Source organism: Cyanistes caeruleus, chromosome 1 (genome assembly GCF_971803275.1).
Source record: "Cyanistes caeruleus chromosome 1, bCyaCae1.hap1.1, whole genome shotgun sequence".
In the NCBI taxonomy this organism is placed as follows: Eukaryota; Metazoa; Chordata; class Aves; order Passeriformes; family Paridae; genus Cyanistes; species Cyanistes caeruleus.
This window is the reverse complement of record NC_141701.1, coordinates 117141349-117278607: the sequence shown is the minus strand read 5'-3', so window position 1 is coordinate 117278607 and position 137259 is coordinate 117141349. Positions and strand designations below refer to the sequence as shown.

Sequence of the window (137259 nt, the reverse complement as noted above, 5' to 3'; positions counted from 1 at the left end):
GGATCCATAATAGACCAGGATTCAGTGATTCCACTGCTCGTTCTGAATGACAAAGTACCAAATTTTGCAGAAGCAGTCATAATGGCGAGACCGGTCTGAGGCCAAGCCGCAAATTCAAATCAGAAAGCAATCACAGGATCAGCAAAGAAAATAGCCAGGCAGAGCTGTATCTATAATGCAACACAGGCAAGGACTGATAGCAGCGGCCTGAGCTCAAATGCAGCCCCTGGGCCAAGGGCAGAGGCCCCAGATAACACATCTCACAGCTCTTTCTCTGTAAAGTACAGAAGCAGTACTTTTAGAAGCAGTCTGATTCAAAGTTACACAACTCCACCGTGTCGAAGCTGACATTGAAGAGTGGTAGCCAAACTCCTGGGTGGAAGATGAATGGGAAAGAGATTGAATTGTGGATGTGCTCTTGGGGCCTGACATTACACAGTGGAGTAGCTTTAAAGACACAGAGTTGTTGGTTTGGGATTTTTTTTTTTTTTTTCACATTGGAGTTGCACTCCTAAATCTGATGTTTCTGGAGAAAATATTTACAAAAGACTGAATTCTCTTATTCAAGCAATGAGTGATCCAGCTGTGGTCTCTCACATGCAGAAAAACTGGCTCATATCCTAGTCAAACTTTCAGGATGTTTAGCAATCACCCACCATATCTAGCTTTGTGTCTGCAGCTCCTCAGTCGTTGATCCCTCTGTTTTCAAGACAAAGACCATCTGGTTATCAGACAGTCTAGCTAGAGCCACACCAGAACAAAGAGGTTGGGTTGCCTTATTCACCAAAAGCAAGCTATTGTGGGGCAGCCTGAAGGAGCTTTTTGAAGTAAATGTGGTACTTGGTGCAGATGCTTGGACAGAAGCAGGGGTGTATGAATGCCCTTGAGTTATATATTCATAGAAGTGCTCATTGTTGAACGATCCTGGAGAGAAAGGTCATTATGTAGAAAATTGAGTTTTAACACATGTAGGCTTCAAGCATTTTAATTAGAAAGGGAACTAGTTTACCTATTTTTTTTTTCCCCCTGATCTTTATGCTTTGATCCTGAGTGCTGTAGGGAAGGAAAGTCTTGACAATAGGGGACAGCTTGTTGTATTCCATGTTTGATAAGAGGCTATTATTGCTCAAGTGAGGGCTACAAGATACACAAAGAGGTGTCACAATTTGAATTGTTCTGGAAAAGGATTTCTGATTTGAAAGATATTACAAAAATTTTGTCTTTTCTGACCTCTACTAACCCAACCTAACTGAAAATTTTTTTCAAGGTTGGAAAAAAAACGTTATTTTTACAAAAAAATCCCATTATATGCAACTTTACATCAGCTCAGGAACCATAAACTGTACCACACATTTTTATTTATTACTCTGAATATATTCAAGTTGCTGGAAGAAATTAAGGAAGCCCTGGATAGTTATATTAAAGCCAATAGGAATCTTCAGTTTCATTGTCATTGTGATTTAAACTGTCAGTAAAATGGAGCAGTTATATTGAACTTGAAGTGAGGTTTATGAGGATGCATGTCTGTGCCTTGTGTTATACTCCCTGGTTCGTGTTTCTCTCACTGTATTAGGTTACTCCACCCTCTCACCTCTCGTGTATCAGCAATAATATGATTATCATATCGGCAGAGGGAATTTTCAGAGAAAAACAGCGTGTTCTTGTTTTGAATAGTGATAGAAGTTTTCTCAGACTGTGGAGGCATTCTTAGCTTATTTAGTGTCATAAATAGCTCACAATATTTTATAGAAGACAGATGCAAACCTACATAGTTAGGTAACTGGTTTCCTGGACTGCTTCAGTGCAGGGTGTTTATCTTCATTCTGTCACAAACTGTTATCCTGTGTCCATCACTCAACATTACTCAGGATCACAATAATGTCAAACCACATATAGTTACAATGAATATGTAATTTGGCATGAATAATTAATTCTGCCTTTACTGTATTTATCTTGCTTTTGAATTTTTCCAGCTACATTTTCCATTAGTTTACTGTCTTCTTCTGCTAGATGAAAGATGGGATAGAATGATACCCAGCTTGTCCCTGCACTGTGGATTTGTGGGGGGCTACAGTAGGGTGTATCTGCCATAGTTTTCTGCCTAATTCCTGGGTCTGTGTCAGTTGTGTACACTGCTCACATGTTGCTTCACACCCAGCTTCTCTTTTGGATCTAAGCAGTTGGCTCCCTGTGGGAGAAAACTTGGGTGTGCCTGGAGGCTCCACCTCAGCTACTGTTCCTGATGCTAGTAGAGACTGCACTAAATTTGGCTGCTTGCTCTCTCCTCAGCCCTCCACTGCAGTCCCATCTCAACCCCTACATACCCCTACATGCCCTCAGCATCATGTTACAATAACACTGCCCTCACATTTTTTTTTTTGTCACTTGGAATGGAAAAAGACAGGGGTTAAAAAAATGTTTTAGGATGGCAAGGACAACAGGGGAGGCCTGAAATGTGATCTTGTGTGCATGAGCACAGCCACCTCTGTTTTTTGGAGCCTGTATATGAATTGCAGGAGGCTGCCTGGGCACCACACACTTAGAGGAGTGCATGTTGACTTTGAGACAGATTCACTTCTGGGACAGCCAAACATTTCTACTGATGTGAATGGTCTGCTTTAAATACATTTGGAGATTGATGTGGCCACAAGGTAGTCAGTGGAGGAAAGGGATTTTTGCAGTTATGCTGTCACAGTGAGCTGGGACATGCACAGGGCAGTGAGAGCTGTGCAGGTGAAGATAGATCTTGCCCTGACCTTCTCTCTGGCTGCCTTTTTATAATGCTGTTTGGAACAGCAAAAATGAAGTTTTACACTCTATCTTTCCTTTAACTGTGGTTAGCAGTGAACAAAGAGTTGGAGGTAATTGCATTTTCCTGTCTATCATTCTTTCTCCCTGTTGAGTGAACAGAAGTGTGACAGGGACATGTCTTGAGTGACAAACATTGATCTCTGGAGGCAGGATGGGCAGTTCTCTGTTTCTAATTAATGACATTCTTCTTTCAAGTTTTGAAAAGTAAGTATTTGGCAAACTGATTTTTTACAATTATGTTTAAATTTGTGAATAATGTCTCCGCTATTGAAAAATTATGGCTATGCTCATCATCTGTAAGGCTGTTTAAGCAGAAAAGCATGCTACATCAGGTGGAGATGAATGCCATTATTTCTTTTATAAAATAATAGAGCCCTGAGTTTTTCTAGTTCTGTGCATTAGCCCGAAATGAACTTTCTTGCTCAGTGGTTTCATTTATATCATCATTTTCAGTCACTAAACCATAAAAAATACACACTCCAATTCCCCAATCAGTTTTGAGCACTTCCTGAATTAGAAAAAGGCTTCATCTTTCATTTCTCAACTATTATCTGCCTTAATTTCAAATATTGGCTTATTTTATGTATTAGCTATTAAGACTTTAGTCAGTTTTGATGTTTTTTGATATATTTTCAGTCTTTTCTCCTGTGCCTGCTATACCTTTCTCTGATATCCACAGGGACACCCTCAGCCCTGGCAAATTGCTGCCCCTATTAAGGCTTGGTCAACATGTAGTTATATCAACATGAGAAGAAGATGGAGTGGTTGAGTTGTGACTTCTTTTCCAGTGGAGCTACATTGTGCAGTTCCTCACATGCACCAGACAGACAGACTGCTACAGCTTATCCTGCTGCTCTCTGAGGGAATAAACACTTTGGAGGTGAGCACCAGAGCTGGCTCAAGCTACTCCTACTTTCCTGACTTCTGCAGAGTAAAATTGTGTAGGTTTGGTGTGTAAACACGTTGCCCTAAGCCAAAAGTTTAAAACCTGATCCTGTGTCATTGTGTTTCTCTGCAGCTTTCCTTCACCCCTCTTTCAGGCCACGTGTACAAAGTGCGTAGATCACAGCATGCCGCATATCGGGTGTCTCTGACAGCTGGCGACACGCTTGCAATGCCTGCATAGCTCCGGTATTTTCAAATGCAAGAGGGAGCCCAGAGACTTCAAAGGTTTCATGAGGTTTGCTCGTAAATTCTCTTTTACTCCAGGTGGTGCTTCTATGTGTTTAAAAGTTTGAAAAAAGTAATCCTTGTTTTCAAAGTGAATAGATGATCAACCCTGAAAAGCAGACACTGCCCTGACCACATACCAATGCTTTTTGAAGTCCTGAAGAGCATTCTGGGGGCTACTGCCTTTTTTTTTCCTTTCCCAACATATATAATATAGTTTCTCATTTAATTTTATATACAATTTGTTGTGCTATTTATGAAGACTTTTTTTAATTGGAAAATCTCTGTGAGAAGAGTTAACTGGAACAAAAGCAAGTAAACCTGACATGATTAATTCTGGAAACTATATTCTTCCCATACCTCTTTTTATTGAAAACCATGCCTGTCCTTTCTTGTATTTCACTATTGTAATGTATTTGTATTCTTGTATTTCACTATAGTAATGTATTTCTTGATATTGCAAGTTATTTTTCACTATTTTCAGCTATTGTTTTATATATCTTTTAAAAATGACATAGCATAGCTTCAGCAATTTATACGATGATTTCTCTGATGGAAGTAAATGGAAATCCCAGCTGAGTTTCTGTCTCCGATATGCTAATTACTAGACAAAATAAAATCAGATGGTTTTATCTTTCAGTGTACTGTCTACTTTAACTATTTCATATGCTCCCTCTAAAAGTGTTTACAACTTACTGAACACATTGTACCTTGATTTTGGGGGAGTCGTTGCAACATACAAATAACATATTCTTTTTCCTAAGTATTCACTATTTAGTATTTCCTATAATTTCAGAAGTCTCTTGCTTTAACTGTAGCTATCTGAAGTTCAAACTGTTGAAAAATAAAATTTAAATTAATGAGATATTTTGGATAATAATCAGGTGTTAAGTTTTGCTATTCAATCAGAGCATGACTGGCACATGCATTTATTGATGTAATACTGCTGACTAGAAGAGTCAATGCCTACAGAAACCACTGGAAGCAGCAGTTGTGCTGTCAACAGATTAAAATCAAGGAACAATTTTAAGTATATTTCTATTAATTGACTAAGTAATCATTTGGCTTAGAAGGATTTTAATTACACTTTGTGTCTTTATTATGCACTTACACAGACTAAATATTCATGATCTGGCAGTAAAATATGGTTAGAGACAGAAGAAAATGGGAGAATAGCAGAAAAGACATTCAAAAATAGTGATAGCTAACCTAAAGACACAATGCTTGTGTGATTCCCACAGTAAAATTTTGAATGTGATGTACGACTAACTAGATCTTCACTACAGAATTTCTGGGAGGTTTGTTGAGATTTTTTTATACAAAATTATATCAGCCAATATACACACAGAGGTTTTCTTGAATTTAGTCAAGTATGCTACACCCAAAAGATCAAACTAAGGTTGTGTGTCCAAAATCAGTTCTATTTCTTTATAGAACATCTGCTCTGAGCAAGAAAGTATTTGATTATGCCTGGGTTACACAGTCAATTATCAGGCTGTCAAGCATCCTGGTGCTTGTCTTTTACTGAAAGCTATAGTATTTCTGTAGATCATGGTCCTTGAAAGAGTCGTTTTAATAATTGGTTTCAAAAAGGCAAAAATCAATTTTAAAAAATGCACACTGACTGAAATATATTTCTATTTATTCCATGGTTTTAATTGAACTCCGGGACAGAAGAAAAACACATATTAAGCAATGATACTAGTGAACTAATATAAGTCAGCATGAGAGAGAGCAATTCTTGTGACTGATCTAAGGCAGAAGACACATTTTGCAGCTAGGGATGGGAGACAGAGATCCTATTAAAAAAGCCCAGATTGTGACTGGGACACCACGGGGAGAGGCATTTCCATCAGACAAGAAAATGAATCTTGTAGGCAGTTCCAAACCATGCACAGTCTGGATGATACAGCAGAGAATAACCCTTCCCAGAGCTCTTGGAGAGCAGGGTGGCATAACCCGAGCAGACTGTCATTCTCCAAGCAAATAGAAAGTGCTTTGTTAATTTTAAGTAGGAGTCAAGTGCACCAGTCGCTGCTGCAGCTGCAACAGCTGCCTTATCTTGGAAAGAAAAGTCACAATCGGCAGAGGGTAAATGGGAGAAACTTGAGTCTGATTCTTGAAGGTGAGACTAGGCGAAGGTGAAAAGGGCATGTGTTTGCCTCATCTCAAGGCTGCCGTGGAAGGAGCTGTCTTGCTGCAGAAGTGTGAAGACTTGCGAGTCATAGTCGATACCAAAAAGTGAAAGCCTGTAGGCACAGCAGGGTTGCAGGCTTTGGCAGGCATCTGTAGGCAGAAAAAGCCTTTTGTTTTTCTCTAGGAGGCGTTAGGACCAGGCAGAGCTGGTCATAAGCTACTCCTGTCAAAAAGGTATTGCCAAAAACCTCCCTAAGGATGCAGGGGGTATTTTCATCCATGAGTAAACATTTACAAGCAGACTGTACCTCCAGAATGAACTTCAGTGATGGCAAACATGCTGTCTTCAGCATTGCATAGCAGATCAGTGTAATAATCTGCTTTATACATATATTGACCTACAAGGAAAAACCAACCAAGTAAACCTGGCTGGACACAGATGAAATATTTGAGAAGTCCTAAAGGTATTATCATAGAATGGCCAGAAGACTGTTATCCTGCTCCAACTTAACAATGAAAGAGTCAGGTTGTGATTTTATCTGCATTTTGAAAGTAAAAGGACAGATTCATAAGGTGGTACACTGAAATATGGGAAAGTAAAGACATGAAGCAGAGATAAGCTAATGAGTCCAAGCTGGTAGCAGGGAAATTGCTGGACTCCCAAAGCAAAAGAGGTATGGATTTGTTAAGACAGGCTGCAAAAATAATCCAACTCCATTTGTTGCATATCAGCATCAGACTGCTGCTGTTCAGCAGTCTGTCCAGAAAAAAAAAAAATCAGTTCACTCACCAGCTGGTTTTTAAAAGGAAGATGGCAAGAGAATCTCTTGTGAAGCTTGATATAGCTACTCCTCCATAAAGATGAATGGCAGTTCCACCTTGCTGTACCACTTCAAAGCAAAAACAGGGATGGAGTGACCTACAATGTCACCTGAGTAAGCAAACTGATCATCAGCAGCTCAAGGGTACATCAAATTAACCTCTGCCTACTCCAGAGTAGAAAAACTGTGGGTAAGTGAGATTTGATCAGACCCTATTCTTGTGCATCTTGGTTCTTCTGTTCTTTGCATCCTGCAGCACTGTCTGGATTATATTAGGACCAGGACCTTCTTTTCCATTTTCTCTTCTCCATTTCAAACCTGTCAGTCACTCTTCACACATGTAGGGGAAGGCTGTACCTTGGGAACTGAAGCACCAGGAGTGGGGCCCTGGTCTCCTCGTGGATCCAGCAGTACAGGCAGGGTGGAGTTCCCTGCTACAGTCAGCCTGGAGTTCCCATCACCAGACATATCTTTGCTGGGACACAGGGACAACCTCAATCCACAGGGCCAGGATTGTGGCCAAGATAAATGGTCCATGGCCAGGCACAGATCAAGGTAAAACCCACTTTTTTTGGCTACAGGGTCAGCTTTTCCCTAGTCCTCTGTGTGCCAATTTATGTGGGCAGGTGGTTCTTTGAGTTTCCAGTACTGCATGAATAACAATGCTTTCTGCTGAAATGATAATGTCTATTTACAGCCTAGATTGCAGATAACTTTGAGGAAATTCTGGCTACAAATTAAGCACATTCTGGTTTGCCACAGGCAAATTCATGTCTTTATTGGACATGAATTTAAGAAGTTTGCAGAGGAGAACAGCTGAGCTGTACACATATTGGATACCCTGTCAATCTTACAGATTCCTGGGATTGTCAAAATAAGAAACAAACTATTAATGATTTGTAAACTTAAACTCTGAATCAAATTTAGTGTTGCTAAGTTAAAGAACATGTGAAATTAGCATTTTCTGTACTTACAACTTCATTTAATCTTTGGATTCATAAGCCAAATATGATCATATTGTTTGAAACTGATGTCAGAAATGCAGGTGAATCACAGATGAAGAGACGGGTAGATGGAGCAAACCAGTAGATGGTTTGGCTCTTGGAGCATCCCATTTCCTTGTGAAAATTATACTGTCCATAACTACTGTAAAAATTTATGTTTGAAAAAGCTGTACTACAAGAATTAGTCAATTAGTCATGATTATTTTTTCTTTTTACATCAGAAGGATGCAGATTGTGGAGGAATAGTGCTTAATTTAAATACCAGGAAGGAGGGAGATAAGGGCTTTGATTCAAGTATTTTGTATGAGAAATACAGGCAGCGAGCACAGAATGGAGCAGCCTTAACAGCGAGATAACTACTCTTGAATGCAGCAGCAGTGGAATTATTGCCACCTGACAAAGCTGGTGTTGATGCTTCAAGGCAGCATCTGTAGGCTCAGGCAGCATTTCAAAGCAACTGAAATACCATCAGCTAATATATCCAACAGTATATGAAATTCTGAATTATGTTAATGTTGTCGCCTAGCATGGCTGTGTTGGGAAAGGAAGTTATAAGTAATTGCCTCCCAGAGGGGTTTTCCTATAAACCCCTGGGGTTTGCTATAAACCCCTTCCTGTAAACCCCCTGGGAGCACATTTTATTCTGCATTTCACATGAAGGACTGGAACTTAAACTATGAAAGAACAGATCTCTTTCATTTGCTCTTTCTTTAAAGCATCATAACACATCCTGTACAAAGAAAAGTCTAGGCAAAATGGGATTTAAAGTCTTATACTCCCTATGTAATTTAAATGCTTCTGAAAATCCTGCTTATTTTAAAATTTATTTATTAATGGGTACCAGAAATCTTCATAAAATGAACAGACCTTAAAATAACAGCTTTGGAGAATATCTCAGTACCTTGTATTTTGCACAGTAGGAGGTGCCTGTTGAGTCAGAGAGAACAACATTGCTGAGGCGACAGCCTCCACAGCAGTGGGAGGTCTGGTTCTTGAGTCCACTCCCTTCCACTACAGATATCCATGAATCTTCATAGAAGATTGACATCTGTCTGCAGGCTGGGAATAGGTATCAATTTCCAATCTCAGTAGTTTTTAAGATAGGCTTTCCTCCAGAAAACTAGGCTACTACACTTCCTGTGCCATGAAAAAATGTTACCAGTGCAGTTTATGAATGCAATTGGAAATACTGGATTACTTGGAATTTCAGTGCTATGCATGATGAGAGATTAGAGGTATAGGTGGTAGATAATGCAGTTCTTTATGAGTGTTAAAGATGACTTCCATGTAACATATTTTGCACTATAAAAATACTAATGGACGTAGGTAAAAACATGATTAGCAATTACAAATAACATTTTCAAAATCAAACAAAACCCTCAACTATTAAATCAATAAGCAGTGACTTGAATTATCTGATTCTGAGGATTAATTCTGTAAGCCAGCTTACTGTTCTGATCTGTAGAGAAAAAGGAAACTCAAATGCTGTATTAAGATATGTTCCTCTCGTAGCAATAAACTTGAGTGCGTCAGAAAATCAAGTTTGACCTGAGGTTTTTAAAGCTTCTGATCTGTTAGGTTATACTGATGGTAAAAAAAACTCTACTTAATTTAGGAAGCAAATTCCATGTGTTCCAATAATTCTTTAATTTAAATACAAGGGAGTACAAAATGTCAATTTATTTGGGTAGCAGGAAAATTAACCAAAAGTTTTCTTGGCATATGAATAGGAACAACCTTTTTCAGTAAAGGTATTTCCTTTAAATTATGGGATAACATTTGCAATTATTTTAAGAGTTTGGCCAGATGTTTGTTTTGAAAAGGGCTATTAGTTCTTAAACTGAGACGTGAGACCAGCTCTGTTGTTAGAAAATATCCTCTGAGTGAATGAGGTGAGTTATTTCAGCAGACAGAGAGCAGATGCAGTGCAGATGAAATCATTTCCCTACAGAAACACTGAGGAATGTTATGTGACATGTAACACACTGTCCTGGACTTGTAGTGTTTGAGGGGTCTCTTGCATTACTTGTAGCTTCTCAGGGTTTGTCCACTCTGGATGTAGACACTGATGAATAGTTTCCTGCCAGAAACACTTAGATGCAAAAAAATTGAGGTGACTGAACATCTGACTTTGGACAAGCATATATAGTACTGAAATCAAACATGTAAATGTGTATTTATGTATTTCAAAGTACATTTGCATATTGTTTTGGTTATATTTAAAAGGCAAATATAATGCAAAGTCTGTATTTCTTTTCAAATGCCTAGAGAGTCCTTAGCAGTGAAGTATTGTATTCTAGCAGTGACCTCTGTTCAGTGAAATCTGTTTCCTGTTGTCTTTCTGCCACTGTGATGGCTCTTCTTGCTGCCAAGGCTTTGTGTTCAATCAAGACATCTGAGTCCTGAAAATTGTCAAAATTTATGTCAAAAAATAACTGTATTTAAGTCAATAATAGGTTGATTAGCTTTCTCTGGAGATGTACCTTTTTAGTGTCTATTGATTTCTTCTAGCTACAGCACAATAAAATAAAATGACAGAAAAATATGCCTTATTTGATGATTCTCACTTAAGCAGCATACAAAAATGGGAATTAATTTTTCCTCTGGTCCAAGAAGGATGTTTAAATTTTAGAATTAACCTTTCACTTCCATTTTGCTGTGTATTCATTTTATCTCTGGGCTACATGGGGGGGAAATCTGAATCCACTTAAAAACTCCTTTCATACAGTCCCATTATTTCAGCTTTACCTTGCTGATCAGGTTTGCACTTGGTTGGTTGTTGTGTAGAGACTCTCTATATTTCTCCCATTATATTGTCATTACATTAAAAGTGAAGAAAACCAAATCCCAAAAGGGAAACTCAGACTAAAAGAGGTGCCTTTCATCTCTTCGAGGTCTTTACTTAGTTCACCAAGTAGCTTCTTTTCCTGTAGCAGCTGAAAGTTATTTCTGTGGCTTGTGTGGTTCTGTGTACCACCCCAAGAAATAGCAACCTGGTCCAGAGAAGAGCTTTTCCTGCACTCAGTCACTCACACTGACCAATCCCAGTTCCTGGTTGTAGGGCACACCTATAGGAAATTGTGTTTTTCCTGTCCTCTCCTGGGAAGGTCCTTGTGGACAGGAGCTGCTGACTGAGCACTGGCTGCCAGGGAGGAGGGGATGTGAGGCCCTTGCTTGGCTTACCCTCCTGTGTGTCCTTCCAGCATCTTCCAGTCTCTCCAGCAGCAGTCAGACCTGTGGGAAGGCTTCCTGGGGAGCACCATATGGGAAGTGTGGGGAGGAAAATGGGAAGGCTCTAACCCTGCTGAGCTGTGTCTTTAGCAGCCCACCACCATAATTTATGATGTATGTTGTTGTACTAATATATTTGTTTTCCCCTTTTCTTCCCAGCCTGAAGCACCTGTCAACGTGCTGCTTTTCCACCAAATAAATTGTTTTCCAATGGTTTTGCTTATATGAAATCCATTATGGGCTCATCCAGGTTCACTTCAGAGAAAGAGCATTGGTGTGCTATATCTGCTCTCAAATGCTTCCTGAACAAGTGGCAACATCTTATTTCTCAACCCCATGTTGTTTTTAAACTTCTCTTTTCTCGCTTTATGATGAAAAATACATTTGTGGCCTCTCCCTAGTTCTCAGAAATCCCAGACTTTCCTTTCCTTTTGTCCTCACTGATGCAGCTTTTAAACTTGTTTAGGACTTCTGTCTGAAGTCAACCCTCTCCAGATTCATTCCAGCACAAGCAACAACAAAGTCAGACCTTGCTGCTCACTTGTTGTGTGATTGTTACACTTCTGTTCATGATTTTCTCTTACTCACTTTTCTTTTTAAAATTATTATCTATAACCAACAGTAGATTCAAGTTCTTTGAAGCAAAAAGCATTTCCTTAGATGTATTTGTACAATCTCTAACATAAATTTAGGCTGTCTTACAATCTCTGTTAATGCCTACATAACTATATAATATGATGTAAAACCAATAAAATAAAATAAAAAATAGAATATAACTGGTAGTGAATACAACTGGTTTCCCTAGAGAGGGAAAATTTTCATTTAATTTCTGAACAAATTTTTGGGGAGTTTTGTTTTTATCTCCCTTCTCTGACCTAGGTAAAGATATATATTCATCTTCAATACCAGGTCAGTAGTGCTTGTATATAGGCAGGTAGGGGGGTTCCAGTTTTACCTCTCACACTTACCTCATCTCATCCTTTTTGGCACTGTTTCAGTGTCATCTGCCCTCTATCTCAGCTCAGTATATAGATACATACACACACATATATATATATATATATATATATATATATATGCCCAGAAAACATTCCTCACCTATTGTTTGCTCTCTTCTCTTGGAGCATTAAAGGTAGAAGCTTGCCCAAATTGCCTAATAAAAACCAAACAGTAGGAAGGTGGAGAAATATAAATCTGTTATCTTGCTTATTTATACTGATTAAACTGAATTGAGGGAAATTCTGCAGTAGAACAAGTTTGGATTTGCTAGTAGGGGTTGTAACTTCTCAGAGGTTTACTTGGAGCTGTGGGTTTTGTTTTGTCCCATGAAGAGTTTCAAAACTTTTCAAAAATTGTTATTATTCTCTTCTGCCTTCCTCAGCCTGAGTTTAGCTTAGTTCTTTCACAGAGTTATTCCTTCGTACAGTTTTTTTTGTTGCTGTTTGGGTTATTTTGTTCTTTTTTAAAGCAAACAGAAAGCTGGGTATAGACTTTTTCACAAAGTAGGTGAAACTGATATGGTTTTTTTCCCTCCCAGAAAGTTTCCACCTATGCTAAATCATAGGTTCACCAAAAGCAGAATATTAACCTTCTTATGTTTTTTTCAAAGACTTTTTATTTCTGGGGATATGTCACATGTCACACCTGGCATGTCAAACAGGCCGTGTCCTTCTATTTCAAAAGGATTAAATCTTTTCTTCTTTTGTCTGCCTGTGGCTTATAGTGAGCATGGCAGTCTGTGCATAGATCCACTCTGTAAACAGTGGACCTTCAAGATACATCATCCATAGGCGCTTTCATCATTTACTCTCCTTCCTCTCTTCCAGGGTCTCTTTAATCTCCTGGAGCTGTGTAAGCGAGCAGGCATAATGATGTACACCTGTGCTCAGTGTGGGAGGAGGGAGGATATGTGTACATCCATCCTAAAGCTGCTGCTAACTGAGAAGTGTTTGATCTTGAATATCTATGGCAATGTGCTCAAGGATGCCACGTCTGTCTGGAAGAATTCCAGCTACCTTTTTTCTCTAGAATCACACACCACAAATTTTAATCCTCAAAGTTTGCACCAGCCATGTATTTTGAAATGTCAAATTTCAGCTATATTTTATCTCTTTTAGCAGATGCACAGATGCAACACAATAGAACAAGAAAGATTTCAGAAACGCCAAACAACCACAAAACCATAATCTTCCCACTTATCCAGGCATTTCTCAGGCATTGAGAATAATTATAGATGAAATTAGTTCAAGTATTAACCAAGAGCCATTTAACCCTGGAATGTGCCTCATCTTCAGCTGCTGGAAGAACCAGTGGTATTCCATCCCTTGTAGTTTCAGATTACCATATTCCTAAATTTAGAACTATAAAAACCAAACTGTAACCAGAGAACCATGCAAGCTAGTAAAAACAGTTTTCAATTGAAAGGGCACTTTGAAATCCCTGTACTGAAAAGAACTGAAATCATTTATGGGTGTCTTGGAGGAGAGGGAAGGAGGAAATATTTCCAAGGAGAGTGGACTGTTCTTCTAATAACAAAATATAAGTTAAACTACTGTTGAACATCTAGAATTTTCAAGCTGTCAGCAGCCTGCTATGAGCCATATAGACAGTAATGAAAATAATTGGTCACACTCTTTAATGCTGAACAGCCACTTTGTGCTATAAAATAGCGGCTGTAGCTGCCCCCCTGACCGAGTAAGTGGTGAATAAACAGGGAAGATTGCTTCATTTTGTGTGCTGTAGAGACCATCTAGCAACATTCTTACTTCCCTCTCCTCGTGGTTGGTATATCAAAGCAAAAGAAAAGGTCTGAAGGACAGGAACTCTCTGACAGGGTTTATTTAAAGAGTTTCTCAGTTTTTGTAACCTACAAGAAGTGTGTTCTAAGGCAAAGGGGGCAATTCTGAGCAACCAGCAGCTGTGGCAGACACAAGTGCAGGTGATGGGCAGGTTTTATCTTCAGGGTCTATCCTAACTGTAGAATTAGAAGCACTGAAAAATAGAAAAGGGTTCATCCCTGGTTACTCTTACAGACATATTCCTAAGAAGCTGAGCTTAAAATCTGTCCATAATGAAGGCAGTTTGAATAAGACCTCTTCAGCAATTGTTAGGAAAAAATGCAGGGTTTACCTTCACTGAGAATTAACAACTTAAGATGATATGACTGGACTCTATAATCACTGTTTTTCTTTTTGATTTTTTTTTTTAAATTTGGTTTTAGCCTGCTTACTGATTATGAATCATAACTTTGTTCCAAGAGGAAGGGAAGATCCCACACTTTTTGCTTTTCAGAGACTTTTTCAATGACTTTCAGACTAAGAGCCCTCAGGACTTACTGAATCTCATAAATACAGTCTCACTTTGAAGTCTAGACTAGAGGAGTTAACTGTAAGCCCAAGTGAAATGTTCACTTTTTTTCCCCTTGAATATGAAACTTCATACTATATCTAGGAATACTGCTACTTTATTGAAGAATAGAAGCAGGCACTGCTGTAATTAATTCTTTCAAAGAAGCAACAGAGAGCTAGGCCACATATGAATTCTGTCATCTCAGAAAAATCTAACAGAGAATTAAGCCTCTGGGTGAAAGGTTAAATATGTCAGCTGTAAAGTGGGCATTCTTAGGAGGAAAAAAGAGAAGCTTGACCTTGGGTTTAGAGACCTGGGACATTGAAAATAAATTATGCTCAAAATTATTTATTTCTAAGCAGAACTGACCAAAAGAGAAGTTATCACCTAAAAGATCATTGATATTTACAAGAAGCAAGAATTGACAGATGAATGAGGAAATGGGGGAAAACAAAGATACTCAGAAAAAATAATTACTTGTTCTTTGGGAATTTTAACCTGGCCAACACACTAATTTAAATCTCTATTGTGATTCAAATTCAAAGCACTGCAGAACATGAAACTGTATTGAGTAAGATTTTCAGGTGTACCTTGGAGAGGTAGTGATTTCTATGCGGGGGACAATGTCATTCCTTATTCTCCAATGAAAGTGGACCTGTAAATATTTTGTCTAGAAAGAGCTGTCTCTCAATAATGGTGTACTCCTGGATGAGTTTGGGATGGGTTGGTTATCTATATTTGACATTGGACTAGTTACAAATAAACAGGGCAGAGACACATCGAGGATAAACAGTGCTGTGATACTTGAACTTCTAAATGGCAGAAAGCAAGACAGAAATTTAAGATCGGCGAGGACTGAGGAGAAAGAGGGATTGAATATGAAGGACAGAGGCATTTGATGTTGAAACAGTATCTAGGAAGTGAGATAGGAAATGGAGACTGTTTCCTTGCCCAGAAATATGAGAACTAAACCATTTTCTGGCAGCAAAAAGAGCCAGAGTACAGAGCAGAAACTGGATGGGCTTCAAGAGCTTGGATGAATAGCGGGAGGGATAATAGAAGAAGATTGCAGGGTACGCAGCATGTGCAGAAAGCGTTCCGAGGCACAGGGGACAGGGAGAGGCTCTGGGAAGGGAGCGAGAGATGCAGGCAAACATTTATGGTATTTCAGATACTGTACGGAGGCGGGGAATAATGAACAGTACAGGAGGAATTATTTCATAGATCCTGGATGGGCTGTCCAAAGGAAGAATGAAGAAAACAAGAATACTGCAAAAAGGTGGAAAAGATGGAGGTGGGAGGGAGGGGGAGCATGAGGGCCAGGAAATGTGGGTGGTATTTAAAAATAAGTGAAGGAGTGGGAAAGGCAAATAAGGACAGTAAGAAGAGAGGGAAGGAGAAATTTTATGATCATCTGTAAGTATGAATCTACTGAAAAAAGTGATTTATCTAAAAAAAACCCAAAATGAATACAGTATCAATATACAATACTATATACAGTTCATTACACCTTTTATCGGATAGTCCCTTAGCTCTTTGCAAAGCTAGAATAAATAGGATTTGAATTCTCTGCATAATTTGTCTTAGAAAGGCAGTCAATAAATTCACTATTTAAACAATATTTCCAATCTATTAAGTCAAATCCCAGTTTATAGATTTGTGAGGTACTGTATTTTATTGCAATATCTGTACAGCTGGACTCCACTCTGATAAAATTAACTACATCTCTTTGTGGCCTGTGGTAAATTTCAAAGTTATGCTACAATTTATTACTATATTTTAAAATCATATAATAAAGAAAAAAAATCAAACACTATCTCTCAGCTGATGGACCCCACAGGCGAGGAAATGCGTCACACGGCTCCTATGTCTCCGGTGGTATGAATTATTTCAGCCTGCTGGAGAAGAAGAAAAGACTAGGGAAAGAGCACTAAAACTAAAGGGTGAAAAACAGGCATCTTTGTTGGCCACAACCCAAGCAGATTCTATGGGCTTGGTGCATAGATCGTTGTGTTGTGTTCTCTGGCCTGTCATGCATGTGGTCAGACCAGACAGTCTCTACCAGCTTATTCAGTAGAAGATAACATGGAAGATAAGAAGCTGTCAATGAGAACAAGAAAGAGATTAACAAAGATGAAAACTTATGTTAGTACTTATCCGTTTAAAAAGTGATTTTTAAAGTAACTTTTCCAGCAAACTAGTGAAAACTTTCATTATTCCCTTTACAAATATTAAACTATGTTTAATATTTCAGTATGTTATAAATTACTGACTAATATCAGTAGTATTAGTATTATATTAATATATTATTGATAATAATTATTACTATTATTATCCAGTGACAACAAGGACATTCTCCAGCAAGTTACAGAAGCACAAGGTGTCACTTGATTACCATCAGGGTAGCTTTTGATAGCTTGATTCTTTCCACTCCTTAACAGTGACATCTCCAGCCATACGTTTGTTGTCCTGTTTATGTATGGATACTTCCATGGAGGATTAAAGAATTAGTAACATGTTTTCTTGAACAGATTCTATTTGTTCTTGGCATCTGTTTGAATACTGGCTGGGATGGTTTCCTGGTTGGCTTTGGAGCACAAACTGCTTGGGCAGATAGGGGGTAGATTTCTCATGACTGTTTTGTCCTCAGAATGCCTCACAAAGCAAGAATTTCCAAACCATCAGACATAAATCTCTCTCTTTCCTTTACCAGCAATGTTAATACATTTTGAAATAATAGAGGTTCAAAAGTTCACTAGGAAAATATTGGTTTCATTACTCATTGGAAAAGCTTTTATTCATATGTAGCTGTAATTTAGCATCATCTTAACATCAGCAGAGTACATAACACAGTAAATGTTCACATGTTTTTACTAAAACTAATTCTAATCTAATCTAATTAGTAAAACACGTTGATGATTTCTACAGCCTTCTGCTGTTCTTGCTGGTCTTCTCAAGCTTCTCTAAGCCATTTTTGTTTGAACTGGGATGCTGGCAGTTTTTGTTGAGATACAAATGTCCTGAGTGACTGCACTGGCTGTCTGTGACAGCAAAGATTCTCAGGTTCTCCACAGCATAATTTCAGAAAATGCACCTGGAAATTTTCATGGTCCTATAATCAAATAAAGAAGAGTTTAAATATGTTATTTTTAAAAAGGTTTGGGACTTGCTGCTGGAGTTTAGGCTTCTGGTTGCAGAGCTGAGAGGGAGAATAATAATCTGCTAGAGTAAGAGAAAGATCTGGCATATATGTTTGTAAAAATCATATTAGATTTCCCGACTAAAATGCAAATTCTGAGCAGGCTTCCTTCCCAAAGGGAGACTGTCCCTTGCAAGAGCCTTCTGCTAAGCTGTGATTTTGCTCTCTGGCTGGAAATAATCCTTGCCTTGTTTTTATACCCAAGCCTGGATTCTTTCTCTGTCTGCTGTGCTGTTCTACTCTCTACTTCTTTTCTTGTCACAAGGAGGCCAGCAGTTGTGACATTTAGGGGAAAACAGCTCTTGTACAGTGTATATTGCTCCATTTCTCTACCTCCAGTCCTGCTTCTCACTACAGTGTGGCAGTGGATGGTGCCAGGCTCCCTAAATGATAGAAGACATCCAGTTTAAACCTCTTGCTGCAGCTGCAGGGAATAGAAACCTCTCCTGAGATAGCAGGAGAGCCTTTGCTGTCCTTGGGGTGGTCTGGTTGTGGCTGGGACAGCCTTACCGTGGCCATGTCTGAAATGCACAGCCAGAGCTCCAGGAGTGCTGTGGACTCCTGAGAGTGTGCTCACCATGAAAAGGGAGGTTTAAAGAGGGTGTGCTTCTTCCTAAAAATCCTAAGAAGAGGGTGGGGTGAACAAAGGAAGAACACTGTACTTAGCTAGAAAGAAGCTGGATTTCTCCCTCGCCTTCACCTCATCATTTTCTTTCTCGCAGTGCAGCGCTCCGCAGCCCTCCTGCTGCTGTAGCCTTTCTGAGACCTCTCTCTCTGTCTCCCTGCTGTTTTGCCTCCGGTGCTGTGGCTTCCCTGCTCAGCACCAGCATCCCGTAGAGGGGAAGAAGCCTTTGGGGAAAGCAGTGAGGCCTCCAGGGCGTTTGCTGGCAGAAATCATCCCCACAGGCTGTGCCAGGCTCCAGCTGGCAGCTGTGTGCTCCTGGGAGGGAGCGTTTGGTGAAACTGCCAAAATACAGATGCTGCGGAGCCACTGGGCCAGAAATTTCCCAGAGGAGTTGACCACGTCGTTGCTCTTTTACCCAGCTAGGCAAGCCTGCCCAGGATGTTTAAATTAGTCCCTATTGGAAACTTTGTATATTTCCCAGTGTAGCAGAAATATAGATTATAACCAGCAGCTGAAAAATTACCAATCTTTGTATGAGTACACTGCTCAAACCAACTTCTCTATTAATCCACTAGGAAAAGACATCAATCTATGACAAGAGCTCTCAATGTTTTTAAGCTTTCTCTATGTCCCCATTTCTGCTAAAATACCCTGTTTGTTCTGCCTTGTGTTCAGGGCTGTGGACAGGGGTGAATGATAGTCGAAATCTTCTCACAGAGCCTGAAAAAGCAGTGGAGAACCTAGGTAAGTGCAGCAGGAGCAGTGATGGGCAGTGAGCAAGATAGGATGATATGCTATCCTAGGATGATATAAACTGAGAGATACTTTATAGGCTACAGGTACTGAAGTTGGCAGAGACCTGTAAGATCTGCAGGACTGGCATACATGGTTGGAGCTATCACCGTAAGAGACAGTTTGAATCCAAGATAAAGTGTGTCAGTGTGAATTGTGAGGCACTGTAATTAATGTCAGGCTGAAAGGGCCAGAATAATTTATGAGACTGAGAAGATACAGGGTTGAGAAGCATACTGTTAATTAATGTTGAGATGGTAGGCATGCAGGATTGAGGATAAGGCATCCAGATTTAGCCACTTGGAATTGAGGAAAAAAATGAGTCTTTTGTGTGACCAAACAGGTCTATGCAAGCAAATGTAATTTATGTGAGTTATAGGCTATCTGTCATGTTGCAAAACATTGCCTATTTTGAAATGCTAATGACATCTTGCATCAGTGGGCCAAATTCTGCTTCAGATACACTGGTGTACTGACAAATTCACCAGGACTGCTCAGACGAGACAGTAAAATGTAAGAAATGTACTTTTTAATTTTCAGAGTCTTATTGCATAGCAATAAGCAATTGGCATTTGACATGTTAAAAACAGCTACATTGCAATTATTAAATCGGATTTCTTTTCTAAGGCACAGAAAACTTGTGAAAAATCCTGATGTCTGACTGAAATCACATCCATATCTCTCACTGATGAAGAACTACAGCCCCCCATAAAATTACTGCAGAATTATATTGATAAAGGGGAACTATTTTCTCTAGAACCACATCGTGCAAAATCAAACGCAAAGGAGATTTGGGGTCTATTTAGTAACCACAGGTAAATCTGAAGGATGTTTGAATCCCTTCTACACGAATGTAAATGGAAAGAGGCACTGTACAGAGATGCTTGCATACTTTTCCCAGCAGCGCCTGCTGTCTCTAGGACCCATCTAGCAGAGGCTGCTGCAGAAAGAGGAAACACAGCGGTGCTGCATGGATTGGGCAATGGCAACTGGCTGCTGCTCCCAAAGCGATCAGCAAAGATCTGTCTAGGACACGTCTTCTAGGGCAGCATATGGTTTGCTAAACGCTTTTGCAACTGGGGGATGGCGCACATCCAGGTGGCTTTCATTCCCTGCCAGAATGTTAAAGAGATGTTAACAATGTTTACACTTTGCAGTTTTGACAGTCTTTAAAAATTACCTATTTAAACCTTCTCTCCCTCTCTGACAACACAAAATGCAGCTCTTCTTTCAGATGCAAAGTGCCCCAGTGCTTTCCGAGCTGTCACAGCAGGACTCAGAGGAGAGAAACCCAAATCCGGCTGGCAGTGCCACCGCTGCCCCTCTGCCCCACCGCTGGAGCCTTACTCAGTGCTGCAGCTCTGAGTGCCCTGTGCCCATGCCACCCACAACTGAGAGGTGGGAACGTTTCTGTGCTCAGCAAATTCAGTGCCTCAAAGCTGTTTGGGGGAGTAGCAGTGGGATGGTAACAGCTGGTTTTTTCTATTGTTCAGCCTTTCATTAGGGAAAAAAAAAGAAAAAAGATTGTTTTTAGGAGATCCATTACTAAAACAGGTGCAAATGAGAATCTTGTTTGCTTTGTCCAATGTGTTAGTCTTGATAGTCAGCTGTCTTCAAAGATAAGGAATTCCTCTTCATTACTAGGTCAGGCATTTTCCTTTCAACCCTTTCCAAATATACCTAACTCTACTGTCAAAATGATGAAGACTGATTTGTACAATGTTACCAAAAGAGTAATAAAAGCCATGGAAGGTACCTCTCTCACTAAGTTTAGAAAAGGAACATAATGAGGCTTCTGGGAAATACTGTTAGTGGAATACTGCAGCACACCAGGGGATGTTTAAATTAAATATAAGGACCAGCACTTTTTGCGAGGTTAAGGGTAGACACCATAGCCAGAATGTTTCATTTCCAGATGGACATCTGGCAAATATTGATCTGCAATAGTATTTAGTGTGTAATGGAAAGTACAGGTTGTTACATGAGCAATCAATAGTTTTTTAGATTATTGATCCTTACAGTGGCTATTGATTGGTTTTTAGGAGATAGCACAGTCTAGTTTTTCATTTAGTTTAGCTTAAAATAATTGGATTGCAAGTTGTGAGCCTGTATATGTGGAAAGGAGCTCAATATGCAAATATTGTTTCTCATCATTGACAACATATAAAAAATACTCACTTTTAAGTGTTTTTTCTACCCTGTTATGTAGTAGGACCACTCAAATATAATTTTAACAAGACAAAAAATGAAGTTGGCTTCAGAAGAGTGCAGAGGCCACCATCTCCCCTTTGCTGTGTGACTGGAACAATTTTATCAAAAAAATTCTATGAATAAAATCAACTGTTAGAATGAACACATAAGGGATCAAACTGATTTCTTTAGACATGTCATCACTCACTCTTATCCCAACTGATATTATTGTTTGCTTTCTTCTGCAGAGAAAACATGCTGTTGCCTACTGCTTGGGGACTTTAGAAGTCTCAAGTACTCTTGAGTGTAGTGGATTTTATGAAATGTGAAGTGAAGCTGATAATATTTTTTGTTCAGTTAAAACAAGCTCTGCGTGGGGAAGGACTGGCATACAAGAAATGTCAGAAAATTAGGAGCCAGGTCATGCCTGGAGGTGTTAGTTCTTGTGATTGTTATTTATATTTGCATGAAGACTGGAATCTTTCTTTTGACCAAAGCATAATATTGCCACTACAGGCAATCACCAGCTAACGCTCCAGTCATCCTGTAAATAAATTAATCCTATCTTTGCGTTTGGTTCCTCCTGCAGGAGCTAGAAAGAGAATGGAGGTGTTTATAGTACAGACTCAATACTCATCTCTGCTGACTTTCAGAGTAAATAAAGAGCCAAATGTATGCACAGAGCAATGCTATTTATGTTATCTAGACAAGCTGAGAATGCATCATTTTGCTGTACTGCATTTTCCCAGATCCAAGAAGGCAAACCACAAATCTTTCTGCTGTTATCTAGCAAGTAACTCTATACCACTACTAAATCAACAACAGCAGGGAATGGAACTATTTTTTCAGGTGTCATATATATCCCAGTGCTCTGTCTGTCCTGAAGGTCATGTGTCAAATCATTCTGGGAACAGATTTTTATCTAGTCTGAAAACATTAATCATACATTTTAACATCTAAGCCAAGCAAACAAAACCCAGTCTAACAGAAGTGTAACAAAAATGAAAGTCTTCTGTGCAAATTTAAATAAAAACTTAGAAAATTATGGAATTTGATCACTGCAGAATAAAAAAATTAGGCTGATGAGTATTCTGAGATTTCACCCTTGACATTGTTTTACTATATATTTCTGTAATACACCTGTGGGGGCTATTCCCTGGTACCAGTGCATACCTTTGTATTTAAGAATTAGGGATTAAGAATTCAGTACATTTCATGTTCTGGTAGGATTACATGGGATATTTGTTTATATTTAAAGATTTCCCCCTTGTTTTGAGAGGGAAAAACTGCAAAAGCCTGCAGTTTCTTATCTTAGTGTTACATAAAAGGTGAATTTGACCTACAGTGTGAAATCTGAAACTGAATCAAAACTACATAAAACAACACAGAGTTACTTTGGTCAGAATCTAGAGTGAGACCCTTCTTAAATGTGTTTTGATTGTAGATGAAGGTCTGCAAACCATCCCTCCCTCTCAGTGATTACTTAGGTTAAGAGAAGGTGTGGGGTTTGATTTGGTCTGGGCCCATCCTTAATAACTCCTACGAAAACCGAAGATTTCTTGGTTAATGCATAAGCTTTTTTTGAGTTTTATTGACATCAAACCAGCAAACAAAGCAGGAAAAAAGAGCTTTGTCATACAGGCAGCATTTTAGTCTTCAGGACATTGAAAGTGCTTTAACTTGATGTCTCTTGCTGCTTCATTAGTCTTGCCTTGATTGTAAGATAAAGGCTTATGCAAGTGGCTGTAGAACTAAAAGGCTGTTAATTGTTTGAAATATCAACTGAAGAAGCTTTCTTTTAGAGTGTGGTCTATTTTAGCATTATAAATTCATTTTGGATGGGAGCTCCTCTATTAGAGAAGTGGTTTGGTTTTTTTCAATCTCTGCCTTTCTATGAAGAAAAACGCCGGCATTTTAAGCATTTAAATGATTTCTGGGCAGTAGCTATTTATCTCACAAGACAGTATTTCAGGACATCTTTATTTTCTTTGAGAAACTCTGCAAAAATACTGTATAATGTCATTTATTGCTGGATGTGCATGCAGAGCAATATTGTTCTGTTGCCTGGTAACCAGCAAGAGGGAGGCACTTTGGAAACACTGATTGAAAAAGAGAAAGAGAAAGCTCAACTGCACACACTCGAGTAGAAGACTTATAAAACTGGTATTTGTTCCAGGTAGATTTGAAGAGGAGTTTGGGTCAAGGTTCTCATGGGGTTTTGTAAATTTTTTTCACATCAAAAAGCCCAGAAGGGTATTTTCTTGTTTTGGAATTTAATGACCAGTTTCTTCTTGTTTTGAAAAAACAAGCCATGTTTACAGTTTGCATGTTTACAATATTTCAGAAAGAAAAATGTTCCTTCTTCCTTCACATGCATTCTTGAATACTTTCTGAAGGTGTGTTCTCCTTAGAATAGCTCACCGATAGCGTTGTAACAAAGCAAATATGCAGAAGTGTTTTGAACTGATATTCTTATGAACTGTGAATGATCATGAACATATTTTCAAAACCGAAATGCTCTGACAGTTTCTGAATTAGCAAACTCCTAGGTCACAATACAAACAACTAACAAACAGTAGGTTTGCTGAGTCAAACAAGTAATCACAAAACAAACTCAGAAAATATCTTCGTCTGGCCATTGCTTCCTGTTTTACAAGCAATAGAAAATCAGCATAAAATCAAGGCAGAAGAGATGAGCTTACAGGAGCCAGCTTAACCTTTGGCCAAGCTCAGGCAAAGTGCTGGTGAGGGTTTCAAGAGTCTGGGTTATTGTGTTGTTCTCTGGTGGCTCCCTGGCTTCCTGCTTCTGACCAGTGTCAGGGGCAGATGATCTTTGCGTGGCCTTTCCTCCCCGCAGAGCCAGCAGGAAGCACTGAGCGCCTCCGAGGCCATTCATTGATGCAAGATTTACAACAGAGTTTTGAGAAGTGAAAAGGGTTGTGTAGCCCAAATGCAACGAGATAGTTTTCAAATTTCAAGGTGTTCATTTGAATAGAGCTGAATGTAACTTTTTTTTTCTGGCAGTTAATTAAACTGAGAAACTTTGTAAACCTTGTTGGCTTTACCTGTGGAGTAGTGTTTTACTTCATGTGAACATCAGAATTCTAAGATGTAGGAGCTGCACACATCTGGATGTTGATCACCACACTGATTACTAGCTACTGGGAAAATTAAGGTCCGAGATTAATTTCTCTATTTTAACCTTCTGTGGCATTTAGCTGGTGGCAGAGAGCTCATGGACATTATGAAGAAAGCATGAAGAAGAAGATACCCTTCATATTGGTGTGAATGTTTTTCACGTTTCCTCTTCTAGAACAATTCGAAGATCATAAAAAATACAAGTAGACAATTATTAATTAGGATATTATTAATTAGGATCTAACCAATTAATATTTCCTGTTTACTTTTATAGGTATTGTATACACATAAGCACCAAGAAAAAATTTAGCTCTAACAGAAAGCCTTGGAATTTTTTCTTAAATCATTAATCTGAGTTATTTGACAGAAGTCTGGAGGAAGCTATAAGATAAACCCTGTTGTTCTGACTCTGTGATCATGCCCCTTTAAAAAGAGTATTTCCTCCTAGTAGAGTGGCTCACTGAGATCTCAAAGCCTTGCTTTCAGTATGTCACAGCAGAAACCATTTACAGATTCCTCCCTATTTTGGAGAGGTCTGTAAGTGCCACACAGAGCTGAACTTTCCCGTGAAACATCATAAAAGGTATATTCTCTTTCTTTTCCATGCTTGGTACCTCCAAGAAAGAACCTGTAAGTCATGACAAAATCTCATATTTTGTGAATTTCTGTTAACGATGCTAAATAGGAGATATACATCAGTAATGAGGGCAGACAGCCATTCAGTCTCTACAGAATAAAAACGAAGCCTGAGTTACGTCTCAGGTCATTAAAAAATGGATTTGCTGGATTATAGGGCAAAAAGCAACATTCAGCTTCCATGCTGAAATACTAGTTTATGACTTGAGAGGCAACATAATGCCAAGGTATCTTGATGATATTTTCCCTTCAAAAATACTGGTAACTTTGGGGTCTGGTTATTTGTCCTGTTTTACAAAACCCACTCCTTCACAGAGATGCAGGAACCACCCTTGCTGCAAGTGTTTGTCAGAGAGCAAATGAGGGGTGACAGAGACTTAGCCATGCTCTGTGGGGCAGGTTTGGAGTCACACTCAGATCCTAGTATGACCTACCCTTGCAATCACAACACATGAATACACTGCAGAAAAACACAACATCAATTAGAAACACCTTATATTTATTGGAAATAATTCTGTACCTTTTACATGGGGTTGGATTGAAATTTGATACATTAATTATTCACTGAATATAAACTTGCATATTTCAAATAATCTGGAAGACAATTATTATCACATAAAATACTTTTGTAATAACACTAATTGCGTATGATCTCACAAAGGATTCAATCATTCAAAGTGTTGAATAGTCTGTATCCATTGAACAAAATATTTCAGGACAGGTTTAGCTTTAAACAAGTAAGTAGTCCAATTGACCTCACTAAGGCCACTCATCTACTTAAATGTCAATATGTATCTAAGTGCTTTCCTGGATTAGGGCCAGAACGTTTTGTCTTTTGTAAGACGAAGTCCTGAGAAGACCTGTTGCAAATGGCTGTAATCTACTGAGTCCCAGAAAGGCAAAGCAAAATAAAAAAGGACAGTATCACATTATAACTTAGTTGTTCATTTATTTAAGGAATGTAGTTTATCATTAATGATTCGCTTTATTGCAGGTGGGATTATTGCTGTTTAAAGGCAGTAATAGTAGGAAATGGGATCAGGTATCTGAAACTCAGAATAGGCCTGAAGAGCAAAGGGACTATGACAGAGATAGTGATTATCTTATCAGTGACTCAGAGTTATGACATTCTCTGGAAATCATTTTGCACTAGGGGACTATTTTGTGCGTTACTGATTCTGGAGTCCTGGCAATGGAGCATCAAAACCAGCTTGGATAGAGGATGGAGTACACTCCCTCTGGATCCTTATCTCTGGAGAGTCCAAAATCTGTGAACTGCTGTCCACAAAGATCCATTGCAGAGGATTGCTTTAATCGCATTAAAAAATGAAAAAATTTAAATATCAATGATTGTCCCTTCCTTGATGAAAGTTAATATAAGGTAAGCCCAAGCATGTCACTTTGAATGAAGCAGAATTCCTTTCAGGGTAGCTCATGTAGCTGTGGTTGTGCAGGTCATACTCCCAGTTGGTATGGCCAACCTAACTTCATGCTCACATTAATAACTGAGAGTGTGACAAGTTTTCAAACTGCTGCCTTTATAAATGGGGAAAAAAATAAAGTCCTGTATATAATTCTTCTTTTCAAAGCAAAATACAGATGTTCAGATAGTCTTGGTAGTTTTAATTAAGTCACAGCTCACAAGATACAAAATATGTAATGTCAAGCTGCTGCCCAGCACTTTTTGCTTCTCCTGGAATAACTGTCCTGTTTGCATTATAACAGCTTTTTGATAGTGTGAGAACCCAAAAATGAGTATATTAGCTATACCTAACTATACTCACTTCCACACACAGCTATCACACATATCTTTATGCTCAGGTAGAACAGAGAGGAGGCTTTAGCTAATTATAGTCTACGTTTGTATGCAGCTCTGTATGTAGAATGGTATGTTTTAATACTTGGTGGATTTGTAATGGTCAAACTGTTGTTTTGAAGTGTACAACCAAGATGGAAGCTTTGCTTTCCCTGCCATGTATTTCAAGGAAATTTGTGCTAGTGAACTGAAAGGTCAGTCTTTAGCTACAAGGAAAAGGAAGAATTACTATGGAGTATATCTCTATATCTTACACTAGCCCTATCTAAATTAAAAAATACACCAGACAATTTCAGGAAAACTAGTTCACAAATAATGAAACAATTGTAATGCCTTAGGGCAAAGATTTGTCTTCCACTGAATTAATTTTGGACTCCCACTGGGTTTATCAGTCATTCACATATAAAAATCTTAAGTTGATTTCAAAACCCAGAAATTCAAATAAAGTACCTATTTAAAGTGCTCACTGTTTTTCTGTCCAATTTTTCTCTTTTCCTTGGACAACTCATGTTTACATTTACAGCCAGTATTCATGAGGTGTTTTCCATACTTGGTACTGGGGAACAGTGCAGTACATTGTTCTTTAGCTTCATTTGCTCCCTTCAAATAGTTTGTCTTGCAGGAAACATCTACTTCATCTACTTCATCTGCTTCATGTAACTTCACCTATTTTTTTTTTTTTTTCCCAGAGAACAACTTCATATTTTATTGGCAAAACCAAGGTTACTCAGAATGTGAAAACAAAGAAAATAATTGTGAACATGTGTGTGTTTGTGTGTGTGTGCGCATAGTCATAATCCAGAAATCATGCTGATAAACAATGTGAAACAAAGCATTATTGATAATTTCAGAAGCTAGGCAGCAGGAAAAAAAAAAAAAAGTCAAAGAAACTGTCTTTTTTTTCTCCCAGGTGGACAATATTTAAGGAATTTAAGTGGTACTTCTTCTCAGTCTTCTCAGTCAGAAGACATTACTGAAATCAGCCGAATTGAGAGTTCTGAAATAATTGGTCAGAAAAAGAGCAGAAATTTGTTTTGAGGAGCTGGGTTCAACACACCTGCAGTTCTAAATGCCCAGGGAACCCTTGTGAGGCTTTAAAAGATAGGAAATTAAGTAAATCAGTCTCTGAATTTCATTGCCTATCTTATGTTAAAAGATTAATCAAGATAATTTTCCTTTTGCTGACACTATCACCCTTTGCACCCTTATCATAGTGCCTTTTATTTGAGTATTCAAATAAGATTTAAGTGTATGAGGTATCTTAAAATAATTGAAACAATAAAAAAAAAAAAATGCAGACTGGTAGAAATCAGTGGACCCAGTGGCTATACACTGGCAAACCCTTTTGGCATACACAGTGCCTCAGAACTTCATTGCTCTTTATCCTAAATTCCTTCTAGCTACCCATATATGACCCAGAAAACACTTTTCTAGAAAAAGATGACCAAGTGCTCAGGAAGATGGTCAGAAATTTTAGAGGTCCTAAATTTCTAAAATGACTGCATTTCTGAATTACCCAGAGAATGTCTGTGTGGCCTTTTGGGAGCAGATGCAAGATGACACTGTTTGGGTTCCAAACTGGATGGCTAGGTGCCAATTCTGAACTGGATCCATATGTTTATATGGTGTCAACAGCAGTAAGCAGCAAGCCAGTGTTGACTGGGGCTTTTAAGCTTCTCTGTAACACAGATACAAATAAAATCCATTTAAAAAATATTAAAAACAGTAATTTGATCTTATTCTTTATTGACAGGCAAATTCATTTCTTGATCCTTGCTTAGGAAGAACTTAGGAACTTAAGGGAAAAAAAGGAAGAATTTTAAATAGAGCAAAAACGCAGCATCTCTTTCCACAGGAAATTACTTTATTAAGTACTGAAATGAACAATGTCAAATAGTCAAGCAAATGCATTTAGGCCTCAGCTGCTTCTGCTGGACAAAACACATATGGAACATATCAGTGATGGCAATGTAATCTGCAAGAGAAAAACCCTTATTCCGCTTGTGTCTGTTACTTCCTCATTACATCTGAATGTGAGGAGCCCTTGCATTCATAATCATTCCATGTGATCAGTCTAGTTTCCTTCTTCCCCTGTACAGTCATAACCCTTGGCAGCTAAGTTATTTGAATTTTATTTAAATATTATATTTTAAGACTTTCTTTGCAACAATATATTTTTCTTCCATCTTATCAATCTTATTTAATTTCCTTCTGTCTTCTTCTGTCTTCATATTTGCTTTTTAATTCTAATGAGTAACAGTTCTTATTCTTTTTCTGCTACCATGGTTCCTTGGCTTTATCTCCCACTTTAATTTTGACTTGCTCTTTCACTCAGTGTTCATTCTTTTCTTTTTTCATGTCTCTATGTTAGTGCTATGGAATATGATAACAGTAATCCTGAAACTCGTTATAAGTAAAGGTTAATGTTTTTACCATTACATCCTATTGTCTTTCTCTGTTGTCCCTTTTCATAAATTTTCTTCATTCATGCTCTTCCCCTACTATTTTTCTAACTTTTTTGGAGGTTCTTCTGTCCTTGAGCAGTGACTTAGGAATGCTCAGAGGATCAAACTTCATTGCAGCTTCTTACCTTAGATGGAGGAGGAAAAAGCAATTTATACACTGAATTCAAGAAAAATTTATAGATCCCTAAAGAAAGGGGAAGCCAGATAAGAAAAGGAAGAATGGAAGGGCTTTTTCTCTGCAAAAAAGATTTAGAGGAGTGCCAGCTGCAATAACTTTATTTTCACAGCCTCCCAATACATGAAGTCAAAATGTGAGAGAACTAGAAAATCTTCAAATACTGCTTAGTTTTACTGTTATCCCAATAGAGATTCTCCCTCCTGGTGACTCTTCTTCCAGGACTAGGTTGCCATAGCAAAGAACAGAACAGAAGCTGGGAATTTCCTTCTGGTTTTTGGCAGAAGAAAAGTGGTACTTTCCCTTTACTTCAGCTGCTGTTTACTCAGAAAGTGAGTATAATAACTGTATTTAGGCTGTATATTAACAGAGAGATTTTGTACATAAATATATTTTTCTGAAAATCCAGAGAGCACAGGAAGAGTTATATTAGTGGTCAGGACCCTTTATATCTTGTCTGGTTTATAAAAAATATGAATGTTTCAGAGAAATTAAGAAGACTGTTACCTGTCTACTGACTTCTGTCAGTTTGTGATAGTTGTACAACAGACGTTTTGTTAAGGTCTTCTGACCTGAAATTTCAACCATAAACTTATTTCTAGTAAAGGAGTTTTGAATATGCATATGAAACCATCTATAAATACGGTATTATTTTTTAGAATTTTTAGAACTAAAAATAAAGAAAACAAACATGACTGTTGACTTCTGCTCCAGAAGTTGGAATACTGTGTCACGGTTGCAGCTAGCCTGTAGCCACCAGATAAATTTGGCTACATCAGACCCCCAAACTCAACCAGCCTAGAAGTAAAACAAGTCCCTGGATTGGGCAGGGATGGTTTGGATTCAATCCCAAGCAGGGATCTCAGCCAATCATGCTCAATCCAGTAAGCAGACGTATCACTTGTCAAAGAGCTGGTGGTGCTAAAACCTTAACCAATCAGTTGTCTAGACCTGGGAGTTTTGAACGCGCTGTATAAGAAGGTTCTGAACAACAAAACATGAAGTTTGCTGAGGACCCTCGGTGAGTTTGTGCCATTTCTGTCTCCAGCCAACGACTCATAATGCAATAATACTGGATAAAAAATTAAATGGTGGAATTAATTTCTGTTAAGAACTGTGCTGGTTAGTGCAACATACCCAAATCTACCATCCCTAAGGGACAGGAACTGACGTTAATTGCTAATGTGAGCAATACAAAAATTAACGGGATTAAGGAACTCCATTACAAGCTTTAGGACAGGATGCAATCTCACTCTCTGTTGTCTTGCAGTCTACCAGTATCCATGTCAAGCATCAAGAAAAACTATGCTCCCCATGTGTTACCAAACAATTTTAAACCTGCTTCAAATAATTTGTGCTGTGTAATTTTTTTCTCATGTGACTGAAATGTGTTTATGTCTTGGAGTATTACAAGTTTAATCAACTCCTCTCTCAACCCCTGTTGTGGGCATATACTAAGATGTGATTTCTTGTAATTCAGAAAAGTTGCTAGGCTAAAGTAAATTATGTGGATTTTGACTGCCATTCAATAAAAGAACTTCATTCCTCTTTTATGCATATGTATTCCTCTTTCTGTGGTAATGTGTTGCAAGATTTCTAACAAGACAAGCTGACACCAGCATACAGTTAATTGTTTATCAGCAGAAGTGTGCATGTGTTAACTCTCCCATTAAACCCTCAAAGGCGAAGACATAACACACTGCAACTCCTACTTAGCACATGTAGACCCAGTGTTTACCCTCATGGACATGATAAAATGAAGACAATTATAGAAGGAACTCAGGCTGTCAAAAAAATTCAACTGATTTTATTTATTTACTCACCTATAATAGAAAAGATGCAGTTTTCCTCAAAGGAGTGGAAGTGTTTAATATTCTGCTATGATGAGAATTCATAAAGCATGAAATGCTGAAATGACAAATTAAAAGTTTTATGTCATTTTGTTTGAGCAAATTTAATGAAAGCTTTTGATCATTATTAACATGTTTGTTAGTTTAAAAAAGTTTGGGTTTGAAGAAGTTATAAAAGCTCATTGTGGGCTATTTTATTGACATGCTCCTGTAATAATAGAGTCAGATGCTTCAAATGACAAAAAGAGATGGCTTATGAAATGTCTTATGCCTCACAAGTCAAACGCTTCTGTATATACCCAGTACTTACTAACAAATATAAGGAGGGAAAAATTGAAATCCAATCCTTTGCAAAATCCTGGCTCTGGTCCGGTTTTTGTAACTCTGTAACTTCTCCGTAGAGGGCAGAGTACAGCGACAGAAGATGAGAAACACTGTATGTTCTTTTTAACGATGCTCAGAAACGCTTCAAAAGCAGGTTTGTTGTCCTGGTCTCTCTAATAAAACATATGTGCCTCTGCTGAAATGGGCATGATGCAAGTCTTTTCCAGGGTGCCTGCCCTTCTTAGTAGAAGAAAATGCAAATTTTATTCCACTGAAACTTTATCCAAAAATACTTCAAATAGTATTGCTACAAAATAAGTTTTCCAAATGGTGATATTAAAGACAAACAAAGATTTGATTTTCAGCTTTTTCAAGAATGGCAAACTAACAACATGCTACTGGAATACGATAAACTGTAATTTCCTGTTAAGATAACTCCAGAGTTACTCAGATTTAGTGCCTAGGTCAAGACTTTTTAAAAAGACTTAATTTCTAGTTTGCAAACTAAGGCCTTAAGGGAGGCCTCTGTTATCCAGAAAGTCCTTCCTGTCTGCTCTTTTTCCCTTAAAGTCTTCTCTTTTAATGGGCAGGAAGGGAGTACTCTCAGTTTTTAAAAACCTTGACCTTTTTAAAGACATATATACAAGGAGTCTCATTTTCATATTTGTGTGATTTAAAGCTATGTTGCAACCAACTAACCACCACAGCATGATAGTCTTAAGAACAGACAGTTTAGAGAAGAACTGTTGAATGATGTTGATTTAGAAAAGCACTCCTTCTGGATTCAAGAGTCTGTAGGGGATGAGTAGATTTACTGTTAAGCTCTTGTTAATTCGCAACCATCACATCGAGTAGGCTGGTAGCCAAACTAAAAGGCATTATAGGTAGGATAGAGAGCAAACATTCCTTAAGCTGTATTTAATAGGCTAAAATGGTTGAGCTGCTTGATTAAAAAAAAATCCTCATACTTAGAGTTATAGAATCTATGCTGTAGAATAGCATACCCTAAGTTGGAAAAGGGCAATAACGATCATCAGAGTCCAACTCCTGGTTTACTCCTATAGTCACTGCTAGTATAATCAACTCTCCAAAATTTTTAAAAAATTCATTTTCATGTACACAAGGTTAATAAATGCTCTGCAGTAGACAAATCTGTCAATTTATATTTTTCTACCTCTTTTTGCCATCTATAGAGTACATTGTACCTTCTGCACCTTTTATGTGCATAAACACACCTGCACTTTACAGATGTTGTATACAATAATGCATTATTTATAGATAAACTTTGCTTTGGATTAATTATGAATCAGATTCCAACTGTAATGGGACTGCTCAAACATGTATACTTAATTGTAAACAAGTATAACAAACAAATATGTGCTAGACTGTGACCTGAACAATCAAGTAAAGCAATTTAAATTATCACCAGAACTGTAGAGATACTTACAATAATGAAAAAACATATTTCAAGCAGAGGTGTCAGAAAAGCAACATTTAAACAAGATAATTGCTAACCAAAGTTTTTCATGTTTGGAATAAAAAAGTATTTAGTGTGTTAACAATAATCTGGTATTTGGCTTCTTTAAACACTGGTCATTTAGTCACTGGTTAGGGGTTTTGTTTCTTGGCATGTTTTACTGCCACACTATTTGAGTTAGAAAAGTTCAATGGGTAATGTTAGCTTAGCTGTAGAACTCTTGATATTTAATAGGATTTTATGAAAATAGCTAATATGTGCACATGACAGCAAGTTCTCACAGTTAAATATTGTCATAGAAGGCCCTTTTGATTCCATTATAATCCTTATTTCATTTAACAATTAAACAAATAGAGCCTGCTGAGGCCACTATTGAATAATGATAATGAAAAAAGTTTCTTCACCCCTTGATCTTCAAAAAGTTCTGGCAAAGAAAGTATACAGTTCACATTAGTATCACATGCTACTTTGGAAACCTGAGCTCACAGGGATAAACAAGATCTCCCTGGAGTTGCTCAGTCTTGGTGACCATTTCTGGGATTTGGTTTATCAGAAATGCCTCTTTTCGTATATGGAAATATTTTTCAACTTCAAGCATTCAAAATGCATCTGAATAAACACCGTGCTAATTTAAAGCAGTCCTGTAAAACAGAGTGGGACAAAAAGAAAAAACAGTGATGGTCATCAGAAGAAATGTTAGATTTGGAGAATTAATTATTTGCTACCTCCATCTTGCTAGCACAACCTTTCTACTTTAATGTCTGATACAATTTTTTTATCAGTAATTAAATTTTAATATTAGAATAAGCGTAATACAGATACAATTACATTGATTTGTGTGCATGTATCCTTAAGGCTAGATTCAGAAGTTTTACTATTTCCTTTGTATTGAATCATCACCTTCACAGCCAAAAGTCTGGCAATGTCTGCAGGTCTTGATATCATTCATTACAGAACTGCCAAGGCTAAAGCTAAATGATTTCTTTTTCAGCATTGTTATCTTGTTTCTATACAGGTTGGACAGATAAGCAGAGTTGAAAAGGGTTTTTTTAATCCTTTTTTTCTTGAAGACAGGACTGATCAAATTTTGCTAAAGCCTTAAAACTGGTATTCTACTGTGTGCATCTTAAGCAGCAAGATGACAGAAAGCACACATCTTCCTCACCAGTTTACTGGCAACGCTCTGTGACAAATGATTCTAATAACATTTTGTACCTGTTGCATATAAATTTCATCCTTCAGAAGAAACAGTGATGCTGCTAATGACAAAGAGTCTCCTGCAGGGATAGTTTGTGTTGTCCACATCTGTAGATACAATACTGGATAATATTTAATATTCAAGGCTGACTTTTTCTAGTTAAATGGCAAGGCAAGATGTTCAGGCAAGAGACGTTCACATAAGGGCAAATGGCAAAATCACTGTATTACCAGCTAATGAAAAACACAAACTTTGGCAGTTTCAGATCTTAAGTTTAATATTAGTGTACCTAGAGTTTACAGTCTAAATCCTGCCAATGTGCAGGTTTTCATTTAACCTTAAGCTTTGTTAACAGTTTGATTAAATTGGGACCATATATGAGTCATATAGCAGTGTCAGGATCTGAACTTCCTTGACCCACTAGAAATGATACTGAATAAGTAATATTCTCCAAAGAGCTTCATGCTTTCCTCCAATCTGCATGACACCTTATGGTTCCTTTTCTGTTGCAGTGACAAGCACCATTGTCCAGATTGCAGACAGAATATTGAAGATAACGCTCTCACCAGCACCAGTCTGTAAGTGTTGGTGGCTGTTTAATGACCGTGGGGACACAGATGTGAATCTCTTCAGGAAGAGGAGATTGAAATGAGGGCTTTCATGCTCCAAGTGATCTAAACAGTGGCTCTGTTTTTCAGAGGGATGAGCTGTCCCTTGGTGCTCTGAGGGAGAAAATGGAGGTGCCTTCCTTTTGAAGGCAGCTTAGGACAGTGGGCCACAAGGGTATGGTGGCACTGCTCTGCAGTCCACAGTAAAGCCTTGGAGCTGGGGGACAGGACTGAAAATGTACTCTTCAATCCATGCTGCCTTATTCAGTCTATCTAGGTATCTGATCCCTGTGCCAGAGGTTCCAGGCACAGTCAATGATCCCCTGAGGGCAACTGGGGGAACCTAAATTAAAAGTGTAGTGCTTTCACTTGACTATAATCTGAGTCAAGCTCCTGCATTATGCGCTTCAGCCAAATGCTGAGGGTCAGGTATAGGGCTGTCTTAGGTGTCTCTTTGCTCAGTGTGACTCTTTGCACACTATTTCTGTGATTTCCAATTTTGCTCCTTCTCAATGTATTGTCTCCTCAACTGACTCAATTTCTGAAATTCAAGCAAAGGGCCAAGTGCCTCAACTATGGCATTTCATTTCCCTTTATTCAACTCAGTCGTGAAATATCAAGCTCTTGCAACATGCAGCTGTGTTAAGAAGTAAAAATAAATATGTGGCTCTCTGAGTTACTGCTCTCCCACCAAGTGTCTCCTGTTTGTCTCACAGCAAACCTAAGCGAGTGCGTACGGGGTATGTGAGGGCACTCCGGACGAGCACGCTGTGTTGTGGACACGCTTGAGGGCAACCATCAAGTTGCAGTTTCCGTTAAGCTTTTAATATTCCAGCACTCCATCACATTCGTTCCTTTGTTAATTAAAGGCTCTAATTGGACTAATTGGGCTCTCATTGGGCTGTCAGCGCCCGGTAGGACTCGGGAACAGCCGCTCCACAGGCGCCCCCGACCCTTTCCTGCTCGCCCAGGCGGCCGCAGCCCCTCGGATGGGCAGGGCGGGTGAAGGGCCCGGGGCCCCGACGGGAGGGGCGGAGGGGAGCGGGGAGGGGAGGATGCGGCCGGGCTCGGGGCTGGGGAGCGGGCTCTTTTGTGGCAGCGCGGAGCCCGGCCGAGAGGCGCGGGGCGGGAGCGTGCGGAGGAATCCCCCGGTGAGCGCGGGCCGCGGGAAGGGGCGGGGGCGGGACCTGCCCTCAGGCGGAGCGCCCCCGAGCTGCCGGAGCGGGCTGCCGGCGGCGGGGCCGCCAATCCGCGCGGGGCCGGCCCTGTGACTGGCGGCGGGAGGGGGGGCGAGCCCGGATCGCTCGCTCAGCCTTCCCCGGAGAGTTTCCTCGCGGGGGCGGCCGGGGCTGCCTCTCCCCTCGGCGCTGCCGGCGCTTTCCCCCGCCGGACTGCTGCCGAGCATTGGGCCGGGGAAGGCGGCGGCGACAGCAGCAGCAGCAGAGAGCGAGGGAAGCAGCCACATGAATCAGTTTCTCTCTGTATCCGGCTCCGGGCAGAGGCGGCGACCATAGCGGGGAGGAGAGGAGAGGGGGAAAAGCGGCTCCTGCAGCAGCGGCAGCCGGGGGCTCCCCTCGCCGCCGAGGTGGGTAGCGGGGCCGCAGCGTGCGGGCGGGGGTCGGCTGCGGGCGGGGGGGCCGGGGTGCCGCTGCCCCGGCCGGGCTGTCTCCGCTCTGGGGCGGCTGGATGTCGGCAGGCAGCGGGAAGGGAGAAAAGTTGCCGAGGGCGCCCGGGGGCTGCCCTGCGGGGCGGCGGCGGCGGCGACCCTGCCCGCGTTTCGCCGCTTCTCTCCGCCGCCCGTGGCCGGAGAGGGGCTGCGGCGGATCGTCCCCGCCGTGCGTGGGACGGGCTTTCCCCCGGGCCGGGGCCGGAGGCTTTGGGGCGCGTTGTTCTGCAAGTTCTCTTTTCGCTCCCGCTTCGTTGCTTCAGCGATTGTGGGCGTCGCTGTGTCAGGGTGAGAAAATACCGCCATCAACGCCTCTCGTTTTTCCCGGCTGAGCAGCCCCAAAAGCGCAGTTCCTCCGGTCCCCTCCAGCCTCCCCCGCCCCGCGGCGGCCGGGGCGGGCCGGTCCCCGTCCCCGCGGCGGGGCTGCGCTCTGCCCGCTCGGTGCCCCCGGCGGGTCGCGGGGAGCCCGGGCAGCCCCTCTCCTCCCACGCGTGTCCGATTGTGCGCGCAGGGCAGCGCGCCGCGATGCGACGCTCCCCCGCCTCGTGTGAGGACCGGTTGTCACGTTTCGTCTCCTTTTCCCTCCCCAGGTGCTGCGGGACTGGTGCTCGCCGAGCCGCCACCGGCACGTTTCGTCCGTCCCCCCTCCCCTCTTGGAGCTACGCGGCCTCGGCTGCCAAATGCGCGGAGGGGAGAGACTTTGGCTCAAAATCCCCCGATCGTAAATAGAGAGAAAGCGGAAGGAGAGCCACCGCCGAGCGGCCGCGGGAGGAGGGGAGGGGGGCAGCGGTGCTGCTTCTGCCGTAGCCAGGGAGGCTGATGGCGGAGTTTGGCAGCGGCGGCGGCACCGGCGGCGGGGGGCTGCCCTCCTCCCCGGGGCCCGTCCAAGGGAAGGTGGCGTTCAAGGCAGGAGATGGGGAAGGAGGAGGAGGCGGCGGCGGGAGATCCCGCTTTGACAGTGTGGGCAGCCGGGTTTCCAACGGGGACTGTGCCCAGCCGGGAGCCGGTGAGGAGCCGGGATCAGCTCCTCCTGCAAGCCCGGAGAGCAGCAGCAAAGAAAAAGGATTTTCCACCAGTCAACAACGAGAAGGCAAACCCGGCATCCCCCGGAGGAGCAGCATAATTAAGGTAAGAGCTCTTGCTCCTCCCCATCGGGGTCTTTTTCTCTGTGACAGAGGCAGGGAGATGCGGGCGATACATTGGGTTCACAGAGCCTTGGCTCTAGATGAAAGGACAGGCAGCTTTTTTCTTTCTCTTTTTTTCCTCCCCCCTGTGGTGAGGGGACTTGATTTTTCCTTTGTCAGAAGTGGACAACAGTGAGAGGATGGCTTTGTGTACATCCATGCTTGGGGGTAGCAGGGTGTCACGTTTTGAGGTTTATTAAAGTAGAGGGCTCTAACTCCTGTTAGGGAAGGTGAGAGAAACTAGCTGGCTTGTGACAAGACAATATGGGCACCAGACTGGCAAGGAAAGACATGAATTGCACAGTATGCTTGTTATTTGGGATGCACCTGTGCAGAGCAGTTTTGTGGCTCCATTGGCTTGTGTGTGTGACAGGCACACAGCAGGTGATGAGAGATTCAGGATCTCATTGGGCTGGGGGTGGGAGAAGGTATAATAGGGATCATTCTTCTTGTTAAAAATGACAGCTCGTTTAGCAGTAGGCTGAGTTGTACTTCACCTATAGAAACATCTTTATACTTAGCTCTGCATATTCTGGGCACTTATGTTTTAGTTTGAAAAGTGGGGGGAGCGTCAGTGGTAGAATGTAGCTTGGGCAAAAAGGAATGGGATTTTATGATTTATTTTTTTTTTAATACAATTATTTCCACAAATAAACTTGGTCTGGTTTCTTAAATCCATGGTTGCTTCCCCAACTCCTTAGAAAAGGTTGAGAACATAGAGAAACTGCTCCAATAGTATAAGAGCTGTGAAATTAGGCATAACTTCAAATATTTAAGATCTGAGTTTAATCAAGATCAGCAAAATCTAAATTAAGCTAGATGTGTTGTCTTCTTAGATGTTTATGTGCTTCCAAAATCAACTCTGGTGGGCTGACCTTGGCTGGATTCCAGACACCCGCCAAAGCCACTCTGTCACTCCCTCATCAGCTGGACAGGGAAGAGAAGATAGAATGAAAGGCTGAAAGGCTCATGGGTTGAGATAAGGACAGGGAGATATCTCTTAGAAATTACTGTCATGGACAAAACAGGACAGTAATTTGTTAATTACAGTTAATTTGGGGAAATCAATTTATTACTAATCAAATCAGTATAGGATAATACGAAATAAAACCAAATCTTAAAAACACCTTCCCTCCATTCTACCCCTCTGTTCTGGTGCAGGGTGATGTGGAATGGGGGTTGTGGTCAGTTCACCGTGTGTTTCTGCTGTTCCTTTCTCCTCAGGAGGAGTACTCCTCACACTTTTACCCTGCTCCATCATTGGGTCTCCTCCCGTGGGAGGAACCATGAAATTCCATGAACTTTTCCAGCCTGAGTCTTACCCACAGGGTGCAGTTCTTCATGAACTGCTCCAGTGTGGTTCCCACATGGGGTCCCAAATCCTTCCAGGAGCCTTCTGCGGTGTGGGTTTCCCACAGAGTTGCAGCCTTTTATAGGCATCCACCTCCTCTGCTGTGCTGCTAGGGAACAGCCTGTCTCACCATGGTCGTCTCTGTGGGCTGCAGGGAAATCTCAGCTCTGGCACCTGGAGCACCTCCTCCCACCCCTTCACTGACCTTGGTGTCTGCAGTGTTGTGTCACTTGCCCATTGTCCCCCCCTTTCTTTGGCTGCAATTGCTTCTGATCAGTTTTTTCCCTACCTTGTTAAGCCTGTTATCCCAGGGGCAGTACCGCAGTCACTGGTGGGGATGGCTTGGCCATCTTGAAGCCGGCTGGCATTGGCTATGTTGGTCATAGGTGAAAGTACTGATAGCTTCTCATAGAAGCCATCCTTGTAGCCCCCCGCGGCTACCAAAGTCTTGTTGTGCAAACCCAAGAGGCATTCCACCCCTTATCATTAAAATCCACATCCATCCTACAATCTTCACACATTTTAGTCACTTCAACAAAAGAGACTTCCCCACGCCGAATTAAAAAACAACACCATCACAACACCAAACAAAACACAACACAGTTCACCACAGTTAGAGCATAAATTTCACACAATCAGTCCGTGTTTTGCCCATTACCTTTGTTGTTCTGTTGATTGGATGATAGAAGAACATGTAGAATATCAAGACTAGTAGTGTATTGAAAGTTGTGTTACTGTCTCCCGGGCCTTGCTGTAAAAACCAAGGGGAGAGCAAGGGCAGTGAGCGGTCGAACACATTTGGCAGGCTGTACCCACCCTTCCTGTTTGAGCAGTGATGCTGGGTGTGTACGTGTCTGTGTGTGTGCTAAAGAAATCATAACAATGGACAGGGGGCAGCTGAGCTTGGTAGTGGAATAACTTCATATTTGCTGGATTTGCTAGTGATTTTGTTTTTTTACAGGTCTGATACTTCTTAACAGTTTCTTGTTTCTCCTGTGGTAGCCCAAGAAAGACAGTAGTGTTGTTTGCACTGTATACCATGCTGCTATACTACTTTGTAGTGTGTGATTTAATTATACAGCAACCTTCTGCCTCTCTGGGGACCAAGCAAGGTCGCAGTACCTAGGGATTTGTGATATATTAAGATCGAGAAGCGTGAGATAAGGAAATAGGTTTTGAATTACATTTCATGGATACTCGAGTCAAGGTTCTTAGTTTCTACAGCAATGATAGCACTTTGGAATACAAAATCATTCAACTTTCTGCTATTATTGCTGCTGAATACCGTTTTGCAGATGTGACCAGTAATCTGCAGCAACCAAGAACTGATTACTAAAGCTTTGGTATTATTTGAATAATTATAGCGAGTGGAAAAATGTGACAGCACTGCATTTAAAGTTATGTGGTCCATATTTATTTTAGATATGACTGTTTTCATGCTGCTGGGAAAAATCACTTGTCTAAATATATTCTGAATATGATTCTGCCTGCTTAGTTCAGCAGTTCAGGTGGTTTGAGTCCAGGTGTGTTGATGCCTGGTTTTTCCCTATGAAACCTTCTGGAACATCTGGCATGGGTAGTAAACCTTAAGATGCTTCTTGTTTGCTGTTGCAGAGCAAAAGTCTGTAAAGAGTGGAAAAAAGTAAGATGTAATATGCTTTTGGAAAGTCTTCCTGGAGTTTTAATAACTAATTTCACTAAAACTGCTCTTAAAGAAGATACAAAGTAACCTCAAGGAACAGGTCTGTTCCATGCAGATGTAGACTTCATACATTAATGGAAAACATGACTTTGTAGCTGATCTGTAAAATGCACCTTTAAGGAATAGCTAATACTTAAATGTTGTGTCTGCCAATTACTGCGTAGGTGTTTGGGTCACAAATGGAAAATTGACATTTGAGTAATAGTTCTAGTTCAGATTAAATTCTTTAGAACCACATATTTGTGCATGAAAATCAGGAGCACAGATCCGTGTTTTATTTTGGTTTCAGTCTGTGCTTCCATTGGCTGTCTATTTTCATAACTCTGAGAAGAGCAGTTGCTGCCTTTTTCCCTTTCCTTTCTTGCAGTCTTTATTCCCTTTCCCCAGTAGCTCCATATTTTTTCTGTCTTATTTATTTTGTGCACCTGCTAATTTAGACTTTTTCTTTCTTGTTTGGTGTAAGATGATGTACTCTTCCAGGCTGAGGTGTCACCTAGGATGATGACAGGTGGTACAGCCGCTATTACTGGAAAAAGTAACGCAGTCTTTATACATAGTAGTTTACTTGGCCTTTCAGTCTCGTGTGTCAGCTGTGTTTAGGCTGAAAGGATTAAAGACTGTACTCTTCGTTTGTAGCAATTTCTATGGAATAGCCTATTTTATTGCTTGCTTTTGTTGAACCAAATTTGAGGGCCTGGGAGACTACATACATGTATTTATAGAGACTTTTTCACTTTCTTATTCTCTGTATTTATAAGGTTCTGATTTTTCAAGAGGCAATAGTGATGATATGTTGTGCATCCATGGGATTAAGGTTCTTGGACACCTGATTTGTGAACTAATTTATATGCCACTTGTTTGTATTTAGTGGGTTTTGGGATGACTGTTTTGCTTTTCCATAATATTTTCCTTGGTGCAGCTAGCTGTGGTTTCCTATTATGTAATTTCCTACAACATTTCCTATAATATTCTGTGAAACAAATTTACATCTTGCAGTTCAAAGTGGGTTTAAGCATCCTGTGAACTTTTCTTAGCTGCTCTGACAGTTGGCAGTGAGGTTGCTTTATTTTTGTGTGAGGTTCCTCCACGCCTTTCTTACAGAGACTTTGAGGTGGTAGGCGTTTGAGAATCTTTAAGGCAGCAAGTGACTTGTGGTGTATGGGTACGTTTCCTCAGAGCTGCTTGCTTCCAGGGGCGTCCAAGAAATGCTTACAGAACCTCATGGTTTCCCAAAGCTATAGACCTAGACAGAAAGAGATCCATGGGGATAAATATGTCTTTATTAGGAGACAGGTTGCAGTAATAAAATGAGAAGAGATACACTTAGCAGAGACTGCTGTTATTTAGGGAAGGCAGCAGTGAGAAACACATGGTGGCTTTAGCATTCTGTGAGCAGGAGTGTTTTTATCAACATGTTTGTGGAAGCAAAGTCCAGGGTGTATTTTTTTTGCATGTACCAATACTGATCTCAATGCCAATAAATTTATTGGCTGATAACTTAAACAAATTTGTATCTTTTTTCTTACGGGTCTAAACTTAAGCTTTCATTCTGTAAAATCATGTACTTGCTAAGCATTGTAAACTCCTAACTTTCAAAGGCTGTAAGAAGAGAGGAACCAAATTTAGCAGGTAGATACTCTAGGGTATAATTTTCAGCAGAGATTTGCTTTTGAAACTAAACATATCTGTGTCTTTCTGTGACAGGGGATTTAGACAGCATATACATCAAGATCCTCTTTCTTGTTAGAATGCCAGTATATGTTGCAAACTTGTTCAGTCTTCTGTGATCTCTAGTTCATACTGTAAACCCGTTTGTATCAGGTATGAAAAATATGAAATACGGGAAATGTTGGACAGTGTTTTCTGCAACTATGATTGTTTTAAAGGCTTTACTATAAACCCTTTTGCGTTCATAGTGAGCTCTAATGTAGCATTTTTAGTGGACTTAGCTTCTCTGCAGTCTTAAATTATCTTAGCCACAGTGTTTGCAAGCCTTCATGGAGGCCTAGGAATAGGTCATACATACTTGGCTTCCATCTGAAATAATATCAAGGAATTAGGTTGCTGGACTCAGTTTAAAGTATATGAAATTACTGATTTTCAATCATTTTTCATATTGCAAAGAAACCCGTGTAGCGATGCAAGTAAACTTGATTAAGCAGTCTTTGGCCCAAAGACGCTAAGGTTCCTTAAGATCAAGGGAAACAGCTATGGAGAGGAAAGTAGGAGAAAATTAACATGTTTGGTTTACTCGTGCCCTTCCCCTTGGAAACAAAATGCGACAGTATCAGCTGAATTCCTTCTGGTTACAGAAGATCTTTGGAAGAAGGACGTGCATCTCCCATCAGTAAAAGATATTTTGCCTAGAGCACATGTGCTAATTGACACCAAAACTGACAGCACAAGAAAGGATATATTTAGGAAAGAAGGCTGTGATAGTTGAGCTCCCCCTACATCTTACCCTGGACAGACATTCAACTATGCAGCCAAAGTGTAGGTTTTTCTGAGAGGCTGTTTCTGGGTTTGTGTTTGTTTTTCTTTGTTTCTAAGTTTTTTCTCTTTGTTTTAATGCAGATCTGTCTTATCTCTCTGGTTTGTCAGTATGAGAGACCTGAATAGCTAATTGCAGCTCCATGAATCCTGGAGCTTTCTTTTAGAGGATGCTGTCTCTGTGATGTGTTGGACTCTCAGCTAGATTATAGAAGGTTGCCAGCACCTATCCATATTTGTATTCCTTCTCCGTCCTCAACTACTGACTGTGTACTGGCTTCCTAATTTTTAAAAAACAGAATATTTTTAAAAGAATATTTAAGACCATAAAGATCATATCCTCTGTGATACAAAGGCTGTATACCTTAAGTATTTACATAGAGTATCATATATGTATACATTAGACCTGTGTATCAGGCAGTTTGCTACTTGTTCACTGTGACACTGTATGTCACAGCCCAACAGAGTGGGTATGTTGTGCCTTGCATTTGGTGTGTATTTTATGTGCCTGAGTAATTTCTGTAGACCATAGTAATCAAAATTTTCTTTGAAGGTATGCAACACTCAAAAAAAAGTTGTTTGTAGAAATGTATACATGAGGATACTGCCTTTATGTGATTCATTTAGCTTATGTACTGTAGCCCACAAAGAGATGTACTTCTTCCAAAAGCTAGCTTGGAGCTGGAGCTTAATTTGGAGGAATTTAGCTTCTCTGACTTCTCTTTTGGACGAGCTTGTCTGTTTATTTCTCTTGACTCAGTAAATAGCTTGGCTAGTGTGAATAATAACAACTCCTTCACCCCCTCTGCCCATAAAACTTTAGACTATCTACAAAACATATTCAGTCTGTTCAGTGTTGAAAAATTAATTAATGACATTAAAAATCATTATGAATACCTGATGAGGTTTTTTACTTCTGCCTATTATCAGGCTTGATCAGTGACATGACTAGTTTAGCCTATTTTTAAACTAGGAATTAGAGCAGTGGTGTCCTGCCCATGGCTCACAAATACACTGTGCTCCCACAATTTGATTGCATTTGAGGAAGATTAAAAGAATTTAAACAGAGACTGACAGGACAAGTTAATTGTGTAGTTTCCCAGCCTTTGCTGGTCCATGGGTGATATTACCATCAATCCTTGTATTATTTGTGCTGACTCTATAAGGAAAAACCCTTTTATGAAATTCACCAATTGTCAGTCTCTAAGGGCCAAATTAAGTTGGAACCCATATTATAATATTGGTACATGGATTCTAAATTATTTGTCTTTTCACACAAATGTAGGATTGTCTTCAAAATTTACAAGTCTAAATATAAACAGACTAGCAGGTAGATTTGGGGGGGAAGAAAGGTATATAATAATTTATATGTAATATACATGGAGAAGAGGAAATTATAAAAATGTGATAAAAATCAGCAATGTATATGTATTGAAGAATGTTTAAAAATAGGGCTGGAAAAGACCTCAAGAGGTCAGTCTACTCTGCTCCACTGCTCTGCTACAGGATCAACTGTTAATAAATTTCAGTATGATGCTTTTGTCTTTTAATCACTTTTGTTTGTGATCCTTCTATGCAGGCTGCTGCCCGATTGTTCCTCTTTGTAATGGGCAAAAGCAATCATCTGCAAAAATCTTGTACTTGTCCTAGTAACTGCATTCTAATTATTTCAGATTATACCCTCAATTTGTCAGGTTCTTTCTGATTTTAACTTACCTTCTAACGTACATGCAGTTCTTCCACCTTCAAGTAAGCATCCTGTTTTAACTGTGCTCTCATTTTATCATACGGGGTATGTGACTTGTATTCTTTGCCACCTGTAAATGAGCAATATGGTGTTGCAGAATCTAGTTCAAAAATACAATTCATGAGAAAATATTGTTCCTTCTAAATATATTAAAATAATAGTTGGTAAGTACAAGCTGATATTATTATTATTACTGGATTGCAGCACTGGCACAAAAAGGGCCCTTTGGAAGGGGCTGGTTTGTTTGTCTTTAAGGAGAGTAAGTAGCAAGTGGCCTCTTTCCCTGTTTTGCAGCTGTGTTTAGGAAAACTGTTGTTACTGTTTTACAGTCAATCTTCACATCTGGCGTGCCTTTTAAACATGGGGCAGTGCCATCACTGCACTTACTTTTCCCTGTTGAAGACTCTGCATGAAGCAGTCCTTTGAAAGGATTGTTGCCCATCCTCTCAACTGCAGTACATCTCTTAATATCTGCTTAAATCACTTCTTTTCCAGAGCTGTGCATAGACTCATCTGTCCCTTGTTTCTGAGGAGGAACATCCCTGAGTTCACTCACCTGTTCCCTCCTAGACTGTGACCTCACAAAACATGAATGTTCAAAACAGTGAAGTGTGCACTATAGTGAGTGGCTGGAAATCAGCAGCACTGAGGCTCACAGTGGGAAAGCAATATAGCTGTGATTCATTTCCTGCCTCACTTGGGATTCTTTTTAATGTCATTTGGCCTTTTGGAGTAAGTAATAAAATATCCCTGGGTACTTCAGATTGTATACCGTGTTCAGGGATCTTTTCAGATACCAAATATTCACATTCTGGAAATAAGTGCAGGCAGACAGGAAGTATCCTTGAACAAACAAACCAACTCCTATTCAGAATTGCAACTGACAGTTTTATAAAATGGACAGTAAAAATTAGAAAGATATTAATCTGGATTTCAAAATTACCTGTAGAAATCTTTAACAAAAGAAACTTGCTTAGGTGATTTATTTTGGTATAAGAAATGGGCACCTTATAAGTATATAGCAGATAATTGATATTGTATCTATAAGTGTAATGACTGTTCTAATGCCTTTGCTAGAATTGTTTAAAATGGTTTGATATTTCCTTTAAATTATGAGATGACCAGTACTGCAGAAGAAAAAGAACTGCTGCTTTTTTTTGGTAAAAAAAACATCCACAGAATTTTCAAGATCTTTTTATGGTTCAGTTTCTGTGATTATAACTTTCCCCCCTATTTTCTTATATTTAGTTTTTTATTTTTACAAGCATTATTATTTGGCTTACACTAAAAAAGGCAGAGCATTATACAGTTCTCTATGTGCTTTGATGTTTTAGAATCTGTGAACATATCCCCATCCTTTACTGCACTTTTTAGTGTAGGATAGGAGAGGAAGAATGATTGTGAAATTCTGCAGCAGGATAATGGTATGCATGGGTTTTGTTTAGTGAAGTACCTCTTATGATGGAAAATCCAGGATGCTTTATATATTTCATTACTTAGTTCCATGTGATAAGTGTTTGATAATTATCAAGTGTTTTCTTTAGCTGTTTTCCTTAAAAGAAAATGTAAATGTGTTTAGTTAAAAATGTGCTTATTTAAAAAAATATAATTTCAGTGCTTTGTATTTCTGAAGTGTAATTTGGACTGAAAGGACAGGAATTCAGCTTGTGTTGAATCTTTTGTTAATAATGCTTTCTTTCTTGTTGTTGGGGGTTTTAGGATAGGCAGTTATTTATTAAGTAATTCCTGTGAACAGTACAGGAACACACACACAAAAAAAAGGTAAGACAGTGACTTTGTATACTCTACCATGCTTTTTTGTTTAGTAAATTTAAAGCAGAATGAATCTCTTTCATGAAAATGTATTGTAGCAAATATTAGTTTTTGAGTTGCTGAAATAATACTTACATTGTTACAATATTCACATGTGTATAATGTAAATACATTCATTTTTGCTACATAAGGCAGAAAAAACTCAGTAATAGTTTGAAATAAATCACTGCAGGAAATGGTTTGAATCAACTGAAATGTATTTTGTTGTTTATAGAGAATGGTCCCTAATTTTTTTTTTCTTTTGAGATGTGTTGATGGCAGTTTGTTACAAAAAGCCAGTGTAAATTCTAGAGTTCAAGACTAATATTTATGTGAAATGAGAATGTATTTAGTCATGGCACATTACTACCACATAGTGGAGAAAGCTAGATCAGACATGAGTAGTTTGAGTCCCTGTAGTATTAGGGATTTTGGATTGGGATTTTGGAATTTTTGGGATTTTGGATTAGGGTTTTGAAGAACCCCTTAAGAACTTCACATGGCTTATTGGATGTATTTCATTTGTTAAACCCAAGTGTCCTCTAATTTCTCGTTGTTCTTCCCAGCTGTAGTAGTTGCAGAGTTGTGTTTCACAAGAATTGTTTGAGGTTCACACTTTTTAGCTAAAATAACGTGTTCCATATGCCTCATGGTCGGTCCTTCTTCAGTGGGTGGCCAGCCTGGTCTGGAATCTGCTCTGAGAGTGGTGGTGTAGTGTGAAGGCACCGAATGCTTTCAGTTGTGAGAATTATCTTGTGGTATTTTGTAGATGTAGAAAGATGCTGTGGACTTGCTAGTGTTGGTCTTTCACTAGCCTGCTCGGCCTGGTTGAGGTTTGTGTCTGTCACCTCATCTGTTGTGTCACCCTGCCTGCCTGTCCCTCCCTTTCTTGGGTCTCTGCGTTCCTCATACAGTTTGGCCTTCCTGCTTCAGCTGCAACAGCCTGGCCCCACTCTGCTTTTTGTCTGGAACAGCTGGTGGAGAACCTTTTATTCCCAGCAAAGGGCTGGAGCAGAGCAGAACTCTGTGTGCTCTGTGCAGCACTTTGTGTCTGCTTGTGGATCCCCAGAAAAGGAGTCATGAAAAGCTGGTGCAGATTCCAGTGCAGCCCAACCTTCACAGTGGGTTGAAGTCCTGCAGGCTTTTAGGGCTGTGATGAAGGCTGACTGCACAGCTTGGGGTAGATGCATCTCTTTCCTCCAGTCTTCAAAAGCTCCCAGCTCTTAAGAGTTTGAAGGATGGCTGCAGGGGCCAGGCTGAAAAGTCCATTTGGCTCATGGTGCTGCCTCCAACAGGAAGAATAGAAAAAGCCTCCTTTCCTGACATCTGCTTCCAGCCTTAAGTGATCTGGAGCTAAGATGCATGTAATCCTTATGGGGGGGTGGATTCCCCATAAGGGAATTAATCCATTAATTTCAAAGGCCAGTTTGACTTTTGGAAGCTTTTAACATCCTGTGACAGCTTCTTACCTAAGTGCTGTGTGAAGAAGTCCTTTTTTTAAAATTTCTTTATCTTTCTCTTTTTTTTTTTCTTTGCATGGTTTTACCAGTCAGCTATTTACTTGTTTACTTGGTATCCCCCAGTTCTTATGTTAGAACAGCACTTTCTCTCTTCTACAAATGAGCTGAAAGGTGTTCCTCACCTTTGCTTTATGTAATTTTTTTTTTTCTGGGCTAAAAAATCTTGATGTTTTTAGTTGTTCCACCTATTGAAGCTTTTCTATGCTTTTTTAATTCTGGTGCTTTTTTATATATTTTTTTTCCTTTCCTTTTATTAATTTTTTGCAGTGCAGGACTAAAATGGTACTCCAAATGTGTGCCAGTCAAATTTGTAAATCCACTATAATGTAATGAAGGTTTAGCAATATTCTGATGCTAAATTGGACTGTAATTTATTTATTTTTAGTGTTGTCATGATCAAATATTTAAATGGTATCACTGCTGCTAATTGGCAGTGGGAGAGTGCTGTTAAAACCTTTTGCTAAATATTTAAAACCTTTTTAAAGAACTGTGCAAGGAGGGCAATGCTGATGATACTTGCTGATGCTGGAAGTGGCTGCTATTAACATCTTTGCAGGAGATAGCTGTTCTGTTAGAATACTTCTGTTAGAAGTCCTTTAATGTGTTACAAAGTCTTTTCATGATGCTGATGACACCATTGCTGATTAGCACATTGAGCTTCTAGCTGTGGTTGACTTTTAAGGTTCTTGTCCAGCACTCATGTTAATGGATTATTTTATTCAATCTTTTATTTCTTTTGCTTTATAGTGTCTGAAGCTCTTCAGAATGCCTGTGTCAGAATCCAGAAGAGTCAAGAAGGCATTTTTATTCTTTAGAAAACTCACACAAAGTTTAACAATGGGATCAGATAGCTTCCTGAAAATAGAACATCTAAAGTTTCACTTCAGAGAATTATTCAACCAAGGATTAAAAAGATTATTAAATACAGTAAGCAATGAAGGACAAAGATAACTAGAAGTTTCTGTGTCCTACAGGATCGATACAGCATTATCTTGGAATTAAATCCCAACAGTGTTGCTTGTCTGTCTTTCTCTGTTGAAGAAGAAAACCAGTTTTTCCTTCTTCAGTACTTTCTCATTACTGAGAAAGAAAGTAATCCTTATTAGCCTATTCCTGCTCAGTTGGGCTGCTCTGTTGAGACATACCTTGGTTATTACTGAATTCCTGAGGATTTTTGGATCCTCATGCTTTTGTGTGCCCATTTTGTGATGAGAGGCCAGTGTCTGACTCATAATTTCTGAGCATCACTGTCAGCAACGTTATCTTTATGCAATTAAGTCTCAAAGCTTCAGGTAATTCTCCCGCTTGTTCTAAAATGTCTGATGAGGTTTTATTTTTCTTCTGTGTTTAAGTGATGTACACTCAGTTGGAGTAGCAAGAATAGAACATGACATGGATTTTCATTGTTTTACATGTGGAAATTAATATTTCTGTCTGTAAGTATTGAACTTACCCTCCAAAAATAGTAGTTTAGGAGTTCTTGTCTTGCTGGGAGAAAATTCACCATTGTTTGTCCTGATAATTGCTGAATTTTTATATTAGTTAGAAATCATAGCACAAGTATATGCTTTCTGTGGGTTCAACTGCAGAAAATACTTTTTTTTTTTTCTTCTACATCTAATCCCAAATTCAACTTGGTCCTTAGTGGATAAATAAAATTTACTTTAATCATTTGAGTGCCTTGTGATTAAAGCTTTGGCCACTAATAATGATTTACAAGATTAACCACTTGCCAAATACCTAATAATCATGAATTAATTTTATTTTTAAAGAAAAGAGATTCTAATGTTTAAATTTATAATGCAGTCTGCAAACCATTCCTACATGTATTGGAAGTATTCTGAAGTTATTGTCATAATATAAGTAATTTCAGGTATTTCCCACTTTTTTGGGTGAATTTAATAAAGTTACATGATGGGGTACCATCAACTAAATATATCTTTTGCTGAGAAAAACCGGTCACCTGGTGATTTAACCTAGGGCCTGATTATCCACCATCACCTAGGCTTTATGTAAATCTGCTCAGTGTACTTTATCAAATGGTACTTTTTGCTGAGGTGATGGAGAAATAAGATTTTTCTGATGTGTTTTGTTAAAATACAGCATAGCTGTTAAATATTTAAGAAGTTTTGTGTGAAATAAATCCAAATAAAATCTTTTAGTATAAAAGACAGACGCAGAGCAGTTTTTTTCTGTTTGGTTGAGAACCTTACCCCTAGCTGCCATGTTACTGAATTTTGCAAGAGTCAAAATGAATCATGGTGAAAGCTACTCCCTCCTTTTTTTTCCTTACTATTTAAAATGTTTAGAATACAATTCTGTATTATAGAAATACACACCTTATAACTCTTGCTTGTTTTAAACATCTCATCTGCACTGCTTACAATGGTTGATGGAAATAAGTCATGAGCTTCTGCTGAAAACTTCTGTTGGCTACTTTCCTTGCAGGACAATATAAACTATTTGTCTTTCACTGATCAGGTGATTATGCAGTTAAAGATTCTTAAAATGCTGTTGTTGACAGACAAAGCTTCAGAAGAGCAAGGCCTCAATTCAAAGCTCTCAATTTGTTATACTAGAAAGAATGAAAAAAAGTTCTGTATTATTTCAGGCCAACAACTTGGCAGGAATTTAAATCTGAGTCCAAGGTTCCTGAAACCAGAGGCATGAGAATGCAGGCAGGTTGTAGGGGAAATACAATTTCACAGACAGCTGAGATATAAATCATAGTCACAATGTTTAAAGGAGTTATTTGGAAAATGTAGTATTCCATATGATTACAAACAGAAAAAGGTACGTTAGGTGTGGAATATGTTCCTTGTTGCTAAGTAGTAGGGCAGTTTTTGAAAGCTGGTGAAAAAAAGAATGGATTTTTGGTCATAGGTCAGGATGAGTTTTATGCAAATAATAACATGACTGAAGGAGGCAAAATATTTTTGAGTCCTTTTCCTACAGCTTTGATAGCTCACAGTTTTCACAGGTTTCAGCACAGTACAGCATTGTGGAAAACTTACATTTACTAGTATTTTGCAATTTTTAATTTTTTTTCCCCTGTGTGGAATATCAGTTAATTTCATGCTGGAAAGTGTCTTGGAAGATCTTACTGTGAAAGGTATTGTTGAGCAGGAGCAAAATCCCTCTGTGGCTTGTCAAATCGTCTTGCAACACTACAGTGTATGAAATGGATGTGACATTTCTTAACCCTCTTTCTGGAAATATGGTTCTTTTAATGATGGTTCTTAGTTTATAAGATTTCTTTTTTTAATATAGACAGAATAAAATTTGTGTCTAATATTTTTGTTTTGTGACTACCCTGATTTTAGTAAAAGTCCTGGTCATCTCAGGGAACAAGCTTCTTCCAGTGGGAAAACAAAACAGGAATGCCATTCTTGCACCTGCTGTGTTGAGGAAAGGGAGAGAGGCAACACATTAGAGAAAATAAAAAATGTTTTAACTTGTGTCTTGCATTATACTACTGCTAAGAAATGTTCTCATCCAGCTGTGTTCAGATGATACAGGAGAACTCTCTTCACTATGCCTGTGGTCATTCTGTGCCTTACATTAGCTGCAGTTCTGTGAGGCAGAAATTGTGCTGCTTGAAACTTCATTTCCATCTCTGTTGTCTTTGTAGCTTGCCAAACTCATTACTTGTTTTAAATAAGCAATGAAAACCCATTTCTTCTTGCCTCCAGGAAATCTTTGTTTTAATGTAATTTGTTACTCTAAAACACCGTAAGAAATGTACTAAAACTCTAGCAGATTTTGAACCAAACTGTCACTGAAAAATATACTTATTTCACATTATACTTCTTTCAATATTCACAATAGATGACTGGGAGAAGATGACACCTGCTAGAATTTGATAACACTTTTTTGCTTACATGTAAAAATCTGGAGCCACTCCCTTCCTCCTCCCCACCAAATAAAACCAAGCCCTACGTTTTAAACTGTAATTTGAAAGATTTCAGAGTTTACAGGCACCTTTTCTCCAATTCCTTGCCCAAATTATTTTGGGATTCTTTGCTGAAGATACTTGCTATAGTTAGCTGTCATAACTTGTTTTCTTACAGTTATTGCAAACCAAATACAAGGAACAAAGGTCTGAGACACTTGTTTTTGACTTGTATATGATAGGGAAACAAAATCTCAGAAATCTACATAAGGGGCTGAATTGTCATTAAGAATACCTTTCATAACAAATGCTTTGGAAAGAAATGTGGCAGTTTTCCAAACAGGAAAGAAGCAAATGATGCAGAAAGCTGACTTTTAAATATATACTTGTGTGTGTGACTGGGAGGTCTCTTGTCTGGCCTGAGTGTTATGTGAGTTCTAGTAGTTGAACTGTGTTGGTAGCTAAGAACAACAAAAAGAATAGAGTAATTATATTTTTCTCTACTACAGCATTATTTTATTGTATGTGGTTCTTGAATTGTAGCATATTTATTCACTGTATATCACTCCATGTTTTTGAAACATTTTTTCTTTAAAGGTAGTAGCGTAAGGTGGTGTTATTTTCTTGGGTCAAACTTGTAAACTTATTCTACTTAGTTTGATGTGCAGGATTAATTGAATAGATTAGTTTTAGTTTGGTGCATATATATTTATATATAAAAGGGAAGATTAATTGACCAGGAAGGGAAAACACTCAATTTGAGTGAATCAGAATTATAGTTTTCATTATATTTGTTTTTGATTCATAGGAATGTTCCTGATTCATAGGGTTAATTGGAAGAGCCGGATGTGGGAATAAAAAAGAATTCCATTTGCATTTAAAATTGTCAATTTAAAGTTAAAAGCAGAGATATTTAAACTATTCCTTATTTAATTTGAGACTAATTAAAAATAGTTACTTTTGGGGTTTACTTCATTGCTTGGAGACTATTAAATACATGGAAAGACCATATTTTGTTTCTGTGGTGTTCCTAATGGGCCAAGCAGCATCTGGTCCATTGTGATACCAATTTGCTCTTCCAATAAGTTTGTATTGTTAAAAAAACATGCAACAAAGCAGGTCACTGCCTTAAAGGGAGAGTGCTTATTTAAAGGAAAGAGAGAAACTGAGTACTGGAATTACACATCTTTTGTGCTCAGGTTCTTTAACATTTCATTTTCCTTTACACTTTCAAATGGCCAAGGATAAAGGAAATTGAAAATACCTCATATCTGCCCTTGAGCTACAAGTGGGGGAATTATTTTAAACTAAAAGAGAAGACATATATATGAGATGCTAGGAAGAAATTCTTCATTCTGAGGGTCGTGAGGCACTGGAATGGATTACCCATAGAAGTTGTGGATGCCCCATCCCCAGAAGTGTTCAGGGCCAGTCTGGGTGGGTGTTTGAGCAACCTGGTCTATGGCATCCCTGCCCATAATGGGGGAAGGGAGGTTTGGAACTAGATGATATTTAAAGTCCCTTCCATTGTAAGCTATTCACTGATTATGTATTCCTCTTGGGGCCATCCACAAAGGTAGTAGGATTGTTACCATGACTTGCTGCAAAGGCTTTCTATGCAAGTTTCTCAGTAAAACTCTTCCATCTTGCCCACAAGGCAGGCAGAGCTGAAGGTTGTCTAGGCAAAGGATAAGCAAGAAGACAGAATGAACTGATGTGTGTGTCCTCTGAACAGATACTAGATGGGGAAACTGTTCAGAAGAGTACCGGGAATGCAGTTGCATGGTTTGGTAAAGACTGAAATCCTAATAACTGATGAAGATATTATGTATTGAATGTCCAGGCCTCACTGCCCCCGATCCACAAGCACTGGCTGGATTCTAGCACTGGGAAGGACAAAGTAACAAAGTATCACACTGGAGCCCCTCTGGCAGCCCAGGTGCTTCCCAGTGGGGTCACCTGGAGGATATGGTCACTCTGGGGCCAGTGCAGCCATCACTGCTGCCTTTGCCTCCTGGGCTCTTTGGTCCTGGAGCTGTTGACTGCAGCCAAGCTGCCAGCATAGGGATGCTGGGTGAGAGCGGCACCAGGCAGCCAAGCATCCAGCTGTGCAGCCTCATCACCTGTGCAGAGGATGAGAGGCCTCAGGGAGGTGCCCAGGTGCTGTAACAGCCTCTCAGGCTCAGCCGTGCATGGAAGCAAGGACAGCAGCCCCTGCAGGCTCAGAAGCCTCAGTGTGCACAAAGGAGGAGACAGGCAGCGAAGTGCTTTGAGTTTTCATTGCTAAAGTTCATTGCTTCCCCCTGCCCTGTTCTTTGCAGGGGGAAGGGAAATGATGAACTAACCTGTATCATTATCCCTCAATATTTATCTGGTAGTTTAGAGTAACCTATTGCTCAAGGGTTCTTGGAGTCAGCGGTGACATTCTCATATTTAGTATCTACATTTAATGGATAGGTTTTGCTCCCATTATTTTTTCCCAGTTTCTTTTTGAACCCTGTACAGTTTGACATCTGTAGCACAACTTGTGGTGCAGAGTTTTGTATCTTGGATGTGCTGGTGAGGAAAAGCCATCCATTCTTCTTTATTTTGAATCTGCCACCTGCTAATTTAATTTGATGTGTCTTTATTTTCTTTATAGAGTGAGATGGTGAGAAATCATTCCTTATTGTCCTTCATTTTACTTTGCATTCTGATGTCATGTTTGCTCTCCTATAAAGTAGTCAGGTATGATATATAGATTAAAAGATTTCTTAAGACTTCGGCATCTTATTTCAAACATAACAGCTGTCCCATCTACTTGGAAAGAATTGAAGTATTTTATGAATTATGTGCTGTGTTCCTCAGCCTCTTTTTCCTCAGTGTTTCAAAGTAGACTGGTTACACTTGAAATCTCAATGTGTAGGGATCTTGTGATATGTTTTGACAGAGTTAGTTTATCTGATTTAGCTATAAGTTACCTTTCATGGATAACAGAACCCTCTACACTAACAACTTATTTTGACTTGATGAACTTTTGTGCTGGCAGTAATTTCCTAGTGATAGTCTTCATTACCTGGAGTTTCTGAAACATCTGTCACATCAACACCCTCATTTAAGGTTTGGCATTCCTGTTTCTCCATCTTGTTTGTCTGCATTATTTAAATGCCTCTGTTCTGTTTTATCCTCTGTCTCTATTGTAGTCACCTTCTATCCTCTCTCTTATTCAAGTGTGTAGTGTTAGTGTGGTTATTCCACAAAGGTTCATAAACTGTGAGCTGTTGAATCCTTCACAGCTTTTCTCATGTACTAAAATTCAAAAGGTCACAGGAAAGTATTGAATTAAGTCAAATCACTGACACTTTTTTTTTATGGTTTAGAGAAAGCCTTCTTCTAGAATGTGCTCATTCTGTTTTTTCAAATTTCAGCAAATCTACTTGGAATTTTACTTCCCAGAATTAACCCCTCTCAGGAGATAGTGTATTACTTATTCTCCTCCCCTTCCATTCACCTCTTTCACCCATGTAAGAAAAAAGCCCTTCTTGGCTCTGAAAGTGATTGGAACAGTTTGATGACTTCTGTGTGTGGGAGAAAGGAATGTTATTTTCTTCATTCTTGATGCCTTTTTCTCTTCTTGAGGAGTTCAAGCTGGCCTTTTGTTAACAAAAATTGCTTGCTGCTTGAATCCATTAACAAAACTCTTGCATTGAGCTTAAGATACCTATGGCAATCTCATGGTGGGTACTGAAATTATTCCTTCACATTCAGCAGAATGCAGTATGTACAAGAGAGGAAAATGAGCAGAAAATTCTTTGGTGGCTGTCCATAGTGATTTTTATATATTGATGGGAATTGATAAAGTCCAGTTGATCTGAAGGGTCCTTAGCAGGTCAGTTGGAATTATTTGGAACTGAAGAATATTCTGCAGAAGTGACAGTTCTCAGTGTTCATCCGTAAAAACCAAGGCTGCAAGAGAAGTTTTCTTCCACAGCTCCTGATAAGGATTCAGGCCTTATTGCTGCCATGTATTTATTATTGGTTGAACAATAGAAGAGATAAAAACTATTTGTAGTGTTTCTGTGCTTTCCTAAAACCAGTATTTTTAATTGTAAATCTAAGTTAAAATATAGAATTAAACACAAACCCCAGAATTGTAAGGAAGATGACCTTGTAAATCTGGTTGCTTATAATGACAGTATCTACCTGGAGGATTCTTAAAAGTTATAGTTTCATTTTCAAGTGAATTTTTTTGTTACTTTTGATACTGGTTGGATGCTTTGAACTACAGTCTGTGTCAAGAACCCCTCTTTTCTCCCAAGGGAAATACAGAGAATGGATAGTACCTCAGAAGATTTTTGGACATGTTTTCTGTCTAGAGTACTAGAAACCAGAGATAATTTGGAAGTAGGATCTAGAAAAAGCAATCTGGACTGTGGCTGGTTAGATTAAACAAATGGTAGTTTCTGTGATACTGAGAAAAAAAATGGAAATGCTTTGGCAACACAGCTGTTGAATGATGTGGTAAAATGACTCCTCCTAACTTTAGGATCTAAAATTATTTCCCTGACTTCTAGAAGTGTATAAAGGTTTAGTTTCAAAGTAAGGAGAAGAAATTGAAGAAATTGAATAGATAAATTTTCTTAGATACTGACCCGTTTCGTTATTTCTCTGTAGAATTTTTCTTGGTTTTTTTTTCTCCATGTTTTTTTTTCCTCTATATGTTGGTATTTTAAATACAAGGGGAGAGTGTTAATAATCCCAAGAAGATGTCAGTTATGATCCTTTTAAAAGAAGACAGGGTTGGAAAGGATCTTAAGTAAACACCTGTAGTGGGTTGGATGACCTTGGAGGGCAGCCAAGCACCCACATGGTTACTCACTTTTCTGCCCCTCCCATGGCTACAGGAGTGAGTAAGAGCAACAAAAGCAAAAAAAACCCGTGCTAATTTAAGATAAAGACAATGTAATAAATGAAGAAAAGAGGAAAGAAAAACAAGTGATGTAAAGGAAATTACTTCCTACCTCCCATAGGCATATTGGTGGCTCCCAGCAGTCAGACCCTTCCGTTCTGCTGCCTGAGTTTTGTGGCTGAGCATGAGGTTGTACAATGTGTAATATCCCTTTGACCAGCTCGGGTCGTTTCTTCTGGCTCTTTTCCCTCCCAGCTTCTTGTCTGCCCCTAGCCTATTTGCTGGAATGGGGCCAGAGTGAGGGGGTGAAAAAGGAGCCCTAACACTGTGTGAGCACTATCCAGCAGCAGCCAAAACACTGGTCTTATCCACACCCTTTTAAACACAAGTTCAAAACACAGCTCCATGCAGGCTGCAGAAGAAAATTAACTCTGTCAGCCAGACTGTGGGTTTTTCATGTGCCAGGGAGGAATCATTAGAGTAAAACAAGTCTCTGAAATAAATACATGATTGTATGGTCTGGAGTTTCTCTGCGTATTTCAATTTGGTACGCTGATGTCTTTTAAATAAATCTCTTCTGGTGGTTTGATATTGATGAATGTATGATAGGAGTATGATAGATTTGTGATCAGAAACCTTTGTATGGCTACTGTAGCTTTGAAAAGTGATTGGATTTAAATGTTCAACAGCTCCTCAGGGTGCTTAATTTTTTAAGTATTACGTACATTAAATTAAAAATTTTGACTCAATCTGTCATAGAGATTGAATCATTGCAAAGCTGGCGCCGTCTGCAGGTCATCAAGCCTGGCTTTATAACTGCTCCGTCTTCAAACTTCCCTGGCTGCTGCTAATACCATTTTCTGTCTCTTCTACAATCATAGATGCATCTTCCTGTCGTTTTGCCAGTTGAGGAGAGTGGCATTCATAAAAAAAATCTCGAGTCTGTCATGTCTTTTCAGCCTTAACAAGAAAAAAAAAAAGACAAATGTTGGTCATTTGGAAAGGGGTACAGTTTCACTCCTTTCAGTGCCAGAGAACTAAAATCTTCATAGATTTTCAAAGTCCTAATTTTAATAATAGTAACAAGGGAAGACTTTGATCAATTCTACATTTCATTTCACAGTCTACCCAGTGCATCAAACTTCCTTATAACTTCAGAAATCATATGTCAGTTTTTAGGAATGTAGGTCAAAAAGTCTGTTAAGATAATCTTTTAATAACATTGTAAAACAATTGCTTCTGAACGATAAAAATTTGTCTTGAATTCAAAGAGGAAGTGCTATGGCTTGTAGTCTAAAGTACTTAGATTGGGGAAAAGTAAGCTTATCGTTTGCATAAGAACTGTTACACAGAAGCTGTAGAGAAATGATCATAGTTTTTGTTCCATTGTTCAGGCTGATTTATATCCTCTATTATTATTATGCAGCTTAGAAGGAGTTAGAGAAATAGATCCTGGATTTTGTATCTCCTATTCTTCTTTTTCTGTGTGTAGATATATACAACAGAACCTTAAATTGACTGGTACTGAATGCCCTTGTGAATTTTAGTTTGCATAAAAGTTTGGTTTAGATGGCTGACTTAATATAACCTATAGTTAAAACTGAAACTTACTATCTGTGTAAAAACAACTAATGATTTCTGCTTTTCTTAGTTATTCTTCAGCCTGTATGGATTTTTATATAAGTATTATATGCTTAGAGAAAATGCAGAGCTTGACTTGAAGTCTTTTTCTGTAACTTAACTACACTGGCACAAATAGGTGCAATTTTATACACGAATGGTTTTGAATTAAAGAGAGATACACCAATGCTAAATTAGCATTAATTGAATTGGCATACATCTATTACTACTCTCTGTAGCCATCAGAATATTTCCAGCTAAAGTGCTCTTTGGTTGACATGTGTGAATGCATATTGTACACTCTCTGCTTAATGTTTCTTTGAATATTTTATAAAACAAGACAGTGCTAATTTTGCCTCTATTTTGTTACAGAGCTCAGTATGTGACTGCCCTTAGCATCTCAGGCTCTTCTTGTGGTTTTGTGCAGCACAAATGGAGGAATGGGAAAGCCCTTTTGCCTGAACTTGCACTTTGGTTTGCTGTGCAGTGCTCTGGCTTTGCTGAATGGGTGAGAAAACAGGTCATCAGAAGGCATGAGAAACAGACAGCCGGGAAGGCAGCCACACACCAAGCTGCTACCGATGGAAAAGTACATTCCCGAGCTTGGTGTCTGAGGCTGTCACAGCCCAAAATATCTCTGAATGGTCTGTCTGAAGCTTTAGGGAGGAAAGGTCAAAAACAAGCACAGTAATAGTACTAGAAGCAGGAGAAAGCAGTGCCAAGACAGTGTTGGATTTATCCTCTGGCCAGTTTTCTTTCTTGCTGCAGTAGTAGTAGAAGGACAGAGTGTGAGATGCAGACTGTGCTTCATTCACAGCATACAGAAGCTGCAGAGATAGGAGTGCTGAGCTATCAAACAATATTTGATCAACTGTTAAAATGACAGGTAGTTGGTGTTCTCTTTTGTGCATTGATAGGAAAAGTTCATTAGTCCTACTAAGGCGTGTTGGTTCTATTAAGCTTGGTGTCTTCAAACTGGAGTGAGAAACTGCTCTTGTTTTAAAAGAACAGTATTGTTAATGCTGGAACCAAGGATGTTATACTGTTAAAAACAATAGTTTGAAGTTGGTATTTTTATCGTGTATTTCCTTGGTGTTTTTACAGTCCTTGGTGTTTTACTACACCTTAGTTGATGTAATTTAACATATAAAACTTGCCAAAGTTAAAGAGAATGTGGGAAGAGCATGGTTCTTAATTAGCATCCATTTAGAAGTTAGGGAACAGTGGTGGTGGTGGGGGATCCACTTTGCGGAATCTAATATTTCTTCTGGATTCTAATACTTACATATGTTTCTATGCTCTTAGTTTTTGAAACACAAAATAGTGTTGGGGTTTTTTTAAATGCTTGGAAGCTTAAAGATAGAAAAAGATAACATTTAATAGATGAAGGCAGAAAGGATTTGTGAGATGATGTTGCATGTTACACATCCCAGCTGCATTTTTTTTGGTGGAGCACTGAAATGAAGACAAACCTTACTTATATTGCACTTTGCACTCACTAAAGCAAAAGTAAGCAGCTGTTATATGGCTCAGTGTTAAACACATTAGTGCAAGGGTCATAACAGTAAAAGCAAAAAATTAACTTCTGGTGTTATGTATGAGAATTTTTGCTCCTGCTGTTCTCAAAATAATATCTGACCTGAAAGGTAGTGTTCACTAATTTTAAACGATGAGATAATCATCACACTTTCCTGCATTGCCTCCAAAGGTGTTACTGTGAGTAGCTGGCTCCCCTCCCCACTAAATTAAGCTTGCTTGTGGAAGGAAACTTCTCTGGATTGAGGTCAGCTCAATAGCACTGCTTTTTTGACTTGTAGAAAGAAACAATAAGAAAATCGCAGATAAGCTTTAGTACTTTCGTTTTAAAAAAAATTGCAGGAGCAAAACCATTTCTCTAAATTGCACGAGTATATGGTCTGAAGACACCTGAAATTAAAAATACAACTTTTCCATTTCTTTTCAACTTTTATCAGACTGCTTGTAGTATTTAGACAAAAAGCAGTATGTTGAAACACAGTAAAATAATAGCAAAATCATGCAAGCTTGAAAATAGGTAATTCTTAGGTTGCTTGGATATAATTAATAAAAACAAGACTGCAGAAATACACAAATGGAATGACCACTTTCAGAATCTTTTTGTACAAAGATCTGTACTCCTGCTGAGACAGGAGCAGGCCACAGCAGTCTAATTTGGTCTGCCTATTATTATCTGCTCTTGGTCACAGTATAAATATATCTTTTGAAAGGAGTAAGAAAGGAATCTGTAGTTGGAGACTTACTCAGTTGAGATGCAGATATTTAAAACTACTAATTATTAATGATAATGTTTTCTAATGCTATTAATAATAATTAATACCCTTATTCCAAGGAGTAAGAATGAAGATAGTTCTGTATTGTCATGTGTAAATGTGCCTGCACAGCGCTGTTCTAAGGCTAGTGCCTTTACCTTGCAAGGGACTTGTGTGCTGGTGAAGGAGTGTTATCTCTGTTCTGTGGACATAGTTTCTTGGGACTGAGTTTCATTCCACTGCTGCAATGTTTTTCAGTGAAAAGTGGCCCAAAGGTGATAGGTTACCATGTGGAACGTTGCTCACAAGTTACCACCACTTCCTTTCTTCCTTACTGTCTTTTCCTTGTGAGGCTTCTCCAGGCTGCCTTTGCCTTTTCCTTGAGTTTCCATGATCTTGCAGGTCAAGCAGAACTTTCCAGTCTTCATCAAGTGGTACAAAATCCAGTCTTAATTTCTTAACATCAAACAAACAAAAACCATACAGAGGTATGTATCTTCACCAGTGCTGATTGTTTTCCTCCCGTTGCCCTCATTATGCTACTTTCTATAGTGATACAATACCTTGTTGCTTCCCTCGCTTCTCTATGCATCATTTTCCTTTTATTTGTGCTTTCCTTAGGTTCTACCTGGTTTTATCCTAGTTCCCTAGGTTCTGTCCCAGTGGGATACCCTCAAGGACTCTTACCTTGCTGATTGTAAATGCTGTCTTATTCTCTCTGTCCTGTTCATTCTGCATGCTCTGTCAGCAGTGAAAGGCAATATACCTGTGCATGATTTAATACTGAAGGATCTGGTAGCTGAGTGTATGAAAAAGTTCTTGATCTTTTAATGACACATTCAGTCTTGTTGTTTATCAGTTTATAGATTGTGGAGCAAAACCTATGGCCTCTTGACTTACTTCTGTAAACTCTGAACTGGCAGTGTCTAATAACTATATTCAGGTGCCCCTGTGCCTCTGGGCACTATCTCAGCATACTCTAATAATTGTTTAACTGGCATAGTTTTGCATCCACTTCTGTTCAAACTTTTGAGGTCAGTGTAGAGGTTATGTCTCTTCCTACTGTTGGCCTTCAGGAATTAGCAAAATGTGTGCAAACATTTGTAATCTCTCACCTAAGAGCAGAATAAATTTCCTGGGGTAATTCTGTGGTTAGTATGCTTGCAGTAGCTGTTAGTGTTTGCTTAGAATTTATGGCACAGCAGCTAGAAATGTGGGTATGTAACTAACAGAAATTAGTTAATTACAAAGCAGTAGCTTTTACCAGTTGTAAATAATGATAGGTGTAAAGTGCAACACTGACATTAAAAACAGCCTGTTTTTGTGACATGTACACATAAGTACACTATACAGATTTCATAATTTAGTAAAGCTTAAAAATACTTATGTTGGCCCTACTGACATCACAGTTCATTTCAGTGTATATGTGGTTTAATCAAAAGTTCAAGTCAGATAATGGATAAGGCAGTGTTTTGAAAGCTACTCCTGCTATTCATATAGAATGTCCTCTTTTGCTGAGGACTTTGTGGGTAGAGAATGCTAGTGTTATAGATCACAAAGTAATAGTAATAAGAGCTTGAATTTGGCAAGGTTATATATAGTGTGATGACAGCAAAATAGGTAAGATATTGACTTTCAAGTTTCCAGGTATAATGAATGAATGTAAATCAATGTTGCCCACTGTTATTAAAGCCTGTGATAGTAAAATCAATCAATCAAATCAATACAGGTGTTTAAATAGCTTCATTAGAAATCACAACTTGGAAGTTATTTTGTGACTGTTGTTGATATATTATGGTATACTGGGGTGCATCTAACCATTTATATCATGCTGCGACATATACTTAATAAATGCAGAGTTGACATTCCTCACTGCTTTATTGAGAAGCAGGAGGATTTTTTTTTGGTGTTTGATTGTCAGTGATCACAGGAAGTGATTCCTTCCCCACCCAGCCAAAGCAATTCCATGTTTGGTGTTGAAAGTTGCCTGAATTGCCCCAATATTTGGGGCAAAGACAAGTCAAAAGACTTGTATAACCTTTGATACAGAACAATTTTTTGTTAATCAGATCATTATGATCTATGTCATTAGAAAAACCATGTAGTTGTTTTCATGCATTGCTTGTGTCTGCAACCCTTGTGCCAGAATAAATAGGAGATGTAATACTGAAAGTGAAGTGTGTGAAGTACTGATTGCTTAATAAACATTATTACTTCAATTGCTTATATTTATTTGGGTACTTGGCTGTGCTGCTGATGCAATCAGAACTTTCATAATGGCTAAATCTGTTGACATTCTGCATAGACAAATATGTATTGGGAGAAGAGATCTCTGAGAAACATGATATAAATTAATTGCTAATGCAGATGTTATTAAAATTACTATAAAATGTGTGGAAGTTAAAGGTTTCATATTAGTGTTCTTAAGTCTTTCAGAGATATTCTGAAGTATTTCACATGATGGTCCTGGTAGGGATTACATTCTGCTGCAACATTCAAATATTTTTGGACTGGATTGTCTGAGGAATTTTTTGTTTTGCAAATATAAACATGTACCAAAAGATAAGTCTGCATTTTTTTTTTTTTTACATTTCAAGTAATAAGGTTCCTGGGCAACAAGAAATCTTGATGCTGATGTGGTTCTTAATTGGTAAACTTTTATAACCTCATGTAAGAGTACATAAAGTTTCATTTTGACCATACAGTCAAGGAAAACCCAGAACATGCAACTTGTTGCCGGAAGAGGTAACAACAACTGTTGACTTTGTCACATTCAGGAAGTAATCGAAAATAACTACTTCGCTACATTTTCAGAAATGATGTTCTCATTGGCTAATAATTTTTAAAGGGAAGAAATAAATATTACTTTCTGATTTTTGGAAAGTAAAGTTGAAAGAGCATTTCAAAGTGGTGTGATGAAAGTTTTGGTTCAGGTTCTATTTTTTAGAAGCACTGGATATGTATAACATTTCTTTACATTTATATGTGTGTGGGAGGAGATAGAAATTAATAGAAAACATGTAAAAGCTGTAGTCAGTGTAATGACTGTTGTTAAGTTTGGAGTCAGTTTATACCCACCCTCTACTCCCTATTCCCCTGACTGAGATTAAGGTCTGGATTCTTTAAGGGACTCATGCTGAATTGTTCTTAAAGATGTCTTGTTTTTAATGTATCTCATTACCTATCAACAGTGATCAAACCTCAGATGTACCATTTTCTGCTTTGAATAAGTGGCATTAGCTTTTAAAAGCACAGAGCTAATTTATTCTGAAACCAAATCAGGTCATCAGTTTTCATTACTTTTATTCCTAGCTGACTGCAATTCTGTAAAACTCAAAATATGCCCATAATGGTAGTAGTAAGACAAAAGATGCTTTAAAAACTGCATTTGTAAATGGAGAAATTCTAGTGTAAAATTGCAATGGCATAAGCTGCAAATGAATCAGACATTTTTCTGAACTGCATTAATTTTGTCATAAAAATACTTCACTCCAAAAATATGAGATGTAAGCATTGGCAGCACGGTATCTTTCTGAGCATTCTCTAATCCAGAGAAACTTCCGATGCTCCATAATCAGTTCTACAGCCTGGGGCAAAGGGGTATGCTTTATTTATAGGACGATATACCATGAGGGTATTCTGGGACTGATGAGAGATTTCTGATTACCATCTGCTGCAACTACTCAAGTTTCAGAGTGGATTAACTGTGTGTACCAAGACCTTAAGATCTTAAATCCAGCTGTAGGCTGTTTATCAGTCGTGGTAGACTACGTAAGATCTCCTTGAGTAGAGTGTCTGAGCCTTTTCCTACAGCAAAAGAAGCTTGGCTATTGGAAGTCAGTGTTAATGAAACAGTTTTTCAGTCAAAACAGAGATTTTTATTTCTTGAAGGCCACTTTTCCATTTTGGAGAAGATTAAACTGGAAATGTAATCACTTGGGTCTAAAGGTGAGACACTGGCCAAAATGACATTGGTGGAGTTTGCCAAATCAGCGGCTACAGTTTCGCTGTCTAAAGAAGCTGAAGATGAGTGCAGGATGTGCTTTTGTTTGAAATTCTGAGTCCAAGACATCTGGTTCAGTGCAGATCTTGAGATTCTTGAGCACTTGTGCATCTTTCTGTTTAGGAGCACAAGATGTTTACGGTTAGTTGAAGAAACAAAGCTTTACAAAAATAATTATAATGTTCAATAGATGTCTTCAGGAAACCAAAAACTTTACAAACACAATGTCAAAGTTCTCATGTTAAGCCCTGTTCTTGAAGAGGCAGCTGTACAGGTTAGCCATAGGTTGGCCAGTTGGGTTTTCATGAGCATCTTAAGTTTGCCCACTTTTTTCTCTCTCTTTCCCGCAGCAACTTTTAGGAAAACCACTGCAATAAAATAATGTTAAGATATCAGTTTCCTTTTTCATATTTCTTTAGAAGCTAATACATTTAAAAGCTCTAAGCAGGGGGACTAGAAGAGGAGAAAACTGACAGCTAGGTGAGCATTTAAAGTATTTACTGATGTTCTGTATGTTCTTAGAGAAAGTTAGTTTAAAATATAGACTTACCTGTGAAGGAAGAAACTCAATTGTATCAATAAGGATAAAAACCCCCTTTCTTTGGAAGAATGCCAAGACCTTATGTGACTTCTCTTGTGCTTCAGTTGTCAGTCTGTCATAAATTTCCTGCCTGGCAATCTTCTGTAGGAATTGGCTTTCTTTTTTAGGGAGCTTTTTGCTATTGATATGTGATTGTGATGTAATTCTGGTACTACTCATGCTATATAATTTTTTTCACGTGGGGTAGTTTGTAACTGTAGCCTGACTGAAGAAGCTTCCTAGTTGAATACTTTTTGCATTCCTTCAATCTGCTACATTCCCTCTAACTCCTGATGCCAGCTTACTCTGTCATTTGAATTCCCCATCTTGAGAGGGTGGCAGGGAAGCTATTTAATTATTCTTAAAACAGTTGCAACAGGAAAGAGAATAAACTGTACTTAAACTCTTTTTGGCCTAGTGCTTTACCGAGCTAATTTTAGAAAACATGTTTTGTAAAGCCCATAAAATTAAAACACATGTTCCAAGAGGGATTTTTTTTTTTTTGTTTGTTGGGTTGTTTTCTTTTTCCCCCTCTGTGTGTGTGTTGATTTTTTTTTTTTTTTTTTTTTTATTGCAGTGGTTGATTAATTAATGTTTGTGGTACAGTCAGTGGCCTTATGAGTGGTAGTTAGAGGATCTTGTGGTTGAGGACTTGGCAAATAATTCTAAATGAAAAACACTTGCTAGTTTTTGTAAAATGGGTGTTAAACTTTCTGGCAATCTAAAGTAGCATTATCAGATAAAAAAACCACACTTTTGCTGTTAACTAAAGAATTTGCTTTCTAACTTTGTTATCACTGCATTAAAACAAAATTGGTTTCACTCTTTATTGTCTTTCTAGCTGCCTAGGAGTAATTGATTTACAATACTGAAAAATACAGAATTGTAGAATTTCACAAAACACAGTACCATTTTTAGGAAATGATGAGTAATTTTGACTTTCTCTATTGTGATTATTGTTGTTGGAATACATGCTGTGAACATTTTTGTAGCGTCTGCAAGGGAAAAAAACCCACACATGAACTAAAAGTTGAACATACCAGCACAAATTTCCTACAAAGTTATATAAGGAAGACCATGGAGAGTGTGAACAATAGGATCACCAGTTATGTTCTAAAAATGTTCAGAACAAGCTAGTTCAAGTGCAATTTTGAGGCTGTTCAGTCAAATTCCTAGTGGTTAGCTGCACTGCCCTGCAAAACCAGAATACTTGATTTTAACATTTGGTTTAAAAGCAGGTTAGTAAGGGGAGATCTGGTTGCTATTCTGCAGGGAATAGTTACAGAGTACCTGACCTGAGAAACTTTCTCTTGGGGAAATTAGAGACAGGGTCATCAATTTTGGAACCGAAAATTCTTATTAAAATAGCATTAAATGTTTTTTTCTCTTGTTTTTTAATTTCTATTTAATTTTTTTGTATCTTTGTCTGGAATTTTTTTATAACATTGTTTGCTGTGCTTTTCAGTATCTCCTAGAAGACCTCAGGCACAGTTTCATTTTGCAAATTGCTAGCACTTAAGAAATTCAGTTGAAGTCAAATAATACATGTAGTAAGAAGTGGGGAAGAGACCATTGTATGATTCATATTAAAAATGCGGTAGTATATTTGATTATAAGTGCAAGCATTATTTTTTGCCTTGTAAGAGGTAATTTTTTTCACTTAGTCATTCTTATAAAAGGAGATATTTCTTACTCCACTGTAGTTTCTGCTTATTTGTGGTTGTTGACTTTATGGGTTTAGAATCAGTTGCAAGGATGGGTTGCAGAGAAGATGTGGTCTTTATTCATTGGCACTGTCTGCTTTGTCTGAACCTACTTTTAAACTTATTTTTAGTAATCTCTTAAGTTTTCAGTTTTGCCTGCTTTTACACACAGAGTTCTTTCAGGTTAAACCTATGGAGTCGTGTTACCTGAGCAGACATAAGGCATTCAAAAATTACCTGTATCAGAGAAGTTCCAGGTCAGTCCCTTATGTATGTATTTGTGTATATCCTATGGCTTTCTAAATTCAGATATTTCCAGAGGAGATTAGAAAACAGTAGTGATTCAGAAGTATGTGGATCAAAATGCTCTTCCCTCTTTCCAGTCAGAATATGTAGCTAATACCCTTCAAAATGTTTGCTCTGAAAGTACAGGATATTCCTTTGGGACTAATTTGCTACTCAGTTGATAGTAATTGAATATGTCTTAAAATATTTGCATTGAAATGCAATGGGCTAGCACTCTTGTGGGGGGATTTTCAAGAATGTTGAATTTTAGAATTTAGAAAAACGGGAATTTTAGAGAATGTTGAGACTGTCACTTTATGCAAAAACGAAGGAGCTTCTGCTTCCAATCTATAGGTATGATCACTTGACTGTGTATTTAGGAGTAAGGAAATGCCTGAAAAAGTTTTCTGATTCCTATTCTTGAGAACAATATTACATATTGTTATTGTTATAAAATGTAGAGAATATACTGTACAGATATAAAGACATAGAAAGTATGTTTGGGTAATAGTTTGAGACCAATCTGAATAAACATTTTTAATTCTGTTTTCATTTCCATTCCTTTTTGGTAGATTTCACTGAGCTTTCAGAATGAATACCAGCTATTGTTTTCTCTTTCCCACTCATATAGTGCATGCAATATTTTATGCATCATTTGTGCCTCAGATGTTGTGGGTGAACCTTGTAATTCAAATAACATTTTTCATTGGAAGGAAAACATATTGTTTCTAGAAACTCTTGTAAACAGTTTCTTCCAGTGCTTATTTATATAATTTATTGAATGAACTCCCCCATAATTTATGGATCTGGATAATTCTTGGTAATTGTAAAGCACTGAAAAATCAGGTTGAAATGTGTTATTTGATTAATTTTTGAAGGCCTGCTGCTCTGAAGTTGGGGCACTTGTGCATATGACAAATGGTATAGAAACATTCTGATTCAATTGAAGCACATAAGACAGAAGATCTGTAATGCAGGTAGCAAAATTTTGTGGAATGCAGGGCCTTGTGCTTCATTTCAAAGCAGTAACAGTATGAGATTGAAAGATGGCAATTTCCCCACCCTGTTTGACTTTTTGTGTTTACATGAATTTGTGTACACACCCAGTATCCCCTAAATTTCTCTCTCCTCCCAGACAGAGTCATTGCTGTTTCATTACACTTGTTCATTCATTTATTAGAGCACCTGATGTGCAATGCTTGGGAGTCATGGCTTGGTTCCACCAGAAAAACAGGTTGTTTATCAGAAATTTGAACCTTTACTGTGAAGTGTTTTTAACTCTAGAAAAAAAGATGTATATAAGACATTATTATAATATTGAAAATAATACGTATAAGAAAGCCAAAGTATAAATAAAATAAATAAAAATAAATAAAAATAAAATATATATGTCCTTTTTTTGACTTTTAAAAAGAATATTGCTTTTTTTTTTTGAAATGAATGGAAAAGTTCTGAGAATCTTCAAAATTTTTATATCAGTTTTTAATTATTAGTATATTGTGGAGTTTGTGGTTTATTTTGGGTTTTTTTTCCCTTAATATCAGTTTTGGAGAGTGTGATGATCAGTTTTTCCTCTGTTACCACTGTGCTGAAGAAGAATAGGGTCAGCTATTTTGAAAGTGGTTCAGATCTGTGCTTTATTCTGTCTGGAATCCTGAGCTTGGAGGATGATGCCAAAACTCTTCCTGATCATCTGAATGTGTTTTGTTGAAAGAATCTATAGATAAAAGAAGTCCACTGACTTTTTACTGACTGATGGAATCTTCTACAAATGAGCTTTTTTTTTTTTATAGTAGAAGCTGGTTTGTCTAGTCCTCCAAAACCAGGACATAATAAAGAGCAGATACTCTTCTATGTTGCTGATTTAAAATTGTAGCAAAAGGTTTATAAACTAGACTAAACAGAAAGCTGTGATTCTTTCAGAGAACAGTGCAAATTAGTTTCAAATGTAAGAGTGGCTATAGTAAAATTAGTAAATTAGAAAGTTCTGTGGCAGCATCACTTACTTTATGTGAATGGAAACATTTTTGATAAATGAGAAAACACCCAGGTTTTACTGTGTTTTCTCCAAGTCTGTAGTATTTTCAATAAAAGTTATCTATTTTTTTGTAACACCAGCAGGAGACAGATCTTTTGTATGTGCTTCCTTCTGAAGTGCTCAGACAATATGTTTGCCGTATAATGTGTTTTCCCTTTAATGATCCTGAGATCCAGACAGATTTCCTTACTTAGCTGGGGAAAAAAAAAAAAAGCAAAAAGAGGCAGTGTTCATTTTTCATGGCAATAACTTGGGGGAAGTGCAGTCACTACCTGTTCTTTTAGCACTGACTCAACTGAGCAGGTGCCAGGTCTGCCTTGCCAGGCCTTCCAGCACAGGTGTTGCTCCAAATGAGCTGCAACAGGTGCTGTCTCTTGGCTGTCCTGCAAGCCATGCAAACAAAGGAGAGCATCAGGATTTGCATGAACTAAGTTAGGAGCATTGCTGGAGTTGGGAGGGAACTCAACTCCATGTAAAAGATGGGAAGAGGTTAGTGGAGAGGAGTGAGCATGCTTGGGAGGGTCAGGAATGTGATCAAACATGAGGCTTACTGTGACGTGAGACCACTGCGGAATCTGGTGATGTGAGAAGAAATGGCTTCAGGCAGTGGTCAGGTGTGTTGAGGCTGAGAGTTAACTGTTTTGCTCCTCATGGTTCCCCTCTGTCACTTTTGGTGACAGGAATTCTCCCTGAAGCACCCTTTTGGACTTGGGCTGTCTTGTAGGGCGGCAGGAGCTGCATGGGTTCGATGTGGTGCAGTGGGTTGCAGTCATGCATGGTACATGAAAATTTAACGTAAATTGGAGTCTCTTGAAACTTCTGTAATTTGCAGTAGCTCGTGTGACCTCAGAGGTTGCCCTGGTAACTGGTGTCCCAGGAGCCTCTGGAAATATCCTTGAAAAGTGTCTCAAAGTCTGCATGCCAATGTAATGTCTAAAAATATTGAGTAATTATGTTTATATTTAAAACTGGTTATCGAGGCGCCTTTGGTAGCAGAATTCCCCAAATATAAAGAAAGATTGCATGCACTTTGAGATTATGTGGCTTTAAAATTCCTAAAAAGGCATCATGAGCACTCTGTCAAATTATGAACCATTATTTGATGATACCTTCTACTTTTACTTTATTAATATAACTAAAAAATTGAATTAATGTAGTATTGAAATCATTAGAAGAATGACTTCTGCCTTCATATGACATAAAAGGCAGAGGTGTGAATTAAAATGCTTTAATACTGTTGGTATGTAAAACAAGGAAGCCAAGAGGATACAATATTTTAACTGGGAGACAAAAGTAAGGCTGCCTTAAGCACTTCTTTTATAAAAGTTTCAGTAGAAAACAGGCAATGGTGGAAGGTTCAACCTCTTTTCCATTTTAAGGAAAAATTAAGGAAATTATTAACAAATAGTTCTCATAATTTTAAACATTTGTTCCTTTTCTTTACCTCCCACTCTCTTAGTTGTGGACCTGGAGCACAGACTGACTTAGTGTTGTTGGCACCTTGCACTTGTTTGTGCGGTTCAGAGGAAGCGTGAGATGCGTTAGTACCAGCTTTTAGTTGGAAGGTGCGCAGTATTGCTTAAGTCATAGAATGCCTGCTCTCTCATAGTTACCTTGGCTTCTAAAATGCTTTTTCTTTCTTTTTTTTTCGTGGTTTTTCATGAGCAGCTATAAATAAAAATTGTAGAAAGAAGTCTAGTTTGTTCCATGTAAGAAAAAGTGGGACTTCTGAATCCTTACTTAAATCTTGACATGTGGTGAGGATTTAAATTTAGTCGCTGTACAGCTTGGTTTCAAAATATACCTCAATGGAATTTCCTTAGTAAAACAGGAATTTAGACTAGTTCTACTGTAATCTCAATAAAATAAGAAAACCAGAAAAGTATACACCACTGACCATTATTGGATGGCAAATAAAAGAATTGAACAACAATGTTAAATATCAAAGGGTGTAACAGTGTATGCAACTGATACGCTTTTGCATTTTTAGTGAAGGGAAAGTGGTCCACTCCTGAAGGAATGATTTATTTTTTAAAGGGAATCTAAGTGATATTCTTTAAACCAGTTTGTGGTTACAGAAGTAATTTATCTAAATACTGTCTTTAAATAAATATAAAAGATTACCAGGTGAATGTTATGACTGTATCAAACAAGCTTCAGAAAGTTACTGATTCTATAAATACTGGCCTGCTGGGACAACATGGAAATAAACCAAAGAAAAGCATACACAAAAGAACTATTCATGTCTGTTGCTATATATTAGGGAGATTACTGGGAGGTAAAGAATATATGATCAAACCTCTTGTCTTTCATGTTCCTGAATCTTTGTCTTACCTCTGTATTTTTCATCTTTGTCATTCTTCATCTGATGGCAACAAGCGGGCCTGTCCATTTTCCTCATACTTTGGCTACATTTATAACATTTAAAATTAGTTAAAACAAGTGAATCTTACACAGTGAGGCAGAGTTGCAGTCTGAATTTGGAACATTTTCCTGAGCCTGGTTAAAGTCTTAGGATGAGAAGAATCCAAAAGATTTGCTGTTGTTTAGCCTTCAGGTTCAGCTGTTCCCTTTGTTTCTGGAACCAGCCAACGGATGTGTGTGCAGTCTCACCATCAGCACTTGTTGCCTTCCAGTCACACATTTTTATGAGTTTTCCACACACTGCTGGATCCAGAGCTGTGACAAGTCTGCCAGTTTTTCTTGAGGAGTCTTGCATTGCTAATGTGTATATTGTTCAGTTATGTCCATGACAAAATGATATGTATGAACATGAAGTTATGTTTATACCTGGAGTGTGGTTTTGGATACACTAATTTACTTCTAATCTCAGGCAGAATTGCAGTCCTATTACCATACAACATAGAATTTTAGGAAGGTTGCCTGTGTAAGCATTTCTTGTTAGCCACCAGTGTCTTATAAATCAGTGAATAATATAGTTGCATACATCCATAAAATATATCTATTTTCTCTGCATAACATTTGTTCAATCTGGCATATGGGAACAAACTAGAATTATAATTCTGTAGCTGTGATACATTCACACAAAGTGCAATCAACAGCTAAATGGAGGAGAAAATTTTTGGATATGTTTTCATGCATCTTGAAATATAATAATGTTAGTATGACGTTACTTCACCAACTATTAATTAGGAACTAAAAAAAGGATTACAGTCCTGTAATATTTGCTTGAAGTTGAACATGCATTAACAAGGAACTGATGGTGATGTTGGACTGTTCACTTTGGGGTGCAGCACTTCCTTAAAAAAGTGACTGATTATTGCTAGGGGTCAGGAAAATGTATCACTTAAAAATGTTCTCTGGAAGAGCTGAAAGTTGAACTCCAAAAAAAAAAATAGCTGTTCCAGAAAGTTTGAGTCTATTTTATAACACCTAATAACATTTTGGAAATTGCTCATGGTTTTTTAAGTGCATTTTAGTCTTATCTAGTTTATAGACATCCAGAGTTACCTAGCAGCATATACTAGGGAAAGTTTTTGACATTGTGCTTGCTTTGAATTGTGTTTTCTGTATTGCTTAGAGATTAACCAGGAACTCTGGGAAAAGCATAGACTGTAATTCATAAGTCTTGAGGAGTACAGAAGATACTCTCTTGAGGTTTTCAGAATGTTTATAATCATTACCAAGCTAATCAGTAAACTGTGGTATGTGTAATACAGCTTTTAAGGATTTTTCAGCACTGTGTCTTTTGGTGTTTTTTCATTAATCAGTGGGTAGGCTGTGTGCTCAAATTGTATCCTTTCTCTCTAATATACAGAATGTAGACAAATGTGTGAGTTAACTGAGCACTGGACATCTCTGAAGGGTGGTGATGAATATAATTGTATCTGTCTGGTGGCTGGTCTCAAGTGGCATTGTCCAGGGCTGAGTATTGGGCCAGCCCTGTTGAATATATTTATCTGTGATCTGGATGAGAGGGGATGGAGTGCACCCTCAGAAAGTTTGCAGGTGATACCAAGCTGGGCAGGAGTATTGATCTGCTGGAGGGCAGGAAGGCTCTGCACAGGGATCTGGACAGGCTGGATTGATGGACTGAGGTCCAACAAGGCCAAGTGTTGGCTCCTTGCACTTGGGTCACATCAACCCCAGGCAGTGCTACAGACTGGGGCAGAGTGTCTGGAAAGCTGCCCAGTGTAAAAAGCCCTGGGGGTGCTGGTGAACAGCAGCTGAACATGAACCAGGAGTGAGCCCAGGTGGCCAAAATGAAGGCCAGTGGCAGCCTTGCTTGGATCAGCAGTAGTCATGGCCAGATCATGGCCAGCAGGACCATGGCAGCGATTTTTTCCCCTGCACTCAGCACTGCTGAGGCTGATAATGATTAATGGAACAAGTTATTAAATAATAAGCAAAGGGGTTCCTAACAATGGATAAAGAAACCGTGGCCAGCATTGGTGCTTCATTGAGGACACAAGCAACTGCTAAATTATAGTGAAATTATAATAGGTTGCAACCAATATGAACCCTCTGAACAATGGATTTTTATTCAGTTTATGTTACTGAGCACACTATCTTTAGGACCAGACCTCATAAAATGGGCCATGTTTAAAACAAATTACACAGAAATGGTTCTACATTGTGATAAAAATTACCAATAGTACATGTATCACTAGTGTGTTAACTTTTCTTTTTCCTATTGACAGTCCTTTAGCCATTTTTAAGACCTAACAATGAAAATTGTCTATAATTTGCAGATGAGGACCTTAGGGCCCTGGTGGATGACAATCTGTCACTTGGTCAGCAATTCATCTTTGCAGCAAAGAGAGCCAACAGTATCCTGTATGTGTTGGGTAGAGTGCTGTCAGCAGGTTGAGGGAGATGTCGGCTTAATTTTTCAATTACTAAGTGTTCTTGGTATATTTGAGGCAAAAATTACACAGGATTATCTATGCACAAATTCTCCACTTACTGTTATCCTTTGGACAGATGTGCACTAAATTGTTTTAATGATCAGTTATCAGTAAATGTGATTCTGAGTATCCTGAGGTTACTGAGCTGTGTGTGGGAAGCTCAAAGTCTGCTGTCCCTGAGGAGCAATGTCAGAAGACTGCTCCAGTCACCCCTGTAGAAAGCTCTGACATCCCTGAAGAAAATAAATAATTTGAGATTCGGGTAATCTGAGAAGTAATTTCTGAAACCTTATGGTTTAACTCAGGTGTTCCAACACAGATGAAAGTGTGTTCATGCAAGGAAGTTTCATGACTTTCTTGTCTGTATCTGTCACCTGTCAGTATCTACTAAGGGCACTGGGATGGCTGGTTTTGTTCAGATGTAGTTTGCAGCTGTCTTGGTAGAAAAAGAGGGTGAGTAGTACAGTGCTGGTCTCAAGCACTTCAGACACCTGAATTTCCTGCATTGAAGAAAATGCTCTTTACTACAGTGGGGCTTTTGACACAGGTTAAGATCTCTTCCAAAACCTTTCCTGTTCTTTTCTAAAATTGCTGGGAACTTCTGTGACAAGACAGAAGGTCATGCTCTGATGAGATAAGCCTCTCTGGTGTCTTGCCTAGAAGAGATAAGGAATCTCAGTCTGTCTTTGAAGAGGCAGGTACTCTGCACCTGCCCTTCTTGGAGCAGGGTTTGATTGATAATGTTAAACAGCAAGCTTTTGTTTTTCTTATGGAGCCCCAGGAGTTCTCAGCTGTGCTGTAATGTCTGCTGAGGAAATCTCAGTGAGAGGCAGTAAAGAGTTCAGATGTTTAGATCTCAGCATTGTATATCTGTTCCATTTAAGTGAAGCCAGAATGAAAAAAAATGGAAGGAAAGAAATTGTTCTTCGGGCTAAAATTTTACATTGTGGAAGGTTACATACCAGCTTCAGTGGGGCTCTGTCTTTCTGGTTGACTTGGGGATTGAAGGAGGTGTGAATTCTTGATCTGTGCTTTTTTTATAATCTGAATTTTACTGATTCAATTTTTCTTCCCAACTACTTGGTTTTGGAAAGTCTATGGAACGTGTCATCTTTAGATCTCCTCTTTTATCAGATTTATTTGAAATCAAGAAATAAATTTTAAAGTTAGGAGAATGTGTGCCTCTTATGCATTCTTAGATGATGTGATCCCTAGGATTATTTTCCTAGGAAACCATCTAAAACATAATATATGGTTCATTGGTAGCCCTGGAAACAGCCTGCTTCTGTCTCAATCACTTTTATCATCACAAAGCTTACTCTACCATGATTTCCTTCCTTCTCATAAATCTTTTAAGAAATAGTTTTTATTGTAACTCAATGCCATTGTGAGACGTGTGCAAGTACTCTGGTGGGGAAAAGGTTCTATATAAACTGGGACATTTCTGCTGTATTTGAGAGCAGATCATTTAACAGAGATATCTAAAGGTTCAGTTCCTTAATGTTGTGGGAACAATAATGTGCTGGATGAGACTGGCAGAAGATGATGAGTATTTAAAAGAAGGATATTTATAATAAATTACTCAGACCAAGTTTTATTCTTTATTACATAATGTGTGCAACTAGAACTGTTCTTAAAAAATGTTAAATAATCTAGTGCAACAGACTGGGACCAAATTGTTGTTGATAATCCAACTTTGCAAAATTTGTGTCCTCTTTCTACAAGTCTAAATAGCTAACTTACACTTGGTTGGAGGATTGAGATAGAGTTGCAGTATAAAACAAGTTGCTGAAATAAGCATTCAGCATATATCAAATGAGAAGTTATCAAATGTCAGTGTGAAATAGTTATACCACTTATTGTTTGTTCCTTTTTACTGAGCTATACTGACAGTTAAAATCCAGTGATAAGGAAAAATTGGCCAGCAACAAGTTGCTGAAAATAAGAATAGACAGTACTGTTAATATTGCCAGAATAATTTTGCTGTGTTCAGTTAACTTTGTGTCTCAGAGAATTGGTTGATTAATAGCATTTTTAATTATAATGTGACTGTTTTTAGCTCAGGATTCAAAGAGGGTAATAGATACTGAATTCTATATTCACATTTGTCTATGTGTACAAAAACCAGTATTCAAATAATTTAGTATTTCTGTTAACTTTTCAATTAGCCTTTGCATCAAGTTAGTTCAGCAAATTATTTTCCTTCAATGTATTCTTTGTTCTGGCTTAGTCCAGAAAGCTAAGTCTTCTAAAGCAGCATTCCTTTAATAGCACATCTGTTTCCTCTCAGTTCTTATGCTTCTCTTTAACCCCTCTGTCATTTCAAACTTAAGTTCTGTTGAGTCCAATGGGGCAGGTCATGTTGTAGTATGAATCCACAGAAATGTGTGGAAATCTGGGTAAAGCTGGTTGAAGTTGTGCTTTTAAAATACTTTACATACAATCTATTTCTAAAGAAAAAAGATTTTGAAAAACCCCAAAAGTTTTGAATTTTAATGTCAGTGCTTTTCATTGCTTTTGTTTTTTCTTTTTAATTTAATAATCTCTCTGGTTTTGTAAGAAGTTAAGGATTTACTATTTTAGTCTTTGCATCAGTTAAACTATTCTGAGAGTTCTTAAATATATAAAATGTTGTTCTTTCAGATTTCAGTATGGCATTTGAATACTTGCCTTTATTTTCAGGGTTCAAGTGTAAGTATTAATACCGCAGGCTTGTCTCCTTTTCACTAGGTTTATTGGTGTAGGTGACATGAGGGCCAGCTCCATTTTTAGGGACCACACAAATTCTGACAGCAGGCTCTTTTCCTGGCATAATTCAGCTACTGGGAGGAGTAAGCCGGGTAACCAAAAGACACATTTGCAAATATAACTGTGTCCATTCTAGTACTTTTCCTGGTACACTGGTGTCATTTACAGCTGGGATTTTCTTTACATTACTGTCCACTGTACAGGCAAACTTTCAAGTACAATCTAAATATACTCTAAACCATATCTTGATTAAACTATGTGCATGCTTTAGGTACAAAAGTGGCTCCTGTGACACATTTTCAGTTCTGACTAACAGTTTTATGAAAAGAAAGCATTTTTTTCACAAAGGGTTCCATGTTGAAGATGAATGTTCAAATCATTTTAGAACAAGAAAATATGAACTAATAAAATAATATGTTTGGAAAGTTTTGTTAACCTGTAGTTATAGCAAAAGAGAAAATAAATTTGGAAGTAGGAAGCTGGGAGAGTGAGGGTGTTGGCTGTAAGGGAACAGTTCTACTTTCTGTCTCTGTTGCATGGAACAAGAATAAAACTTCTCCCCATGAAATCATTTAATCACTGTGAGTTTTCATGGTGGGTGGCTATAATGCTGAGATAAGGAAAATTAATATAGTTTCTAAGAATTATCTAAACTTTTCTTCTTCAGCCTTGTCTTGCCCATCCCAGGCATGCACATTTTTTTCCTGTTGGTTTGGCAGGGAGCCCTTCATGTTGGGAGCCTGAGCTGATTTCAAAGGACAGGGACAGCAGAATCAGTGGAGGCCTTTGGTTTCAGAGTGAGCAGAAAGTAATTCAATTTGAAGAAAAAAGATGAGATAATTGTTTTGCTTCTGTGATTTGTTTTAGTTTTGGATATCATGTGAGTTAATTTTTGTGACTTTTTAAGTATTTGTGATGTGTAAGAAATTTAGAAAGCTGCATACAGGGTATTGAGATATGGTACATGAACATAGTAATTAAAGATTAATGATATTTCCCTTGTATGTCTTAGTGGTTTAAAAAAGGAGTCCTGTTTTCCTGGTAATTATTTCTTTCCTCTCTAGAACACAATTATGGTATTAACATATTTTCATTATTGCCTGTACCAAGTATTAAAATACTGTGAGTTGTGAAAATTAAAAATTCGAATTTTTTTACCTGCCCTATTATATTGAAGTTTGTGTGCACTATATCCTTAGCTTTCCTCCACAACTAGAAGGGTTATAAACTGTATTTGATGATATTTTAAAGTTCTTTCATACTTTCTTACCACCCCAAGTGCTATAGTTCTAATTTATATTGAGAATTTCTTACCAGCTGCTTGCTAAGATGCTGCTGTCATAGATGAGAATTTAAAAATTGTATTTGCTCTTGACTCTTGCATCCTTTAATATCTTGAAACTCTGATGTCCTGTAGTGATACTTCTTCAGCATTTCTCACAAGGCAAACTTGTAGCAAGCAATCAAAATAGATCCCTTTAAAATACTAAAAGTCTGAAGAAAACTGGTGTACCTGTCAATTTTTATTTGTTTGGTTGTAATTATTCGGTAAAGCATACTGATGACTTAATAGGTTTGCTTTGTCAAAGCTATGAACACTTATATAAATATAAAGATCACCTGCCTTGCTTTTTATTTTACTTGGGATAAACAAATACTTTATTTGATTTTTGTAGTCTCTCTCATGTCTTTCTGTTACAGGCATCTTTATTAAATATTTATAATTCACTGTTCTTTCCTAAGTGCCTGTAACTGTTATAAATAATTAAAGAACTGAGTTAAGGGGGGGAGAAGGGCATTGATGTAGCATTCAGCATGAGAATTTCCTGTAATTTTATGACAACTCTAAATTACGTACACCTGAAAATCAACAAGAAAAACAAGTCAGAAACAGCCTTGCGTGGTTAGTAAAGGTACTTGGGTACTCATGTCTGGCCGTGTGATAACCTAATATTTTTGATCTGTATCATAAGAATTGTTCTTAAAAATCAACAGCTAGATATCGCTGTTTCTTTGTCATTGCCATCTAAGTAATAAGGCTGAAGTAGCAACTCAAGAATTTGCAAGATAATATTTGTTTAGCAAGCTGTAAATTTCTAGAAGTTCCAACTTTTGTATTTGATTTAAAACTGAATTATTTGAGTGAACTCTGTGGCATTGAAAAGTTAATATTGGTAATAGTCACTCTCCTAATAGACAAAAAGGAACTTATCTGAAACCACACAGGGAGAACAATTCAGTCTGCAAAGTTCCATTTCTTTCTTTAAACTGATGTTGTGAAATTTGCTGGTCCAATTACAATTAGTCCAGAAGCAAATCTGAAGACACTATTCATCAATCACTAGAGGGAAGAAAATCAGTTGATGAATTGAAAGCTGCAGGGCAGTGGTAATGATAGTTTTTAGAATGAAAAAAATTGCACACTTTATTACTCTGTAGCCTGAATGTCTGACTTGGAAAAAATAACCAATGGGTGATAATTTTACTTCTGTAAAACTAAAGACTTCCTTGTTCCCTGGAAAACACTCAGCAACAGGAAAGAACACAAAAACACCAGGAGCTTTCCAAGAGAACAGATGACATTTGGATTGAAATTTGGACAAAATACACAAACTGACAGCACAGGTGGAAGTGAACATTTTGCCATGTCAGGGAAAGTAAAAATGCATAATTTAATCATAACATTGTGCTGATAGGTTGGGTGGGATGACCTGTAAGGATGTGTGAAAAAGCCATTCCTATAAATTAGGTAACACATTTGTAGTCAATCTGCTCTTTAATTTTTGTGAGCAAGAGATGTTAACAGTTAAGGGAATATCATGTAGATTTCCTCTTATAGTAAAGGAGAGAGACAAGGTACTTTATTGCTTTCTGACTAAATTAGTCAATCATAACAAACACAATTATTTTCATTTGTTGGCTGTATATGCAACATTGAAAATAAGAATCTTGTCTGCATGGGGTAAGGTGTCATTTTCCATATTAGTGGTTTTTTTAGTATTTAAATTTATGTAATTTCATGGAGTATGAACCTGTAATGGCACCCTGAGATGCACACTCTACAAGTGTGTTTTTGTTCGTTGGTTTGTCCTGTTTTGTTTTGAATCAGATAGGGTAATGTCTGGGCCTGCTATGCAGGAAAGTTGGTAATAAACCAAACCCAACACTATGTCTGTGGGAAAATCTGGAAAAGCTGCTGGGAAGGCTTTCCCAAGAGTGGAAAAAGGTTGGGAGTCTTGAGCCAGTGCTCCGTCTCACTTCTTTCTGGTGATGCTGTTGGCTTCTCTTCCTCTATGATGCCGAAGGGCTGCAGCAGAGGGAGAGGTAAAGCAGCTTTCTGTAGAGCCTGCATCTGAAATTACAGAAATCTTAAACATAGTTATTCTGTTACATTTCAAAGTCACCCACATACTTTACTTTTGCTTTAAAGGCTGACAGCTGTGCTACGTATTTTACCAATTCGGTGAAATTGCTGTTTAAGAGCGAAACAAGAAATGGAAAAATGCCACGCTTCCTACCAGTGGAACTAACATGCAGCTATGAATGCTTGAAGGGAATCTGATGTTCAGCTTCAGACTGCTGCTTATTAAATCTTGTTGATAAGTCTTGATTACAATGCTCCTGAAAGTGTTGCTTAGCTATAATGTTTGGGAATTTAAAATGTTATTGGAGACCTGAAAATGAAAATGCTCAGAGTTTAAATATGTGCATGTATGCAGAAAGAGCTTCTTGCTGGTTTTACAGATAAAAGTGAAGACTCAGAGCCTTCTTCCCTCCTGAGCCACGCTGAAACCTGTTGAACCTTTTTGTTGAGCCAATTTCAAATCCTTTAGTACCTTTACATGCAGCATCAGCTTTGTCACCCTCCATTATTTTTCAAGATAAAATCATCTGTAGCTTCTATTACTTTTTCTGGTATTTGAGGTGAAAAAGAAAAGTAAATGGTTATAATAAACATAAGTTTCTTTGTACTAGTTAAAATTACCTGTTTGTCATAATTTAGACATAATTTCTTAATACGTGAGAAATTAGGAATCTAAAAAACTCTCTACTTACTTGCCTAAGGTTAAAACTCTTCATGCCATCAAGCAATTTTTAACAGCTTTCTGTGCACTTTCCTCAGTTTTAGACTCAGTACTTAGTAACTGCTGTTTTTATAAATAACTGTTGCAGTTTATAGGGATTTGGTTAAGATATTGGTTGTTTGGATCTGAAATATGCATGTTTTGCTTTTATCGAGTTTGTGAAAATGGGATACCTCTTTTGCTCCATTGGAAATGATCCCCAGAAGGCTGAACTGTGACTGACTCAGTAACACTAAGAACTGAGACATTCATGCCAAGCAAAACTCAGGCTTTGGCTCTCTGTGCTCACAGCAGTCTGGGTAGTTTCCTTAAATGCTTCTTATTTATTTTCTTTTCAGATCAGACTTTTTTCCCCCCTTTCCCCTGCTAATCTGTATTGTAAATTAACCCCTGAAACCAAATGATCCTTCATTTTAATTTCATAAATCTGCAGATAAACTCGTACAAGAAAGAATGCCTTGATGGTGTTTGAATTTTGGTTTTGCTACTGTGTTTTAATATTCAGATATTATATTATATATTAACAATATATTAAGATATTTAGAATTATGTCATAAATAATATAATAATAAAATTATGTTATAAAATGACAGAATCCTAGAATGGTGTATCCTAGTAATTGCTGCTAGAATGCAAACATACATGGCAGCATGAAACTGCAGAATGTGGAAGTCTTAGTTGCCACAGACTTTTTAAAATTTAGGTCAAAATCAAACACAGTAAAAGTGGCTTCAGGTCCTTTATTTTCAGCACAATAGGCAATATCAGATTGTTTACTTTTTCTTCAAAAGAATATGGAGTAGATTTATGTTAGAGCCAAGTGAGAAGGGAGCAAGCAGCATTGTGCCTGTGGATGCCTTCAGCATCTTTGTGGAAGAAGTATCTGCCTTGGACTTGATGATCCTTGTGGGTCCCTTCCAACTCAGAATATTCTGTGAGTCTGTATCTGTGCCATGAAACACAGGGAAGGTTCCCCTGTGACATCCTGTGAGAGCATTTGAATAATGGAAAACCTGAGGATACTGGAGACAGCAACATAAAAAAACATATTAAAAGAAGGTTTCTTTGCTCTTGGTGAGCTGATCAAATGACTAAATAAGCTCTTCTGTAGGAAGTTTTGCAGAGAAAGCCTTTAGTCTAGACTCTATTTGCAAAACCATATCCTGTTATTTCCTGGCTCGTCGCAGTCTTTTGAGTTAAATTGCTGCTATAACAGCCACAAGGTCAACACAGGCTACTGTTTTTCTCTGCTCTTTCTAATAGGTAGTGTGAAAGTGATCTCTTTCATGTCATAGAATCATAAATTTTCTGGTGTCCCGTTTCCTTGAAATGAGGCAGAACAAATGAGCCAAAGAGCCTGAGAACCTAAATTCTGTTATTTTATGATGTTGGCAGTTCTTTCTTATAGCTTGCCTTTATGTTTTATATGTTTGTAAAATTGCTGCTGTACTCTGTGAGTGGGCCAAGATGCAAGATTTTGTTTTCTCTAATAGAATTGTTTCGGTTGGAAAAGACCTTTAAGATTATCAAGTCCACCACAAAACCTAATGAGATAAAACTCTAGTGTCAGTTCATGTAGGATTGGATTTCAACAGAACAGTTTCAACTACACTGATTTTAATGGAATTAATTTCTTGGTAAAAGCGAGTGATTCTGTTCTTTCCTCCCATTTTTAATTGGTTCTTTGATTCCAGAGGTTATTTTGAACCAGGTCTGATACTTAGCTGGTCACATGGAAAATTGTTCCAGCTCACTAAAATTGCAGAAAACTAATTTGGAAGAAAATAGATTTTTTGTTTCCTGAGGTAGTGAGGTAAGTTAACTTTGTGTCAGACAGGCTGCTAATGAGGGTCTGAGGAGCTGAAGTGGGGAGAAGGGAGATGCAACTGGGGCAGGAGGAGGAAGAGACAGGACAGAAAATTACTGTTTTGAAGAGGGGTTGAAGAGAGAATTGGTTTCATTGTATCATGAACCATGCAGTTTGCTCATCTGAAATAGTGTAGAGTGTAGGTAATTTTTGTTTGAATATTGAGCTCCATATTCATTTAATCACGTAATTCCTTGAATAAAAACAGAAACAAACAAGACAAACAACAACAAAAAAACCACAAAACCCCCAAAACCACCAAAAAACCTCCAACCCAGAATTGTTACTTATTCAACTAATCGTATTTTCATTCCTCCTCATTGTTATTTATAACATTGTGTAACTGGGTCTGGCTGGGGTCAACCCACCAGACTTTACAAAAATATGTTCCTTTAAAAAGTTTTCTGCAAACAAAAGATAGGTCATGAGTACGAGTTTTTGGGGAAATATTTAGATGCTGAGCACAAATACAGTGATTCACAACAAGTGGGAGGACTTGTGTTTTCCAAATAGCTGATGTTTTGTCTTTCCTCAGATAGTTGTTTCAGTCGAGGACTCTACTTTGTTTTACATACAACTGCTCGGAGCTGTGTGCAGTTAAACAGTGGCTACAGAAACTCTTGGACACAGTCTGATTTAACACATGCCATTTCTGAAGTGTTTGGCATCCTGTCAGCTGAACTGCTGATTACTTGGAGAGTTTTTTCTTGCTTTTCAGCATGCTCTGGAAGCTTTGGGCAGCTGTGTTACAGCATTAAAAAGTACGTGCTTTTTAGTGAATCCAGGTCACTGTGTTAGTAAGAATCTCTGGTAATGGCAAATTAGAAGGTGCTGACTAGGAAGAGAGGATGCTTGGCTGGAAGAGAGGGGCTGAGTGGTGGCTGTCAGCAGATTCTTCTGCTGAGTTGTTGATTCCAGGAGAGTTAAGCTGAGAGAGGGGTGCCTCGAGGATAAGGATGTAGAGCTCTGAACTCCTGCCTCGGGCATGTGGCTCCTGATGGTGAAGTGCCTTTTCTGTACCACGACCTCTCCTTCTTCCTCCCAGCTCTTTTCTCCCTTTTTCCCCACACTCCTCCAATGAAGACTCTCACTTTAGCTGCATGTAACTTTTGAAATCAGTGCTAAATTTTGTGTATCAAAGATGAAGCATTGCTGATTTGAGCTACCTGGTATTTTCCTTTTTTCCCACTGCCTTTTTTACACGAAAACTCTTAGCTTCTTTTATACTGCTGCATTCTATGCTGTAGAATGAGTTGGCAGCTGTGCATAGGTAAACTATACATGATGATTTGTTTTTTTCATATGTGTTTGCAAAAACAGGTGGTCCTGTTCATAATTGCTGTTTCAGTTACAGGTGTTTTTTAAAAGAAAGCACTAAATATTTTTGAGCTAAAAATATTTATAGAGATAAAGATGATATGACATTGCATTTGTAGCTCATTTGCTCATCTACACTAGCATTTGTATCTCTAAAACCACAGATGGAACTTTGGAAAAGAGCAAGTTACTGGTATTATATTTTTAACAAAATGAATTAAAAAATAATATTTTAAAGTACTAACATAAAGATGTGTCATTTTTCCTTTGTCTATACTTATGTATAGACATGCTGCCTTGATTATGAAGAAAATCTATAAATTTCAAGTTTTTTTGTTTTGAAGAAAAATGGTTAAGAATCTTAATTAAATAAAGTATCAATTGTATTTTTTTTAACTTACCACTTCCTGAAATAGACTTGTTCTACGTCATGTCTTCAAGTTAGGTGATTTCATAATTATTGCTGAATTGCATCTGATGAAAACAGATCTTGTGCTCTAATTGGCTATGTAAGTATCACATGTACTCTAAAAAACAAGTCATCAATGAGTTGTATAGTGTCATAAGAGTAGTTCACTCTGTGTTCATGATGAAGATCATCAGGCTGCCTGTTCTTACCATAAAGTAATGAATTTTACTGAAACTGTTGGCTACAAATGTACATTAAATTACATCTAAAACAGCTTTCATGCTATATTGCATGAAATATTAGTGTAATTTGATAAAAATTACCAAACTTAGGTCTGGCCTTTCTTCTCACCTACTCACCTGTAGTTGCTCAGAGTATAGGTACACCACTAGCCTTGAGGTTCACAAGGCCGCTTAATTCAGAACTTATATGCAAAAAGAAAAAAAAATTATATTTGAAAGCTCTTGTGACACTGTATGTGATTGCAGTCTTATTGCTGTACATCTGTACAGACCTTGCTCGGCTGAATGGCTCACATTTATCTTGTTTCTAAGCCTGTTTGGGATGAACTAAGTAGGCATTCTTGGGACTGTAGCTCCTACAGACTGTGTACCATCATTGCCTCAAGGTGTGTGAGTTTTCTCAGAGGCTGTCAAAGCTCAGTCCTTGGCAATCAAACAGCCAAGGTGAGGTGCTGCAGTTCAAGGGGATGTGTTTTGAATTCTTGTTTCTCATGTAATGGCTTGGTGGGCTGAGCACTCACCTACTCATGGAGTGCTTGGGCTCTGGTCCCTCTGCCTGGGCATCTTGGAGTGCTCAGCCATGTGCCCTCAAGATGAGCATGGAGCTGCCTTCCACGCTTTGGTGAACTTCTGGGGTGGATGGAAATGAATGGAAATTCTTTATGGTTAAAGTATAAACAAGTAGCAGCAGGACCTGGGGAGGTGGGTATTGAGAGGACAAAATTCTGTGTTCAGGTCCTTGCTCCATGGACTAAATTTTGCATTCAGGGTCACCAAGTGGAATGTTTATGTTTTATGACATCAGGGACTTTCACTTCCCAGACGAGTGCTCTAGAAATCTGTCATCATGCCACTTCCTCTTGTTACCATTGTCTTTTCTGTTTGAAATCCTCTGTTCTAGAAAGAGCACCTTAGTGGCATAAATCCAAGTAGAGGTATGGATTTTCCAGTCTAGGAACGACCACCTCAAAGCTGCAGGTGTCTTTAGTCACAGAGAGAGGCAGGATCATAGGCACCCATCTCCAAAGTTTGCATGGGCCAGTGTGAGGACTGCTGTGTATTGGCAGGTGGAAGGAGTGTCTTGCACTGTGCTCTGGCTGCAGCCCTGCACTTAGCACTTTGAAGGGGTTGGCAAGCTCCTGCCTTGGGCTAAAATCATTAATTTCACTGGACCAAGCGGTACATAAACATCTTGGCAGCTCAGTGTTTACATATTTTTTAAGTACTGCTCCTGGGGCATGATTCACTCTTTGGGTCGTAAAGTTCACTCTCTGCTTCCTTTCCTTTAGGAGATGTTTACAAATTTTACACAATTCATCCTTGCCTCTGTCATCCTGATCTATTACATTATCAAATCTCTGTTTGAATTCTACTGCTGTCCCTGTCAGTACCAATGATTATTGGAACTGCCTTTTAAGTAATTTTATCTTGAAGTTGCATAAATTAAAAGCACTGCAGTTCAGGAATGATGTGGATCTCTCTCAATGTCTGATTGAAGATTCTCTGTTGTCTCCAGAATTCTATTTTGTAGAGAGTGCTGTCTTAGTCACGCAGTTATTTCTTTGTTGGTACCTTGAGACGAATAAAAAAAACATTATCATGGATATATTCTCCTTCCTTGTGCTTTTAATCTATTTTCTCCAGCTGTCTCTGTCTCTTTAGTGCCACAGGTGACAGCTGGGATTATTTCTGTTTCTTAAACTGCTAGATGCTTTGCTTTCTGTCGCTAGGAAATGCTGGATAAACTAAACTCTTTGTGTAGTTGCTTGTAGTGTTTATGAGCAATGTTTCAAAACAGTTTTATCTGTGGTCTAGTCTGTTCCTCAAAATGACCTCGGCTGGAGCCTGAATAGTATTAGGAAATGTATTGATGAGGTGGCTGTTCTGGTTTCAGTGATTAAGACTTATGAAGCACAGACAGTCTTCAGGGGAAGTCCTGTAATGTTGACAGGACATGTTATAAACGGGATACTGAGATGGTCTTCATTGTGTGAGGCATCCTAGAGTGACTGAAAGTTGGTTCAGCACAAAAATTGTAGCTGCTGCCTTGGACTGGATTATACATCTGCACTATAGAGTCAGTGTGGCTTTGAGCATGTTGAGCAGCAAGAACCCTGTAAGTCCATGAAGGCCAAGAAGTCACTCCTGTGTTTGTTCAGATACATGCAGTTTTCTGATATGCCATTCTTTCTGATTCAAGGTAGGCCTAAGGCCATGAGAGACTTGATGCAGTTCATGAATGCCACCTCACTTTCGGGGTGAAATCCTCCACATCTTATAGCAGAATGAATCTCTCTCCTCCATGCCAGACTATATTGTCAAGGCTCATAAATGAGTTTCACACAGTTTGTGCATGCTCTATGCAATTGCATTCTCACCTTGTGGAGTGAGAGTTTCTTTTCTGTGCCTTTTAATACAGGTGAATTCTTCTTAGCAGTGCTTTTGGTGAAATATCCTTGAAGTTACTCTAATCACACAGATTGATCATGACTGCTATGTTGCTGTCAGGATCAGACTTGCACAGGCAATCTGGTTGTTCAGGATTATTGATCTCTGGAGAAGCAAAAACTTATGACAGGTGTCCTGGAGCTCAGAATATTTTCACAGTAATTCACACTATGGTGCTGGCTTTATATAAATAATCTGAGTGACTAGACTCCTTTACCCTGCAAAAATGAAGAGTATTGCTGAACTGGCTGTGAATTCATCTGGCAGGCAGGCAAAATAATCTTGCAGGTGATATATTGAATTGCTCCTCTGATCCATGTGCATGATGTCCAGTTCAAGCTTTCAGTAAGCAGAGCTGGCAATGGAACTGCCTTGAGATGGGCTTGTTTGCATCAGATGGCATGAAGAAATGGAAGATATATTTTTTTTCCTTTGTGGTTCAGTGACTTGGATCAGATACAGTCCTGATCATAGAGAAAGGTGCAGACCTTTCTTCTGGTCACGGTCAGGCAAGGTAATACTTGATGGGCCTTGATGGTTCTGGTGTCAGGAGGTTATCAGCTGTCTCTCACTCAACAGTTAGAGAAATGTATTTCTCTCCCAGGTTTGTGACTGAGAAATGTGGAGCATCAAGGAGTTTCAAAATGCTGAATTCCAAGCCCTGAAGTACCAGGCAGGAATATCATTGCTCATTTATATGGGACTGTCCTTTGCCATTTTTTCAGGTTAGGAGATAAAAATAGGTAGACAAACAAACCAGGCTTTAAATACAGCAAAAAACACTGTAATAAAAAATCACATTTGATTTTTTTTTTTTAAGTTAAGGAAATTTGCTTTTGTTTGAAAACAATCCTTATGCCTAAAGTACATGTAATGAGATTCTGAGAATCAACCCTGTGCAGTATCCATTGCAGGTGTTTGATCTGCAGTTGGAAATAGCAGTCCTCTGCAGGGTTATTCGCTTTTACTGGTCTCTTGAGAACTTAAACAAAGCAAATCCTGCTGTCATTAAAGGTGTAAGAATAGTATGGTTGATTAATTTTCTTAAACATGGAACAACAAATATTAAAGCCACTCACTTTACTAATCATTGTTTTCAATGAAAGACTTTTCAGATGTTTATAAATTAAATTATAAAACCAGGACTCCGTATTTTTAATTTAATGAAATTAAATATACAGCACATGTGCACTGAGCTGGAAATGCATTTTGTAATGGATGGTTTTTATTTGAACATCTGTTCAGCATAGCAGTCGTTAAAAGTTTTCTTTCACTTTCCTTTATGCCGTTTAAACAATGCTGATTTGCACTGGAACATACTTCAAATGGAAAACTGTATCAGGGAATATCAAATTTTTTTTTTTAATAAAGCTGGAAAAGTAATTTTTTTCACTGTGCTGGTTTATAAGAAGAACACATCTAATTAACACGTCATCTACTATATTAAAATATTTTTATTATATATTAAATATAAATATTTATATTATAAACATTTACACTATTTTATATATTAATATATAAATATAAATATTTATAAATATATTAAAAATATTTTTAATGCAAGTGTTATTCAGACCGAAAGTTAGCTCCTCAAGATATGTTGTTTTCAGAAAAAAAATTCCTAGCATTTTTCATTCTCAGAAAATGCAGTTAATGAAAGCACACAAGTTTCTTAAATTCAGTTCTTATGAAATTGATTGCACTTAAGTCATGTGTTGATGATTTATTTGCACTTGTTTTAACTAATACAAATAGTTACAATAAAGGTAGTTAAATTAATTTTCCCCCCCTTTTTTATGCTTATAAATCTTTATATACTTAAGCTTTCTCTAGTAAAACAAGACCTCTGGGTTATCTCACTGCTTTAAGAGCAATGGTGAGTCACTTTTGCTTCCCTTCCTGACCAGGTCTTCTATTCAAATTCTTTCTACTGACATGAAGGTTCTTTGGAAACAGTCACACCATCTCAAAAGTTCCATTCTGAGTCACTGCTGTATTTTCTGAAACTCAAAAGTTGCAGAGCTATGTCTGCTCCAGTCCAGTTCCTTGTGTTTCAGCTTCTTTAGACAGTCATGGGTATTTTCCTGCCAAGGGGAGGGATGTGAGAGTGCTGTGGTCAGTCTGTGGGAAGAACATGGATGGGTGCACTGCTGAAGGAAGCTTTGCATAAGGAAGTGCTGTTAATGTCTTGTATGCTTAGATTAGGGCTATGTCCTATGGATTTTGGATTTTATGTAGTTAGGACCATGTCCTATGGATTTTTTGTAGTTAATTGTGTATTATTGTTTCTCTGGTGTTCACAAGGACCCTGTCAGCATGGTATTAAAGCATTATATTCTGTGCTGACAAGTTTGACAAGTCTCTGTAGGACTGTATAAGGACTCAGAGAAAAGCTTGCTTCCTACTGCCTTCACTTTAGAACCTGTTCTCTCTCTGAGTAGGGTACAACCCATAAAATAAAATGCACATACGTATATGCAATACCACAGCATTATTATTTTGTTAGCATTCAAAACTAATTTTTTTTTAATTTTGTGTCCATCAAAAGTACTAAAAATAAACTCTGGAAGATTACTCATAGAAGCAAGAGCAAATATTAAGGCATTATTAATATTACTGAACCACTTGATGAACTTTCAGTTCAATAAGTTGGAACCCATTTCAGTGTTGAGTAAAATCATACTGATAAATTATTTTTTCTCCTCCCCACTCCCTTGTTTACCAGGATGGTACGAAACAGAAGCGAGAAAGGAAGAAGACTGTGTCTTTCAGCAGCATGCCCACAGAGAAGAAGATCAGCAGTGCAAGCGACTGCATCAATGCCATGGTGGAAGGCTCTGAGCTGAAAAAGGTCCGATCCAACTCCAGGGTGTATCACCGATATTTTCTTTTGGATGCTGATATGCAGTCTCTCCGTTGGGAACCTTCAAAAAAGGATTCCGAAAAAGCAAAGATTGATATCAAGTCAATCAAAGAAGTAAGAACAGGAAAAAATACAGATATCTTTCGCAGCAATGGAATATATGACCAGATATCAGAAGATTGTGCGTTTTCAATTATATATGGAGAAAATTATGAGTCACTAGATTTGGTTGCTAACTCAGCAGACATTGCAAATATTTGGGTTACTGGCTTAAGATACCTGATTTCTTATGGAAAACATACTCTGGATATGCTAGGAACTACTCAAGATAATATGCGGACTTCGTGGCTTTCACAAATGTTCAGTCAATCAGATGTAGATAATCTGGGACATATACCCCTATGTAATGCTGTACAGTTTATAAAAGACTTAAACCCTGGTTTAAAAACTAATAAAATTGAATTAAAATTCAAGGAGTTACATAGATCCAGGGAAAAAACTGGTACTGAAGTAACAAAAGAAGAATTTATCGAAGTTTTTCATGAGCTTTGTACCAGACCTGAAATCTATTTCTTGTTAGTTCAATTTTCAAGCAATAAAGAATTTCTAGATACTAAGGACCTCATGATGTTTTTGGAAGCAGAACAGGGTATGGCACAGGTCACAGAAGAAATAAGCCTTGAAATTATTCAGAAATACGAGCCAGCCAAAGAGGGCCAGGAAAAGGGTTGTCTTTCTATAGATGGGTTTACAAATTACCTTACTTCACCAGACTGCCATATATTTGACCCAGAGCATAAAAAAGTTTGTCAAGATATGAAACAACCTTTATCTCATTATTTTATAAATTCATCTCATAATACATACTTGATAGAGGATCAGTTTCGAGGGCCTTCTGACATCACGGGTTACATTCGTGCTCTAAAAATGGGTTGTCGAAGTGTTGAACTGGATGTTTGGGATGGTCCAGACAATGAGCCTGTGATTTACACAGGGCATACAATGACATCACAAATTGTCTTCCGTAGTGTGATTGACATTATTAACAAGTATGCCTTTTTTGCTTCAGAATACCCTCTTATTTTGTGTTTAGAAAATCATTGTTCTATTAAGCAGCAGAAGGTGATGGTACAACACATGAAGAAAATTTTGGGGGACAAACTTCATACACAGTCTCCAAACATTGAGGAGTCTTATCTTCCATCACCGGAATCACTTAAAGGGAAAATACTAATTAAAGCAAAGAAGCTTTCTGCTAATTGTTCTGGACTAGAGGGAGATGTTACAGATGAAGACGAAGGAGCAGAAATGTCACAGAGAGTGGCAAAAGAGGGGGTAGAACAGCAAAACTCAATGACAGGGAAACGATTCCAGCTCTGCAAAGATCTCTCTGAGTTGGTAAGCATATGTAAATCAGTTCAGTTCAAAGAGTTTCAAGTTTCATTTCAGCTCCAGAAGTATTGGGAAGTGTGCTCTTTTAATGAAGTGCTTGCTAGCAAATATGCCAATGAAAACCCAGGAGACTTTGTGAACTATAACAAACGTTTTCTCGCGAGGGTTTTCCCCAGTCCTATGAGGATTGACTCTAGTAATATGAATCCCCAGGACTTTTGGAAATGTGGTTGTCAGATAGTAGCAATGAACTTTCAGACACCTGGCTTAATGATGGACCTTAACATTGGTTGGTTTCGACAAAATGGAAACTGTGGCTATGTCCTTCGTCCCGCTATCATGAGAGAAGAAGTTTCCTTCTTTAGCGCGAATACAAAAGACACCGTGCCTGGAGTTTCGCCTCAGCTGCTTCATATTAAAATCATTAGTGGGCAAAACTTCCCTAAACCCAAAGGATCAGGTGCCAAAGGTGATGTTGTGGATCCTTATGTCTATGTTGAAATACATGGAATCCCTGCTGACTGTGCTGAGCAAAGGACGAAAACTATGCACCAGAACGGGGATAATCCGATTTTTGATGAAAGCTTTGAATTTCAAATAAATTTACCAGAGCTAGCTATGGTGCGTTTTGTAGTACTGGATGATGATTACATTGGGGACGAGTTTATTGGGCAATACACTATTCCCTTTGAGTGTCTCCAGACTGGTTATCGGCACGTTCCTCTGCAGTCACTGACTGGTGAAAGTTTAGCTCATGCCTCCTTGTTTGTGCATGTGGCCATTACTAATCGAAGGGGTGGTGGGAAACCTCATAAGAGGGGCCTCTCTGTGAGGAAGGGAAAGAAATCAAGGGAATATGCTTCAATGAGAACATTATGGATTAAAGCAATAGATGAAGTATTCAAGAATGCCCTCCAGCCTATTCGGGATGCTACGGATTTGAGAGAAAATATGCAGGTACAGTTTTATAATCAATTTATTGGTTCATATGGGTACCTTTGTATTATGATGCATATTGAATACTTGCTTTTTTAAGTGTCTTGTATGTTGAACTATTTGAGTCTAATTCTGAACAGCTCTAAGAATGGATCATGTCAGAGGAGTCTTTCAGGTGAACTGTCTACCGATGCCACTTCAAATGCACACATGTATTTTGTTGAATTGTGAATTGGAAATATGACTCTGGTGTTAAAAATCAACCCTGTCGACTCATCTTATGTCTTTGAAGGAACTTTAGAACTACACTAAAAGAAAGTATGGCAATATTTTAGTTTTAAAAATATAGTTAGAAATGTGGGAAGAATATACAACAGATAGAAAAGGGAGACTTTAATGCTTAGCAGAGACCTTACTTGTACGTCTAAGAATGCTTAGCATAGTTTCACCAAGATTATGTTTTTTCTTTAGTCCCAAGTAGAAGGTTTTCCATTGTTCTTCCTTGCTATGTTAGAAATACATGGCATTAGCACTAAGGTATTAGAAGGCATCTTCTAGAAGAATTTGTCCTACTTTAAATGTCATGTCAGTAAACACATTGAATTTAGGGAAAAAGTGCAGTCTGAGGTGCTTTGTTTTGTGGAAGCCAAGAGATCTCACTTAAAAAAATGTGTTACTTGGTGATTCCAGGTAAATGACCTCTTCTAAAAATGTATTAAAATTGAGTTGTAAAGTTACATTCCATTTAAAAAAACTTCTAATTATTTATGAACTTCTAATGGAATACTAGCAGTTATCAACAAAATTAAGAACTGTCATTTCATATGGACTGACCTCTCAAATCCTCTTGGTGTTAAGAAGAAAAAGAGATTAAAGGAAATGTCTGAGACGTGATTCTAGATTTTAAAGGCACATCGATGTATATAAATTTCCTTTGTGAATAATTTTATATTAAAGAGATTCTAATAGTAATACAATGTTAAAGCTACTTTTATATGAAAGAAGAAATTAGTACATCATTATGCGGCTCTCTCATTCCGCTTGGTATATAAATTTGCTCTTTTAATTTAAAAAATACAGGGATGATACTTTGACTCATAAATGTTTCAAATTACAGGCTACATGTAAAATGAACTTTACCTGTAGTTAACCTACTAAAGACTGGAATTCTGTTGTATGAAGAAAACTGTATTTTAAGATACTTTTCAAGGACGAACTGAGTTGAGGAAGCAGTGAAAACATAGAATTTTGTGTAGCTACATTAAGCTCTTGAATGTGCATGCTGAAGTATGCACAGTATAATGATATAATTTGAAACAGACTCTACAGTGGGGTTTCTTTGAACATGCAATATTAAAAGGTATTTTATTTTGTCAGTTCGAAAGATGTGCTATCCACTAAATTTATCATTATCTCAAAATGCTATCGAGAAGATATTTTAGGTACATGAGGGAAGATGAGTTTTTCTTAACTTTGCTAACAGATTGTGTAATGTGTGCTGTTTAAACTCTGTGTAACTAAGTTTTTACAGCTAATAAAAACAAATATACCACTCAAAATAAGAATTTATGTCAGGGAATGTGAGATTTGTTTAACTTCTATATTACAGAAATTTTGTGTTATAAATTGTAATGGTTTTTATGACCATTATATCCTCAGAAGCCAGATTATAAAGGGCAAAGGTTAGTTTAGTTTTTTTAATGTAAGATGAAATAAGAGGAAAAAAGAAAACGTGCAGCAGCAAGTTTAATGGTTTGTCTAAATCTCTATAAGAATAGCCTTTTTTTTTCTTTTGTTCCTATATTACCATGAAAAAAGCTGATGTCATAACTTTTTATGTATTAATCACTGATAAAAGTATAATATGGGTGATTGAACTGGATGAGATGTTTCATGTTTAAGTTATTTAACAGTATGAGGAATAGTCTCTGGATATAGCGTTGGAAGTCCAAAGGCAAGAGTTACAATAGTAGTACATGTTAGTCCTGTCCTGCCTGTCATTAATAGATATATACAATCCCTGGGTCCTCATTAACCTCTCTGTAAAATGGTTGTTTATAATGGCTTATCCATGGTACTTACCTCAAACAAAATCTGTTTGAATGGATTTCCCAGTGTCTGTCACTTGAGCTGTGTAATTATTGTATCACTGAAGTGTACATCAATTGATAAAATAAGATTTTGTTTCCTGGACATTTACTAAAAGTACACTCTATGTGACTGGGTAGGTGCAATTTAGTGTTCACATAATTTTGCATGAATATGCTGTACATACATATTTGGAAGTCTGCTTTGATATTTTGTCTGATACAGGAAATATTTCAAAAATTATTCAAAATATTTCACGTTTGATTCCTGTTTGAGTTAAGGTTGGCATTATATCTTTCTAGGAGACATGAGTCTTACCATGCCAGCAAGATGGAAAGTGCTTTGGATTAAAATGAAAATTTGTACCAGATCTTCTGCCTGGGCATGATATGAGAGAAAGGAGCACTGAGCACATTTGTAACTTAAATATACCATATTTTTGTTTTTATTTCCTATAGGAACACAAACTCCAGACCTGCCATAGATCACTAGTTCCCAACTGATACAAAAATACTAAATTCTGTACAGTGCTGACAATATTCCCATTGTGCAATGTCAGTGGCTACTTGGAGTCACACTGTAATTCTAATGCTGTGAACTTTCTTCAAGTTTAAACTTACGGCTTTATATTCTACCATACTGGATATAAAATATGACCGTAAGAAATCTTAGGGAAAGGTACAGAATCAGTATTTAAGTTAAAGTACCTTTAAAAAATCACTTAAGTGTGACTCTGTGATAGGAATATCAATAGTGGAATGCTGGGTTTGTGAATTACACCAAATAGGAGCCCGCAGATCCATAGCACATCTCGACTGTAGTTCAGGTATGTTTAAAGCTACAAATGTGCTGAATTCCTCCTACTGCTTCAGTTTGCTTAATTGGGACATTTAGCATCTAATATTTATTCCTCTTGGTGGCATTTAAAAAATGTCTTAATTTTTTTCAAAATACATAGCCAGTATGTTTTAGAATCTGTTTATTTCCATAATTAATTTTAGCCATGATAGAGAGGAGATACACTTGTTCTAAATAGATGTTTTTTGCATTCCTTGATTTTTTAACATTTTTGTAAGATGTCCGTGTAATATTGGTTGGTTTTGAAAATGCAAGTTCTTCAGGGAAAAACTGTGGTAATTGTAGCTCAACGTTGTAGCTCAAGTATGACAGTAAAGTATTTTATCCTGAAATAACAAGACTTTAAATTTCATATTTAACTGTAAAGGAAACTCTTTCTTTCCTTTTTGCAGAATGCAGTAGTTTCATTCAAAGAATTATGTGGCCTCTCTCCTGTAGCAAATCTTATGCAGTGCATTTTGGCAGTGTCCATGCACTTGGTTGGGCCTGATAATACACCCCTGGTAGTAGTGAATCTCAGTGATCAGTATCCAACAATGGAGCTCCAAGGGATTGTTCCAGAGGTCTTGAAAAAGATTGTAACAGCATATGAAATGGTGAGTATTTTTTGTGGTTGTTTTATATTGTCTGAAAGACTTTTAAAAATATATATGTAATATACTGTACCATGCCTATTTTAAAAGTAATTTTAACCTGTGATTTCCTATTTTGTGCTTCATTACTTGTGTTTGAAAGTTATTTCCATGAATGTACAGCAATTTGTAGTATTTTCATACAGAGTAAAACATAGAGAGTTTTAATATACTGCATGCAAACACGTGTTTGTACACTTCAGAAGGTAAAGTGGTTATAATCAAGAGGATTTAACATGAAGTGTAGAATGTATTGGTTTATGTAACTGTTTTTCAGTTGTTTGAAACTTACTGTATATCTATAAACCTCTTACTACTTTACATTTTCCACTTTGTGCACCTTGGTTTATTTTGGTTTGACTCAGCATAGAATACAAGAACATCAGGCACTGCTTTTAGGTATTGTAGTTACATAAGCACCTTGGCATGTAAAATTCTACACACACACTTTTATTTTCCATTTCTCTGTCTTTCTTACAGATATCATTTGATTAGCCATTTTTACATACGTAAGCAGCTGTACTGTTAACTTCAGACATTATGTTTCAGTAAATACAAAAATTGTGTCTTTAGAGATTGGAAATTAAACATGTTGCAAGAAAAAAGGAAGGAAGAACTGCTACATCAATCAATGCTGATTTACTTCTGCTTTGCATTAATTTGAAGTGTGGAAAAAAGATCCAGAAGAGTGTGATTTGAAATGTCCTCCTGACTTCCACTGAAGTAATCTGGCAGAGTGTAATTGATTATTTATTTAGTTATTAATAATTTATTTATTTGTTAGTGTAATGATTATTCATTTATTTAATGTTTTCTTTCACATGATGATAATTTCACAATAATTTTGTGTGCCAAAATGAGAAACCTCACCTGGCAGCATCAAGTCACTTGCCAGAAAAAAAAAATGGAGAACAATGAACTAGTAGCCCAGTTTCATATGTATCTTGTAAACTGCTTTCTAAAGAAAAAGTAGCTTTGGCACTGTGGTATATGCCAAAGTCAAAAAAACCACTCATTGATAATAAGCAATTTAGGCAGAGTTTATTTAGTTCAGTGGTGCTGTAAATATGACAAAATCTGGTTGGAATGATAGCAGAGCTACAAGAAGATAGTGTATATCCTCTTAGAGGTGGCTTGCAGGGTATCGCTATAATTAGGATGTAAGCAAGCTTGACTGTCGAGATTACAGCTGCAACATGTAAAGACGTTCTGTTTTCTTGATGGAGATGTCTCTACCTGCAGTTTGTTCTGGTGTGGTGATGCTGCTTGTTAGTTATTATTTATTAGTTATTGTTAGTTATTATTGCTTAGTTAGTACCTATTCTAGGTACTTAAAATCTTAATTCTAAATCTGGAATAATTTTTTTGTTTGAATATCACTTAGACAATGGTGACTTGTGACTCCAGAAATCTTTACAATCTAAGTTTAGTTTGCTTTTTGTCTCTCATATGTTTTTTACCACACACATCTTATACTCTATACATGATTTGAATATTTCTGTACTTCAGAAATCTACACTTATACATGTAAAACTAATAGAGCATTATTTTACTGGCAAAAAAAAAGCATTTTCCATCTTCTTGTCCCTAAAATAGAAATACTCAATTTCAAACAGAGTATGATAGTGCTTCTAGCTCTAAATGATATTGAAGATAAATAAATTTAAGGTTATTTTAATCAAATAAAAGTTGTAAGTTGAAATAATGAGATGCATTTCAATTTGTGACATTTGGGTTTTGCCAATACTCTGTTCAGTTTGACAAAAGATTTTAGGCAATTAAAATCTGTAGGGTCTGCTGGAAAATGAAGTTGGCCATGGGAGACATATTCCCATAATCTTATTTCTGTGAAAGCACATTGTGAAACAGTGGGAGAAATCTGTATCATCCTTTCCTCAAAGAGAGAAGAAATGTGACTCTGTTTAGTTCATATGTTGGTATTTGCTATAGTGGCAGATGTTTAGAGTCTGACAGTTTTATAGATTGTGGGGAGGTTGTATGGTTTTGGTGTATATTAATATAATGAGCCCTCAAAAGGACAAATCTTACCTCATTAGTTTTGACTCGGGGATATTTTTGTCACGATTAATTAATATGTGGGTGTAAAATTCTGCTTAATAATGAGAGTTCTTTATGCCAAATTGAGAAAGGGTAAAATTACTGTCAGAGTAATGATTGCTTACTTGTCTTACTTTCTGCTGGCTTAGGCCTCAATATAGGTCAGAATTATGTAACTGTGTGCTTCCAGTGTGTCAAGTACTGTATGAAATCATGTGGATAACAAAGATAAAGTTCAATGTTTATGAAACAAACCTTGATTGGTATCATAAATGCATGGATAGGCTGTCATTACCTTGTGTGTCATCGCAATGTGGCACATGTGATGGCACTCTCAAAGTGTGATTGTTTCAGCTTTATGATATTTTTAGCTAATGAGGGGATTCTTATGTGTCAAAAATACTCTCCTTTCTATAAAATGATAATAAACATAGAAAGTAATATTCAAGATTTTAATTATTCAGAATTTGTTTTCACTGGGAGTGCTTGAAGGACTCCTTGTTACTCTGCCAAGTGAAAAAGAATGCAAGGCCTTAGCAGCAGGACAGTCAGTCCACCTTGAAATAATTGCAAATAAGTGCAATACTGCAGGGGCACATGGAAAGGAAAGAGTATTGTCAATGTAAAATGTTTTTTTTTAAAGAAACAATGAAGTAAATGATAGCAAAATAATGTATCAATAGATACTTGTGGTTTTTATCTTTAAACAAATAGCACATAGTGCTTTCTTAAATTGTCTGCATTCACTGTTCAATTAATGGAGGAGCTGTTAAGTGATGAAGGCTAGTACTAGTCATAGGTTGAAATACCCTCCTACCCGAGTTACAGGAACTGGAGTATTTTTTCATGATAATAAAAATCAAATATAGCTAGGAATTTTTGAGAAAGGCAACAGTTTAAGGTGCATATTTTTCTTTAGCTTCTCCATGCTCCTGAGTATTTTTCACCCTACCATCTTTTCACTGTTTAACAATGTTTTATTTTTCCCTCTTGTTCATGAACTTCAGCTTCCTTTATGTGATACTTCAGCATGCACTCTGTTGGTGTCATCACACCCATCACTGATCAGTGCTGCAGACTGAAGCTTGGAGTTAAGGCAAGTGCCTCTTCCACACCATTGCATGTTTTTTTTTAATGTCTTATAATCTTTAAGATAAACAGTAAGTAAACCTGAAAAGTTATACTATGGCAAGAGAAAAAAAATAAATTATCTCACCCTGAGTCTGCAGCATTATTCAGTGATGAGTATAATAACACTGCAAAGATATGCTAGAGGACCATAGAAATAAAGCCAGATACTGTTGAGAACTTGACGTTCTCTGTTTGCCCTTAGTGGAGGATGAAGTATCCTATTTACTGAACTTTGCAAGCAGGCACTTACTTCTGAGAGAAAAATAAACATAGAACAGGCAGATAACTGTACCTGTGTGAAAAAGAAGTAGTGCTTCTACAGTAATTGGGATTACATGTTATTAAATCCTAATTAGATAATGCTGCTAGTTACATTTTTTTCAGTTTCTGGGCATGGTTTTTAATTTTTTTTTTTTAAATTATGAGCTGATTTTGTGATTCAGAATGTCTACAGAATGCAGTATAGGTCTGTACTTGATTTAAATGAAATAAATCAAGATGAATAGATTTTTTTGTATATACACCTTAGGGATGGACTTGAAAGCAGGTCTATGTTTATTGGTGGTGGGGGTTGTGAGATAATGCAGATGAGAGGTATTAAAATAGAGTGATGCTATTAAATTGGAAAACACCATATCATTGGGGATGAGCAGTGCTGTAGTAAGCTTAAATCCAGTTACCTTATTTTTGGCTCTTTCCAGCTACTGACTCAATACAGCAGATTGCAGGTGCAATCATGCAGAAATTAACTTCATGTTACAGAGTTGGAAATTTCAGCAATGACATGAATGAAATAAGATAGCCTGTATTTTGAACTTGAACATGTCTCTCCCATTGGAAAGCAAATAGTTTGACACTATACCTTGCAGAGTTGCAAACTGGTCTGATACTAATAGGGCTTATTAAAAGCCTATCTGAAAAAGACTGATTGTCAAGGTTTTGGTAAAGTGTTAGTCTTCCTCTCATACTTCAGATAAACTACTGCTCAAAATACTGAATATTCTTTGCTTTTAAAGCTCATCTTGGTATTAATATAGATTAATTCAGTGGAGCACGTCTTTATTTGGCATGTTGGATTGAACCTTATAATTCTGAAGGAAGTAAAGGGTATATCCATTGCCTCTTTCACAGGGCCTAAGAAAGAGTGATTAGGAGATCTGCTTTGAGCTACACTTAGCTCATAAAATCTGTATTAGTTACCTGTTGTTAATGTAGGTCCTTGGTTATGGTTACTGTGCAAATACAGTAAGGAAGATTACAATCATTATACTGTAATTATAGATTTGTATCTTGAGAGAACAAGTAGAGCAAGACTTTTCTACTTCAACTCAGCCTACTGATGTGTCAGAGTTGTTCAGCTGAGAAGCCTTCTTTCCCTTTGAGGTTGCAAACTTCTGGGGCAACCAAAAAATATTGGATCCAGTGCTGGTAATTCTCTCCCAAAACTGAGTGAATATGTTGCTTCAGCTTGTGCACAGGCCTAAATATTCAGTTTCTGATTGTGTCAGAGGAGGCTGAATTTAGTGTCACCAATCTCCTGTACTAGAACTCAGTCTTTGGATATCACATGATTTAAAATCACACGATAACATCTGCTCACCACTTGCATTGTGCATGTGAAGAAAATTCCTATTTGTCCATATAGTGCCTTTCCTGAGGAATATGTGACTGGCATAGACCATGATAGCTGTGTTCTGAGCTCAGTTGGTTCAGAATGTTGTTCTTGAGCCCATGACTTTGAAGTCGAGCTCCATGGCTGTTCCATACAATTTACTTCTTAGCATTATCTGGCTTATGAAGAAGAGAACTTAATGCTTCACACAGAAGATTGAAAAGCTATTATTCCTTGCTTTTATACTTGAGAGCATAACTACATAAAACAAAACAAAAAGATGAAAGAAGTAGTCAAAAGAACAGACATCACAGACACTAAAGATACCGCCTGGGGAGTTTGAAATAAATATGTACAACTTATCAAAAAACACTTGAGGACGATGTGGAAAATGGAGTCGGTTCTGATGAAAAGAAGGTGTCTTCCAAATAGCTGAAGTCACTTGCAAATGGGGAAGTCAGGATCCATATTTAACCCTGCCGTGGTTAAATAAGAAATAAAAGAAAACTGACAGTGAAAAATTTCAAAAATCATCTGCACAGACTTAAAAATAACAGTAACCTCTTTTTTGAAAAAGCAGAAACAGAAGTCAGTCAAAGATTATGTAAGATCACTAGTTGATCAATGTTTAAAAGAAAGCCCCAGCTAAAGAGGCAAAGCTGCAATAGTTAGTTAGATTTTTCATCCATATACATGTAGAGATTAAGGTTTCACATTAAACACTTCTTTATGAAAGACTGGAGAATTCATCTGTAAGTGAAATGCTGACAGAAGATATTATACAGGAGAGGCAAAAGACTGGGAAAATAATATACCAGAAAGAGGAGATACTCATTTAAGAGTTCTGAAAGATCCCAAGAGTTGATGTATCAAAACTGTTAATTGTTGTGTGTATTCTCTCACTTGAAACTGACTATCAAAGTTGTTAGTGTGGTACCAGTGTTTTAAGAGATTTCCAGAGAAGATGATGAAATTACAGATCAGACAGGATGACATCTGTACTGTGAAAATGGGTAGGAACTGTTTTGAGGAAGAAAATTAGAGGAAACATGGAGAAATGTGTCATGTTGGGGAAGAGTCAATACAGCTTTTATAAAATGAAGGGCTCATAAATCCCTTGGAGTTCTTTGATGTCAAAAAAACATGTAGACACAGCAGATCAGTCTGCTTAGATTTTCCAAAGCATTTGACAAAGTTTCCTTTCAAATGCTTATATTAAAATAAAGTTACCATTAAATTTTTAGACTTTTAAAGTCATTAGATCGTTTCTGGTAGCTAAAGTGAATGTTGGACTTAACCTGGTGCTCCAGCAGGAAAAGAATTGTTAAAGACAGTTGCTTGTGTTGAGTTTTGCATTAAGGGTGGGTTTTTCCAGTAAAAGTGGATTAGAGATAGTAGGTATAGCTCCTGCAACTTTGATCTAGCTAAAGTAGCTAAGCACTCTGGAAGCTGTATGAATTAATGCTGCCCCCAGATTTGCAAAGATCATCGAGGTGTGAGGTATGTAGCTGCTTAGACTTTCAACAGCTTTCTCAGTCTTAGTGGTAGATTCTTATAATGTGTGTTAAAACAGCAAATTTCAGAGTTGGCAATACAAATGCAGTATTTAAATTGCGATAATACACAGTGTCTCACCGTTTCCATTATTGTCTCTGGCTTTCTACAGTATTACTTACTTTCATTATAAGTCTCTGCAGAAAAGAACTGTCTTTATTTAAGTAATAAATGGATATAGTTTGGTGGTGAAGAGATCTAAGAGAAAACATACATCATTCATTGCAATTCAATATTGCAAATAGCCCAGGTAATGGCTTTTGCCATGTTTAATAAATTATAGTAATTGCAGATCCTGGTTTTTGAGATGAATTGAAATAGTTACTGATTGCGTAGCTGTTAGTCTGTTGCAAAAACTGAAAACAAAGCATTCAAGGAAAATATAGTGAATAGCTTGGACAGTTTCTTCAGAAAGAGTTGTGCTGATTATTATTAGATTTTATTTTCCTGTTTTCTAACAGCATGAAGGTTGTAATTATGCTTCCAAAAACAGAGCTGCAGATGATAACCTTAGTTTATGCTGGGCTTTTTCAGTCCACAAAACAAATGTCTAATTTTGGATACTCAAGGCTAGTGCCAAATGTTGTAAAGTATGAGCTGTTTTGCATTGATTGAAAAGCTCTGATAATAACAATTTAATGCTTCTCTGAAGTCAAGATTTCTGTGTTTCTTGTTGAGAGCATGAACGATGAAGCTTTTTGTATCCTCTCACTAATCCCATTATGTTCAATGGCTGACTCACAGTATTCATAAGAGCATAAAATAATACGGCTACTTAGGAAGAGGAGCTCGTGTAGCTTTCTGTCCTATTTTAATGTAGTCCAATGAAATGTTTATGGGAGAGCACAAAAATAGGTCAAATGCATAGCACCTTCTCATATGTATTCCATATTTCTAATAGGAGTTCTCTTTCATGATAAATTTTAAATTTAGTATTTGTCTTTTTGATTCCATCTGTGTGAAAAAAATTGTGGCTATTAGAACTATTACGGATAGTTCTCATTTCAGAAATAACCTATTAACTACCTATTAATTTTTTCACACAGATGATATATTTTTGCTTCACATAGAGGATATTTTCATTTCATATATATGTCCTTACTTATTGTTCACTTTTCACATAGTTTTTCATTCCATCATCTTTAGTTTTAAAATTATGAAAATCATTTTGCTACAAAAACCAGATTATCTGTGAAGTAAAAAGAAGTGACTGTTGGATTTAAAAGACTTTATTATCCCTGGGTGCATAGTTTGGAAGAGAGCTGCTGATTATTATATTTACTCTGTCTTCAACCTAGTCTTTCTCATATACTTGACTCATGAGGAGCTAAGAACAAACAGAAGACTCTTTAATGGAGAATTTGTGGACCATTTGTTTCTTTGGTCAATTTTCTTAAACTGGGGGAAATGAATTCATTTGGGGATACTGCAGAATTATGAACAGATTATGTCCTATATTTTCTCAGGCCTACAAGAATTAGTTTTATTAAGTTTTTTTTTTTTTTTAAATCTTTTGATCCAGAAATGTATTATGGCATACTCTTGTCTTAACATTTAAGTAATTAATATAAAACATTTCAAAAAGAGGTGGGAGAGGAAAGGTAGGCTGAAAAAGTTAAACCATGAGTCTCTTCCTATGTTTTTCCCACTTAAATGGATAAACTGCCACTGTCAGGTACAGCATTACATTCTTGTCATACTATGCCAGTGAATTCAGTAATGGAAAAGTTCATCTGCTTTTTTTTTTGGAAGAGGAGAGTGGTTTAAAGTCTAAGGAGAAACATAATACTTGATTAGCATGATTATATCATAAGTTGTGCTTGAGGAGGTGATCCTTCCCCTCTGTTCAGTGCTGCTGAGGCCACACCTGCAGTGCTGTGTCTGGTCCCAGCTCAAGGGAGGCATGGATGTGCTGGAGACTCAAACAAAGGGCCACTAAGGTGATGGAACATCTCTCCTACATGGAAAGGCTGGGAGAACTGGAACTGTTTAGTCTGAAGAAAAGAAGGCTGAGGGGGATCTCATCAATGTATATAGATGCCTGAGGAGAAGGATACAAAGAGGCCAGAGATGGTCTATTTTCATGGATGCCTAGTGACAGGAGAAAAGGCATGAAAGGAAAAACAGGAGGCCCTATCAGAACATCAGGTAACACTTTTTGACTGTAAGGGTGACTGAACACAGGAACAGGTTGCCCAGAGAGACTGTGGAGTCTCCAGCTTTGGTGACACTCAAAAGCCATCTGGACATGGCCCTGGGCAGCCAGCCATGGTAAGTGGCCCTGCATGAGCAAGGCAGTTTGGGTCAGATGACCTCCTGAGGTCTCTTCTAACTTCAATGACTGTGCTTCTGTGTTAAACTTACTTTGTTGCATAGTTGAAGAAATATTTTCTAATTTTGACAATACATTCGCTAAAAACCTTACTGCCTTGACAGAAATTTGGTTTGATGTGATGAGTCCTTTGTTTGTAGAGAAGTAGCAGCTAGAAGCTTAATTTTCTTACCTTGATACTTTGGACTGTATTTAGATAGGAGAAAGATCAGCTTTTGTTTATAGACTTTTGAACTTCCTGTGCAAAACAACACCTAATTTTTATTTATAGTGAAGTTATTATTGATTGTTGTCTTGAGCGAGACAGCTAAGTTCCTTTGACTGGAGATGTTAACTTTACTAAAATTCTTTTTTATATGGAGTCATTTAGGTTGGAAGGCACCTCTGGAGATCATCTAACCTCAACCCCTTGCTCAAAGCAGGATCAGACAGAACAGGTTGCCCAGGACTGTGTCTTGTTGGCTGTTGAATATCACCAAGGGTGGAGACTCCACAGTCAATCTGGGATACCTCTTCCAGTGTTGGACCACCCAAGATTCCCCCCAAACCTTCTCTGCTCCAGGCTGACCAGTCCCAGCCCTCTCAGCCTCCCCTCATACAAAGGATGCTCCAGTTCCTTAAATCTCTGTGGCTTTGTGCTGGACAGTAGTCCATATATTTCTTGTACTGAAAAACCCCAAACTGAGATGAACGCTTCAGCTGTGGCCTCGCAAGAAAGAGACTGGAAAAACTCAGCATGGGTTTACAAAAGGGAAATTATGTTTCGCCAACCTGTAGCCTTCTACAATGAGGTGACAGTCTTGGCAGAGCAGAGGAAACCTGTTTTTTTCTTGGTAGAAGTCGATTTCTGTTTATGGTGGTCCTGTTAGAAGTTGGATGTTTCAGAATTCTTTCAGTGTGGTGTCCACAGTGTTAGAACAACTCATTTGAGTTGTAGGGGTTTGCAATCTCATTTTACAGTAATTTCCTTTCTTATTTGCTATAACACCATTCTTCTCCAGCAGAAAGTAAAAGGCAGCACATATAGTTTAAAACAACTTATGCAGCTGTAGAGCAAACTGACCATGACAGTTGTCACTGGAATGACTAAGAATAGTTCTTCTGCTTGTTCCAGTGTCACAACAAAGATGCCTTCTGGTGCATTGACACTGAATACTGGACTGCTTGGATACAATTTATACAGACATTCAATTAGAACTGACCATGTTTTGTTTGAGTTCCCGTTACCTATAATGGTTCTTGAGGGCAAAGAGTTTATAAGGAGTGCCTACCAGAGTTCCTTTCCTTGCTGTTACTCCTTGGGGCAGTGGTAGCAGCTTCTGATTCTCACTGTGTAACACATCTGTTGAAGTGGTGCGGATGCTATTAGCAGTGTGGGATGGCCTTTATTTGGTTTTCCTATTTTTGTGAAGTGTTGTTTGCTATTGGTGCTATTTGTACCAACTTGGGCTTAATGAAATGTCTGGAAAGTGCAAGTTACATGTTTATTACTGTTGTTGAGAGCTCCAGTTTGGCTTCTGAATACTGAAAACACATATATTTATTAGAAATTATATAGTTTGTGATTTCAGAAATATATCTAATATGCAGAGATTTGAATGAAAGTAGAATGTGAGCACCATTTTAATGAAGATTTGATTTACACCTACTGTAAGTATGGTTTCAGTTTTGCTGTTGGAATGTAGGTCTAACAGTATTGGCAACACATTTACAGATTTCGAAATCTAAATGTGTGGTCTGCTTTTCTTGCTAAAAATAGCATTCATCCTTGGTGTTGCAATTCTGTCAGTGAAGGTGTTTTCTCTCACTGAGTTTCATCAGCCAGACACAGTTTATCATTAGTTGATTTTTCCATTTTAAAATGTAGCTGATATCTCCTTGTGTGCTGTCAACCAATTTCACATGCAGAGGATTGGATAAATCCTGGGGTTTTTGTAAGATTTCTTTCCCAAGGCCTATATTGAATGGGATATTTGAAATATTTACAGTTGAGTTTGGTTACATATTTTCCCCAAGTTGGGGGCATAAACAGAATGTTTGATCTTCTACCAGAAGACCTGTCTGTGTGAGCCTAATAGAAATAGATTTTGTTCAAATTCAGCTGAAATTAAATAAATGGTTTCAAATACATGCATGCATGTGTACATGTGAGGACTTGCATTGATCTACATAGTGTTAGCTCATAGCACTTACAAATCAGACAACAAACTTTGAACATTAAAAAATTAACCTAAAGGGTAGTCTAGACATGTATATATTTAATTTTAAGTAACCATCTTAATGAGAGGGCTCTGTTTTGCTGAGAAGGACGATAGATTTTTTTCAGTATATGAGCTTTTAGTTTGGTTTGTGAGGACAGCAACACATAAGTGATGGACTGTTAACAATGCAGTTCCATCAGTTTGAAGCAACAATTGGGATTTCTAACCATCATTGTTGGCTTTTTAAGGTAGGAACAATATCTATAATAATACAGGTCTCCATCCTTACTGAGAATTCTGGACTAATCATTTACTCTTTATTTCTGAACCCCCTTCATAATAATTCAATTTTAAAAATATCTTTCTTGACATTTGTTCATTTGTTGGAGTAACTATGTATAATGCTTGCATGATTTAACAAATAGAATTTGAAGAATATAACAAATAGATCAAACTGTCAACTCAACCTCTGAAAAAATGTGATGATTTCAAGGCACATAAAGCATACCATTTTACATTTCCCATTTTCCATTGACCAACAAAAAAAAGTAAGATGATCCAGTCTGTAATGAGTACCTGAGAAGTTCTCTGGTCATGCTAAGATTGGGGTATAGTTGTGGGGGAATTGAGGGGAGAGTTGAAGCAATTTCAGCATTAAGCATTTCTTTTAAGTTCTATATTTAAAATACATTTTTTGATATTTTGAATCTTTGCTTCTAGAAAAAAGGCAACATAGGTTAGGAATGTGAATCAGTATTGTGAAAGGCTTACTATAAAATATAGCTTACTAAACTTATGTAACGTGTTCTTTTCTTGAATACGCATGGGTTATTTGCAATACAATTTAATGATCAGGTGGTAACTGGTTGTTCCCTATTACATTTGTTTCAATTTCTCTTTCCAGATTTGCCACTGATAATATTCTAGAAGTGTAGAGCACATTCTACCTGGTCTTTCTCCTCAGTTTCCACCTCTAATTTCCCTTGAGATTTCAATGTCTTACTCTGCTGCATATATAGTGTTTTTCATACTGAAACTCCTGCTTGCTCATCATTTTCTATTTCACTTTTATATCAATCACACATATACATACCAGTATCATTTGGATTAGGCTAATTTTCTGTTTAAATATAGCCATTTATACATAGTTGTTCCATATGCTGTGTCTACCAAAAGTCTTTCAGTCTCTGTGAATGTCTACATGAGTGTTTTCATGAGGTTATAATTTTGGCTCGAACACTAGAAAGAATTCATGTGTTCGAACACTCCATAGAGAAATCCAGCAAATAGCTGGGTACATACTAAAAGGTGATTGTGTGGTGAAGAGCAGTGTAAAAATAAAATTAGAATGAACTAATACTATTGCTTTATTAATCAGGCACAATTAGAAGGTGACACCTACTCATGCACACAGAATACTACTCCATTGTTTTCTTAGGGAAAGACATTTGAAAATTGGGGTGTTCCATAATACTGATGGAATGGTAGTGGCAGTCAATTCCTGAATTATTGCTAGCTCAGCCAGTTTTGCTCTGCAGGGCTGTTAATCTTAAATACAACTTTGTATGTATTTTAGAAACCAAAGATAATGAAAGTAACTGTTACTGGTATTGATAATATAAAAGTGGATATTAGAATAATTTCTGCTACATGAAATGCGTTGCCATTTTTCTTCAGAATTTGCAGAGGGCATTCCCTTTGATCTGAGGGTATTTAGCAGCTTTCCATGCTGGAACTGTGAAATATGAAATTGGCATGTTATTATAAATTCTTCAGTGTTAGCCTGGCCATGATGAAAGAACATTAATACAGCGATCAGTTTCTTTTTCTTTCCTCTGCAGAACTAGTAAAACTTTGTTTTGTCAATACAGAAAGTAATCAAAAAAGCAGTAATGTAAGTATTTTTATTCATCTTAGAATTCTCTTATTTCTGAAAATCAGTGTAGTGTCTCAGAGTAAGCTTTCCAATCAGCTAAGACTTGTTCTTCACTGCTTCTAAATTATGTGATGTTCATGTAGGGCATATGAAGGAAGCAGAGCAGATAGATATGTTCTGTGTCTGGAATAGGACCTAACAGAGATGATTTAGAAATTACATTATACACATGGAGTTAGGGAAACAGAGTAGGGCAGTTGTAATATTTGTTACAATTGCTTCAAAACAAATACCTTGGACAGTTGTCCTCCTTTTTTTATGAACTCCACTCAAAAGAGTGCTCAAGTGAAAGGACTCATATTGATGGAGAATCCCTCTCTAGTCCTTATTATTGTGTATTAGCATCCCAGAAAAGTCCAAGAGTCATACATGCTCAGCAGTTCATGTTTCAAGGTGATTTTGAATTCTGAAAAACCTGCTTTACAGTTTCCTTTCAGCTGGTTGGCAAAATAACATTGGCTATTGGAAGTATACAGCTGACATCAGCTGTGTTTTGGTTCTCTCCCTTTAAGTTCCTTGCAGAAACAAATATATTACGTGACATACATATTGAAACAGGTAAATCCTTGTCTGTCAAGCAAATTTATAGTGATCTTATTTCAATTTGTGAGCTCTGTTTTAGAGAGTGAATAGTAATGAAACACAGTGGAACAGGGCTTTCTCCTTGGCTGATTAGGAATAGTCAGTTTGCAGCACTCCCTATGTGGGTGAAATATAGTATTCTCTTATTTAAATTGTCTTCAATTTGTTACACTTAAATAGTAATCACCATAATGCTATTTATAGGTAGTTTTTGCTTGAGCGAAAGTTGATATTTATATTCAAAGAACATTCCAGTTAAAAATGGGATAAGCTGAAGTTTTTCACTTGCAGCTTAGCAACCTGATCAGGTTATTTTTACTTCATATATTATAATTTACATTTATTTAAAACAACCCTGACAACAGACATAATATAAATCAGGCTAAGTAGATAGTTTAAACAGAGATTAATTGGGATGTGAGGATTAAATTAAATTATCCAACAGGATCATCTCCACATACGATGAAGTTTCTTATTCACATGCTGTTTGTGTGTAGCATGAGCTAAAAATTTTAGGGTTTGCATCATTTTCTTTATTGGTTCAAACCGAAATAATAGAAATAGAACTAGAATTATTTTTAAATGCTTTGTCATTTGTTTGGACCATGTTTTTGTGCAGCTGACAGTTATAGAAGCCTGTAGAGTAGTTTGTCTGTGCAGGTGTTTTTCCTCCTCTCTTGCTTGCACACTTATCACGATCAAAAATCTGAGATTTGCTTGCCTGCTTCTCAAAATTGATTTATGCCTTACTTGGAGCAATGTTCAGAAAAACAGCCTCAATGTCATTCAGCTGGAGAAGGCTTCTTCTAATATGTGTGTAGAAGTCATGCCTCTTACAGTAATTTTTCTCTGAGGAAGAGTGTTAGAGAGGTTTGGGCTTTTTTCCCTCTAACATGGAATGTTCCTCCTCATAAAAGCGAATTGTGGTCTCCTAAGGAAAAGCAAGTTCCACATGAACACCCACATAAGTAACACATCAAAAATTTAGTCACTGTTTTAGTGGAGAGAAGATTGTCTGCTTGAGTGGATACCAGAGATGTCAGTGGGTAAGGTGTGAAGCAGAGTTGTTACTTGTCAGTACATACCCTAGGCTGAAAATTCTGCACGATTCCATCTTAGTAACTGGAATTCAGCTGGGCTTCCCTGAAAGGCTTTTTGTTTAGAAAGATCAGCTAAAGGAATAATTTATTTTCCTTATCCTCCACTACCAGCCTCAAGTGATTTGTTTTCCTCTGTAAAGCATTGTCTCATACATATGTGCAGGTCAAGCCACAAAAGGGAAAATGTAGAGGAAAAAATCTGGAAAAGCAATGGAATGATTCCTAGGAAAAAAGGACACACTGGGTCATGAGTGATCATCCTTCTGAATGTTGGTGTGAATGAGGAAGAGGAAAATTGCATCCATGTTATCTCACCCAAGCCACCAAAAGTGAATTTCCTGGTTTTATGATTTCCAGTTGCTTTGATAGGCTGTGAGCTATGGAGTAGACATTTTGCTTCAGTGTTCACAGGTCCCAGCCCAAAATATTTGTATTTTTTATGCCTTTGTGCTATGTTTAGGGCACTTCTCTGCCTCATTATGACCAGGAAAATAAGTATATTCATTATGTTAATGATAAATATTAATTTATCAATTTGAGTTCAGTTTTAAGCAGCATTTTCAGATTAAAATTGTTAAGTAAATATTTAATTTTACTGATATTCTGTATATTTTAATTTATTTTCTCTACAGATGATTCACACCATCAGGACTCTGGTTGAAAATACAGACAACTTATATGAGAAGATAGTACAGTGTCAGAAAGCAGGTAAGTAGAAGCTGCTTTTAAAAAAGATACAGAACTTAATGTTTTGTTTTTTTTTTTTATTTTCCAAAACTTATAATCAATATTCAGCTATAGCCAAAAAAAGATGCCCAAAAACCAAAATCAAACAACAAAAAAACCTCATACAAAAATAAGGAGATAACTGTAAATTAGGCAGATCCAGTAAGAGTGAAAAGACATTTCTAATCATAGAAATCAAAGATTCATAGAATTACATCTTGAATTTGGAAATTGCAAGTATTTTACACATGGGCAGTAGCTTGTCAGTATAGTAATTTCCTTAAATGAAAACACAAAATTACAGGAAATGAAGAGAATGATCTTTCTTCACACTGAGATTTTTTAACCATTTCCTCCTCTTTCTCTATGTGAGAACTTTTTTTTTTTTTGTTGTAGTAGCCCAATATCTTCGAGAGCCTTGGTGAAGCTTGAATTTTCTGAACATTGCCTTCTGATAATTATGTGACAGTAGTTCAGATGTTTGGCTCCTGTATTTCTCTAGATCTGTTGAGTGGATGCCCTCTGGTTCTGTGTTGTTCTCACAAGTTCTCTGAAAGGTTCCTGGGTCTGGTATATGGTTGAAATAGATGGTCTAACTGCTTCTTGATCCCTTTACAAACAGACCCTTTTTTTACATGATGTTTTGTAACAGTTTTCTCATTTGGAAGCAACTGAGTTTTGAAGGTTTCCTGCTTGTTTTGATAGCATGTCTGACCTTATTTAAATATGCTTGTTTTCTTTTGACTTTTTAACTGTTTTATAAATAATGTTACAAATTTGCTCAAAGTGATGCATCACATTTTGCATCAGAAACAGGAGTGCTGCCAAATACTCAGCCAAAGCATTTACAGCCATGTTTTGCATGACTCAATTGGAACAAAAGCTTTTTATATACAAATACATTTTTGCCTACCTGATATTCAGCATCCTGCAGCTCCCATTATCTTCCATGATTTTCTTCCATTCTTTGATTTGCTTCTCTGCTCTCCTACAAATTCCAGTCTCTTTGTTTAGTTCTTTTTCCCCAAAAAGAAAAAAGTTATAGTCTTACACCCTCAGCCTTCCTTTACAAACTCTCTTCTGTTAACAGTAGCTTCCATCTCAGATCAGCAGCAAGGAAGGCTTACCCACTCAGAATTTCTAGATCACCTCTTGAGTCACAGCATATACTTCTTAGGCACTGTGAGCTTTAGTCAAACCATAGAACTGTCAAAATACCTGAAAATTTTAAGTTGCCCTATTTACTTGAAGTTGTCAAACATAAATACCAAATATAAATTACCAAACATAAATACCATGAGTGACAAAATATTATTTCACATATCTTATTGTTAGATGCAAAGATTCACCTAAAATACTGTGGTGGTTTTGGCTGGGATAGTTATTTTTCTTCCTAGTAGCAGGTATGGGACTGTGTTACAGAGTTGTGGTTTAAAATGGGGCTGATAATTCAGAGATGCTTTTGGTACTGCTGAGCAGTGCTTACACAGGATGATGTTTTGCTTTGCTTGTGTGCATGGCTTTTGCTTTACCCAATAAACTGTCTTTATCTCAACCCACGAGTTTTCTCACTTTTACTCTTCCGATTCTCTCCCCCATCCCACCCAGGAGGAGTAAGAAAATGTGCAGTACTCAGTTGCTGGCTGGGGTTAAACCAAAGAAGTAAAAATAAAAAAACATATATAATAAAGAATTTTTTATAGAAATTTTAGAAATTTTATAAAAAAAAAAACAAAATATATTGTGCTGTCCTAAGGCCATTGCCTGGTAAATGTGTGTGCTTGTTTCTTAAACCATCTCCCATTTATGTGGTGATAGTGAGCCTTTATTTTTTAGTGGCACCACTAAACTGTCTTAAGCAGTTTAGATCCTTGGTTAGAGGTAAGGCAAAATTTTGCCCAAATTCTTGTGTTTTAGAATTGTTGCTGTTCAGTAAAGATTCCTTTCTACTAGCTTATATGGCTTCCTGTAAACTTCTATATATGTCTGACTTTCTTGAGTCCTACTACCTTATTTTACAATGGGGACAGTTGGGTCCAGAAATTCTTTGTTTAAGAATGCTAAAGACTTAAAGCCTGTACTTAATAGTGGAGATTTTGCTCTCCTTCAAATGAGAACCCTCCAGCACGGTGACATAAGCCTAAGTATGGATTATGTAATAGATCCTGCTATTTAGGGCAGCTTTAGCCCTGCAGGGTCAAGGCATTTTTTAAGATGAATGAGCTGAACTGAATTACCTTTTAGTATCAATGGGTTTTGAAGATTATCTTATGACTGATTGATCTCATGATCTCAATTGATGCTGCTCTAATTATGAGTGAAAGATTATACGTTTTCCTATGTATTTGCTTGATAAGGAAAAAGCAAAATCATGCCTTTGCCTGGGCTTTTTTGTTCTGTGGCTCAAAGAGTGAAAAATCTGCTAAAAAAAGAAGTACACAAGCTGCCAATAAATAGTAAATTGTTATTGTCATAACCAGGCTTAAGAGAGAATATTGTTAAATAGGCAAAGTGGATTCATTCTATTGACTGTTTTCTATCTCAAGTTTAATAGTAAGGCTTTTGGCCTCCTATAGAATTCAGACCTAATTTGAAAATAAATGCAGTATTATTTCCTTGGTTGATAGCCTTTTGGATATGCAAAGATGCAATTACTGATGTGGCTGTTTTCAGAATTCAGGTTCTTTGCTATTAATATTCTCTGAGAGCATTTAACTATAAACATTTCTCCTCATTTTGTCCCTTTAAAATTAAACCCTATGTTTTCTTCATATCAGCATATTAATTTCAGCTCAGCACATTCAGTTCTTAGTTAAATAGTTATTGGAAGTATTTTAGATACATGAATATTGAAAAGATACAGAAGCATGATATTGCTTTGCTTCCCACTGTACTTTTCTTCCTTTCAGAATCCACTTAACTTGAAGATGACTGCAGTGCCATTTTTTTTGTTGCTATTAAGTCAGTTAAAGATGCTGAAGAAAATAGAATCTAGTTGCTAAAGGGAATTTGAATATAATCTGGTCCATTCCCTGAATCTCTTATAGTCCTAAAATGCTCCTGTATTTTTGCTAAAGAATTTGAATGTCCAGGTCACCTTACCCCATTTACTCCTTTGTACTCAAATCACGTAATTCCTGAACTCCTCTTTTGAATCTTCCATTGTATTTTTTTGCTTTATAATTCGAACACTGCCTGAGCTCATCCTTGGTTAGAAGAGAGAACCGTGATTTAGAAATTAATTTTGGTTTTCAGCAGTGGAAGCTCAGAAGAATATTCCAAATATTCATTAAGTTATGAGGAGCAATAATTACCAAACACAGCTTGCTGGTGATAAAGAACTACTGAACTTAATCAAATGTAGATATGACAGTAGTATTTTAGAGCAACCTGGAGTGGTGGAAGGTGTTCCTGCACATGGCAGAGGGTTTGGATCTAGATGATCTTTAAGGTCCCTTTGACCCCCCAAACCATTCTAAGATTTTATAATCATGGGAAATATAAAATCATTAAGGGTAAATTTATAAGTTTAGGGGAAAAGATAGCCTTGACAATACCTGCAAGGAATGGTCTCTGAGGTTTCTGTTTTAATTCAGAAAATTAAGTTAGTGTATAGAGTTTCTAGCAGTGTAAGTTTAGTGTTAATATGATGCATAAATGTGTATTTCAGCACTGTTTGCTGAAACTAAGAATGAATTCAATTTTAAGAATTCAGATTCATAAAAAGCACACATATTTCTTTCCATATGACTTTATAGGCATAGCCATCCCATGGCATCTGTGCAGCCAGAATTCTTGTTCAGATTCTTGTTTTCTGGGATCTCAGCTACACTGTCCTTTCTCTGCATTTGGCCATCATAGTTTTCCCTTATGCACGTCATTTTCCTGGCTGTCGTTTTGATGATGTCTGTCCCTGGATGGAGTTTTATGCTTTTTTCCTATTGTGCGTCAGGACTTAGCTGCTTTCACTTTTCTTGTGTTTGCTCATTTGGTAGCAAGAATTTCCAGTGCCTGATGGATTTTCAGCCCTCGTCATGCTTTCTATCATGTTGTCCCACAGGCTCTCTGTAAACATCCACCAGGCTACTTCCTTTGAATTTGTTTTTAAAATTATCCAACAAATATAGCTAGATTGACACATGTCCTCCTACCACCTTAACCAAAATAGTTTTCATTGCTTCCTTGTACTCCCCACTCTTCCTTTATCCATCTGTTCTCTTTCTTCCTCATACTTTGATTCTAAGTTGTTGGAGCAGAGTCTGTCTTATTTATCCCATCTATACAGTGACTGACTTTATTTAATAGTGCAAGTAATGAATGACATAAAAGGAGTATATTTTCTAACATGTACTTCAAAGCAGCCCTTCAGCAGTGTCAGTAACAGGATATGGTTTCAAGAAAGAAAAGAAAATATCCAGCCATTCTGGATGCCATTAATGATGAACACAGTACGCAGTATATGTTGGAAAAAAGTTGTTCTGATCTGTATGCAGAAAAATACTAGGATGATGACCATACAAATACTTGAAATACTTCTGGTAGTTGAAAATTAAAGGAATGAAATCAATTTTGTTGGAATAGTTGTAACTCTTACTGTTGAGCTCTTTTTTTTTTTTTTTTTACACTATTTGTTCAGGTTATTTGTATTCTAAGTTGGTTTTTGACTCAGGTTTGCCAAAATAAAAGTAATATTCTGGCAGATTAGATAATCCACTAACAGAGCAAAAGAAATTTATATACTTAACTATTGAGGAGCACTTTTGACTTGGTATACAGGTAGGCAATTGGGTTTTTATTTGAACTATGAAAGGCAATGGCTAGGTTCCCAATATTTCTGCTGTTATGCCTGATTTGAGAATGAATTCATGGTTTTCATGGTTTGGGTACTGTGGAGTTCAGCAGAATTTGATAATCCGTGTCTTCTGAAATACTGTCTGTCATCAGCAGGTCCTGACTCTTGGTTAGAAGAAGCCATTGCATTTAAACTACTGTTTTGTAAAATAGGGAGTGAAGGAATGCCGCTCTCTCTGTTATCATTGGACATTTTGCACCTGAGCATATTTAATTTTTTTGACTGCCATGCGTAGGACATGCTGATCTTCAAGTTATATCTTAGAATTGGATTCATTACTGTATTTTTCATGAGGTTCACTGTCAATCTATTTCTTTTCAGAAGAAAGTAATGTATAATATTTATCACTACCACATAAACTCCAATGTCACCTGCTGTGGCTAAAACAGTACCAGAGACCCGTCTCAGCCATTCTGCATGCTTTTGAAATACCTGCTCTTCTTTGCTTTCTCTGTGCTCCCATTTTTTAATAAGCCAGTTACCAAATTGTTTTAACTCTTTTCTCCACACTTGTCACAACCTAATTTTCAATGTTGATTAGCATAATAGGCTTTTGCTTATAGTTAAGGAAAAAAAGGACACATTCAAGTTATTCCCTTTATTTATGTTTCTAAACTTTCTGTATTCTGTCCATCATTTTTATCTGTTTTTTTTCTTGTTTGCTCTTTGTCCTGTCTACTCCTTTCTTTCTGTATTTTTTCTTCCTGTTTGTCCTTCCTCCTCAATAACTCCACTAAGCCTCTCCAGGTGCAGCTCCTCAGCAGCTGAGATTATACTGTCATTGCATGTACTCCCTGGCTCTGTAAACCTGTTTCTCTCCTGTGCCTTGAATATTCTTGAAGCATTCTACTGGGGAGGAGGAGAAGCAAAGAACTGCACTTAGATCAGCTTAAACAGTATTAGTGAATAGGTGATGAATCATTTTTCTTTATGCTCAAATCTTTTTCACCATAGTTATTCAGGCATATGCCACATTTTTCTTTTATTGCTTCTCATACATAGCTCCCTGTAATATGTTGGATGGTATTGGTTTTTTTGTGAATCTGATATATTTTGCAAATGGGTGGATGATTCCTAGGAGGCATCTCACATACTTCTTAATGATCTCACGCACTGGTGCTAGGGCAAATACTTGACCAGCACAGACTTTTGCATTACTCTCTTGAGTTTGCCTCTTCACATGAAGCCTTTTTTCCCCCCTCCTGTTAATGTAATGCTAGCAAAGAAAGAAGATAGATTTCCATGGAAGTGTAAGAGGTTCATTACTATTGCCAGTGAACAATGTGGGCTCAGCCAGATCTGAACACTGGGAGAAAGTACAATGTACCATAAATCAATATCTTTATTAAGTCTGCATTCTAACATTCACTAAAATCAGAAACTTTTCAATAAAATCTCTTTGGTCTCTCTTGAGTATCAAGTCTGCTAAATAAAAGATGGAAACAGCAGTCTGTGGGAAAACATCCTCTCCTTTGTACCTCTGTGTTTATGACCTCTATTGACAGTCTTAATTCATTCTCATACATGTAGAGGCTGAACTTGAACCCCGTTCAGAAATATAGTCTGTCTTCACAGAGGAGTGTCTTTGTGAAATTAAGTTTTCTGTACATTGGGGGTGGAATACCATGAGTCAGTTTTCCAGATCAACTGTTTTAATATGTGAAGGTCTGGCTCTCTGTGATTTTTGTAGAAGCATTGTTTTGGAGGAAGAGAAAAAGTTTTGGTGTGGATTTTATGAGTTTTGTCAGTTGATATTCTTTTTGTTGACTTTGGTATTTTCACAGAATTGTTCTTGAAGGTATTTGGAAGGGTGGAGCTGGGTATTTAACCTCTGGAAGCAACAAAGTTGTAGCATAGATGTTACATGTGTCCTCTTTTCAGCTTCATACTGAAATAAGCTTGGTACTGCGACTACTTTGCATCTCTTCTGGTGGTGTTTCTTGAAGAATTTAGTGGGCATCCTAAGTCCTCAGTGGCTCCCTGGCATTAAAGGAAGTATCTTACATGGAAAACTGAATTACAGTGATTGCATATGTGTGAGTTTGGATTGGAAGACTAAATACTGATATAAAGGAAGGGATACAGAAAGGATGGTGTCAGCAGGCTGTGATGCCAATGTTGTTTGGGATGTTGGAATTAGAAGGTTCTCTTAAGTATGCAATTTGTCTTTACTATTTTTCAAGGATAGTAGGGCACTGGGCACCAAAATGATTTTTAACTACCTAAGTAGAGGCAGTACATACTTGTCTGTCTGTGTCTGAGGGACATTTCCACTTACTACAGAGAGTGCACAGTGACAAAGAAGCTGAAGTAATTAAAAAATACTAAACAACTAATTAAGGTACTGTATTCTTTTGTCCAGTAATTATCTGAATATACTGAGTGCAAGTAATTCTTGCCTTAAGCATCTTAAAACTGCAGCAAGATATTCTTTGAATATGCCAATAAATTGTGATTCTCTAGTTAGTGTAACATTTTTTCAGTGTCTTTAGTGGAAACTGTTAGGAAGTGCTTCAGCATCTAATCTTTGTTCCTGCTAAGACTCTGTTTTTGCAGTTAGTGATTTTTAGAAAATACAGAGGTATGCTAAGCATTAGTTTAATAAGGTTCATTTTAAATCTTTGTGTGAAGAGTGTTTTGTAAGCAAAATATATGAGAATTTACAAGTATAGTGACTTCTACTGCTTCTCTAACATGATGGATTTGATTTATTGTTGATATGGTCTGATAGACAGACTCTTTTCCCAATCTCTTTTTTTGATAAAATTAGTTTTAAGAGGAAATTGTTTGTGAGGCTGAAGTAGCAGACTGTTTAGGGAATAGAATATAAAATAAAAATATTAAGAAACATATTTAGTGCTGTAAAAAATTAAAGCTGTTGGTTTCAAAGATTTGGCCAAGAGTAGCAGCTGTATAAGCAAATTAAATATTTATATGTAGAAATGAATAGTTACATCCTAAATACTTTACCTAGGATTTTTCATTTCCTTTATTACCATTTAACCTACACAGTGAAGAATAATATCAAAGAAATATTTGAATTATAATATAAACTTATTTCTTGGTTTTTTTTTCTTGTAAAGAACAAATCTGTGTATGCAAATCATTTACAGAATCTTTGTAAGTGTTTTGAGTTGAGTCTACGTAGTAGTAGACCTGCAAGGTATGGTAACCTAATCAAATGCCATCCAGTATTTTCCTTACATTTAAGAATTTTTTAATGTTTATTCATAACTCTTTTGAAAAGTATTTCATTTGTTTTTAAATCAAAGAGCTCTACCAGAAATGACATAAATGATATTTGGCTTGACTGAATTGAAGTGCTTCATACTTGGAGTGTTACCAGTGTGTTTTTAATATAAACATAGTCAAATTTTGTTTGTTACTCATTTTACATTAGGCCCAAATATAAAAGTATATGCTTTTATTGACAGATTTTCATCACTGTGCTATTTCACTGATAAAGTTCTTTGTTAAGAGGAAAAACATAGCAGGAGGAGCCCACCTGCTGTGTAGTCATGTCTCAGCTAGGTTGTAAATCATCTCTTGGCAAGAATGCTTTCATCAAAGAAAACAAATGAGCATGTCAAGGAGAGATTTGGCTTTAGAGGTACAGCTAAGCAAGTGTTGTGCTGGCTGTTTTGCTAAAGATTCCTTGAAAAATTCGTATCTTGGTTCGCAGTTAAAGAAAAGGTGTGGTTTTTTTTGCTATAAACTGAGATTGTATGCCATGACTTTGTGATAGGAACTCTTATGAAAGAAAACAAATCTCAGAGTTCCAAATGTTTCTGAACTTGTATCATACAGGTATGTACCCTAGTTTTCCATGTTTCAGTTTCTTTTCACATCTTTATTTTAATGAATGTGTAATTATCATCAGAGAGTTCAAACAAAGATACCTATATTGTATGTAAAATCATAATTACATGCAGTTCAGTGATCTAAGGCTACTTTCCTTTTTAATATATGCTTCTTAACTAGTTTAAAAATAGCAGAATCACTTATGCTGCTTTATATATCACATTTTAATTAAAATCGTAAGTATGGTACTTTGTAACTATAGTGAGAGCCCAGTAGTGGGAGGAATTGCTAACCAACTTCCAACAGGTGTCATTTCTAGTTAGTAATTAAGGATAATGAATTTCATATGAAGTAGCTTCATTTTAAAGAAAGGAGGAAACTGTTTTTTCAAGCTAAATACAGTTGAAGATGAGTGTCTTTTAATAGTATCAAAAATGTTGCTTTTGAGTTATATTACCAAATAGTATTTGTTTGATGAAGATACAATGTTGGGACTACAACAATATACAGGGCATCTTTGTTCTAGCATTTCAAGCATCAGCAGAACAATAACATATTTTAAGATCATATGAATGTTGTAAATTATGAATGGTTTTGTATCTACTGAACATTTTTGTGAAAAATTAAACACTAAGAATCCAGGACAAAGCTAAAGTTCCAGTCTGGAAGCTATTCTGACAGGGGATGACTCAAAATTATCATCCTGTCAAGACAATTGTATTGTCTTGCATGTTTTATTTAGGAAAACTTTTTGTTATTAAAGTGCCTCATAGCAGTAAGACACCTTTCTCTCTATACTGTCATTTAGTCCTTGTTGAGTTTGTAGATGTATACATTCCATCAGAATATGTTAAGTATAAATTAATACAGGTTTGACATCCTATGCATCTAATGCTGTAGGTCATCCTGCAGCTGGTTGAGGGAACACAGGACTGCAGGGTCCTTAAGTCTGCTTCCTAGTACAGCTCGTGAAAATTGATCATTATTGAACTTTATTTTAAAATGAATATGAGTTTTTGATCTAAGTAATTTTCTCATTTTAAAGCTGATCACAGAAACTCATCTACAATGGTAATAAATTTTACATAAGTTCTGATTTTGCTGGTGGACATCCATCCTTACATTGTCCCTTAGCTGCAATGATCCTTTGAGGTCCGAGGTCTTACCTGACTGGTCTAGAGTATCCAGAGAGCAATTGCTCCTCAATTTGTTTTCTTTTTGCAAGACCAACCAAGCAAATTTTTGTTAGTCTACTCAATGATACGTGGTTCCTACTGCATTAAGTAGCTTTACAGTATTTCTCTTTTCCTCGTGCAGTTTGAAGTTATTGAAAATGGGAGAATTGTGCGTAAGATTTCAGAATAGCATCTTGAATGGTAAAGGTATTCCTGGGGGAATGGAGAAGTGTTAAAGGCATCTAATGGATTCCAGGGCTGTGGGAAAGGGTCTGAGAGAGAGGGAAAAGCTGAGACAATCATGAAATTCAAACTAACTAGCATTCATGAGGGAACCAGAAAGAGATTCAGCAGTGATGGGGAAAATACTGTTTGGAAATACTTAAGGATTGCTTATGAGATTGCTGTAGAATAAACAAGATTACCACAGAGGAGAAGAATATGCTGTGAAATCAGCGGTTATGATTAGGACGATTTGTTGGCAGTGTTTTGTTCACTGTACAAACCTGCTGTTGAAACATGCTATTGCTTTTTTGTTACATATATTACAGTGTATTTACATGGCTTGCAATAGTTGGGAGGAATGTTTAACTGGAGAGCTGGTCTTTTTAATGTGGAAGACTTGAATCGGTTTTCGTTTTGCAAATGCTTAGGAAATGGTATGGCTTCTGTCAGCTCGCCCTTATGCAGTGATGGCCAGACTTCTTACTGCAGGTTATGCAAAGCAAGTGCCCTTAGTACCCCCAAGCAGAAACTCACAAAGGGACCAAGTGTCTTTTTAGATCTGAGCTTTCTGGCTCAAGGCACCAATCAATAATAATTTCATTGTAGATAAATACATTTGTGCAGTGGGCAAAAATTAAAACATAGAAAATACCATCCAAAGAGAAGAAACACACATCCTGTATATTCTTTGTGGTCACTCAGAAAGTTGTGAATTATTTCTTTCTTACCATCTGCCACAATAAATGGAAAATATGACTAACTTGTGCTTTCTTTGATTGAGGTGGTATATGCAAAAATATAGTGAGTGATACATCAGGTTAATAGCATGCTTGTTATCATTCAAGAGCTCTCAGGCAGTTCAAAATTACTAATTGACTAATAAATCTAGAAGTAATTAAGCCTCATAAAAGTGACTTGTTTACTATATCTTAATGAGAGTGAGAGCTGAATTTTTACTTGCAAGGAGGCAGAAAGTTGTGTATATAAAAAAGTAATTTAACATTGAGTTTTCTTTGTAAGCATATCCTAAAGGCATATTTACATGGGTTTATATGGACATGTAATTTATTTTATTAATTTATCTGTAAATGAAAATGTCTTTCCTCTTTTTTCCTTTTTCTGTTATCTTGTAATAAGTTTAATTTTGAAATTTAACATTTGTGTTATTCCTTTGTCATAGTTATTGCATGAAATAATTCCAAGGCAAAGTGCAAGAAAACCAAGTGGGAGCATACAAAAATGCCAAGAGAGACATAGTCAAGAGTTAAATGTTGCGCTGCATTCATGCCCTAAAATTTAATTGTACCTTTATTGTGTAGCAAATACAATTCATTCCTTTCAGTAGATGGAAACACTGAGACAAAGAGATGAAATAATTCATTTCAGTTAATCAGGCAAGAGCTGGTAATGGAAGCACAAATAAAATTCAAATCTACTTGTCCCTGTTTGTATGTTAAGGCTCAGAGTAGGATAGGTTCAGTGTAGTATGATGGTGAGGAGTTGGTTGGTCTGTGAGAGATGTTGAGATAGGGGAGTGATCAGTGCTGTTTGAGCAGGAGGCACCTGTTTAGCTGAGGGTTTACATGTGTGTGCCCTGGTAGCATGATCTGACTCGTTTTCTGAATAAGGGTGATGAGATGGTCCTGCCAACTTCCAAGTGTACTTAGCTGAGGTGGAATGGCTTTGGCAGGACAGAAATGTATCATAGCATCAGTGTAGACTGGGAAGACCATCACCACAGAAGGTTTTCGGTGGACATAAAGGAACTTTTCTGGCTGGCAGAATACATGGTCACCATTGTGTCCATGTCTGGTATCAGGAACTTTGTATACGTCAAAATAATCTGAAATCTACAAAGCACCAATTCCACATTTAACATGCAGGCACTCAGCATTATTCTTAATATCTTTCTGAGTGGCTTTAGTTCAAGTTATTATCAATTGCTGGTGTCCACCAACTTAAAAAGCAACAATTGTTAAGATGGAAACAAGGTACGGAACTTCAAAAGTTTACCAGTATGTCTCAGAATTCATTGTACAGGTCAGCAAATCTTTACTGTCTCTAGACTGTAATACTGGCTCTAGAAGTTTAGTATTGTAAATATGGATCTGTGTATAATCTTTCTGTAATCATATTGGGAGTTTATTATTTTGGTTGATATGAACGGGAAATGATGGGTTACAACATTGTTACAACAATGATGGGTTAATGAACTTTAATTTCTCAACTGTTTAGAAATCTGTTTTGGGGAAATATAACATGAACATTATATTTGAGACTGCAGAGGCAGAACTATAGAGAAGTGATTGAAATAAAAATGATACAGTATGTTAATTCAGGGAAAATATTTGCCGTTTATTTTTCTTGTAGCAAAATTTAAAATAGTAAGAAAAGGTAGAAAGAACAATTTTGCCTTTCAGATGAATCTATGAATACTTTTTGAAATGTGTGGGAGTAAGGTAAGGGAGTGTACAGTGAAAACATTCAGTCATCTCTCTCTTTTAATGAGACATGAGTGGGATAGAGAGATTATGAAGAAGAGATAATGTCCTTAAAAGTCAGTCTTCTCTCGGATTGACAGCCAACCCAAGTTTATATGCTTATTCATGGTAATTAAGTACATGTAAATTTTGAAGTACATACACTCACTGGGCAAATAGAAGATTGCAACCAACATATTTAAAATTATAATTTGTGCTTTAACTATTACATTCATAGGTGTATGTCCCAACCACTTGCCAGTGTTTAACCTTAAATTACCCTATATGTTGTTAGAGATGGAGGTCCTGAGAGCACAACTGAACTATGACTTTCATAGGAGAGTAGCTGTAGTTCATGTTGGGTTGCTCTGTGTACCCATGGAAGGACATTTGACTTCTCCTGTGTGAAAGAAAAGTTTAAAGCTTATTTTTATATGGCTTGTAACAGCAGCATGGAAAGCAAATGATGTTTCTGCTATCTGTCCAGCATAAAAACAAACTTTTGTTACCCGGTCAGTGTTAGTCCGCTCAGTGCTTAGATCAAGCTAATCTGAATATTACAAAAAAATTTTGATTTAGAATTTGTCAGATACAGGTTTTGTGGACATGGTAGTTTACATGGTGTGGTAGAATGTTCTTGACATTTCTTGGCAAGTTCACTTGGCATTCCTCCTTCAGAGTTACTCCTTTATTCTCAGGGATAAGGTAAAGTGTTTGTTTTCTGGGTAGACTCAACCATATAAGCTTTAAGCTAGACAACTGTGATGTAAATCCATAAAAGAGCAAGGCACAAAATAAATTTACTGGGCTAGAGTAGTTAATGAAATTATTCTTTCCATCCTATAGCAACTACAAAAAGGTTTTTACATTCGATACAGCAAATTCAGCTGTGCTTAAAGATTGTATTTCTGTATGAAATACTTGCTAGGCTCCATCTTTGTATAGCAATGACCTAACAGGTGCTTCAGTGCATTTTGGCTTAGTGAGATTTGTATATGTTGGCATGTTGTATAACATTGCATCTTGCCACATCAGATAGATTTGTGCTTGAAGAATAAAATTTCTGAAGCTTTTTCACTATCTTTTTGCAGTATTAGTTTCAAGTTGCTGTCTCTATGATCACAAAAATTCACCAAAATAAATATTATATTCTTCCCTCTTTTATTCTCCACAGCAATGGAGTTTCATGAAAACCTGCACAATATAGGAGCAAGAGAAGGCCTGAAAGAAAGAAAACTGCAAAAATCAGTAGAAAGTTTTACGTGGAACATTACAATTTTAAAGGTAATATGTCTTCCTTTGGTTAGTTGCTGTATTTTTCTGTTCAAAACTGTAATTCTAATGTTGTTACTCATCATTGCTCTGTGTCACAGTTCAACTGGTTTTATTAACTTCTCTAATCATAGTCAGTTTGGTTCATATAACCTGAAATACAGCAGAGTCTTAATGTGACTTGTTATTCTCATGTAGTGTTATGGAAGCTTATTTCATTTAGTTTGTCTGACATTTTCTTCTTGCAGTCTTTTAACATTGGCAGAATCCTTGGTAATCTTTAATACCTGGCTGAAACAATGAGTCTTGACTTCTGCAGTGGCTCAGGCTGGAAGGAAGCTATGCCATTGTTTAAACCCTGTTTTGTGATTTGAAAGGGAATAAGTTTTAAGGTTAATGCAGTTATTGAAAAACAAAAGGAAAGCTGTTACTACTGAAGTCAGTGATGAATGGTGATTAATGGTAGAAGCAAATTATATTCATAATCCAGGCTAGAATAAATTGAATATATGAGCTGGAGACTCTCTTTACTTTTTGTCAAGCACATTTGCTTACATTTTGATGAAAGAGTAAATGGTGATGTATAAGAAAAGCTTTCAGCCAGGGACTCCTAGGAAACTAGAATGTGGAACAGTTCAGGTTTCCTTTTGGTGGTCTTTCATCTCAGCAGAGTATATCAAAATTTGTAGAGATAGCAAAACTGCCTCCCTTAATTTATTCCCTTGACACTATTCTTCTAGCTCAAATTATTCAAGTTTTGTGTTTACATCCTCTAATGAGTTCTTCTCTCCCACTCAATCAAATACTTTTTCACTACGTTAAAGTCTGTTTTAATTATAAAGAAAATTATTTTCACCCACCTAGTTTTTATTTTTAGTTCTTCTTGAAAATACTGTTCCATACCACCTCTTCTTACAGTGAACTATGACAGAAAAGCAGTAATGCTGTGTTTCTCCAGCTTTCCATGTTGGTTTGAACTGCTAAGCTTTTCATTATGTTGGTTGGTGCTCCAATCCCTCTTGTGTTATACTGCACAAATCCAATACCAAGGAGAATCAAAAAGTAGTGAAATTTGCTGCAGCATGTACAGTTAATACATTCTAAAAATATGCATGCAGGTTCTGCTTATAGGTAAGGGACCAGAATACCACATTTCCTCTATCAGAACAGAGTTTCCTGAAGACAGTATATGGGATATGTCATGTATCAGTCCTGTGCTTCCAAGGGGATAGAAGAGTCAGTTCAGTGGCTTTGGGTAAATGTCAAAGAAATAAATTCTTATCCCTTCTTTTCTGTCAAAGGTGTCAGATACCAGCTTGGATAGGCAAATCTATTTTAATGCTTCCTGAAACAGCAGTACCTTTGCTTCATCTCTGCTTTACATTCTGAACATAAGGGTTGGTGGTGGGGAGGTTTGCAGTTGGTGAGTGACTGAAATATGAAGTCGTGATTTCTGCGTTAGCCAGGAATTGGAGAAGCCAAGTGAGGCTCTCTGAGGAGCACTGAAGGGCTCATGTACATGTCCTTAGGATTATGGTAATTATGAAGATAGAAGGCCTTCCTTTTGTAGAGATTATTGAGAAAATCTCTTCAGCATTGACTTGATGGTATTTTTCTACTCAGAGATTAAGATCCTTTCTTTAGGAAGGTACAATTTGTCCCATAATTAATACTTTAGTTAAAAAAAATTGGTGAGATTTTAATTAGCATGTTGTTGAAACTTTAACAGGAGGCACTACAGAAAGTTCTGGTATGTTGTTACATCTTTTAAGTTATTTACAGGTACTACAGTTCAGATAAGCATCTGCTAAGTGCTGTTGCTCATGTTTAGATTTACAGAAATTTAAAGGCTGAGATTTGTTTGAAGTGACACACTGAGGTTTTTCACTCCAAACTCTTTAACTATGGGCTGTAACCATACTCCTGTGTCATATAATTAAGCAGAAGTTTAACAGTTTCTAAGACACTACTCTTACTGTCTGGAGAAAGAGATCTGCAGCCATGATTTTGATCTTTCCATTGCCATGTTCCCAGTTCTCAAAAAACTATGGGAGAACAGGGATGAAAAGTGAATGTCCACATATTTTGAGTAGAAATTGAGCAGAAGAGCAACAGTCAGAACCACTTGAAAATTTTATGTGTTGAATTCCCTGCCTTCTTCAAATTAACTTCCTTCTCAAGTAGTACAAAAACCCACATGAAAATACACAATAAATACGTGGACTCTTGGCTATGATATAGAAATTATTGTGTGGCTCTGAACAGCCTTAATAAATAATCCTGCATGAGTGCCATCCTCAGCTCCTGAGTAGAGGACTCATGGAATGCTCACATGGTGTGACTAATGTATTTTCCAAACTGATCAAGCTGCATTTTACCCTCGAGATACATATTGATCATTCTGATTCAATTGGGACATTTTGACTGCAGTTGATGCAATGGAAAGTTTGATAAAATAACAAAATTGACAGCTTAATTCTAGGGAAACTTTGTTTTGAACATCTGATGCAGTTACCAAGTTTCTCTTTGTGTTTTGCATGTATATGCATTACAGTTACTGTTTTAAAGGATTTAATTTTTCTTAATTTGAAGCCATGTGGCTAAATTTAATATTAGTATAGTATGTTTGAATTCAGCTGAAGCTGAATTGGATTCCATCCAATCTGTGTATGTGTATATGCACACGTACCCTTTTTTATTCACCCCATATATGTACACAGAGCTATTTAACTTCACAACATCACTTAAGAGTAAATTTGGTCTGTTGCCTGATTTAGAGATTGTAAACTGCTTCATCTCTTTCAAATAGACAGTTTTTTTGCTAGTAATTTATTTATTGTTACCACTCAGGCTGATAGAATTCATATTTTCTAAGCACAGGTAATCACAATCTTTTCCAAAAGTACATAGTTGAAGAAGGAAAATCACTCTAAAGTGCTGTTGCAGCAGACTCCTACAACCTATTGTAAAAATTTATGGACTTGTCTGGCATAGGAAAACTTTGAGAAAAACCCTCTATAAGGCTCAGAATTTGAGATGCCCTTAGGAAGAACAGAACAGCATCTGTAAATTAGTCTTGGCAATGAGGAGCTTTTCTAAACACAAGGGGAGAGGTCAGTGGAAGTATTTGGAATGAAGGTGGGACTCCTAACTAAAGCATTTGCTAGGTGTTTCTTGTTGGCTATGAGCTTTTAGACATGTCACATTACATGATGTGAATTACTTTCTCTTGCAAGGCATGCAGTCCATGGCATCTGCTGTCTCTGTAATAGCATTGGTTCTGCACCTACAGTATTTTTAAAGATGTATTTATAAATGGAACATTTAAGGCACTTACAGGACTGCAGCTTCTTACTTCTTTAAAAATAATTGGAACTTTTTCCACCGAATCTCCAAGTGAATTCCAGCAGCCATGGAGCATTCATAAAGCCTCTGATAGTTACTGCCTGGTCTTGTAGGTCCTCAGAAGGCATCCCAGTTAAATTTAAATATCTGAAGCTACTAGTCTCTTGATGTTGCTGGACTGATGGGATTTTGGCTCCTAATTAATCCCTAAATTAGAAGTTAAGGCATTTATGTCCTGATTCCAAAACTGTACTCAGAGCACATCAGCTGGGCTTGGAACATTGTAGTGTGTCACAGAATAATAAAATGGCTGGGGTTGGAAAGAGCCTTAAAGATCATCAGTTTCAACCCCTCTGCCATTGGCAGGGACACCTCTACTCGACCAGGCTGCTCAAAGCAATGTTCCATTGCACTCTGAGGAGCTCTTTGAGAAAGGGATAGTGGCTTCTTACATTTCCTAATAGGAGCTTTGGGTTCCCAATCATGAGCTAAAGACCAGTCATTAATGACAGAATTTCTTGGGATATTTTGGGGGACAGGGTGCTCATGCACATACTTCAAATGTCATCTGTGCAATTTTACTTTGAGGTTCACACACCTAGTGAAGAACCAGTTAATCAAAAATCATGAGTGAATATATAACAGCTTATGAAGGTAGTTGTCCTGAGACATTCTAGTGGATTCTATATCCAGCTGGCTCTGAAATGGTACCTCATTTTGGATGTATAAGGATTGATAGGAACCATTTTGGGTTTGTTTTCAGTTGCTGTTAAGGAGCTACGATATAAAAATGCTGCCTCTTAGCCAAAAGTTCCAAAGCAAACAGAATGTTTTTAACAATGATTTAAGAAAAACTAGACTAGATGACATGAGCAATTTGGGCTAGAGAGGTTTAAAGAGTACTGAATTTGGCTTCCAAATTAATCTATATTCTTTATTGCTGCTGTTTACTGAAAGCTTTTGAATGGATATCAGTTTTGTTCTTTGATCTTCTTTAAGGTATTTTTTAACGTCTGCCTGGAAAACAACTTTTTCTGCAGCCTGTAAACATGAAATATTCAAGTTACATAGTGCTCAGTTCTGAAAGTGAATTTTAGCCATGGTGATAGAAAGGGAGCAGTGGTTGCCGTGTGCTGCTGTGAGGAGAGCGCTCTCCCAGTGCTCTGCAAGGCCTAGATCCATCCTGCTCCCAGTTGGGAATTACCACAAGCTGCCTGTTAACCACAGTGCTGGAAGTAAATTCAAGTTTTTTTTGGTGTGCTTGCCAGGCAACACTAAGGACTAAATGAATTTACATTTTGACTTAGTTTAGATGAAATCCTGGTGAAGACAGCCCTTCCACATGGCAAGAAACACACTGGTTTGCTTCTGCAACTGCTTCAGATCCCAGCATCGAGTTCTCTGTGTGAACCAGCTTTGTTTCTTGGAATGTGGGTTTTTCAGTACTCCCTTAAGATTAATCTGCTTGCCTAAAGTTTGAGCTCTTCGTAAGTCTCTTGTACTGACTTTACAATATGCATGTTATCAGAGGAAGTTGCTACAGTCATTTGGGTCTGCTAAGAAGGTGAAGGACCCCTGAGTAGTCCACAGATCCGAGAGATTCCCATGTTCCGGCTTGCAGTCAACTGACTTTGTTATTAAGGCAGCAGCACCTACTGTGAAAATTTGGATGTATAAAATATAAAGAATTGAAACTGAATCTTGAGAGCTCTAGGAGAAGAGACATTTGATACCTAACTAGAAGGAAAGTCTTTGAGATTGTTTAATTGAGTGTGTGATGGCCGCTTTTTTCCAGATCTGGATGACTTTTAAATTTCTGCCCTTCCAATGCATTGTATTACTTTTCATTGGTGTTCACTGTGATTACAGGTTGAATTTTTGAGGTGAATGCTCTTGCATTTCCCCAGAATGTCTCTTCATGATAGTATATCAACAGAACTAGGCGCTTCACACTAATTGTGCAGAGCTCTCTCACTTGAGCTCATGGCATTTTTGGTAGTGGTGGTTGTCTCATTTTATCTCAAGGTCAAGACATACCAGCAGATAATGGCAACGCAGCTGGTTTCATAAACATTTTTCTGAGTTCAGTGGCATTCAGAAATAAATTCTGAGCATTGAAGAGAGTAATGAGCCCTGACACATTTTTCTATTTCACCCTGGTCTGAACATGATACCACTTGGTCAACTGTGTTTAGCCTGAACACCATGTCTACAATAATCCAGCCCTTATCCTAGATCCTCTTTTGTCTTCAAAGTTAATCTTCCCTGATTGGAATAGTCCACACACAGATCACTGCTGAAAACTAGCCATTCCTGCTAACCCCTGATTCCTTCTTCCCTACTTCCCTACATTCACTATTCTGTTCCCACTTGGTGCCTAATTTCTTCTTCCTTCTTGCAGCCTCTAGAGATCCTTCTCAATGATTGTTAATTTTCATTTTCTTATCACCTTACCCAATTTAATGTGTCCAGCAGCCTTCTCCCTGCTCAGTGTTTTTGTTTTTCTTTCTCACCAGCTTTTATTCTCATTACCAATCTCTCACTCTTTTTGAGTTGTTAGTCCTTCTCCTTGTATATAATTTTCAGGCTGCTTTCAATGTGGTGAATTTTGTCGATCTGTTTTCTTTCTGTATTCCAGTCCCAAATGTTGCCTCAGTCTTTCCCTTTCTCTGCTCACCTGTCAGATCCAAATTGAGTGTTGTCTCACTGTATTTGTGTTTCACAAGCTCCTCTTGCAGTAAGATCTAGCATCTTCCCTGTAAAATGCAGTCCATCTTCCCTTTCTGCAGCCCTAGACTTCTTGCCAGTCAGTCCCAGAGATCGCTCTTGCACCCTCCTTTTCCCCATCCATCTCTTCTCCAGAGTCTGTCTCAGGCTCTTCCTCCCTCCTCACCAGTCTGGCTTTTGGACTGCCTGCACTGGCAACCCAGTGCTGGTGGCTTGGAGAAGCCGTCCAGGGAAAAAAACCCAACTTTTTTCCTAATGCACATTCATTATTGTGCGGCAATGAAATACACATTGTCTTGCCACATTGCTGGAGCTGTCAAGAGATGAAGGATGATCAAGAGTGGAATCCTGAGTGATTGTACTAACCACATTCAAAATCTGATTTTTGTTTATTAAAAGCTCATAACTTGGATCTACTGCCCTGTAGTCATTTGAATTGCAAGTCCCTACCCCAAGTGAAAGTAGGGAAGGAAGTATAGAAGATTGTTAACAAACTTCTGGATGGCATTTCCCCAACTTTATTCTCAGAACTGAATGAACCATACGGATGAAGTTAAAGAATAATATTAAACAGAAATAATAATCAAATTGGCCAATGGCAAGAATCCTGCATAGAAAGTATCAGCTTAAGTAGTTAAAGTTTGGCAAGCATATAAGTAACTGAAAGCAGGGGTGTTTTTTTAACTGAGAAGTTTTGGACAACCTTATTAATAGACTGTTTGCTAGCAGCTCTGCCTATAATAAACAACTTGATTAAAATTCCAGAACTATATTCTACTAATCCATGTAAAACAGAATTTGGGCTAGAAACAGATGCACTCCAGATATGACTCATTTAATGTGCTGGAGTGTTTTAAATTAGCTTTTAGTTGTTTGTTAGTTTGGAAAAAAGTATGTGATTTTTAAAAAAAGTAGCCCTGGTTTTCTTTAGAAGAAGATATTGCTGGAGCTTGTGCTGTGATTGATGACATTCTAGATTTTTTCCTCTCTGGTGATCAGAAAAAAAGACTTTGTCTATTATGGTCTTGGGTAAGGGGAGGGGGAGACGTTACTTCTTTGAAGAAAGTAACACTTGTTTTCAATTTATATGTCTCAAATACATAAGTGTGCTCACTTCATTGGGATAGTAGTTATATTTTGAGTTGCTAAAGAAGCATCAGAAGTATCACACCATGAGAGCACACGTTTTTGTCTGACTCCTGACTGCTATTCTATCTCTACTGTATTTTTAAAATCAAGAGGTAAAGATGCATTTCAACCTTATTTGGCAGAGGAGAGGCGAAATATTATCTTTGTAAGAGATACTAGCATGTCTTCAAGAGAAGTGTCAGGAGGCAGAATTTACCCAGGATGGATAGACATGACAGGAGAAGGTGCAGTCAGTGTTTATACCTTCTTGGACGCTGGTACTGGCAGTCTCAAGGAACTATAGTAGCTGGACTTTTTGTGTGTATGTGTATTTGTCCCCTTCAGGTATGAATTTCTCTCCTTCAGGTGTTCTCCTGTGAGCTGTGTAGCAGCCCTCCCTCAGGAGCGCGGGCACAGCACAATCTCTTTGGCCGCTGCAGACTTGCTGCTCTTGTTTTTGAGCTTTTCTGTGCCTACCAGTAAAACAGACATGCTCAGCCTGTGCCACAGCCTCGCTCATTCGCTGCAAGTGGGCAGGGTAGGCAGGTACTAGCTGCAGGGAAGGCTGTCCACAGTCTCCCAGTGAGAGCTGTTGCTGTTAGAGGGCCTTAATCAGTATGAAGAGATGGATGACTGTAGAACAAGAGCCAAATCACCTAAGCCTGGCACAATTTCTTACAGCTTTGTTTAAAACTTAATTGCTATGAAGAGGAAGAGTGATTTGTCCCTTAAAGACGTGGTTCAGTGGTGTGCTTGGCAGTTTTAGTTTAATGGTTGGACTTGGTGGTCTTAGAGGGCTTTTTCAACTTAAACGATTCTGTAATTCTGAAGAGGGATAGTGACAGTGCTGAACTGCAGACAGCCCTGTGAAGTCTTTGTCATCGCTGTCCTTTTTATGTGTTGCTCGCCAGTCTGTGTTTCCATATTTCATGCATTGATAAGCATTGGTCCTTTACCATCCTATTACTGAGTGAATCACATTGCTAAGGAAAAAAAATAAATCCCTAGGAACCAAAAAAACCAGGAAAGCTTTAAATGGCTCCCTGAGGTATTAAAATCAATCGTCACAATTTTCGTTATGCAGAAACTTTTATAGTCCCCATGGATTAAAAATACAGCACAGATTACTTTCTTGGAAACTCTTAGGCAAAAATTACTCATACCCCATTGCTGATGCCACCAATCAGCTTCAGAGAAGTCACAGAGCTTGATTCTTTCTAAAACCAAATAATCCATATTTGAGCTTTGTTTTGCTTTTTGAGGAGTTTTTTGTTTGTTTCATTGGTTTTGGTTTTGGGTTTTGGTCGTTCTTTTGTTTTTTTAGTTTTTTGGGGGGTTTTTTGTAGCAGGATAACTGTACTTTTAATCCAAAACAAGCAGAAAGGTAAAAGAGAATGCTTTTATCAGATGCATATTCTAACTGCATTTTTTTCCTTAAAGGGACAAGCTGATCTTCTCAAATATGCTAAAAATGAAGCACTGGAGAATCTGAAGCAAATCCATTATGCCACTCTTTCATGTGGACTCAATAAGCCAGGCACTGAAAATGCAGAAATCTCAAAGCCTCGTCGAAGTCTGGAGGTCATACCTGAAAAAGCAGGTGATGAAAACGGAGAATGAGAGAAGTCTCTCCTCGTAATTTTGGAGTTTATAACTCTGTGACAAATTGTAGCTGCATAGGACATTTGCTTTGCACTTACTGTTGGAAAATATTCGGAATTTTTAAAGCACAACTGGAGAAGCTAATTACAATCTATTGAAACTGTGAATGTATGTAGCAACTCTGCTTGTGAAGGCAATGATTTTGTGTAACATGGAAATTACATTATTGGCCTAAATATAGCATATATATGTAAAAGATACTGTAATTCAGTAATCGCGTGCTGAAAAGTTCATTGTAGTGCCATGAGGAAATGAATATTTTTTAAATGAGATGTAAGTAGCAGGAAATCAGTTGACAGAATTTGGCAAGATGCCTTGATTTTCAAACCAATTTGGTGCAAAGGTTGTTTCTTTCTTTGCACAGTTTGTTAATTGTGCTAGTGAGATATATTATTCTTTTGAAAATCGGGTCTAAAAAAGTGGAATCCACATGTTTCACACTATATGTAATTCAGCCGCTTGGATATTTGGGTTTGAAGTGGTATTGATTTTATTGTTGAGCCATAAATTAAAATGAGAATGTAATTAGACAGTGATCACTGACTTCAGTGCACTATAGGAGAGCCATTATGTAAAAGGAAAATGTGCAATGAATCTGATAGCCTATGTCAGAAGAAGATACATACCTATTTTGCCTAAGATCTTCTGCAAATGTGTGTAGATAATGTGACCAAACCGCAAGCAAAATGATGTAAATAGTTTTTCATTTTGTGAAGTGAAGTGCTCATATTAAAAAGAGTTTTATGAGATTGCTCCCAAACAAGTAAAGCTTTTAACTAAATTTTAACTTTTTTATTTTTTGAGTATTTTCTTCCTTACTGAATAGGTGATATCTCAATAAGCAGGTTTGTCAAAAAATAAATCAATTGCTGTTCTGATTCTGTTTTGGTTTTCTGACAACATTAGGTAAAGGTATTGTAGCTGATATGCTCATTGTAAAATGACTATACCAACCTAGAGTGTTCTCTTACTGTTTCTGATTTAACAATAAAATGGACTATATAATTACAGAAGCTAATAAATTTGAAGAAAAACAAGTGAAATCCTACAAAGATCAAAATGCACTTTTTATTCAGTTGTGGGGGAAAAGGGAAGGTGGTGATGGTTGTTGAAAAGCATTGTTTTAAGTCTTTAAGACATGCATTCTGCCTGAATTCTTGTTTAAACCAGTTCAAGATGCTCTTTCTGCACTGCGAGTGTAATGAAATCTACGTATGTGTAACATCCTGTAAAAGTCAATAGAGCTGTGAACAAGAACATCGTTACACTTGTTCTTCATTGGATTATTAGGGACTTAATTTATTTTCCAGTCATTATAAAATTAAAGTAGTGATGGTGGGGATGAAAACAGTTTGCATAGTAAATGTCACATCTTGAGCCTGCACTTTTAAATGCCAAACTGTATGGGTTAGGAGCACTTTTAGAAGGTGCTAAGCTCTTTCAGTGTCTAGTTACAGACTGTGTGCCTTAATGTTAGGATTGGGCCAGGAGTGAGTTCTATTCTGTGTACTACAAAATGAAGCATTTAACCTGTGGTAAACACCTGCAAGTGTTGCTTTTTAGGCAGTCCTTTTCTGTGCTGGCAGCTGAAAGTCTTCTGATGGAACCTGAAGTTGATGGGAAGCAACTTGAAATTCACGTTGTTAACTGTATTCTGAGCCACTGTGAAATTAGTCTTCCAAGGCCAAATCTATCACATCTAAATCTGATTTAGATTTAAATTTATCTACAGCAAAACAACTGTGTTAGATCAAGATCCATCTGCATCATATATATGCAGGGTCAGTTTCACTTTATCAGAAATCCCAAAACCTAGGCTGTTGGAAATTTATTTCTGACTTTTAGTCCTAATTGAAAGATGTAGGCTGTGGAAAAATGTTATTGCTGTTTGCATTATGCCTCAGAGAGACCTAAAATCCAGTAAGGTTCCTTTTGCAGTCCTGCCCCAGCACTGTTTTCGTGGCATTTACAGAACCACATAATTTATATCACAAATGAAGTGTTTCTGTAGAGTCTCTTCCTCCAACCAGGTTATCAGAACTGATGTTTTCAGCATTCTTGGCATTTATGTATTTCTGTTGAGCACCTTACAACCTGAACAGAGGTGAGGGAACACTGAAAGGGTTCAACACAGTTTGATGGTTTTTCCTGTGTTTTAAGGCAAAAAATAGTAAGTGAAAAATGATTATTATATAGACACGGGCTGAGAGATTTTGCATGTTTCACTCTTACAATGTTTGTAATTGGTGATTACAGAGCTGATCCTGTTCTACCTTGTTAAAAAGGAAGATAATATTTTTTGAGTAATATAGATACCAAACACATCTTTTAAAAAAATTAAAATACAGACATTTAGCTAACTGACTCTTTGAATATGTTAGGATCCTATTTTAGTGCTGATTCCTTAAAATGGAGGTCACTTTGGTGCATTATTCATGCTTGGTCCAAATTTGTATGTACCATAAAGTCTTAAAATGAGCTGAGTCAAGTAGATACTCTGAAAGATGATGTGTAGCTAAAAGTGCTTCAGGGAATTTACATGTTGCATGTTTAAAGAGTTCAGGATAAACACTTGCAGCAAAGTATCTGGCTCTATTTTTAGCCCAGTGATGATGACTTCAACACCAAATGTATGTTTTTTTAGTTGTATTTTCTTAAAGCATTATTTGCTTCCTTATTATTAGTCCATTTTTTTTTACATTGTTTATTTTAGATTCTATAGAATGATGCAAGCAAGACCCAGTGAAATATTCTAAATAAAATTAACCACAGGTTGACTTTGAACTTTTCTGGGGCCTTTATTTTCTTAAACGTGCTGTAATGC

At 37.5% G+C, this 137259-nt stretch overlaps 1 protein-coding gene and 3 long non-coding RNA genes across 5 annotated transcripts; 2 read left to right on the top strand and 2 right to left on the bottom strand.

Moving 5' to 3' along the window:
- Positions 1-36180: 36180 nt before the first annotated feature.
- On the top strand, positions 36181-135487 carry PLCL2 (phospholipase C like 2). 2 transcript variants are annotated; one of them, XR_015276835.1, is made up of 8 exons: positions 36208-36599; positions 37271-37808; positions 90493-92979; positions 96297-96500; positions 99602-99690; positions 111675-111750; positions 125476-125585; positions 134214-135487. XR_015276835.1 is itself a non-coding variant. In XM_086852296.1 (7 exons), the coding sequence occupies exons 2-7, from the start codon at positions 37500-37502 to the stop codon at positions 134391-134393; spliced, it is 3366 nt and encodes a 1121-aa protein (XP_086708422.1). In that variant the 5' UTR covers positions 36181-36599; positions 37271-37499; the 3' UTR covers positions 134394-135487. The 2 variants fall into 2 exon arrangements, 1 of the variants encoding a protein (XP_086708422.1); XM_086852296.1 differs by lacking the exon at positions 99602-99690 and having other exon boundaries at positions 36181-36599.
- Positions 40607-45682, bottom strand: LOC111923454 (uncharacterized). Its single transcript, XR_002861091.2, has 4 exons — positions 45542-45682; positions 45124-45224; positions 42017-42160; positions 40607-40838 (listed from the first exon to the last, which is right to left on the bottom strand). It is a non-coding gene; the product is annotated as an uncharacterized LOC111923454 (long non-coding RNA).
- Positions 45770-60721, top strand: LOC111923455 (uncharacterized). Its single transcript, XR_002861093.2, has 5 exons — positions 45770-45886; positions 46874-46936; positions 49234-49413; positions 49839-49922; positions 59259-60721. It is a non-coding gene; the product is annotated as an uncharacterized LOC111923455 (long non-coding RNA).
- Positions 78257-86060, bottom strand: LOC111923456 (uncharacterized). The gene is made up of 4 exons (XR_015276846.1): positions 85841-86060; positions 85437-85501; positions 85070-85195; positions 78257-80751 (listed from the first exon to the last, which is right to left on the bottom strand). It is a non-coding gene; the product is annotated as an uncharacterized LOC111923456 (long non-coding RNA).
- Positions 135488-137259: the final 1772 nt, after the last annotated feature.

Bases quoted from the DNA above. Each gene is read 5' to 3' on its own strand.
- PLCL2 (XM_086852296.1), top strand. From the start codon at position 37,500: ATGGCGGAGTTTGGCAGCGGCGGCGGCACCGGCGGCGGGGGGCTGCCC. The intron at 111,751-125,475 runs GTAAGTAGAAGC...TATTCTCCACAG, and splicing joins AGTACAGTGTCAGAAAGCAG to CAATGGAGTTTCATGAAAAC. The intron at 125,586-134,213 runs GTAATATGTCTT...TTTTCCTTAAAG, and splicing joins GGAACATTACAATTTTAAAG to GGACAAGCTGATCTTCTCAA.